Raw genomic sequence first — 138387 nt, 5'->3', positions numbered from 1 at the left:
ATATGCGTACATACAGCTGGAAGTGAATATGTGTATAAATATATGTTTATGCATACATGTTTGTGAGTGCGTATACGTTGCTATAGGTCAGCCCTCCCCATACCACATTCCTGTTCTCCCCAAGGCCACCGCCATGCTGCAGCCTGGCTTTAACCTCCCCCAGCTCAACTCTCTGGGTCTCTTTCCCTGCAGCTTGCAGCAGTAGATCATCCAAACACCATCTCAGGGGTGAGATGCTTTCAACCCTGCATTAACCACAACACAATTCTTTTTCCAGTTAGTCTTGAAATGTGTTTTCCCCTGGCGCTGCCCAGTTGGTGTTGGCAGTACCGATAGGGGTGGCACCAACCCTACAGCCGTGATGGCCCGATGCGATGTCTGACGGACGCGTGTGGAGTTTCAGCTCATGCCACAAGAGGTCTCACGGATTTCATTGGGACCATCAGAGGAATAAAATCCCGCTTAATGCGAGCAGGGGTAACGCTCACGGGACCTCTCCGAGGCAGGTGGAGAGCAGTTGTGCCTGGGCTCTTACTTTCCTTGGGAACAGCCCTAAATCTTCAGCCTGACAGCCCCTGAGCCGCTCTCCAAAGCTACTTTATGCCTGGTGAGACAGCTGTACGTGAAGAGCAAATGGCCCCCATCGTTCCCAGCAAATCACTCAGAAGACATTTTTATGGGATGCTTTGGGAGCCGGTGGGTGCAGAAAGCCCACAGCCACGGGGCGCAACCCTACTTGGGGCTGAGCTGCTTCTTTTATGGGGTTGTGCCCACCCCAGTGCAAGGCAACCTGCTTTGATCCTTGCCTACAACCTGCAGGAGACTTTGTGGGAGCCACAGCTCCGTGTGGGCAAACCGTGGCCCCAGCACCGCATCCTGCCCACGTCCCCCCGCCGGGGCTGCCCCCACCCTCCCAGCACCCACGCAGAGACTGTGGCTGCATAGATCTCAGCTCGGCGCTTTGAAGTCACCAAGGGAGAGAGTTGTTGTTTTTGTTTGCGGCGTGGCTTATCGCCACGATGCCTCCTGCCTGTCTCTCGCCGCACGGCTCCGGCCTGCCGTCCGTTCAGCCCCGCTGCCGAGGACCGCCGGGCTGCCAGCGCTGGCTGATAAGGATGATGGATGGGGAGGACGCTGGCTCCACCACGGCCCGGCTGCTTTCTGGGAGCCAGAGCCAGCCCAGCGCTCCCTGAGCCCGGAGGAATGCGTGTTTGAGAGATGGAGAGCCGGCACGGGATGCAAGCAGCTCCCTACCTGACTGAACCCTCCACCAGCCCCGACACTGGGTGTTGGTACCACACGTGGGTACCCCCACATCACCCAGGGTCCTTTCCGTATCTTCTTGCCCACAGAGCAGGGTAGGCAGTGCAGACCCAAATCCGCAGCCTGGCGGGGGGGGAGATGTCTCCCACCCTGCTGTATCACCTCCAGGGTGTCTCTGCAGCCCACTCTGGTCCCTTCCGTGGGATGAGGGCAGTGGGTGGCTTTGCCAGGTGATGGGGGGTGGCACCGCACCTACTAGCAGCAGCCCGATGGCATGGGAAGACCTGCAAGCGGATGGTCCTCGCTTGTCATGTCAGCGAGGTGGTTTCATTTAAATTCGGCTTTCTGGGGCTGGAGTGGGGCTGAGCAGGCTCTGCACACCTTGGTCCCTGAGGTAGGGTGTAGTGGCTCCAGCCTCAAGAGGTCCCTACCCTGGATTTAAGGCATCCCAGCTGGGAAATGGTGCTGTGTCACACCCCTTCATATCTGGGCCTCCCCAGCCTTCGGGGAAGCTCTTTGCAGTGATTTTCAGAGCTGAGCCACTGCTAATATACCTGGAACAAGTCCCTCCATGGGTCGGCTCTTGTTCCTGACTCAAAGCAAGCCACGGGAAACATTTGCATGCAGCTACTGCAAGGACCACGTTGTAGTTTCTTCGCAATGCCATTCTTGCTTCTCTCCCTTACTACGATTTTTCTTTGCCTCCACTTGACTCAAACCTCCCTCCCTTTTATATTTCTTTCCCATTGCCTTTCCCCCAACCTGCGCCATGGAGGACTAAATGCCTCTGCTCCCAGGTTTGAGCTGCAGAAAGCAGCCAGCCCAAATCCCCTTCTCCTGGCAGGAGTCTGGATTCAGTCCCCTCTAACGGGCAGGATAACGAAGAGCCCAGAGCACGGAGATTACCGCTAGCCCATTCCCCAAAGCATCGCTCACTGAGTCATGCCAAATGCAAACCTGGGATAAAACACACTAATTGCAGTGTCTCGGTCAGACAATGGAAAAATCGGATGCCTTTCCACGCCAGCCTCATTACGAGGGTTTCTTAAATGGAGGTTGTGCTTGTAATTAAATAGCCATATCTTGGCTCCCCAAGACAGGAGGAAAAGGCAATTTGAAAATGTATTAAAACAGGGAGTTTGGCAATTCTCCTGGATTTAGAACAATTCATGGATTTAAATCGTTCCATTTCAAGTATGTGTGCTTGCTTTCAATGGAATTAAATAAAGATGTGCAAGATGGAGGGAAGGCGGCGCTTTCCTGGATGCTTTTCCCTTGCCAGCTATCAAAGGAAGGGGTAATACTGGGCTCTGAGAGCTTATTTGGTAGCAGCGTGTTTTCTGGGCTGCTCTGTGTGGCTGACGCTGTGGCTGACTCAGCTGATGAGTATAGGAAAGCAAGAAGTCCTATTAAAGCCAAATTTTCCAAAGTTTTTCAGCCTAGCTGGTTTTATGCTTACCTCCTGCACTCCCTACCATGTTCTGCCATCAGTGGGACCGGCTCCCCGAGCACGAACCGTGACTGTCTGGGGATGAACAGGCTCCTCTTCTCCAGCTGCTTTTTCTGCAGGGATGCCACATTAAAAATAATAGTCTAAAGGCTGATAACAAAGGACTCCTCAGGCACGGTGCCTTTATACACACTCTTTGATTTGGCATGAAACATTGGTAATATCATCATTATACAAGTTTCCACATCCACAGGGAGAAACGCATCAGATATTTGAGAACCACATGAAAACCTAACACCTCTTTTACTCCAAGAAAAGGAAAAAAACCCACCCTTAATTTCTCTTTAGACAGCAGCTCTCATGCTGGGAAGGTTTATCTCAGCGATAGCAGTCAAAGCTCCTCACTTGGCTGTGGGTAGCTGCTGGGGAGGAAGGGTCCAGCAGCACCCCAAAAAGACGTCCTCTCTTTTAGGTAGCTCCCGGAGAGAGTAACCTCTTCGCAGAGAGCATTTGCACACCTTTGCCTGCTTGTGCATTTATTAGTCACTTTTTAAGGCCAAGTAACAGAAAAATCCTCTCCTGCTCCCTCTGGCCCCATGTGTGCGTGTGCGTGTCAGTGGGCAGCTGAGAGGTGAACGGGAGATGAACTATGAGATGACTTACTCGGGTAGCAGGGAGGATGGAGGAGTAGTTTGAATCCAGCCCAAATCCTGAGCTCTGTGGGCTTGACATAAGCATTTAAGCCTTTGGTTGGGATCTGGTGATAGAAGAGGGCTGGAAAGCACATTTCTTTTGTGGTTAAAGGTCCTTTTGTCGGTCCATAAATCCAGAGGGAGGTCTGTTTATTCTGTTTACTGCAGTTACCTAACCTGTGAGCCTCCGTGTAAATCATGGCAAGCCATGATTTAGAGGGGAGCCGGTCTCCCTGTGGCGTGTGCACCGTGTCCCTGCCCAGACCCCCACGCAGGCAGCGCGCTCCTCCAGAAGCCGGGAGATAAGAGCAATAAAAGCTGCAGCTCTCTCTCCAGCACCACTACCGCTTCATTTTTTTTGGCACGATCACGCATTGCTGCTAACTGATGGAAAGAGGAACCCGAGCCCAAATTTTTTTTTTTTTTCTTCTTTCCTTATTTTTAGGAAGCAGCAGGCATTTCCCAGGGCTCCCTGGCTGCAATGTCCCATTTCCACCCGCTATTCCCAGGGATGTCTGAGTGCCGCTATCTGATGGGGCTTGGCCAGACGAGGAGGTGACCAGGCTGATAACCCCCCCGTGGGTGCCCGGCGCGGGCAGCTGCTAACCCAGCCTTCCTCACCTGAGAGGTGCTGACTCCCTGGAGCCGAAATCGGCTGCCAGATAAGGGAGTGACTCCCAGATAATGGCGCCAGCTGCTCCATATGAGCTTCCCAGCCCCCCGGGGAAAATCGCCTGTGTTATCTGTCTGTACGGCATGGAGAGCAAGAGGAAGAGGATGGTTCGGGCAACTGAAGGGGAAGAAAAAAAATCACCTTTGAAACTCCGTCCCTGGCATGCCAGGCTTGGACATGCAGGTTTGGCGATGGAGTAGGGATGATGCAAAGCTGGAGGATGCAGCCAGGGAGCCAGCTCACCCTGTGGGGAGTGAGTCCCCAGCCTGGACGGGGGTCCTCGCTTGCCACAGCTCGGGGTCCATCCTCCAGTGTCCCTTTAGCCCTTTCTCCACCTCCTCCCGCCTGCCTCCATGAAGCAGCTGCAGGATTCCCTTGTCCTTCTTCATTAGGATGTTGCTGCCAGTTTTGATGCTAACCATTGCGCTCCCCCGAGCCCCCCTGTTTCCAGGCTGGAGCGGCATGGGGGTGGATCAGCCCAGGTCCTCGCTGTTTAGTCTACCGATCAGACTGGTGACAAGGAGTCTAGCAGCTGGCAGAAAGCACTTTTATAATTGCTCAGATGCTGGTTTCAAGCTGTTTGCCCTGTGGATCTTTAAATCCTAGAACGGGGAGAAAGGGAGGATGATGGGCAAGGGGATGGGTGAAAAATGTTTTATCCCTGGCATTGAAGTCTGGTTAGCTGGAGAGGGCTCTCTGCTGGCTTCAAATGTGGAAGGATATGGGATGTTGGTCACTGGGAAAGGTAAAGTGAAGGGGCGGCTGGGCAAAGCACAGCATCCTCCAGGCAGGCCAGGTTGGCTCACTCCAACTTGAGGTTGGAGCACCCTTGGCTGAAAAGCTGGACAGGCAGCGCGTGGCTGTGGGCATGAAGATGTGCATACAGATGTGTGTGTGCATTTGATGGCCCTTCACAGGGAGGGTGAGGGTCTGAGGACCCCCCCGGCCTGGAGCCCATGGGCAGCTTGGTCCCTCCAGTCCCAGCCACGATGCAGCGTGATGTCCTGCCTCAACTTCAGGGCTTGAAGGGTAGAGGACCCCGTGCCCCATGTCCAGCAACAGCTGAACCTCGTTTGCTGGAAACCAGAGCTACGTTTCTGATCAAAACAGATGGCAGAATTCTTTTCTGCATGCAGCATCGTTGAGAGGCACACCGGGGCTGGCATGTGCCAAAGGTGGAGCCCAGATGGCCAAACCTCACTCAAAGCCTGCGAGTTGAGTTGCGCAGGCAAAGCAAGCGACCTAGGGTGGTCTTCAGGGCATTGGGGCTCCTCCTTTGAACAACCATTAAAGTGCTCAGGGCGGGACGTAGACGCTCAGAAGAGTCAGCGCAGTGGCAGGGATGACGAAGTGGATGGTCCGACCTGGCCAAAGAGGTGGGGGTTGTTTTCTCTAGAAAGCCGGAGACGTAGGGGGACATGATAAGAGCCTTCCAAGACCTCCAAGACAACAGTGATCAATTGGTCTCAGGGTCTGCTGGAGCTGGGCCAAGATGTAATCAACTTAATTTGCAACGAGAAAGCTCAAAGGTTAGATATTAAGACAAACGATTCAGGCACCATAGAAGTCAAGCCTGGGCCAGGTTACATGAAAGGTATTTTAAAACCGAGCTGGATGAGGCTGTGTGGGGAGCAGTCAGGAACAGACGTAGGACTTGGAAGGACTTTAATCCCCTGAGCTCAGTGACCAGGCAGGGGACACACAGCGGTGCCATGCGCCAGGAACATCCCTGTCCCACATCCCTGGCTGTCCCCATTCCAGCAGCTCCATGTGACTCCAAATTGGCTGGACAGGCTTGACCCAAACCATCCATCCCTCTGTCACAGCTCAGCCTGGATCGTTCAATGTTCCTTCGGCAGCTCCTGCCCTGCGGTGGGACGGGGACCGGCAGGACCTCCCCAAGCTCTCCCACACCCCGCAGCACCCCTCCGGAGGTGGCATTTCTAAGCCCGAGAGAGGGAAGCTCGGAGGCTTTTAGACACTTACAAGCTATTTTACAGGAATTTTCTAAGCCTTGTTTTGGGCTGGTGCCTTTTGGCATTTTAAAGAGAAAAATTATGAGGGGGCTGAGGCTTATTAAAATCCAAAACTCGACCACTCCTGCAAAAACAACCCTGCTTGTTCCAGGCTGGCTTTTACGGCTGTTATATGTGTGTGATAAAAACTGGCTGGGGCTAGCGGCAGAGCGGTGTGGCTATTGCCATATCCCAAACCGCATGTTCACGGGTGTGTTAGTGATTTGCTGAAGCGCTCCGACTTTGGAATGATTTCATTCAAAGAGGGTGGGGAGCCATGCTCATTTGGGGTTTCAATGGCTCTTTTCACGTGAAGTTAGATCTCTGGTTAAATAAGCAGAATTAATCAAGATTAGTAAAAAGAAAAGCACTTTCCTCCCTTTTTGGAGGGTGGCTCTGAGGCTGCAAGGAGCATGCACGCTCCGTAACCACCAGCTCCTGCAAGAAAACTCCCAAATCCTGTATCTCCCCAAGCCCACACTCCTGCCTGCGTCCTTTTGGTCGGTGCCTGCTGTCTGCTGGTGACTAAGGAGGTTTATCTACAGGGCTTTGCAATCAAAGGGCTGTGATAGGCAGGGTAGGATTAACCCCAGAAGGAGAAGAAAATCCCTCGCCGGCCTCCTGCCCCATACATCAAACGCAGCGGTCCCACAGCTAATCTGCAGCGTAGCCCAGCAGTTAATCACAGAGGAGCCCGACTCTTTGAGATGGAGGAGACCTGAGATCTGGCTCCTCCAGTCCCCGGCCAGGCTGGCACGGGACCCTCCATGTACCCCCCCCGGCCTGTCCCGGCCTTGTAGCTCCCATTGATGCCCATCACCCTCCTCTGGGCTGCTCTCCAGAGCTCTCCCACGCCAGACCCCTTTGGGGCTGGATGTCCATTTGGCATCGCTGTTTATGCAAAAGGAGCCTGACGGGACGTTTCGTCCCATGGCCATGGGACAGGTCAGGGATGGGAGGTTGGGATGGGGGTGTCGGACGTGGCCACCCCGGCTGCAGATCCTCCCAACCTGCCCGGCCGTGGGCAGCTCCAGCCCCTCGGCTGCCCACCGAGCCCTCCTGCAGTCCTGGCGGGGCCTTGGCCCCACCAATTTGGGGATCAGGTGCAGGATGGCCAGGGGACCAGGCGGGTCGTTAGCTCCATCTGTTGACAGGCAAATAGAGCAGCCAGCATCAGCGATGGGCTGGGAGAGCTGCTCTCTGCACTGCTGCGGTGCTGCGCTGTGCTGTGCAACGCAGCACAAGACAGCGCGGTGCTGGGATGCGGTGCCGGGATGCAGCGCAGGGATGCAGCGCAGGGATGCAGCGCAGGGGTGCAGTGCAGGGGTGCAGTGCAATGCAGTGCAATGCAGGGCAGCACACTGCGGTGCAGGGCAGTGTAATGTAATGCAACGCAGGGCAGGGCACTGCAGGGGTGCAGTGCAAGGCAGCGCAGCGCTGTGCAGGGGTGCAGTCTTCCCTGGGACCAGAGTGCCTCCCTGGGGATGCAGCAGTCTTTAGGAGCAAAGTGAAGCAGAAGCCATGGTGGTGAAGCGCAAGGCAGGGAGACCCGGCTTCCCGCAGGAGGTGTCGGGGACGGTGGTGAGACCAGGGCCCTACGGAGCTCGGAGAGGATGGGCTTTGGGGACAGCCCTGTCACACACCCCTTTACTCCCCAGATGGAGGTGGGAGCTTGGAGGGGGTTTGGGAGGGAGATTGCTACATCCCCTTACTCTACAACCAAGGTGGCTTGTGAGGCTACCCTAGGACCCATCCTTCGGCCTCCTCTGCCTCACTTCATGGCCCTGTATGTGGCTTCCTCCCATGCGGCTTCCATCCCATGGGCTAATGCTTATTGCTGACCATCTTTTTGAAGCTTTTCCCAATTACCATAAGAGGCAGCAGCCTGCAGCGCAAACCCCACAATCCAGCGTGTTTATGAACTTGCTACCTGTACGGTTCCCCCCTTCTTTTTGGACCAACCTGCACATCCTGCACCCCAGCCCAGCCCTTTCCCTCCAGTGCTGAGTAGCGGATCACACCTGCTGCAGGCTGATGGCAAAGTGACGGGCTGGGGACAGCCCTTCCCTGGGCAACGCCACCATCCGCAGATGGCACCGTGCCACACAGATCCCCCAAGAAGATTTATCCCCACCAGAACTTCAGAGGAGAGTGATGGTGGCCCTGGGAGCTGGACGGATGCATCAAGGAGAGGGTGCACAGCTAACGCTTTAGTGCATTGCTGAACACAACAACCAAGAGCAGCTATAACATCTGTCTGGCAGGTGAGTGGTCCCTGACTAAGCAGAGTAGTTTGATATTTGGAGAAAAGCTCAAGGGAGTTTTTATGGGGAAAGGTCCTGGTTTTGCAGCTGTAAGGATTTCCTTAGGGGAGAAGATGGCCATCCCTGCCCTGTCCACAAGCCATCCCATGGCAGGCAGCCGGGCATGAATCCTCCAGGCTGAGCTCTTGTTATCCACGGCCACCTCCAGTTTAGAAGGAAACACCCCCGGGACCTGCATGGCAGCCAGGAGGGGAGTAACCAAACAAGCATCAGGATTAGTGCTGCCACTCTGCCAGCTGCCGGCTGGGCATGTTTTCAGCTGCTCCGTGACAGCCAAACCTCTGGAGAGCCGGCAAATCCCCCTGCCTCCCTTGGTCCATCATCCTGACAGCTCATCCTCGCTGGTCGTGGAAAGGACTAGTGCTGGAGCGAGAGCGCTGTGTCAGGTAGGATGCGACCGGCTCCCAGGGCGCAGGCAACGCTGGCAGGCTGGCAGCAAGCGGATCCTGCATGTATATCCCTGCTCAGCGCATGGTGGGAAGGCAGGACCCCCAGGGAGGGTTCTGCTTCGGTGTCAGTGGTGCCTGCCGAGTGGCACAGAGTAGTGCCAGACCCATAAGTGATGGGAATTGAAGGCCAAGCGGTTAAGCCCAGCCTGTCTGCAGCTCCGTCTTGTCTCCGTGCTCATCTGCAGTGGGAAAAACTCAGTGATGCGGGATGCACGTGTTGCCTGTGCTGCAGGGAATTCCCGTCCACGAGTGACCGTCAACTGCCCAGCAGCATCCCTGGGTGGGAGGTGACCCCGGACCCACCGCAGGGCCCAGCCAGGGGGGCTGGATTGGGCCAAGCCCCGAGTGGAGCCACTGGCCACAGTCCACATGTGCCACCCCCTGGACACTCGGCGTAAACGACTGGAAACCACCGGATCCCCCGGCAGAAACCTCCAGGTCTGGCTGCTGTTGGTGGGAAAGGCAGATGTTTGGCTCCTCTGGGACTCACCTCTCAGCACAGCGGGACCCAAAGGGGCACCGGGGCTCAGAGAGGGACCCCTGGACGAGGGGTGCCTTAACCACAGCTCTGCCAGCCCTTGGCACATCCTCCCAGCCAGGCTTTCACTGTTCTTGGGGGGGTTTAGTTCTCCCATCTCTGAGGAGCACAAGGCAATGCAGGGAGCAGTGGGGTTTAGGAACTGTGCCATTAAATTCTCTCCAAATTTGCAAAGAGCACAAAACCTCTGAGCTTTTTGACCATCGGGTTTCTGCCAGCTCACCCTTCTGGGGTTAGCTGGGGTTGGTGGCAGCTGCGGTGTCTGTGGAGCTGAGATTTGGGGAAACGGGGGGAAAGAATAGGCTCTCACTGGCCTCAAGAACAGAGGGGCCAGAAACAAAAAATTGCCTCTTTCGGGAACCCATGGAATATGGGATTTTATATACATTTCTTGCACATATAGATATTTGCATCTGTACATACACGAAGACTATTACTCTTGCAGAAGCGTCACTGTTTCACCTGGCACCGGTGGTGTAGGATGCCAGCTCCAGGAGCTGAGATGCTATCTCGGGGACTAGCTGGCATTCCCAGCCAGAGCCAGGGCGTACCAACCCGTACTGCGCTGAGGACACCTTGCAAATGTCCCGATGTGTTCCTGAGATTTATTTCTGGGCCGAAGCCAGGCAGGAGGAGGCTTTCTGCAGGCAGCTGCCTGCCAGCGGAGCTTTCCCCACCCCGGGCTACCTGCTTTTCAAGCAAACCCTTTGCAGATCAAACACCTCCCTTTTGAAAAGGGGAAAGGGCTGGTTTTAATGTTTGTTGGGTGAAAGGGACGTCCCCCAGCTGAGAAAACCAGTGGTCTGGGTTTCCCTCGGAGCTGGCCGGTGCTCGGTCCCACCGGCCCCGGGCTGGCCGGGCGGCAGATGGCAGCAAAGCCGGGCTCGCTCCCGGGCCTCGCCTGGAAGAAGCCAGCAGCAAGCATTTCCATCTAAACTGATGTTTCTTGCCAGGCGAGGGACTTTTTCCCCGGTTCTGCCATGCCCTGGTTGCTTTTCCGGCAGGAAAGGGGAAAAACGCTGGCAAATTCAAGCTGGGTCTGGGCTGCTCCTCGTCCCCAGCCGTCCCAAAGCAGCCACCGTGACCTCGCCAGGGCTCCGTAGGACATGGTGACAGTCCAAACTTCTCTCTCCCTGCCCCATCCTGGGGTCTCATCCTTCCCGGGAAGGATAAGCAATTCCCACTGCATTGAGTGGCGGTTTCTGATGCCTCTCAAGAGAGAGCCCTGGGGGCCAGGGAAAAGCAGAAAGGCCTCCCCCTGCAAACTCTCTAGGAAAAAAAAAAAAAAAAAAAGGCAAAGTGCAAGCTTGTGAGAGCTGTAAACAGGTTTTCAGTGGGTTTTCCATGGCACCTGCCCGATGGCTGGGAGCACAGCCAGAGCCCACGGGGTTGCACCGCTGCCCAAGGCAGCCGAAGCTCTCCCTTGGCAGCCAGTACCAGAGCAATGCCAGGAGGGGGCCGAGGACACCCCCCTTCTCAGGATGCTCTAGGGTGCCTGTTTACAGAGGTGGGTGATTTTTTTTGAGTCACAGGTTGGGGCTGGCAAGCACACAGCACTGCACCACCAGCCAGCCAGAGGCCTGGGGCCATGCCACCCTGAAAGAAACAGTGGGGGAAAAACCTGTAACCCCTGGCAGGGAGCTGGGAGCATCTTCTCCAGCCCGCTGGGCTCCTCTAACACCCCACTTGGTTAAAAACATTTAAAAAATAGGGAGAAAGCAACATCTGCTTTGAGAGTGCAGAGCCCTTGCTGGTGGAGCAGCTCCTGCTAGGAGGGTGGTTGTCCCCAGAGGCATGGTGGGGGCTGCAAAGCTGGGGCCAGGCCCTGCTTCGGTGCTGTATAATTTTAGGAAGCCCAAGCCTGGCCACAGGGGCACATGAAGGCTGCTGCAAGCAAGTAGCGAGTCCCCGACCCTGCAAGTGCCTCCGAGTGGGAGGGGAGGTGGTTGGGACCAGCTGGGGATGCTGGTGGTGGAAGATCTGCAGCCCCCCCGGTGCTGAGCCACCCCAAAATACCTCTCTTTTACTCCCTGGCTCTCCTTTCCCTGGAAGCAGGGATGGGGAGATTTCTTCTACAGGGGCTCAGGGGCAAGGGAGGGAGCACCAGCACTGGCATTGCCAGTTCCCCAAGGATGAACCGTATGGGGAAGCCCACCACAGCTGCACGACTTCTTGGGCTGCACCAGCACCTGCCACGGTGGGAAACTCTCCCCGTCAGAGGCAGCCCCCTCTCTCCCTTGCCAGCTCTGCCTCCTGGGGTGCCGAGTTATCTCCAGCGTTGGGATCCTGGGTGCCTGTGTCACCCCACCCAGCCTGGCTCGCCAGAGATGCAGTTAAGAGCTGGGGCTGCCCTCTCCTGATTACACACGTGGGCGCGGAAGCTTTTATCGTGGGCAAAGCCCTGCTGCCTCACTCAGGCCCTTTGGCCGCTCCCGAGAGCCTTGTACTCAGAGCCCGGCTGCGCTATCTCCTCTCTTCATGTGAACCGCACGACTTGCAACCTGCCTATCTGAAAAGCAATGCTGAGCTGGATGGGGTCCCTGGCCTCTGCCCAAGGGAAAGTGCCATTTGCCACTACCTGGGGAACTGGTTCTTCCAGGGAAGGATAGATCCTGATTGCTTTCGTGCTAGTTTTGCGGCCCCCTGAACACCAGCAGCTGCTCCGGGGACAGGTCCAGCCCCGGAGCCAGCTCCAAGCCCTGTCCCATCCCTGGGAGTGGGATGAAGGGGCAGGATTGCCCTCCAGCAGCAAGGAGACCTTTAAGATGGGATGAAAACGGTTATTCTGTGTCTTCGAAAATGTTTAAATGTGAGCATTCGACCTCACTGCAATTTCCACGGGGGTTTTCCTGGTGTTTGGGCTGTCACACAACCAAGTAGGTCACTAGAAGGGTTGCATGGAGAACAGCTTCACTAGGCAAAGCATCCAAAACAGCAGCACTTGGGGAAGCTCCGTGGGACCACCTTCCACTGCCCTGTGAAAGGATGGTGCCATCTCAAATAGCCCCCGAAGATCAGTTGGGGCCCCTTCATCAGTCACAGGTTCCCCTGCTTGGAAAGGGGACAACATGGAAGTGTTTGGTCCCCCAGGGAGCATGGGGAGGGGGAGACAGGCTGGAGGGCCCTGGGAGGAGGTATCTGTGTTGGAAGATCAAGCAGATGACATGCCCGGGTGCCCCACAGTTAGCGTGAGCACCAGCGGCTCGATGCTCCAGCCTCCGCCGGTATTACTGGCAATTGCAATGTGCTGTCAGCACGTGCAGAAAGGCAAGAAGTGTTCGCTAAAGTAAATTATTAAATTAACAGCTAGGGCAGTACAGCTGCAGCCATGACCAGAGCTGGCACAGGAATCCCAGCACTGCACGGAGCAGGATGGCTCGTGCCTGCCGAAGGGAGTCTGTCGGGCAAAACCACCTCTGGACCCACTGGGAAAAGGAACGGGGGGAGCTGGTGATCTGGTAGGTGCAGGAGGGGAGGGCTGTGCGCGCAGGGACTGACGCTGCCCCAGGGTTTCCCCTCTCTGGTGGCCCTGTCCCACCAGGGAGGAAAGTCAAAAGCAGCCTCTAATGTGGCTTTAGTCCTTCTCTCACGTTGTACTGCGGAGGTCTCGTGCCCCACCAGCGTTAACCGTCCCCGGCTGCTCTGCAGGCTCCAGCTGCCATCCTGCTCCAGGCTCCGGGCCACCATCACATGCTCCTCCCTGCTCAGATAAACTGTGGAGATGTTTTGGTTTGGCACGAGCCTTGGGTTTGCATCTTTAGGAGAGGAATTACAAAATAATAAGATAAGGCCGTAGACTGGAAACAAGCTCAAACAACACTGTTTCAAGTGTAAAGAGGTCTCTCCTGCCTGGCAGACTTGTGGAGTGATCTTGGTTTAGGACATAAATTCCTGCCAAGGATTTCTGGACAGCTGGAAAGCCCTCACTGCTGCCTTGGAGTGGTCCTGTGCTGACCTTGTGCTGGCTCTACTGAAACAGAAACAAGATTTTCCTGTGGAAGTGGGATCTTAGAAGCAACTTGCAGGGGTGGAGAGGGGCAATATGTACGGGTTTTTTCTGAGGATGGAGAGGACCTAAAAGGTGTCTCTCTCTGAAGAGGATGAGCTCCTGTCTGGCTCCTGTTGCTCCCACTCTGAGGTCCTGGCCCTGCTTGCTGTTGAATGAAAACATGTTTAGGAACAAACGAGGTTAGCTGAGAAGCATGAAAATCAGACAGACTGAAACACGGGTGAGAAATCCTGGCTACAACTGCATGCAGCTTCATGTTGCATTTATTTTGCTCATGATTTAACTTCAGAGTCTAACAACCAGCCTGGCAGGAGGTCAGACTCCCTTACAGGTCAGCACCATCCTTCTCGCCAGATGAGAGAAGTCTCTCCTATCACCGCAGAATCGGGCAGCCAAAATATAACAAAATCCACCTGCAAATTCTGTATTTCTGGCCTGAGATCCCCTTCAGCCAGCATGGCTGGAGCTGGTCAGTAGTTGCCACTACTGCAACAACCTTCATCAACTAACATCATCAGGACTCCTTCATTTGCTTGATAGAATTGATATTGCTTGATATAATTGTAAAAATGAATGCGTCAATGCAGAACATAGCCACTGCATCCCCAGCTTTGCAATTAAACTTCCCATCCCACATTAATTTCCACTGACAGCGCTGGAGGCAGAGGGTGTCTCAGGTCCCTGGACTGGGTCTCTTTTTCCCTCGTTGCTCACTTGGCTGTCAAGAACCTCAGGAGCTTGTTGGGAAGTACAGGGGCAGAAGAGGCAAGGCCAAGAATAAAGTCATAAAATACAGCCTCTTGCAGTCTGGACTCCTGGTCCACTGGCTCTCTGTGGGCAGTGGATTCAGGATCCTCTGGGATGCTTTATAGGAGCATGTCCGTGAGCATCCCGCAGTCTTCTTGCTTGCCCCCTGGAGCTGGGAAAGCAGACATGCTATATTCTGGGGTTAATTAGAGATACTCTGGCTGATGCCTTTGCAGCTGCTGATCTCGATGAGCCTTTCTGACAGCAACAGCTTCGGGCTGACTTTTTAAAACCACTGATAGAGCAATTCCTTTCCATTGCTCCCGTCTCCAGAACCAGGTGAGGCTCTCCGGCCCTCCCGAGGGCCGCTACAGAGCCAGGGATTATCTGACATCCCCTGTCCGGGTCTCTGCAGGGTGGGACGAGAGGGTTCCCCTTGCCCAGGCCAATGTCACTCTGCTGTCCCCAGCCCTGTCACCCCTCTGGCTGCTCGGCCGAAGGGATGGCTGACACGGATGCCGCACGTCCGCCCCTCCGCAACCCATTCCCATCCCCGATAACGTCCCTGGGGACAAAGCGTGAACATGAGCCCTTTTAGCTGCCGTGTTTGTATACACAGACCTGCTGCTGACACAGATCTCTTAATCCCCCCGCCTGTGTCCCAGGGACCGTGCTTGTACAACGGTGGCCACGGCTGGGTGCTGGCACTGCAATTTACTGAAGCCCTTTTACCTCTGACTCGCTGATCAGCTGCTGACAGGGTGTTATCGGGAGGCTGCGGTGGGCTCAGCGGCGGTGCCAGCACCCTGGCTAAAAGGACTGTCCCCAGCTTGACTTGGCGGCACCGGGACAGGCTGGCGGGTGGTGGGGAGGACCAGCGTGTGCTGCTCTGTGCTTTGGCATTGCTTTGCTTCCCGTTTATCATCTCTCCCACTCTGTGGGTTTTCAGCTTGGAGGTGGAGGTGGCTCAGCTCACGATTCAGCAGGCTGATGTTTCCTTTGCACCAGCAAAATATTTGGGAAAGCAAACACAAAGCTGGCGAGGCTGCGTGGGAGTTACAGCCAGAGATCCCAGCTCGCTGCAGGGCACAAGTGGAGAGGAGGGGATGCTCAGAGCAGGCTGGAGCCGTGGCCTTCCCTGCACTCTGGGTGCTGGGTGCACGGGAGAGCGGTGCTGGTTGGTGAGGGGCTGTCGGTACAGGACAGAGCTCTCCCCAAAAGACAGCATGGGGAGGAAAGCCAGGAAAACCAGCTCAGGGTTTGCAACGGGAGCAGGGACGGGAACAGAATTGCTTGCAGCGAGGGAAGATCCTTGTGACACCGGGAGCATGACAGCCCCGCGCAGCACATCTCCGCAGTTAAAGGGAGATCATTTAGTCACACCTGGGGGTCAGGGAGAGCCAGACATGGAGCTGCCCCCACTTCAGCCCCTTTGTTTATGTGCACGATGCAGGTCTTGGTCACAGAGAGACTCGGCGTCCCCTCCCGGGGCCCTTTGCCACCCGCGGTGCGATGGCTGGTGCTCGGGGCTCATCCCTCTGCTGCGGGTGATGAGAGGAGACCTGAACTCCGTGCGGGAGAGCCGGCCAGGCAGCTCGGCCCCATCATTTGGGACTGGCTCTTGGTGGGGTTCCTGCCTGGTTCCTCCTCCTCTGGTACCCCCGTGATGCCCATCAGAGCCCCGGCTGCTGGCTGCTTGTGCCTGGCGCTGGGGTCGATGTGGCTGCCAAAGTGGAAGGAAAGCATCGAAGTAGGATGCCCGGCACCCTCAAAAGTTGGCGACAGAATTCAGAACTCTTGCACACAAAATAAAAAGAAGCTTTTAACTTTTCCTCTCGCTGTTTCTCAGTTTCCTAGCTATCTGAGGAGGAGAAGAGCACCTGTCGCATCCGTGCGTATCGGTGCAGCGCATAGATCCTAGTGTGCTGCCTGCCAGAGAAACACCTGGCAGCGATGTAATTGTGCTGTGGGTCAGGCTAGGATTTGAATGGCAAAGCCCAGGGCTTTGCTTTGACTGCAGAGGGGTAAAACAATATTTAATTAACTGCCAGCCACTGAAAGGAACAGGAGTCCCATGGGAAAAGAGTGAATTTGCGGCTGTGCACGGCGGATGGTTTTATCGTGAACGTACAACCTGCAAAGGGAGCGAACGAAGCTGCTGGGAGCTGCCTCTGATTTAGTATTTCATAACTTTGGTGGTTGACTCCAAGCCTTTTGGCTGTTAATTATCCTCAGGTGCATAGAGGAAAATATCACAGCAATTCCACCCATAAATCTTACTGATTCTCACCTTGAGTCTTTGGGCACCTGCACAAGCTGCCACCGCTTGAATTAATTGAGCTCTGTAGAGCAGCTGCTGGCTGGTGCCTCCTTGCACACCAGGCACGAGGCAGAAAGAGGTATGTCCCCGGCCAGCTCTGGTGCAAGGTGGTGATGGCAGAGAAACACGGGCTCCCGGGACTTGCAGCACTTTGCCAGCACGCTTCGTTTCTCCGTGGGAATGGCACATCCCCGGCTGGGCTGAGCCAGGGGTCTCTGGGACTGCTATGGGCAGTCGGGACCTGGGAGGGACGCATCTGAGGCACGTCTCGTCTGAAGCATGGAGAGCTTAAGGCATTTTGAAGAAGGATGCTAGAGCGTTTATACCTCATTTGTCCTTGTAGAAGCGTCTGAAATAATTTTGCTGAAATTTCTGATGGCAGAGCGGTGGCACAGAGGGTAAATATCCATTGAAGAAAATATCAGCCTTGGTGGTCAACTTATGCCATGTTTTCACGAGCACCTGGAAATTGAAATGACTTAGGGGACATGTTAAGCAACCTCGGGCTAATATATCTACAGCAAAATACACACGGTGGAAATTCTGGTCTAGAGAAGGTATTGCTCTCTACAGCCAGTGTCATCAATAACCAGGAAATGGGGGTGTTTTCAGATTTTTTCTTGAGCAGACAGGGTTATTTACTGGCTTCAGGAGAGTCCTACAAGAACTGTGGCTTTTGGATGAAAAGCTTATGATGATAAAAGCAGTTACGTATCATTAGATATTCCCCTCCTCTAATCCACGTATTAAAACCATGCAAAAACTGCATAGCAGGCTTCAGATTTTTAATTACAGGATATTTACTCTCATTTAAATCTAACTTCTTAATACCAGGCAAATCCATGCGGCGCGCTCTCGACACAAACATGTTTGCAGCACCGCTTCCCAGTGGGCAGAGGATGGGTGGAAGCAGCGAGGGGCCAGCGGGAGCTGGTTTCTGGGAGCTGATTTCTACCCCACGCATGGCATGAGTGCCCTGAGCAGCACGGTGCCTTCGGCTGGGCTGCAACATCAAACCGCCGAGCCCGAGCCCTTGGGCCATGGAGTCCTGCTAAGCGAAAGCACTTTTTAATGGAGATGTAATGGAACTCGTTAGTGTCTGCTGTTTTATTACGTAGGTTGAAAATTACTTATTAGTGTGAATGCATTCACTCTTCACGCTGATCGTTCATATGCTTTGCTAGAAGGGTTCAAACGCATTTATCTCAGAGCCAGGGGAGCATCTTCCATCTCTCCGGATGACACGGCCGCAGATGATAGAAAAAGCCTATGGGACTGTCCGTGAGCACTCGGTGTGTTCTCATCCCCTTGCCCTGGCAGGAGAAGTGGAGAGTCTGCTGCGCCGGCTGCGTGTCGTGCTTTCGTGCATGGCCCCTTTCCCCAGAGCAGGGGCATGAGCTCTGGGGTTAAAAATCCGGAGCAAGGAGAGGTTAAGACCTGGGTTAAAGAAGGAGATGTTGGAGGAGGTCTCTCCAGGAGAAACCTGCAGGAATGGGCGCTTTCTTCTGGTTCTGAGCTAAAGTGAGTTGAAATGCCAGTATGTGGGGGAGTAGAATAAAAGGGTTGGGTGTTTAGTTTTAAAAGTACTCGAGTCCTTTGTGATGGCCACAATGTGCTACTAATAAGTGTCTGCTGGGGTTGGGAGGCACGTGCCATGGCAGGGTGACGGGGACTTGCTGGCAGCCTACCCTCAGCCCCACTCACCGCTGGGGCTGCAAACTGGGACTGGCATTGGGGCATCCCTGTCTTTGTGGGAGAATACCTGATCCAAACAGAAGTGGTTGGGTTAGAGTTTCCTGATGAGGATCCTTAGGGCAAGCTGGGTATTTTTCAGTGGGAAGCTATCAGGTTTTCTGAAATTGCAAACTCCCAGTTCAATCTTGGGATAGTAACTGGTGGGCCAGAGACCTAGGAATGGTTCTGCGCCAGCATGCCACCCTCTTCTCAAAGAGATGTTTCTTTCCTAGGAAAGCTCTGGGTGCCCTTTGAAAAGCTCTTTCCCCGTGGATGCCAGAGGTAGTCCTGCAGTTTGGTCGGTAACGCTGCATTTGCAAGTCCCTCGGGAGCAGGACTACGACACCCCTCTGGGGCGGCTGGGTTCGCTGGAGGGCGGCACTGCAGGGCCGCTGCAGGAAAATTTGTCCAACCTTGAGTGCGTCGTCCCTGACAACGTTCCTGCCTGGCAGGATTCACAAAGCAGGAACAACTACATAAATAAGTCAAAGCATATGACTCGGGCTAGGAAGTTTGGGCTTTTCTTGGCAAAATCCCCTTTCTCTTTGGCAAAGCATTAAAGGTGCCTGAGCCTTAATATTCTGCCATCCGTGTGTAGAGCTTGGGCTTTACTCACCTCACCAGGGAACAGCGTGACCAGCACTGGTCGGCCGTGAGCAAGCTGGTCTGGATGTGCTGGGGAGAGGAGAAGATTCCCTTTGGAAGCACGCTCCTGCTCCGAGCTGACTACAAGGTCGGCACAGCCCCTGGATGCAGAGAAAAGAGATGTGATCAGGAGCGTGCTGCAGCCGCTGATGGGTGTTCAGTCCTCAGGACGAGACTAGAGCAAAACTGTAGGGAACATGTACAACGGTCACCTCCTGTCCCCAGCACCAGACAAAATTAGGCCAGTGGCACCTGAGAGAGGGGCTGAGCTACCATGCGAACAGGACGGTGGAGCTAAGGGGTGTATCAGTCACATCGGCTGCTTTGTGCTCCCCCCCACGCACACCCCTCGCTCCAGGCCACTGAATTAAAGCTGTTCCCAAAGTGAAGGTCAGGACACCGGGTGAGGTTGCCAGACCGGCAGAAGTGAAAGTGGGGATATTCAGGGCCAAGCAAGACCCAGAGATGCTCAAAGAGATTACCGACCACCACTGAAGCATCTTTAAACCTCCAGGCCAGCATCAAAGCAGCCAGGCATCTGTGATAAATACGCAAGCCACGATTCAGTCAGGGAGAAATAAGTAAGCTGTTGTACACGGGGCAGGGGAGCTCCTGCCCAAATCACTGCTCGGCAGAGGAGTTTCCCAGGAGACTGCTTCCTCGGAGCCTCCACGGGGCCAGCACAGGGTTGGGAGGCAGCACCCGGAGCCGCTTGGCATGGCCCGGGGACACATCTGGGGTGAAGGATGAGGCAGAGAAGCAGGCTTGGGGATGGCGGTTAGGTGCTATCGTTGAATTTGGGGAAAGCAAAGCTGGGTTACTTCCCGGTGAATTGCGCTGCAGAAACACAGCGACTTCTTGGCTGCTTCTCAGCGAGTCCCTGGAGCTGAGGAGCAGGATATCCCAGTGCCGTAGACGCTCGGCAGAGCAGGGGAAGATGGGTCTGGCAGAGGAGTGGGGCGCGCGGAGCTCGTTAGACACGGCTGGTCTGTTTATATCAGCTGGAGCTGGCGCACACTCAGCTTCCCTTCACGTGAAGGATGGGTGTGTGAGAGCTGACCAGCCAAGGCGATTTGTCCCTACGGCTGATGCAGAAAGGCTGCACGGACACTTCCCTCTCTCCCCCTTCACCCACACATTTATTTTCTAGCATTTAAAACCCTGCCGAGGTTTGGCCTGGCTGGCCACCGAGTGAGCGTGGAGGGTGAGACTCGTCCCGCTCCCTCCTGCCCGGCAGCTCTGGAGCCAGTTTGGCTCTCAGCCACCACAGGCTCCTTCCCACTCACGTGGCAAGCGGAGCAGCGTCCCGAAGGGACCGCGCGGCAGGAACGCTGCGCTCCGGCTGGGGGACAGGATGGGGACCCCGCTGGGCTGCAGCCGCCTTCCTCAACCCGCAACGGGCTGCGCTCCCCACCCGAGGACCCGCTCCCAGCGAGGGTAAAGGGGCGAGCCTGGCTGGCAGGGAAGGCAACCCGAACCCACGGGAGCCGTGCGGCCCCCGAGCCGTGCTTGCGACCCCCCAAATAGGGGACTGGGCTATACGGAGTAGAGGACGCAGCTTGTGTTATTGCAACTCGGGTATCGGCGCATCCCTGCCGCGTATTCGGCCAGGCCAGCGGCCAGCTGTTCTGGAGTTATATATAAACTTCCTTTTGGAATTTTACCGGCCAAATTCTTCAATGTAGTTGGGATGCGGCACACGCCAGCGATCCCCGAGGCAGCGGCACACGGGGGTGCTGAGCCAAGAGGTTGGATACTGAGGGATGCGGAGAGCCGAGGTGGTCTCGGTGGAGCATCCCTGGCAGCCTGAGGCTCCCTCTGCGGATCCACCAGACCCTCGACGTCGTTCCCCTTCCAAATGGAGCGCTGAGCTCCTGTTTGCCTGGCGGCCTCTTCTTTCCTTCTTACAGCTCCGCTGTGAAATCAGTTTTTCATCCTTCTCCACGCACCGTCAGCTGGGAGCTACATCTTCAGTGCCCGGCCACGCTGCCGGCTCTCCTGCGGGGTTTGCACCAATGTCTCCGAGGGGCTACGGGACACGCCGGGGCTTCCAGAGGAACCTTTCTGGGGAGAAGCGGAGCGGCGTGCTCGCTGTCCGGGAGAAAAGGCCGGGAGAGGCTTGTTAGGAATAAAAAAAGGCAGCGTGTGAATTGGACGGGTCATAGGCAGCGCAAGCTGCCTTTGAAATGCGTGTACCTCGTGTGCGTTCACACCCGGGGGTCGGACCCTCGTGTCTGGCCGGCCCTGGGAATTAGGGGACAAACACGGAGGACGTCGGTGAGCGACATCCCAGCAGCCGGAGATCAGTCAAACCCCCTCGGGCCGGGGGTCCCGCCGGGCTCAGGACACGGGAGGGGGTTTCCCCAGGACGGGTTTATTTCCCCGTGGACACGCACCGAGTCCCTTCCCGCTCCTTCCACTGCGGACCAAACCACCCGCCGCCGCCCGCTCCGTTATCCCGGGATCCCCGAGATCCCTCGGCTCCGGCTTGCAGCGTGCAGCAACACCCCCGCGGCACCCGCTGCCCCCCCCCCCCCCCCCCCGGTTCACACGACCGACACCCGTCCCGTCCCCGTCCCACGCCGTGTTTCTGCAGCAGCGGAACCCCGACCCGGAGCAGGCCCTCTCCCAGCCGGCGGTCAAAGACCACGGCGGCGGAACCCGCCCCCCAGCGCGGAGGGACGGCACCGGCACCGGGACCGGCACCGGGTGCGGACCCTTTAAGCACACACACACACACACACACACCCCCCCCCCCAACTCCTCCGCCGCCACCCGCGCAGCCGGGCGTTGCATCAGGCACGTGCGCGCCGCCGGCCGGCCGACCGTCCCGCGGGGGCGCGCCCCGCCCTTCCCCGCCCTTCCCCTTTCCCTCCCCTTCCTCGGCCGGTAGCGTGCGCGCGCGCCGGGGGCCGGGGCCGGGGCGCGGGCGCGGCGCGCGCCCCCGCCGGCCAAGTCGCGTGGTTCCCCGCGCGCGTCTCCATATTGCGGCGGCAACGCTGTGTGGGGGGGGGAGGGAGGGGGGGGGCGGGGCGGGTAGAAGCGGCACGGCGGGCGGCGGCAGCGGCGGGGCTCGGGGGCGCCGCGTGCTGAGGGGAGTTCCCCGGCGGGAGGCGGGGGCGCGCAGATGGCGACGCAGGTGGAGGCGCTGCTGCCCGGCGCCCCGCTGCTGCCCGCCGAGGAGCGCGCCCTGGTGCTGAAGCCGCCGCAGGACGGCGGCCGGGAGAAGGGCGAGCCGCCCATGGGCCCCGACGGCGGCCCCGCGGCGCCGAGGCCGCCCAGCGCCAAGCAACAGAAGGAGGAGAGCAACAACCAGGAGAAGGAGAGCCTGCTGAGGGCCGGCGGCGAGGCGGAGGACGGCGGCGAGGCGGGAGGAGCGGGGCGCCGGGAGTTCATCGAGGCCCCGCCGCCCAAGGTGAACCCCTGGACGAAGAACGCCCCCGCCGCCGCGCCGGCGGTGAACGGGCAGTCGCCTCCAGGTGGGTGCCGGCGGCTGGGGGGGGCTGAGGTGGTGGTGGTGAAGGGAAAGGGGGGGGGGGGGGGTCGGTTGCGCCGCCGACCGCGCCCCGGCCGGCCGCGCCATGCGGCACGGCGTGGGGACGGCGCCGCGCCTGCGGCCTGCCGGGGAGCGGGGCCGCGGCCGGCGTGAGGGGAGCGCGGCGGCGGGAGGAGGAGGAGGAGGAGATGGAGGACGGCGGGTGGCGTGGTGGGGGGGCGAGGCGGGGAGGAGGGGGGGGGGGGGGGAATCGTTAGAAGTAGGAAGCGGCGACGCCGTCCGTGGCCATGAGGCGGGGAGCGCGTGTGCGGGGGAGGGGAGCGCGGCCCGGCCCGGCCCGGGCAGCGGCCATGAGGCGGCGGCGGGGAACGGACGGACACGCTGAGGGCCCGGCGGCGGTCGCGGGCCCAAGGCCCTGAGGCCCTGGCGGCGGGCACGCGGCGGCCGCCCCGCTGCGAGCTTCCCCCCCCCCCTCCTCTTTCTCCCCCCCCCCCCCCCCCCCGCTCCCAGCATTCCGCCGCAGCGCAGCGCAGGCAACGTGGTCGCTTCTCCGGGCGCCGCCAGCGTGCGGTTTCCCCCGGGACCGCGGCCCGGCCCCCGCCGCTCCCCGCCACCGCATCCCCCCTTTTCTCCTCCCCGGGGTGGGGTGGGGAGGCCCTTTCCCGGCCGGCGGCCTGGCGTTGCCCACGTGTGCGGTGGCGGCGGCGGCTCCCCCCCCCCCCCCCCCGGTGCGCAGGCCGCGCCGCCTTTCTCTGCCGACTCATGGCGGCGGGGCCGGGGGGCTGCGGCGGACGAAGGCGGCTCTGCCCCTGCAGGCTTGCGGCCGTGGGGAGAGGTTGTCAGTAGCGAAGAGTGCTCGGCTTGAAGGGGGGGGGGGGGTGTAGAGTCGGGGGGGGTCCCCAAAAGGGAGTCGCGTGGGGAAGCGGAGGGGCGACGCTGTCCAAAATCGCGTTTGTAACCCGCTGCTGTCGTCAGCAAAGGCTGAAATTGCAGAACACCCGTTTTCCTCGGAAGTTGGGATAGGTGCTGCTTTTTACCAGGAGGACATCGCTTATACCTGCTTCAGGTGAATCAGTAGTAAGAGGAAAACACGGAAGTTTGCACTAAGCGTCTTGTTTGGGAAAGACTCTTTTAATTTTTCCGGCCTGTCTCTCTTAGCTCTAAAATTGCACCGCCAGATATGACATCAGATTCCCAGTTACTGTATGTGCTAGTGTTTTGCAAGATCTGTTACTGCCTAGCATGATGATTCATCAGAGGGATTGATCTTTGGAAGATGGACAGCTCTGCAATTTCCACCTGGAAAGCTGTCATCTTAATGGGGAGTATAGAGGAGAAGTTAACTGTGGCAGGTAAAAGTCCACGTTCAGATTGTTTGGTGGTTTGTAGTTGTACACACCAACATAAGCAAAGCATAACGAAATCCAGGGCAGCGTTGCCATCTGCATTTGCCTCTTGCCATATGACGTAAAACTGGTCACATCGCTCCTTCGTGCAAAAGCTGCACTCCGTTGTGCTGCCTTCTCAGGTAACAGTCCCTAGAAATGAACCAGAAGATGCAAAAATGCAAGATTGAACATTCCGGTTTGAGGCTCGTGTCGATAAGGCCCATCCAGGTTCATTACCGGGCCCATCGCAAAGGTGGGTGACTCGTCAAAGTGAGCAGACACAAGGCAGTCTGGCCAACACACGGAGGGGGCCCTCGTGACTCCTGAGATGACTTTTTGAGGGAGAGAGTGTGTCAGTAGTGTGTCCACCCTATGGTAGGGTAAGGGATTAGTGCTGCAACACTCAGAATTTTCTTGGGCCCAGCACAGTTGTCCCAGTGTTCCCAGAGGTGTTTAAATAATGGAATTGGTTAGTGGTGCATTTTGGGATGCTTGGCAGCAGTGACTGGTTCCTGCAGTGCCCCAGACACTGCTGTTTGGCTCTCCTCTCTTGGGGCATTGTTTCTTTTGCTGCCTGTTTGTTAGCAGAAGAGAAAACGTGTAAAATAAACGTGGCTGGTGAACTCCCACAAGAGGCAGGCTGTCAGCTGACATTGCCTGGTGGCCCTTCACCCAAGCGCCTTCTTGTAGAGTTTGCAGGCTCCTGTTGTGTCTTTGCTGCTTTGGGTGGAGGATTTCTTTCGGCAGATGCTTACAAAAAAAAGATGGGAGCACGAGTTTGTGTGAGAGATGGTGCAGGTGAGGGGAGTTGTCATGTTGCAGTGACCTCCAGGAGGGTCGCCTAAGGAAGGTGACTCCTCTGTGCATGTGAAGCGGATTGAGAGCTTTTAAACTGTGGCAAGTCACTGCTAGATGTTTTTAGTTTTTCAGCAGAGCTTAGAAAAAAATGGCTCACGATCCAGCGGTGTTGCCAGAGCAGTGCTTGTGTGCTGGAGATACTAAATGTTTCCAGCCCTGATCCTGCCAGAGGTAGTGAGGAGACCAAGGAGCCTAGTAAGGACAGCTCTGTAAAGATAAAGGGAACCCTCTATGACTTGTTTTACAGGCTTTGAAAGCCCTAATTTTTTATAATGATTATATTAATTATAGACCCATAGAGCAGATTTAATGGACAAGACCTACTCCTTAGGTGTTCACCTATTCTGAAATGCTCTGTGTTGGGATTGGTGCTTATAAAAGTAAAGGCATTGAGCTCTGGCTTAGGGAAACAGCCACCTTCAAGATCTTTGTGAGTTTCTGCTGTCTGTGTCGGAATATGGATAGGGAAGAGCTTGACAAATCCGCCTCTGGTTGTTTTGATCTGTTTGACTCGCTGCAGCTGGGAAAGTTGAATGCGTTGGGGGGCTGATGTAGGGACTGAAGGACAGCGTCCTTTCTTGATGGATTAGGATTTATCTTCAGAAGTTGGTGTCTTGCCTACCTGCTGCGGCATTTTGACACTCAGGGGTGGCGGTGAGATTTGTAATAGGGTGTTTGAGTAAATGTTTCTGCTTTTTCAGGAAGGAGGACTATCGAAGCAAAGCCTCTCCTTGCTTCTTAACCCCTCCTCCCAAAAGCACAACGGCGTGGCAGTAAGTGGAGCAACCATTAGATCGAGTTAGACAACAGCGATACTGCTGATGCTGTAAGCCAAGGCTGAGGCTCAGCTGGAGTGGCACACCAGAAGATTTTCCTGGTGTCTTGACAAGATGCGTGTTACATTTCTATTGGTGTGCATTCCAAAGTCAGGATACAAGAGAGCAGGGAGGATCCTTTGAGTCCTGAGATAACACGTGGTCCTGTCCTATGTGGCGAGGCTTGTACTTGACACGGCTTACTGCTTGTGAGGGACGCTGGCAGAACTGGTAATGATGCCTCATTTTTACTCTCTAATGATCTAGTAACAACGTCCGTGTGACTGTCCCCTCGTTATTATGCGTTCTCTTCTTATCATGTAAATAAATGCAGCCAGCAGCCTGACTGGTGAAGGCATGATGGTAGTGTGTGTGTCTGCTGTAGTGAAGGAAACGTTTTCTGGCAAAAACAGCTTTGCACTGTTGGCCATAAACCAAATTCAAAGTATTTTCTCAAATTCTTCTATAGAGAAGCAGTGTGGCTTGCAGTTGAGACAGCTCGACCTTCTGGAACATGTTGTACTCCGCTGTGCCCTGCACCAGGGTTGGTGCTGATGCAAGCATTGGTGCAGACAGGTGTTAACAGCACCCCATTTTGAAAACCTGCTGGATTTATTTCAAGAAATGTTGCATCAAGGCACTTGGCGCTTCTTAATTTTTAAAGCCATTTGCATCTTGGAAGTAAGAATGCGCAGGATTTAATGCCTGGCACTGCAATTGCCAAGCTTTGCCTGCGCTAACTTTTATGCGGGTTTTCATTCTCGTTGCAAACACTTAGCCAGGAGAAAGCGGCGTATTTCCTAGTGGAGATGCAGGTGGTGTTTCTTGAATAGAGTTTCTTGCTTGCTCTTTGGCAGATGCACTGGGCAAATAAGCAGTACTTTCCAGAAGGCACACCTTAGTTGCTAGCAGCAAGCACCAGAGGTTAGCTGACTATTGTTCGGAGAGAGCACGTGTTGCTTTATGCCAGAGCAGAGCCTGGGTTGGCAACGGGTACTGAGGAGAAGGCAGGGGAAGATTCATTAGCTTCTCACCCCTCGCTGACTAACTCCCCATAGGGCTTTCCTTGAAACCAGCCTCCAGTGCAGGAGATAAAATGTATGGGAAGCTTATTTTACCTTTGGCATTTTTTCCGTTCCGAGTAGATGCACGCATCTGCCTGCTTGGGTATCCAGCTCAGTAGTGCTGCACACACCTATTTCCAAAGTATTGGGCAATTCTCGTTCTGTCGCGGCACGTAATTGTGGAGCTCTCCTGGCTGTTGTTGCAACAGAGCTGCTATCGCAGCAGGAGTCCTCCCCCCTCGCCCCGCCCCAAGTTTCCTCTCTGAACTACTGTTTTGTTCTGATCCCACAACTTCACGTTTGAGTAACTCTTCCCGTCTTGTTGGGGAGAATGAGGGTAACTGGAACTCACTGCTCCAAAAAAACGTGAAGCTTAGCGTTTTCCCTCCCCCACGTACCTTTGCCCTTCAGCTTTGTGCTGGACCTTTGCCCTGTTCTGCACTGTTTGTTTCGGGAAGGCTGGGGAATGCGGTGCAGCTCCTGAGAGCTGACTCACTGGCCCTGGTTGTCGGGCTTCAGCGCTTGCTTCTGCTGCGACCTCCAGTTCCAGACTGCCAGGTCCGAGGTGTCACTGGAGGGTTCTCACCAACCACCTCCTTACCCTCACAACTCTTCTTTTAAGCTGTTTATTGCCTGTGGTGCCATGGGGTTTCCACTGGGATTGCATCTGGGATCACTGGATTGGGTAGCAGAAGGACTCAGGTCAGATGTGAAGACAAAGCAAGTGCAAAAAGCAGGGCTGAGAATGGGGGCACTGGGGCTGCAATGCTCTGCTCTCCCTTCCAAATTATGACACCTGATCCTTTCGCTGTGCTCAAATAGTGTGAAATTATGCTCAGGGGAACGCCAAATGCCGGCTTGGATAGAGTTAGGCTGCTGTTTGCATACTTGAAACTACTTTGTAATGAATCTCCCAACACCACCTCAGTGGTAGTGCTTGTTTGGCTAAATAAGGAATGGGCATTTTAGTAGAAAGCTGTGCTATCTAGACCAGGTTGAATATTTTAATCCTTGCAGTTACTATGGCTGCAAACAGCAAGGGTTTAAAAAAAAATATTCATCTTAATGAAAACTTAAATACGCCTGAATACTGCCAGAGGATTGTGGTGTTCTTTATGGTGTTGCGCCTCTCGGAGGAGCTCTGCTCCCATCTCAGTAACCAGGTAAACAGAGGTATGGTCGCCTTGCTGTAGATCTGGCAGATAACCGATAGGAGAGCTGGGAGGGCTTTTTCCTCTGCTCTTACCGTAAGTCCAGTTGGGAGTGGTGAGCTTTTTTCATTCCCAGCCACGATACACGTTTACGTTATGGTCTTTAAAATATTATTTATCCTCTGGTTGTTTTGGCATTGGAACCTTTGCTGAATTCCTACCAAGGGCTTAAGTCTCCACGCTGCTGGCTTTGTCAAATCCCTGGCTCGCTGTGCACAGAGGGAGCTGAAGGACAGAGGTGGTGCAACTTTGGTGATCCCTGCTGGGCTCTCTCATGGTGGTAATGCCGTCTAGGTGGAGCTTTGCATGGGCAAGGAGTTGTCTCCTGGGGTTGGGTAAAGCTCTGGGTGCCCTGTGTGGATGTGTGGTCTCTGGCATGGCCAGCTCTGCATTTGTCCCTTCCTTCGCTTGAGACAGGACTTCAGTTCCAAACTCACTCTTCAGGTCCTGGTGCTTGTTAGTGATCTCTGAGTGGAGTTGGGAGACTTTTCTCCTTGCATTGAAATAACTGGCTAATCTGAACATCTAGTAGGAAATGATACAGCTGTATGACTTGAGCTGGTCAAAGGAGAGGTAAAAGAAAGGCTTTGAAAAAGTTAGTGTAGTGCTGCAAGAACTTAAATCAGATACTGGTGTATTTAGGCAACAATAATTGGCAACCAGAACAAATGGGAACTGAATGTGGCCTTGAATAAATCAATTACCAGACTTCTTTGTGGGGAGAGTCCTGAGTCAGGGTCGGTCTGGATTGCTTGGCTGAGAGGAGAAGCGGGTGCGCACGTGAAGGTCCCGCAGCCATGGAGTAAAAACTGGCACAAGGCATTTGGTGAAAATAGGTTTGCTGGTGGCAATCTTCATACTGTGCAAGATACGCATTTTCGGGGGGAAGGGTTGTGGAAACCGTGGTCAAGTCAAGTGTCAACATGTTTCTAAACAGAGGCTCATCCTGTAATTGCAGGTTCCCAGAAGGTCCTCTTAACTGAACTTTCCTCTATCAGAGCATGCATTTGTGCTACAGTCTGGGGGGGGGGCTTCTGTGGACAGGCCTGGGTGGATTGCCTTTTCTGAGCAAATTGGCCCATGATGTGTTGTAGCCCTGCTGGTTTCGGTATTGCACTGGGCTGCCAGAGCCAACCTTAGCAAGTCATCCAGCCCAGCTTCAGTGTGACACTCGCTATGGATTTTGCCAGGGTCAAGAGCATTTCCTGCAGCATTAAAGCTATGTGTGCTGGGGGATATTCCGCTGTGACGTGCAAGGAGAGGGAGGAAGGGCTGTGAACTGGCTGATTTAATACCTGCATTATCAGTGGTTTACCTTCAGTGTCCTTCTGGAGCAAAGCTGACTTAGGAGCAGCAGCTTGCCTTGACACTTCCATGGGTTATAGCACTGTACAGGAACGCGCAGCAGGCTTCAGTGCTCTGCTGTTGTTGTGATTTTATTTTTCTTTTTTTGGTTTTGAGTCACCCTGTTCCTTTACATGGTCACAAGTCGGAAGGATGGGTAGAGATCTCTGCTGCGGATAGCTTGGGGCTGATTGTGTGTGGGAGGTGACCGTGGTGGCCCTGGCTGGGTTGGATGCTCTAGCATGACGGGTGAGGTGGAAGCCTCCATTTGCTATAGAAATAGGCAATGGAGGTGGCTGTTGGTGTGATTTGAGGTCTCTCGGTGCTGCTCAGTCACCAGGGGTGACACAGGCACCCTTTCTTCGCTTGGTCTGGAATATGGCACTCCAGTTCCCTCCGGAGTGTGCGTGGCATGCACAATGTGCTGGCAGGCACAGCTTGCTGGCAGGCACAGCTTGCCCCCACCTGTGCTCCTGGGGGCCAGGCACCCCTTGAAGTGGCTAGAAGCAGGTCTGCAACCTGCTGCATTAGCAGGCAGAGCTGACCCCTGAGCTGACCGCATGCCCGCAGGTGCTTCTCTCCGCTCGCGACTTGCTCCCCAAGGTAGTCCTGGCCTCCAGAGGGGCTCAGAGAGGCATCCCTGCCCCATGAGGAAGGTGGTGAAGGAGAAGCATCTCTGGTGCTCCACAGCATTACGTGTTTGGTCTCTGGCAGGCTCTGCAGAGATCCCTTGGTGATGGTGAGAGCGGCAGCTGGGAGGGGGCAATGGGGAGAAACAGGGGCTCTGATGGGGCTTGTGAACCTCACGTGTCCTTGACACACGAGCCAGAGTTAAATGGTGATTGGAAAGCTGGGCGGAGGAGGGGGCGCGGAAATGTGCTGCATGTCCTTCCCGCTGGGCAGCAGTGCAGCCGGAGGGGCTGTGTAAGCCTGGGAGGGCAACACGAATGTGGGAGCCTGGTGCTGCTCTGCTCTTCCCTACCCAGGTATGGGGGTGCAGCCCCGGAGGCCGGGGGGGTGGTGGGAGGAAGCAGAGTCCATCCCGAGAACACTGCTGAGCACGTTTTTCCAGCTGAGCGGCAGCGTGTGCCGCGCTCCTGCAGAGTGACTCTGCAGTCTGCAGGGCATGGCTGCGCGCTGGAAGGGATCTGCCGGCGAGAGGGAGGGCGCGGGGGGGGCTGCTTACCTCTTCTCCTTTCCTGGTAGTCATTCGACTTCTTTGATTCAGCTGCTGGATGCATGCGTGGAGAGGACAGAGGGTTTTCAGGGCTAGATAAGTTAGGTTTTAAGAAGTCTGAAACACAGAAGAGAGGTGAGTTTTTCCTGACTAAATATGTGGGGAAACAAGTATGAAATGGGAAAAGCCACAAAAATGAGGAAAGGGTAGAGTTTTGTTGGTGGGAAAGTAAGAGAAAAGGTGTGTGGGGAGATTGGTGTCTTACCTGCCCGGTAACTCGGAGGTGCTGCCAGAAGGTGGGTACGTTGCTAAATACTTAGCGCTGTCTCTAAGCGGATTATTTGTAATATATATTCAGCCTTCACACTAAATCACTCTGCTTTTCTTTTTCTTCATAACTGCTTTTGAAAGCTTCTGGTCAGTGGTGCAAATTATTAATTTACCAAATGTTAGTTACCAAACTATCTGGCTTGCGCACTTACAGATGATGAAGCTAGTGATGGAATGAAATAGTGAGAACTTGTGGCTAATAAGAAATACTTAAATGTTTGATAAGCCAACATTCACTTCACTTCAGACTACAGGAAATAAATTTCTTCAGATTCTCCAAGGTCAGATCTTCCATTTTTTTCTGTTAAATGTTGCAAAAGAAGCACTGAGTTTATTCCTGCAAGACACTTAGGATTCTCACTACAATAATATTATACTTTTACTGTAGCCCTTCCAAATAGTCACAAAGTCCGCATAGCTCAAGAGCAATGTCTGTTTATGTCAGCTCTCCCAGCCTCACAGAACAAGCCTACTGAAAATAAAGGCTTGACCATAATAACAAGTAGCAATGCTCTTGGCCTCATCTAGCACAAAAAGAGATATTTAAAGGAGTGACTGAAGAACTTCACCCTACCCGTGTCCTTCCAGACAGGCTCACGTTGGCAAGTCAGCTACAAGGCTGTGCAAGGCAACAAGTAAAGGCAAAAAGAGAGCAAAGAATTAGGTGTAAAGAATGACACCAGTATGCATGATGCTGAGAAATTATGTGACAGTAGCTGCAGATACTGAAATGTAGAGAAGTGCATCCCAAAAATGTTGTTGGGAGGTTTTACTCTGAAACAGAAGTGATAGGATATTTGTGCACAAGATCCCACCCAACAAGACAGAAGAGCAAATCACGGAGGTGTCTCCACCATGTGCTCAGATGACAAAGCATGAGACTTTGCTGGCTGTAATCATATCAAATTTCACTTCCCCAACTCCCAGCTAAACCTTGAGAGCTTGGGAGAATACCTAGTATGATCTAATGCATTTTCTGAGTGCTCAGAAATCCTCTGCCACTGTAGAGGGTCTGGCACTGAGCTGAACAGAAGGGGGACTGATTTGTTTTGGCTTCCCAGTCTCAGGTGGAAACTCTTCTAACTCCCCTTTTTTTAATTGGAGAATGACAGGTGTGACATTTGCACACTGTGCAGGGAGGAATTTGCTGTAAGTGACCCATGTTTTTCAAATGTAAAATTAAACCTCTAAGTAAAAATGTGAAGATGATTTGGAAGAGACCTGGCAGATTACAGGCAGACAACCCTCTTAACTTCAGTTGGAGCTGAAATCTGAGTTGATCTAATTAACAGCAGAGATGTGGAACCAAGCAAGGATGGAGTTTGGAGGGTGATTGGAAAAGCTGTGTGTTTGATTAGAACCAACCAGATAGCCTGGACTGGAGGAGGGGAACATCTCAGACCGTGAGTCTGATGATTGCTAATTCAGTTAAGAGATTTAATTATGTTGTCTTCACTGTGCTGCCTTGTGTATCCTACAGACCCCCTCCTTGGCCCTCTGCCTGCAGTCCTAAGGTGGAGAGCACCTTGAATTTTCAGTTCCTGGCATTTTCACAGGGATTGGTGGCATCCCTACCTGATGTTATGCGACATACCCGTGATACTGGGGCGTTTGAGGAGGTGGCGGGGGGATCCTCTTTCATGGAGAGGCTGGATTTCTGGCTACAGTAAGGGATTCTCTGTAGGGAGAAGGATCTGTCCTGCTCACTGCTTATTAAGCTGTCCTTACGTGAAGCTTCACTGTGGTGTGTGAGACTGCCTGCCCTTGATGTGCACGCAGAAAAGCGTGTTGCAGAGCAGCGTGTGATAACCCTGTTGGAGGGAAACGCTATCCTGTATTGGTTTTCACAACGTGGGACCCAGTTGGTTTCTGGGCCACACCAAAATGGTTCCTGTATTTCAACAAGAGTCTGACATGTTAATTTTGCTTGATCATGCCTGAAATTTTACTGCCTGTTCAATACCCAGTAGCTTAAAGAACAATTTGGGGAGGGTGACTGTGATCATTGGGCCCAGACTCAGGTAGGGTAGATCTCCTGGAAGGCTGGAGACTTCCTGTGGTGTCACTTCAGGCTTACTGGTGATTAAAGGATGTGAGGCAGAGAGCTGGGTCACCAGCTGCTTCACGGGAACAGTAATCAGGCACCTTTAAGGTGCCTTGGACTTCCTCTGCAGCTTTTCGTCTGGTGCATGAATAGGATTGTTAGGGCTTGCAGTTGGAGCAGCAGCGCTTTGTTCCTTGTCCATTTTGGAGATGGGAGGAGAAGGGGTTAATGGAAGTGAACACCCAGTGTTTGTTCTCTCCCAGCGCAAGCACTGATAAGTGGATGGGAGAAAAAACAGCCGTGACCTTACAGTTATTCCTTGTGTGCCTGTGCATATGCGAGTGTTGGATTTGCAAGACTGTCTGTTTGGAGAGCTCTCATTTTTTTCTGGTCAGGCTGACCAGATGCATTCCACAGAACCCTGTTGGCATCTCTGGTGCTCGGAGAAGAGACCTGGGACCCTCTTCCAAGCAGATCTCTGAAAGGTGCTTTTGCCTGGCACAGTGCCGCTCCCACTGGTGACTGTGTCTTCAGCCAGAGTCACAGCCCTTCTTGGTCGGCTCTGCTCCCCTTCTTTCTGGAAGAGACTGAATGTCAGCATTAAGGTACTAATTTTGTGTGTGGTGTGAAGTAAAGCTAGGGAGCTATCTCGGACAGATAATGCTCTGATTTTGGAGGAGGTGATTTTTTTTCCAGGGGTGTTCCTCTCGCAGCTCAGTGATGCTGGAAGTCTTCACTGCTTTTCAACTACATGAAGTTGGCAGCGGCAACCCAGCTGAGCTTCACCAAAACCATGGTCATTTATACACTGAAAACCTATTTCAAGCCTTTGTTTCCATGTGGTCCGTGGGAAATCAATGTCACAGCTCACACTGCCTGTAGCTCTTCAGCCTCTTAGTGTAGGTGGTGGGGGTGTCTGAGAAGGAACCAAGCCTCTCCTCTGGATGGAGAGCAGAAAACCACTTACTGGGGGTCTGGGGATCTGGATACCCTTGCAGAGAAACTGATTGTGGAGCTGGTAAATGCTTCTGTAGCTTTTTATCTTTTTTTTCTTGCACAGACCTTATGGATGTGTTGGGACCTAACCAACATCAGGTTAGGGTTGATCCATCTGGCTTGGATCTTTCACCCGTCTCAAGATTCAGCTTCTCTTTGAGGGGGTAAAGATACTTCTTGTTACAGTAGTTACAGAGCATTGTTAAGAGGCATGGGAGGTGTTTGCCCAGACCTAGCGGCTGGGGAGGGTTGGGAAGAGCTGGGTGGCTGAGAGCCGGACCCTCCCTGAGCCTGCTCGGCAGGTAATGAAGGAGGGGAGCAGGAAGCAAGCAAGATCTCAGGAGGGATGTAATTGGCCATGCTAATCTTTGGGTTTGGGGTTTCTTGCTTTGCTACTTTTTCCTAGCAGACCTCACCCCCTTCTCTACTGAGCGTTGCTTTGAAGAGGCCTGTAGCTATCTCGGGAAGCTGTGCAGGCGCTACCTTGGCCTCTGAGGGGGAGACAGCTGATACACATTTGAGCTGAAAAGTTGTCTGGGGATGCGGAAGAGATTCAAGTGGCACTGGTCTCTTTGCAGCAGACACTGGACTCTGTAATTTGGACCTTTTCCCTGCCTGTGCTGTTTGCACTGTGAGGATTGCAGTCATAGCCAGAGGAGCAGAACTGAGTTGTCCCTGCCGGGTGGCAGGTCAGGTTAGGAGGAGAGATCCCTGGAGATCCTGCTGTCTGCCAGCATTTCCCTTCCCCTTCCCTCTCCTGGGCAGCCAGCGCAGCCCTGCAACTTTCGAGCCGTTGCGACCGAGTTCTGGTCACGTCTCTGCTGCCGAGTCCCCATGTGACCTTGGAGAGGTCATTTTTTTGCTGACATCCCAGTCTTTTGTCTGCAAAACGTGGAGGATGATTTAGTTACAACTTCATGGGTCGAAAGCCAGAACAAATCAGCTGGTGCTTTCCCATAGCAGTGGCAGTGTGGATGAGCACTGTGTCCCGCTGGGAGTGGCTGAGGAGCATGGTACCTTGTATGCTCGTACCTGTGCTTGCGGAGGAGCAGCCCTTGCTCAGCACACTGGTGCAGTGGTACCAGTCAGTGTGCTTTCGTGACCGGCAGGTGACATAAAGCACACTGAGGTCCTTTTCTCCCCAGTTTGGAGAGCAGAGTGGTAATTGTGGGGTCGGGTGGTAGGGTGCAAAGAGCTGGTTCTCGTTGGCACTCTGCCTGCAGCTGTGCTGCCCCTCTCGGCAGTTACAGCTGCGGGTTGCTGTAATAACGAGTCAGCGTTTCTCTTGCGTCAGGGCTAATGAGCTGCTCTTCAGCTGCTGCCTCTTGGGCCCTGCTGGGAAGAAGCAGCGTCCCTGCCTGAAGAGGGGTGCTGGTGGCAGAGGGGCAGGGGACAGGCGGTGGGGTGGTGGAGGTCCCTTCTCAGCTGTAGCTCCCGAGCAGGGAGAAGGCAGGCTTCCTGTGAGGAGTTTTAGATTCGACACTGAAGTGTGGCTGGTGGAGGAGCCCAGTTAGCAGCGTGCTTCCGCAGTGAGCGGGGGGAGCAGTGGAGGGGATATGTGGGCTTGTAAATGGGGTAGCCTTTCTGGATCTGTCCCAGATACCTGAATAGCAGTGGTGGCCAGATAGCCCCAGGGGAGGGGGTATGTGTGTGGATGTATCGGCTTTTCTCTTTAAATGCCCCATTTTAGCATATGGTCTCCTCCTGTGTTTAAAAATACCATCAGGCAAAAATTGGGATTCTGTATCCACCCCCCAGCACCACCGCAAATAGGGAGGACTGCCCTCAATTTGGTTACATCTCCTGGGCTTTTTGTGCAGCAGCTCTGGGTATTGGTGTTCAGAGCAAGCACCTCTGTACCGGCTCTGCACCCTTATGTGACGGTCCTGAAAGGGATGCTTCACGCCCATCCCGACATCCTGCCGGCTGTGACACGCATCCTTGACCTCCTCCTCCTCGCTCCTTCCTCCACCCCCCTTTGCTGATAACAGGGAGATTCGTGAAATGTGGTTTCCGCTGAGATACTGTAGGCTGTATGGCTCATGTACAGAGCTGAGGAGGATGGTAAAGGGCTTGGGAAATACCTGGCTTGGCAGAGACTGGTGGAGCGATGAAGCGATCATTGGTTCCCGTGGTGATTATAAACCCTCTGTTTAGACACCAAGTCTTTCTGGTTTTTGGCCCATGCTGAGAAGCAAAGTGTCTGCATGCTAGAAGGGGAAGGAAATGTGAGACCACAGGGCCCAAATTTCTTGGGTCTTCCTTGCTTGCATCGTGATACTGTTACTTCTTGCTCCTTGCCATTTGGCTGCCTGGGGGTTATTGCATATAGGCCCAGCATGGCAGGCTGGATTTGGCTGGGAGGTGCAGTGGAGGCAGGGGCAGAGCTGCCTAGCTGCGACGTAGGGAGTGCCTGCTGCTGGGCAGGTAGTCAGTCGGGTGGTGGAGAGCTGCTGCGGGGCATCCCCTGCAGCATCTGGCCTGTGTCAGGATACCTGGCATTGGGGTGCCTTGGGGGAAAAGCAGTGTGTGTGGTGGGAGGAATTGGTGGGGCTGATTCGCTGGCTTCGGCTTTCTATGTTGGGACTTTGCTTGAGCAAAATACCAGCCTGGTCTCTGTGCTTGGGTCCCTCATGTTTGATTTTTAATCTTGGGAGCGCTGGGAAGGGAGCTGACCTGGACAGGCAGCCTCAGTCCTGCAGTGTGCTAGACGGGCTCCTTGGAGAGCAGCCCTTATCTTTGCCCTGCCAGCCATGTGTGTTTCTGCCTCCTTCCCTGCGATGGCTTTCTTGGGAAGAGAAAGTGCTGCCTGCTTCTGTTGGGCACCTCAGGTGCTGCCCTTAATTGGCAGGCTAATTTCTAATCTAGTCACTTGTGCTTGCAAGGGGAGAAGGTGTCCCAAAGGGTTGTTGTGCCTGGGAGTCCCTGACAAGCCCTGCCTCATACATGTCTTCCCAGCTCATATGTGTCGTCCCAGCCACCCTATTTTTCAGAAGAGCAACTCCTGCAGACTGATTGCTCTGTGCTTGTTTTTTGTAGTGGGGAAAGCTGCCTGCAAGCCCAGCACTCTGGCCCTCTGCCCTGGAGAGCTTGGAGTCAAATCTGTGTCAGTTGTAGGTGTCATGAGTTGGACAAGCTCAGCCTCTCCCAGACAAGAGGGCTGAGGAGTGGAGGCAAGTGTCCTTCCTCAACAGGAGTTGCACTGGCAAACCTCTCAAGGTGAATGTGAGCAATATCTGCCCCAGTCATCATGCGTGGTCCTTGCTTTCTACTGACCTAAGCAACTGAGGTGCTTCCACTGCGTTTTTAGGAAATGTGGTGGCAAATCTGCTATTGAATTGTTGTGGTTTCAGTGGCTGGTTGTGCAGATGGCTGGCCAGGCTGCAGCATGCATTTGATGAAGAGTTGGTTGGACAGCATAGCAGGAATGCAAACTGGAGAACTGCACCTGGCAGGGGTATAGCAAGGGGAGTGTTTGCCAAGGCCTGTAGTTCTTGGCTGGCACAAAGGAATTCCTTTTCTCAGCCATTGTAGTATTATTATTATTGTTATTTAATTTTGTTTTTTGGTAATAGCTGGTACAGCTAGCTCATCCAAGCAGGTGGGATATGCATTAACCAGTACTTCTACCTTGTTACTCTGCGGAGAAGCTGCCTTCGAGTTGCTGAAGTAGGAAAATGCAGAAATTGCCTCTTGTTTGGGACCTGTTAGATCAAGTACTGGCTGTTTCTACTCACTGTTGTAGGAGCCCGACCTTGTCAGCAACCATTGCAGAAATGCAAGATGTTCAGATGTGCCTGGGTGATGCACTGCTGGAGGGTTGTGGTAGAACATGCAGTCTACAAAGGATACAGATCGCTGCTTGGAGGCTTTTCTGGATGTGTTGGCTTTTCCCTGAGATCATGCCTTGAACATGGCCACAGGCCATAACCCTGTGTAACAGCGGAGGGAGTTTTGGTATTTATTTTTTTTCCTCCCACTTGCTTCTGCTGCTCATACATGGGATGAAAGCATCCCTGCCTGATCGCAGGGTCCACTGTTAAAGGTAGATAAATAGGAGCTCTTTGGTAGAGGTGTGTTTTTGCTGTTTCTGCATTGGTTGAGCCCAGGCTAGAGAGCATTGCCCTGTCCAAGGGGTAGTCCTTGCAGCAACTCTTGTGACTTTACGGCTGAATGTGTGTTTTGGACAGCTGATAAGCAGGAGCCAGGGCCCTGCCCCTGTCCTAGCAGGACCTTGGCTTGCTGGCAGCTTCCCTTCCCCCTCTTCCAAGTTCCTTGAAGAAAAAAATAGTGTCTTGCTCTTTCAAAAGTGAGGTTTTCGTAGTTTCTTGGGGAACCTTTATCAGCAGGCTTTCTCCACATGTGCTGTCCTCCATGCTCCTCAAAAGAATGAATCTTTCATCTGATCCTTCCCAGCTACTTCAGTGAATATCCTCCTCCCAGCAATAAATAGGATGCATCAGAAGGACCTGTACCTCTAACTGGAAAGAGCTTATGGGGTGGGAAGGTTGAGTAATCTGTTTCAGCATCTGAAGCCCTCCAGACTCCAGCAGCTTTGTGCAATGGGCTGTGCTTGCTGGCAGAGCCACCTGAGATGGGAAGGGGAAGGCAAAGGCATTCCCCTGGGGTGGTGTGTGATGTGCCAAGGCACTGGGTGTCCGCTCAGGTGATGGGTGCGTACTTCTGGCTGCCTGTTCTCTGCTAAGAGGTGCTGTATTGGGGCCAGACACAGCTGTTGATGTCCCTTGTGGCTGTGAAAGCCAAGAGCCGTCAGCAAAATGCTCATTTTGCTTTTGCTTTGCCACCTGCGCTCCCTGGCAGGTTACAAAGTTAGGTGTTCTCTGTGCAGGTTTCCATTTGATAATGCTGGCCAGCAGGAGCATGGGGGTGACAGCAGCTAGCTCATTGTGTGGAACTTTGTACATCTCGTGAGCTCTTTATTCCTCACCGCTGTCTCTTAGAAGCCAATATAGAAGGTTATTTATGAGAGCAATACCTTCAGGTAAACACTGTCTCCTTCAAAATGTTTCTCACAACAAGTGGTTGAATTGAGGTAGGTTGCAAGCTGGATTGATGTTTAACTTGGGATACTAAGAAAATACTTCCTCTGTTTAGTTAAAGCAAACAAATCAAGAGGGGAGGGACCTTTTAAATATGATTCACACTGCAGCTGCAACCCATACTGACTTTTTTCTTTTTTTTTTTTTTTTTCTTTTACAGATATATTTCCAACTGATGGCCAGTCTGGTATGTATTCATTAAAAATGGAGTTCTTCAAACCTTCCTCTCCCATGCCTTCCCTGCACTTCTCTTTCTGCAGAGACAGCACTAACCAGATTTAGAAGACTGGTACAGGAATATGCAACAGACATTAATTTAAAAAAAAACAAAACAAAAGAACAAACAAAAAGAAGACACAATCCCCAAAACCAAAACAAACAAAAACTTGTCAAAAAACAAACCCCACACAAAAAGCCTGTCTAATATTTGGCCATTCCTACATGGCAGCGATATGTTTTATGCTTTCATGTAGTGATGACTACAACTGCTGGAAGGTTACTTTTCTCCTATACATTGTAGCATTGCAAATTTGGGTGTCCAGGGTGAAAGATTTTTGGAAACTCCTAGGTCTTGATCATCACACATAACTGAAAACATTAATGTGTCAAGATGCAACTGTAACTCAGAGTCACTGCTGTTAGTCTGTATGTTAGTTGTATACAGCTTGATGTGTCCATGAACCTAAAGATGTATATTTTAATTTGCAATACTTTGAAAAGATGCAGACGTCCCCCTTGGCTTTTTTTAGTCTGTGTGTTGCTGCTGAGTATCGCTATTAATGACAACCGAGATACACACTGTATGGCCATCAGTGCAAGACTGATGAAAACTTCCTGGCCTCAGTAGTGCATGCAGCCTTGCTAGGAGAGACCCTGCAGAAATGGATTGGGGCCCTAGGGAGGTGGGGGGAGGCTGCTCTGGGTGGAGGTCCCAAATTAGGAAGGGGATGTAGTTTTTAAAAGCAGCTATCGATGATCTCAATTCTTGCTTTTCCCAAACTGCTGGGAGCTCTTCATCCAGGTTGATGTTGTTGAAGTGCCAAGGCTGAAAGAAAGGTTTATGTTTTACCCAGTGATACAAAGACCAGTCAGTAAAATCCTGTTGTCTCAGAGCTGTAGTGTCTTGTGGAGATGTCCTGTAGCAAAGGCACTGGGAATGGGGGTCAATGGCTGGCTTGTCCTTGTGTGGCCTCAGACATATCACTATGTCCACCTCCTACCTGCATCTTTGGCTTTGCATGGGATTATATTTCCCTAGTTCACACAATAGTCTGAGGATAGATCTGCTGATTGGAGGCTTTGTGTGATTGGGATTTAGAAGTATGGAAATCAGCTCTGTTGTCTTAAAGCTGATTTCAGCAAGAGTAACTGGTTTTAAGTGGTCTGGTGTAACATTAGAGACAGTGTAATTTGACTTCATGAACTGAACAGAGGGCAGGAAGTCGCGTGTGTGTATGTGTTCCAGAGCTCTAGCCAGCTAAGAAGCCGTGGTATATAACTAGATCCACTGGAGCATTGCAGAAGATGTTGAAGTAACCCAAGTAGTAATCCAACCCATTTGTAAGTATTTTATGACTTTCTCGTTTTCAGAACATGTGTGAGTGTGAAATACTAAGACTGATTTTGAAGGAGCAAAGGTATATTCCCATGTGTTGAGTTCATAAGAGGCTTTTCTCCACCCTGCTGAAGATCTGCCTTCATCGGCTATTGGGTTTTGTTTGCCTGTGCTGCAGGCTTGGAGATGTCCTTTGGTTGGCACAACTCCATCCTCTGCCCTCCAGCTGGTTGGGGACCTCCGCAGCTGCCCCAGGGTGGGGCATGAGTGTGTGTCTGCAGCAGATAATAGCGTTTCAGTACGTGCGTGTTAGATGTCAATAGTGTTGCAGAAAACATTACCTACAGAGCTTGGGGTTTTTATACAATTCTATATTTTTAACGAGATAAGTGAAAGCTTAAACAGGATTCCTCTTAATGATAGTGGCACAGGATGTTGTGCAGTCCTTCCTCATGCCTTCTCCAGAAAAGCCTTAAAGCTGGTGCTATGCTTTTTCTTCCCATGCACTAAGCTTATCTGGGAGCCCTGCTATCTCAAAACACAGGGAAGTGTGAAGGCAGGGTAGCACCGCTGGTGGGGGGCAGCAGGCTTGCCTGGAGCATACCTGCTGCTAGCACCAGAGTTGTGCACTCCTGAGGCTCTTGGGTTTGACTCCCTCACCTCCGTTTCATCGCTGAGGTGGTTTAACAAGTTAATTTGCTAAAGTCTGTTACTGCAAATCACCAGAACTCCCATATCTATGTCAGTGCCTATTTTCTAAGGTTAATCTTGTAAGGCCAGGTGGGTCTGTAGGGCTGGTTTCCCCTCTTGGTGAGAAGTCCGCTGTTCTTCCACCCAAGGAAGTGGTTAGCATAGTGATGGAGGATGCTGAGTTGGAGTAACAGAGTTGGGACTTGCATAGGTGGGGAGCCTGAGCCAAAAATCAGCCATTTTGTAGGCACAGTAGCTATAGCGTGCCCCAAAGCATGTTCCTGCTTGTTAGCGTATGGATGCTGGAGGCGTTCTGCCCTCAGCCTGGTGTCACATGCAAGCACTATGGAGGTGGAAGGGCAGCAGTGTTTGTGTCCCGGTTACCTAACAGCATTTGGAAATAAAGCTGTTCTCAGAGAGAGGCAACTGACTTTCTTTTCTGTCTAGCACAGCGGTTCCTCAGTCCTCTCCTCTCCCACATCCAGTGACTAGGATTTGGCAGCTGCAGGGTGCTTTTCAGAAGAAGCCATTTCAAACCTTGTGATCCAGAGCTCAGGTGGAAAGCTGAGAGACTTCAACACCCTTGAGAGATGCGGGGCTGGGCTTGGCAGAGCAAAAGGATGGACTCATATTCCCCGCTTTTGCTGTTATACGAGGCCTGTGAGGGCACATCTCCACCCAGACTTCTGTGGACATGTTGGCTGTGAACACCTAACTCCTCTGCGAAGCTGCCAATGCCATCCACCTCCCAGGATTTGCTGCTGCATGGGGTGGTGAAGTTTGCTGCCTGCTATTTAAGGAAATACTTAGCTTGTTTTAAACCGATCTCCTGCTAGCTTTGTGTGCTGTTCCTGTGCCCTCCTGGCATCGTACACTGCAGCCAGCCCTCATTCTCTCAGTGGTGGAGGATCCCAGCCTTTTTAGTCTCACCTCTTAAGGGGCTGCCCCGGGCGATCTGTTTAATTGCTTTTCTCTCTGCATCTGTAACACTACTGTGCCTTTGTTGAAATGCAGAGACCAGAGCTGTCTGCAGGGTGCAGTTGTGGATGCACTGGTGTTCAACAGAGCAGTGAGTGATGCTCTGTCTTGGTCTCACTGCTCCTGATTTTTATTTTTTTTATCTGCTGCTGTACCCTGAGCTGATCATTTTGGAGAATTGTCAGCAGTGGCTGAGGTATCTTTCTTGAGTTGTAAATGCCACTTTGAATTAAACACTATGAAGTTTTCCATAAAGAGATGTAGAGATGTGGGTGATGCTCCCACTGCAAGGAAGCAGTTTTTAATCCTTTATAAAGGATCTATAAATTAGGAGAGAAAGTGCTGTGTTGCAGTCTTTTGTAGCTGAGTATACCTGCCTGCTTTGGGAAGGCTCACTCTGATTAGGGTGGTTTTTACTCTTTTACATTGTGTATTGAGACAGGGGAGGCAGCTACCTGTAGCACTGGAATTACCTGGATTGGAGAGAGTGGTTTATGCAGCAGGATCGACATGATTGTGCACCCAGGAAGGAAGTTGACAGCATTTGTTGCATCAGAGTTACTTCGAAAAATCTTGACTTTCACTGCATCTGGCTTAAGGTGGGGGGCATAAGTGAGGATATTGTGTCTTGTGCTTGGAGAGCATGCCCTGAAATCAGCTTGGCTGAGGTACAGTAATCCTTAAGTAGCAAAAAAGGAGCCTTTCTGCCTGCTCTCAAAAATTGCAAGAATGTTTGGCTGCCTTATTGTTTTCAAGGTTTTAATGCTCTCGATTCACCAACAGGAGGAAGCCCCCATACCTGTGCTTGGTTTAATCCAGGTGATTACGGGATTGTAGGATTTCTTCAGCTCATTTCTGGAGACACTGCTTAGTGGGTGACCTAGGTCTGGCCTCCCTGAATTCCTGGGAATGTTTGCTGCACTTGGTCCTAACACCAAATCACTATTGCTTTCCTCCCACCCCAAGAGATGCAGCTGGATTTCTGCCTGGTGGTGGCTTTGTCTTCCTTGGCCTTGCAAGCTGAGCCACTGCTTAGTCTCCTTTCATTATATGTGGTTGGGGAGGCAGGTTTGCAGCTGACCTGGTGCATACTTCAAGAGTGAGGTCTAGTGGTTGCTTTGCAAGTGGCCACTGTACAGGGGACATGCTGGTCCTGCAGAGATCCCTTTGCAGAAGTAGCCAAAGTCGGGTACAGGAATCATAGTGGGGAGGAACTAAGAATGATGTTATTTAAGTTGCATCAAGGTCTACTTTCTGGAAACCCAGTCTCTGGCTCTCTTCTTTGAGATGATAAGTTTTCCAGAGGCATGTTTTGTGCAGAATTTGCACCTTTGCCTTGTATGACTCCTCACCCTCCTCCGCTGGCACGGGCAATGGGAGCTGCACAGACCCCTGCTAGACAGTGCGAATGCTCAGAGCTGGAGGGTCTTGCGGCAGACACTTGGCTGTCAATTACTGTCTCTTCGTTGTTAAATATTTACGGTGAGATGTACCAGATGCTTCCCAGGAAGGGTTTTGTCAGCTTCCAAGTCCCCAGATGCAGCTGCAGAAGAGGCTGACGGCCATTAAAGGGATCATGTCAGCGCGACGCCCTGGGTTCGGCAGCGATGCAGTGACCTCTCCTCACTCATGCTATGGGCACTGCCGGTTGTGCTGTCTCATCGGCCGCAGTGGGATGTGCGCAGAGAGCACCCCTCTGCTGATGACAAGAGATTAATGATGTCTGGTCCTCAGGCTTTTTTTCTTTTTTTTTTTTTTTTTTTATTCTCCTTTGAAGCTCTTCCACTGCAGTGGGAGGGGGAGTGGGTGATGCTCTTGGCTTTTGTTGCTGCACATGTTTTTTCTGGGACCTTCTCTCCTCAGCAGTGGCACGTGTGTGTGATGGCTGCACGCTGCCTTTGCTCCCTCTCCGTTCTCCGTGTGGCCGTGTCTGTCCTGTTGGCCCAGCTGCCCTGTGGAGAGGGGTGGGCTGATCCAGGTGAGGCAACCTCCTGTTGCCAGCTCTGAGCATCACCAGCCCTGGGCGTGCAGAGGCTGGCAGCCAGAGCATCGCTGCTGAATGCCACCTCTGCACTGGTCACGCTGGTCAGGTTCCCAGTGTGCCTCCAGCTTTCAAGATAAGGTCCAGGACCTTGGGCTGGGCCCTGTTTGTTGCTCTTGGTGCTTATCAGCTTTTGTGGCTGACAAGGTGACCTGCTGTGCAGCACTGAGGGTGGGATGGGAAGGTCCCCCCCAGCCCGGGCTGCATGCTGGTCTGCCCACCCCCTCCCCAGGACAGCCCATGCATGTGCATGCACCCCAGGCTCGCTCCCATGCCAGGCATCCCTGTCTTGGTGTTACAACTCCTGGCTGGATGAGGGACTTCCCAGGTGCCATGGAGGTAGGATCTCTGGAGGTGGCAGGTCGGTTCCTCCAAGGGAGGGGCGGGCTTGCTAGGTCATCGTTTTTCTAACTAAATATAGTTGCCCGTGCTTTCATAAGGCTGGGATTTTTGCATCACGTGACTGTCTTATCCCTCCTGGCCAGCAGTCGGTCAGTGTAGGGGATCGTGTGTCTGAATGGGTAATAATTAACTGTTAACTAGCTTTTCATTATAGCCTGGCAGAACAGGCAGAGTGGTGCAGCGGGGGTAAGCAGGAGCAGAGGAAACTGCTCCTGGTCCCTCCCGGAGGGTGGACAGCCCCCTTTAATTTGCAAATCAGTTGCCCCCAAAGGTGAGTGGGTTGGGTTTCTTTTTTTGCTGTGTTTTGTAAGGAGTTGCAAGTCCTGCCATGCCTTGTGTGTCTGTCCTTGCTGTCCTGTAGTTCCTGCTCATTTCACCCCTCCCTCTCCCCTCACCACTGTTGTTTTTTGGGGTTTTTTTGTAGGTCCCAAACTATTAGCTGGTCTCCAAGCCGGCTTGGAGGAGAGCCTGACCCTCTGGCTCCTCCATGATTTGGCCTGCCTGCATGCCCTTGGGCCCCTGCAGCCTTGCCTCAGGCACCGAGGTGTCCTTGCTGGGCGGCAGCTGGATCAGCTCATGCCTTTTCTCAGGGGCCCCAGCCCGCTTGTGACGGACTGACGCGGCGTTACGCGGCGTTTGACCGGGAGCGCCTGCTGGCTTTTCCGGCCCTTCTCCCTGAACCATTTAACCCGACAGAGTGTTTGCAAGTGTCCTCAGAGGCTTTTCTCTTTTCCACTGGCTAAATGTTCTGCTGTCTGGAGACTTGTCTGCACCAGACAAGCTGGGTCAGGCACTGGCGCTGGAGTAGCCTGTCCTGCAGGGGTGGTGGGGTGATGGGTGCCTTTCTCCCTGCTCAGGGAGAGCAGGGTGGCTCAGCAACTGGGGGGGCCTGAACCAGCCCAGCTCCCTCGTTTTGACAGTTTATGGAGTCCGGTCAGCTGGGTGACCTTGGCTGCGTCCCCACTGCAATGCCTCCTGGGGTCTGGGAACCACTGGCTTTCCCAGCAGACACCCCTTCATTTAAGGCTCAGGTTTCCTTAGAAAACTGGGGGGCTTCCTGTGCTGTCTCATTCTGCATGAACCTGGTGTCCCAGGGATCGGTGCAGTGGTGTGAGTGTGGATTGTGTGTCAAAAGTTTCCTAGAAATCCTCTTCAGGGAAGAGCGTTGCTTGAAAAGGTGGTGGAAAGATGTCACTTGGCCTTGAGAGAGATCATTTGCTACCTTTAATAGTAGCCGTCTGTGCCAGGAAGTATCCATGGTGCCCTCGCTGACGCTGTTAGTGTTAGAAATGCCTGTTGGCGTTTCTTAACTTGGTCCTTCTGGAGTGTAGCTTTGCCACAAGTTGAAGGTTTCTGTCTTGGACTGGGAGGCTGTAGGGAGGATGGTTATGCATCTTTGGTAAGTCCAGACCCTTCCTGCCCCTCACTGCCCTGGAAATAAAAGTCAGACCCTGCAGATAACTTGTGTGTGCAGAGCTTGTAATGGTTACGTGCATTTAAAAAGGAATACTGTTTGTCAGCTCCCTGTGACCAGGGCTGTGTCACATCTGGTGCCCCTGCTTGCTCTGGACGTCTCTGTGCAGGTCTGTGCTGCCTGTAGGGTGCTGTCAGCAGGGACAGGCTCCGCACTTGGCAGTCTTGAGCTGCTTTAGCTCCCCTTGCTCAGGAGCTGTCTTGGGAGTATCAGCTGAGGGATGTGAGGGCTTGAAAAGCTGAGAGTATAACTCCGATGCCCACACTCTGAGCCCGTGACAGTGCTGTCCCAGCACAATGTATTGAACCTGCCTGTCCCCCTGGCATCCTTCCCTGCACTTTTCCAGGGTGAACTCCTGAGCTCTCAGAGCCTGCCTAGGACACCCAGGTGGGAGTGTTCTCATGCTCTCTGCAGAGCTGTCAGATGCCCTTTTTGAAGTTATTTTTAGTGAGTGATCTTTGCAGCAGTTGCAGAGCTTACATTGCAGAGAAGTGTAGGCAGCTCCCTGCTTCCTTTGCTGTTACACTAGGGCTTGTAAGGTGGAGCTGTCTGCTGAGGAGCTGCAGAAAATTGCTTGGAAGGCTTTGAGCCATGGTGCCAGCAGGTTGTCTCTTGCTCCTGCTGAACAGGCTTCCCACATGCTTTACAAGCCTGAATCCTGCTCAGCCATGCAGCTTAAGGATCCAGTCTTCTGCTTGGTCCTGACCTTGCCCATTCTACTGCAGTTTTTTCTTGCACGTGCGGCACACTTCAGATATTGCAAAGGTGTTGCAAATATCCCTCTTACCTTTGTAAACAAGGCTAGATGCTGTGCTGCCAGCTGGGAGCTGTGGGACCATGTGCTGCAGGCGGTGGGGCCAGCTGTGATTCTCTGCTGTCCCCAGGAGCAGGTGGGAGCCCTTGTTGTGGAGACATCGACTCCCTTATTCTGGAAGATATCCTTGTGATAATATCTCATTTAAAGCTGTTGAGAACTCCATCCAGAGCTCCCTTGATTTCCCCTTCCATGCATGCACTTCTGGCTACAACTGTGATTTGGAAGGAGGTAGAGCCATAAAATGTTGCAAACCGAGAGGAGGTGCAGTCTGCATGCCCAGTTTGCCCTGAACCTTGCTGTTTTTGTGTCCCTTGTGATATGTTCAGAATGTGAGCATGCCATGCAGTCAGTGCTATAAATCCCAGGCTCTTCCACTTACGTGTGGAGCTGCAGAGACAAGTGTTTCCCATCTCAGTCTGGCATTAGCTCTGACACATGGCTGATGCTGGTCCTGGGAGCAGCTCCTTGGGAGGCAGGCAGAGGTAGAAGCTGCTACTTGGTCTCTGGAGGTATCTGCACCTCTTTCTGCACACAGGGGTGCTACTAAATTGCTCCCTGGGAAGGCTGAGGTCCCCTCCTGTCTGCCCATGCTTCCCAGCCCCTTTACAATAAGGGTGTGTTGCCCACTGCTGCTGTCTTGCTGATGAAGAAAGAGGTACAGCAGCCACAAGAGGTGGACAGAAAGTGTGTGCCTGTCCCTCAAGGCTTCTTTGTCTGTAACTTCGGGGGGGCCTCCATGGGACGGACTCTCAACAAGAAAAACCTTCAGCGTGGGCTGCTGGTGGGAGGGGGAAGGCTGCTGTCTGCTTGCAGGTCACATCTGGCCTGCAGGACTGATCCTGCAAATGTCTCTGGAGAAGGTGTGGTGTTGGTGGGCACAAAGCTCACCAGCTTTGTCCTCTGATGGCTCGGTCAGGCTCAAACCCCAAGTCATGGAGTTCGAGTGCATGGGCAGTGGTGAGTGCTACAGGAGAGCATCTGAATCAGTATCGTGCCCCTGCTACTGTGTGGATCAGGCTGCCCTGGCAGAGAGCTTGCTGGAGGCCTGGAGGAAGGACAGGGATGGCGTTGGTGCCCTGAGTTGCCCATGTAGGCAAGATGGGGATACACCTTTGTGCAGCTATTCTCTGTTGGCTTCCTAGGTCTCCAGCGAGGGGATTCTTGCAGCCACAGTGGTGTCCTGGCAGGCTTGGCTGTGGCTGGCCGCCCGCTGGGTCCCTCTTTCTTAGGGGGATTGCTTTGCAGGTTGGTGCTGTCCCACTATGTCTGTCATGTGTGTTGTACTCCAGGAGGGACTCTCCTGCCCTCCTGGAAAGACTCTGAAGGAGCTAGCTATCTCCAGGGGAAACAGCTAATCCTCAGGCTAATTTTCTCTGCCTGGACAATGAGCATGTATATACAAATAGTGTGAGTGAGTAGTAGTCTTCTTCAGTGTAAGCTGTCTAATGATTTCTGTCTTTACTCTCCTCAGAAGTTGTCATACCTGCGTGTCCATTGGTTTCTCAGGAGGTTAATGGAATACCTTTTCCATGCTGTGTCATTTTGAGAAGGGCATTATTCCCCCCCCCCGTCACTTGCAGCCTGCTCAGACCACCCAGGCCGCTCAGGGCTCAGCTCGCCCTTGCCCAAGCTGCACTTGCTCTTTCTCACCTAGAGATCTTGAAGAAGCATTGCCAGAGCAGGTGTCCGGTCGTGTTGGTTATGAGCTGTGGTCCTTGCATGTGCCAAGACTGTCCCATGGAGCACTGGAAGGAGGGAGGATTGTTGGGAGGCTGTTGAGCAGTGAAGTGGATCCCAGTGGACTGCTGGGCACGTGGCAGGCTGTCCAGTGTGGCCCTCCTGACAGGGCTCTGGGCTAACTGGGGATACCAGTTTGGCTCTTCCAGCCCCAGCAGGACTTGCAGTATGGAGCATGCGCTCCTGCTTCAGCCTCTCCAGCGCAAAGTCCGGGCTCTTGGCTTCAAAACCACCTTCATCAGCAGTTTCTCCTAGGTGCCAGGCTGTGGGCTGGAGGAGCTTGGGGGCAGGCCGGCTCCTTTATGTTGACTTGGCTGCTGGGGAAGGAGGGTTGTGCTGTGTCAGGGACAGAGCGTGTGCTGGAGCTGAGGACTCTGCATTCTTGCTGGGAGCCCAGGCTGCCCTCTGAGGCTGTCCCAGCTGGTGCTGGGGTGCTCTGAGCCTTGTCTGTGGTGCATGTGAGTGGTAGATATGCCAGGAGCAGGCACTACAGCTTTCTTGCCAGAGGATGCAAGTGTTTCTGCAGTATAATGCCAGGTCTCTGCCCAGCCCTGCAGATTTATTCCGCCTTCTCTAAAAGTCCATTATAAAGCTGCATTGGATGTAAGAAAAGGTAGGGAACCAGGCCAGCGGGCATTGGGTTTGATTTTCCCAGGTAAGGTAGTAAATACATCTCCTAGGCCAAGCTCAGTGGTCCTACGGCACGTGTCCCTCTTGGTGGGCCATGGTCGTTGGGGTCACACACGTTTAGCTGTGGACTAGCTGTCACCCTGGCTGACTGGTCCTTGTGCAGTGGCTCTTCTCCTTCCAGGTATGAGGCATTTGCTGACCTGGACACCCCCGTGAGCTTCTGCCTCGAGGTCTGCTGTGCCACAGCCAGCCGCGGGCTGCAAGGAAAGCACAAGGTGCCTGCGCAGCCTTGGTGCTTACTGGGTGCATTAGGGAGTGAGCAGCAAAAAACAGTGAATGCTTTGGCTGTGCCTTGGCTGTGGGAGGTGTTTGGCTGCAATACTGGCATTGAGGCTGCCATGCTCCCACCTATGCCTTGTCCCCTTGGTTGTTAAGAAATAACCTCCTCTTGGCTGGGCAACCCCATGGGCAAATGATCTGGTTCTGGCTGCAGGCAGCAGATCAAAACTTGAGACATACTTTTCTGTTCCTGGCTGGGCCAGCATCTGCTCTGTGGCCGCAGGCAAAGCCACTCCTTCCTTCCCTGCCGGTTGTCCCCTTGCCAGTCTCACACCACTAAAGCCCCAGCTCCTGCTGGAGCTGTTTAGTCTGTCCCCTCGCACGGAGGGGCCCAGTTTTTTGACTGGGGCAGTCAGCTGGTGCTGGCGGAACTGAAAATTCCTTATTGCCACCAAATAAATGCAAAAGGAGGTTTGTGAAATGCTGGCAGGTCTGAGACATCTGTCAGGAGCTTTTAAGGGTTCAGCTATCAACCAGGGCAGTATCTAGTATCCCTCACTAGCACTGCTTTTCCTGAGCTGTGTGGGGGTGAGCAACACCTGCTTGCTCCCTATTTCCCAGGTTGATGCAGTTATGAAGGGCAGCAGGGTTTTCCTCCAGCAGGGTTTGGGCAAAGGGGTCTTATCAGCTGTGCACCACAAGATGTGCTGCTGTCCTGGTAGGAAGGTTTTCTTCTGAAGCCTGAGCACCTGGATTAGCCTAAATGTGGTTTGGGTGGGTTAGGTTTGGGTTTTTTAAAGTAGAGTTTGCTAGTGTCTGCAAGGGAACATGAGTAGTTTTGGGTTTGATGTCCAGGAGCTTGACTACAGAATGGCTGATGGGCTGGAGCTGGGGCCCTCAGTTAGGCTGACATGCCCTGGAGGGTGCCAGGCATGCACAGCTTCTGCTCGCCATGGCCCTTGGCCCTGCAGATGGTGTGTTTGTCTGTCCACTAGCATAGTCACACTGTCTTCAGTCTCCTGCCTTGGTCTGAGCATCTCCACCATGACTTGCAGATCTCGACTCCATCCAGGCTGGCGAGAGCTGCCTGCAGCCCCCGCCGCGGTGCTGGTGCTGGCCTGGCTGGGCTCCCTGCAGCAGCCTCCCTGCCAGGCTGCAGCACTTTGCTTTGTGTTTTGTCTTCCGCAGTGCTCTGCAAATGCTAATTAGTCTTCTCAGCACCTCAGATAAGGGATGCTTGTTCCTATCTTGAAGATAAGGAAACTAGCAGAACTTGTTTCAAACAACCTCCTCCCTCGCAAAGATGATGGGAGTCTGTGGCACCCGCTGCTGCAGCCTGTGCCCCTGCATCCTCTTTCAGGAGAGGTTGTGAGAGGGCCTCTCTTTGACTGGTCCCCAAAAAAGCATGAGCACATCTGTGGCCATGAGGCTCCTGAGCTGAAGCAGCTGGAGAAAAGGGCTGGATGCCATTGCTGCGAACCCCGGGGCTGCCATGTGGCAGGAGTTGGTGCCCGGGTGGGATGCTTGCAGTGAGAGGGAGCCCTGTTTTCCCCTAGCCAGAGAGATCGGTGCCTAATCAGGCTGCAGAGCAAGTTCACTTATTTTTTTTCTGCATTGCCAGGCATGTCAGTGCTGTTGGAGCAGGCAGAGGTGCTCCATACCTGTGGAAAACTGGGCTGGCTGCGGGTTTGTGCTGTAGCACTTGGTGGCTTTTGAAGCTATATTTAGTTGGTGACATCTGTGGGTGTTGAGTGGAGGATTTTAGGGGCTGTTTTGAAAGCGCTTGCTCTTCCTACACTAGCAGGAAAGTTTAAAAGCCTTGTGGCAAGCTTTGTGCCATGGAACAGGGATTCTCAATGAGGTGCACGTGGAATAAATGAGGGACACGTGGGACTGCTGCTGCACTTGGGGGGGAAGCAGTGCAGGTGGTCTGGGGAGGATTTGGGGACCTAGCTGAGAGCTTGGGCTCTCCTGGGTGTAAAATCTCCACGCAGGAGCCTTGGGGAAGGGAACTGGCAAAGGGGAGCGCACGTGGCTCTGTCATGCCATGTCTGACTGCCTTATTGACACTTCAAAGCCTCCAGCTCTGAGCAAGGCTGGGCTGGCAGGATGAATCACAGGTTTCAAGGCTAGGAAGGGGACTGGTTTTGATCATCTAGGTAAAGTTGTCCTGCTTTATGCAGGAGATCAAAGCCAGCTTTGAGTACAGCTGGGTAGGTAGGCTATTCAGGGTGTTTCCCAGGGCATCCCCATATAGCCTGTGTCGTGCCTCTGGGCTCTTCTCTGCATGTCCCTCCCGCCCTTGCCCCCCACCCTAGTCGGGGGTGCTTTTCTTGGAAACAAAGCCATCAGAGTCAGCAGAAATGCTCGCTCCTGCTGGGTCCGTAGCACCGGGCATGGGCTGCTCCTCAAGGGAGGGGCTGATGGGCTCTCCTCTCCCAGTGGAACGCTGCTGTTGGGGAGGAGACCCTCCTATGTGGTCCTCGCAGGGCTGGTGTGTGTTAGGCAGTGGCGTGCTGCTCTCTTGGACTCTGTGTGTGCCCTGTGTGAGCCTGCTCTGGGTCCAGAGACCTTGCAGCCAAACCTGGGAGGGAGAAAAGAAGTCAAAATTTCTTCTGTTGCTTGTATGGAGGTGGTGTGTGAACAGGAGCCAAGACAGGTCATGGTGAGGCTGAGGTCTTGACTTGCTGCAGGTCTTGTGTGAGGTCCATGGTGGTGTGAACCCCAACAGTTGCATTCTGATACCTTAAAACACCCCAGAGGCACACAGGTGCCTAAAAACTTTTGGCTGTAGCAGGATTAGGCACTTCCCAGATCTGGCTCCTTCTCTTTGTACGTTCCCCCATGTGAACTTGCTGTCCTGTGCTGCAGTGCACTGGAGATCAAAGCACGAGTTGAGTAGCACCCGTGTGCTGCAGGTTTGCACGTCCCTCCATCAGAGCCCTCCTTTGCTCCCTGGGGAAGGCTGGCCACATTGGCGTCGTGATGGGCCTTACCTGTTCAAGGGCATGTTTGTTTTGCTGTGCAAAACAGCTGATCTTGTTCTGTGTGGTGCTTTACGGAGTGAGCTGAACTCCTTGCCACCCCTCCTCCCTGGCTGGCAGGGCCAAGTGGGGAGGTCTGAGCTAAGTCAGGGAGTGCCTTCCTGTGGCAGGATGGTGTTAAAGGTCCATTTCTTGGCCACCTGGATTGATCAGGAGTTGTCTGATCTTGATGGGGCCCTTCTGAGACACAGGTCAGGAGCTGGCTCTGTTTTCTGTTCACCTTTTCCTCTTGGCCTTCCTTTGCTGAAAGGGGATCTGGCTTGCTTCCCACCTGTTACCCTCTAGAGCTAACACTTCCACAACCCTCAGCTGTGTTTTAACAGTTTTATTCTTCTTTTGTAGAGCATACAACTCCTGCAAAAGTGGTGAGGGCTGCCAACCCGAGACAGCGGAAAGGAAGCAAGGTAAGGCCGTGCCTGCTGTCCCCCTCACTGGCTACCAGCTTCTGGTGCAGCTGTCAACACTGCATGAGCATCTTGAGGGTCTGGTGAGCAGACCGTTTCCTTCACCAGCCTGATTGTGGAGGGGTTGATGTGCTGGCTTGGATGCTTGCAAGAGTGTCGAGGAGAACATTCTGATTCTCCATGTTCTCTTCAGCATTTCAGTGGTCTTACCTGCTGCCTGGACTGGTTTTCTGCCCAGCTAGGCTAGGGGAGACCTTCTCACCTCCCCTCTCACAAAGGGGCTCTTGGAGCACAGCACTGGATGTGGAAAGCCTCTCCCCCCCATCACAAGGACACCCCAAGTCCATTGTTGGCTTAGCCAGTGCCCTGCTTTGCAGTGCAGACGGTGGCGGTGTGACAGAGCAGTGTGTCTGCAGGTCTTTTCTTCCCTGTGCAATCTGTTCTTTACTGGCACATGGAGAGCCAGCGTAATTGATTTCAAACAAAGGCAATTCCTTTGGAGGAACCAGGGCAATTTGTTCCAGGGGATCAACATGTGATGGAGGGACAGTTGCTTCTGAGGATGTTGCGTGCTGCTGGGGCACAGCTAGGGACGTGGGCTGTTGGTGTTGGTTCCCAGCAGCCAGTGAAGACGCATCTGAAACTTGATATGACTTTCCTTAACTGTTCCATCTCAGGGAGAGGAGGGCCCTGGGGATGGAAGGTGCTTCTGTCTGTGAAACAGTCCTGCACTGGAGGTAGTTTTCCCAGGAAAGCTGCCTTCTGGGGAGAGAAGCATGGCACTTGAATGTAGAGATGTGATCTCCTGAGGGACTCTGACTCCAAATTAATTTAGAAATAATAACCCCATAAGTGCAAGGAGGAGTTTCTGTGCCTGGATAATCTTAAACTCAATGCCCAGCCATGATTCATCGTGTACCTGGGCAGCTGTTTGGGTCCTTTCCTCTTTGTCCTGCAGGTCCTCTCTAAAACCTGGGGGAGGTAGAAGTGATGGTAGTGGCCAGCTCACCTATTCAGCAGAAAAGTGACTGGTGGTCCCCCATGTGGCCATGGGGCGTTTGGAGTGAGGGAGCTCCCATCACCATCACATACCTGCTTGAATTTTCCCATCAATTCTACTAAATGATCCCTTGCTTTGTTGTTGCCAGCACTTGGTTGCAGTTGAGCACTTAAGTGAAGCTATGCCTGGCTGTAACCTGCTACTAGGTGGGGGCAGCTTCTTTAATGGAGTGTTAGCTGCTTCAGGTGGGTTTAGGATGCTAAAGTTGTGTGCTTTCCCTGTCCAAGGGAGAGTGCCTATGATGAGTGAGTTACCCCAGGTGGCTTGGTGCCAAATGCTGCTGCTGGGGCAAAAATTTTGGTGGGAGCTGGGATGCTGGTAGCTTATGGGGCTGGTGGCAGTCTGATTACAATCCCTGATCAACATAAACTTGTCTGCAGTTACTTGTGATTAAACTGGGGGCCCTGCTTGGGTGGGGAGAGGGGCTGTATATATGCAGCCTGGGTGTCACCCCCAAACCTCCCAGGGACAGCCGTCTGCAGGACAGTGGTGGGTGGTGTCTGTGACAGTGTGGTTGGAAGGGCTTCTGGCTGCTGATGCAGGGAATGGCACCTGCAGCTTGTGTGCTAATGAGACCTTTCTCTTTGGATACAAGGTTGGTGATTTCGGTGATGCCACAAATTGGCCAACACCTGGAGAAATAGCCCACAAGAGCATCCAGGTGAGAACACAAAATCGCTCTGGTAAGCAGGATAAAGCCCTTGCAGAGCTCCCTGTCCCTCTGCGGTGCTGGGAGAGCTGGCTGAGCCGGGCCATTTGGGGTCCTGAGTGTCACCACGGAGGCAGCCAGGAATAGCGTGCAGGGGATTTCCTTTTAGGGCTGCCCTGTGTGTCGGGCTCCCTCCCTCAGTGCTATTCTGGGAGCCTGGAGCCCAGGCGAAACCCCTCGGCTGGGTGAAGCAGGTAGGGCAGCTCCCAGACCCATTCTCCTCAGGGCTGCTCAGTGCAAGAAGGGGCTTGGGCAACAGTCAAGACTTCCACAGGAGGAACTGAAAACGTGTGAGAAAGGGCTTGTGTGCCTGAGGGGCATGGCCTTCCTCTCCTGCTAGGGATGTGGGTGTCGTTGAAACCTTTCTATTTTTGGGTGCTGCTTTGCCAGCTCCTGGCTGTCTGTCAGGACATGAGGGTCACTCACCCTTTTGTCATTGGGGCAGTCTGGTCCCTTGTAGGACACCCCCATCCAGGAGCACCAGGCCTCCCTGGCAGTCCTTCTTGGTAACTTCTGTGCCTGGGGCTTGTGTCTCAGCTTGAGCACTTCCTGGCATCTGTAGAGGCCCTTGCCCTGCTCAGACATAAGCCCTTTCCCAGGAACAGGACAGATCTGGGAGGCAGGGAGCAGGGGTGCTTCTAGCCTAGGGCAAGGTCCTCCCGTTCCTGCTGGGACAGCTGGGGTCTGCCTCCAGGTCTTCATTTCTCCCACCTCTCACATCTTTCCTGCACTGCTGTGTCTCCAGCAGCCGCACAAAGCACCATCCCTCCGGAAACTGCCTGTCAAGAAAGACATGAAAGAGCAGGAGAAAGGGGATGGGAGTGACGGCAAAGAGAGCCTGAAAACCAAATCGGATGAGTCTGGGGAGGAGAAGAATGGAGACGACGACAACCAGAAGTCAGCCCAGAAGAAGAAAGGTAGGGCAGGACCTGGTGGGGACAGTCCCCTGGACTCAGCCTGTCACCACCTCTGTGACCCACAGCCAGGTGGAAGGGTCCACCACCTTCCCTGGGGGCCTTACTGCAGGACATGGTCCCAGCGCGGGGACAGCTGTGGTGAAAAGGTGTTTGCAGGCTTCAACGGGGCAAAGCGTCATTTTGGTGGGAGCAGGTGGAGCAGGGCCCAAGCAGGGGCATCTGTGTGTCGGGAGCGTGGCCGTAGTCTGCTCTCTGACGTGTGCTCCGTGGTGGCACAGAAGAGCCCCTGACTTGGTTGCATCAGCTATGGTTGACAGGCGGGCTCGGCCTGGCCTGGGGCTCGGCAGGCAGAAAGGGGCAGAGGAAGGATAAGTGCCTTGAAGCAACGAGGGAGTTTTGTGTCATGTCCCTCCATGCCTAAGAGTCCTGGTCGGAGCCTTTCTGCATCCAGTGAGGCCTGGAGGGATGTCTGAGGACAGGGTCAGTCCAAAAGGCCCTGCTGCTTTCTCTCCTCCATGTGTGGGGGCTGTGTGGCAAGAGGGGGCTGCGGGGGAGGAAGCAGACGCTCTCTGAACCTGTGTCACACCCAAACCCTGTCCTTTTGCAGGCAACAAACACAAGTGGGTCCCTTTGCAGATAGACATGAAGTCAGAGGTGCCTAGGGACAAAACGGCCTCTCGGAACAACCGGCAAAACGAGCAGCACAGGCACCCCTCCAACAACCGCAGTGAGCTGAAAGGTGGGGGCTCAGGCTGGGGATCCGCTCTCCCTGCCCTGGCTGCAGGGCAGAGCAAGCCCTGATGCCCAGGCATGGCATGGGGCGGTGGGCATGCTTCCTGTGTTCAAAGGGCTCCAGGTGTAGCGGGCTTGCTCCAGGCAGGTGCTTTCATCCCGTAACACTCCTCCTGCCTCTCTGTCCCCGTCTGCTGCAGGCTGGCACCCAGACAACAAGCACGAGCGCAGCTGGCAGGACCACGATGAAACCTCCAGCGTGAAGAGCGAGGGAGGAGCTGTGCGAGGGACCTTCCGGGGCCGAGGCCGTGGCCGCGGCAGGGGCCGTGGCCGTGGCAGAGGAGGTGATCGCTGTATGTGTGGTCTTGTGACGGTAGGAAGAGAACAGGGCATGTGCTGAAGTGTGTAGGGCTCTGGGGGTGTGTGTGTGAGACCTGGGGCTCCAAAGCAGGCTGGGGAGGGCAGAGCGCAATGGGGATTCAGGGAAATATTGTGGCAGGTCATCCCAGCTGGTAAGTTGAGGTGCTTTTAATAAAAGCAAATTATTCTCATTAGTATCTTAATAAAGGCAAATGTCTTTCTGCTACTCAGGCCAAGCTCTTCCACCTGTTTTCTGCCCCTTGTAGTACCCCTGCGTGCAGGAGTTGAAGCATGCTGATACTCTGTGTAGGCTTTGTCATGTTGAGAGCCAAGCAGGAGTCGTGGTTTGAATGGGAAGAGCATCCGCACTGGCATTTGACAGGGCGGTGTCTGTGCTAACCCTGACACAGCTTCAGTGTAGGGCCTTCGTGTGTCATCTGGGCTGCCTAGTTGCTCCTGGGTAAGAGGGCTCCTGACCTCTGTTTGGCTTGGTGTGTTGAAGCTTCACTGTGATCCCTTCTGCAGCAAAGGCTGAGTGCTTGAGGATGAGGGATGTGGGTGAGTGATGCCCCCATTCTGGGCTGCCATGGGGGCCCCTGGAACAGTGTAGAGGGAGCTATTTGTGCATGATTCCGGCCCCATCTGGCAGTGCAGCCTCTCTAGCAGATCCCAGGGGCTTTGTGCTTACCCTTACTGGTGTCCCACAGGGCACTTTGACTACCAGTATGGGTACCGGAAATTTGAGGGCTCGGATGGCTCCCGCACTCAGAAGTACGCTAGCAACATCACTTACTACTTTGACAACATCAGCAGTGCCGAGCTCTACAGCGTGGACCAGGAACTGCTCAAAGACTACATCAAGCGGCAGATGTAAGCACCACCTCTTCTTGTCTGAGCGTTGGTTGTTGGTGGGATGTTCACAGATGCCCTCACTGCATAGCTAATCCTGTGCATAGGCTTAGAGCCAAGGTGCATTGACTTTGTGCCACGCAGCTTACAGCACCAGCTTGCCCCAAGTCTGGGCTCCCCAGGCTGTCTTCAGCCTTGCAGTAGCAGAAGCATGTGTGTGGGATTATTTCCTTGGGGGTGCCCAGAGGAAGGTGGCTTGGAGCTGCCACTCAATGATATGTTGTCCATACAGAGAATATTACTTCAGCGTGGACAACCTGGAGCGAGACTTCTTCCTGCGTCGCAAGATGGACTCCGACGGCTTCCTTCCCATCACCCTGATTGCCAGCTTCCACCGGGTGCAGGCGCTGACCACAGACATCAGCCTCATCATCAAGGTGAGGGCAAGGAAAGATGAACTTCCCTTCTTGTTCTGCTTCTCGCCACCCCTGTCTGAGGCCTGTTTTCTAGATGGGCTATGGGTGAGATGCAAGTGGAGCCTTCCTTTGTCCTTGACCATCTCCCTCCTCCTCTTGGTCCCTTGGAAGGGTTGGGGCTGAGCCACTCAAGGTGCCAAGGCAGGGCCCTAAGTTAACCAGGTATCACTTGGTTCCAGGCTCTGAAGGACAGCAAGGTGGTGGAAATCGTGGATGAGAAGATCAGGAGAAAAGAGCAGCCAGAAAAATGGGCTCTGCCTGGCCCTCCTATGGCAGACTACACACAGACGGACTTCTCGCAGTTCATCAACTGCCCTGAGTTTGTGCCCCGGCAAAGCTTCCAGAAAGAGACAGGTGAGCACTGGGGGGGAATGTGGAGGGAGGTGTGGGATGCAGTGTTGGTACTGGAGCAGGACTGAGACCTGAGAGTCAGGAGTGTTCCCAGGGCAGGGCTCTGCTGTTTACTTTCTGCTTGGTGGTGGGAGCTGGTATGGGCTCTGTCCTCAGAGCCCCAGAGTGCTGCTGCCTCAGTACGTGGGGAAACGTGAAAGAGACTGAGTCTGTGGCTTTTGCTCTGCCGGGGACTGAATGGGGTCAGGGAGGGTCAGTTCTGCTGGAATTCTCTCAGCTGTGCCTGGAAATACTCTACTGCTTCTGGGCAGAGCAGAGGACAGTCATGAACCCAACTTTTCCTTAATGGGTGAGGAGATACTGGGCACAAATGGGGCAGCAGGTATGGAGCTGTCAACCACATGCTGGGGAAGGGTCTGCTGTCCTTCATGGGCTGACCCCTGCTCTTGTCACCCCATCCCATGGGGGCTGGCAGGAGCCCAGGGCTGGGCCCGAGAGGCCAAGTGGAGGATCTTCTTGGTGCTGTCATAAGAGTTAGTTTTGGCAGGAGAAGATCTGTTCCCAAGGGCTCCAGACTGTCTTGGGAAGGCTTCCCCAAGAACAACAGAGCATCTGCTTTTAGGGCTTTTTGTGTCTGGGGAACTGTCACGTGCAGAGCTCTCTGGCCACCACCAGCATCAGAGCCTTAATCAGAGACTTCCCCCCTCCCCGCCCCAGCACTTGCAGTGAGTGTGCTCATGAGCCTTGGCTGCTGGATACTAGCTAGTCCTGCAAGCTGTGTCATGCTGCCAAAAAACCTACCTCTTCAGTTGGGTGCTTGAAGTACACAAACCCCCAGGCTCCCTCCCTCCCTTTAAAGCACCCTGTGGCTCTTGTTGGCTCTAGAGTCTGCTCCTGGCTCCCCGCGTCCTGCCAGCCCGGTCCCCACCAAAACAGAGGAGGTCAGTAACCTGAAGACGATGCCCAAGGGCCTGTCTGCAAGTCTGCCGGACCTGGATTCAGAGACCTGGATTGAAGTTAAGAAGAGACCTCGGCCCTCCCCGGCCAGGCCCAAGGTAGGTGGTGATGTAGGAGCTGTCAGGGTGGGGGTCTCCCAGTTGTCTGGGTGACTCGAATCATAAGTAGGCAGGTTTCAGATCAAATAGGGTTTGATGGTCATGGGTGTGATGTCCTAGACTCTCCTGGCCCCATCTGATCCCCTCTGGAGCTGCTCCTCAGTGGTGTAAATAAGGCGTTCTCCCCAGGTGGACAGCTACTTGCTGCGGTGGGCAGACAAGGGGTAATAGTTGGGTCTCCAAGCAGTAGGGTTGTGTTGCTATGTGGTCTTCATGCTGTGTCACCCTTGCCCCCCTACCTGTAGAAACCAGAGGAGTCAAAGACACTGCAGCAGCAAAAGCAAAAGGACCAAGACGAACCTGAGGAGCTAGACTTCCTCTTCGATGAGGAGATGGAGCAGATGGATGGCCGCAAGAACACTTTCACTGACTGGTCAGACGAAGATTCGGATTACGAGATCGACGATCGGGATGTGAACAAGATCCTCATCGTGACGCAGACGCCTCCTTACCTGCGCCGGCATCCTGGTGGGGACCGGACTGGCAACCACACATCTAGGGCTAAAATGAGCTCAGAGCTGGCCAAGGTGATCAATGATGGGCTGTACTACTACGAGCAGGACCTGTGGACAGAGCAGTTTGAGCCGGAGTATTCACAGATCAAGGTGAGAGTGGTTGATCCAAAGAAGGGAGCAGGTGTGGAGCACAGAGCGCCTCATGTGCAGCAGGCTGGCTACCTTGTTGGTGTGAGGTAGAAAGGGCAGTACAGCAGGTTACAGCCCACTCATGGGTTAGAGCTAAACCAGGGTTAGTCCTTTTGCAGAGCCTGGGATTCCTGGCTCGCAGTGTCATGCTCTACTGTATCAGGGATAAACACAGCTCTGTAATGTAGTGCGAGACTGCAGCCAGGTAAACAAAGCGCCAATAATGAGGTGACCTGGAACGTGGGGCCCATTGCTCTGCTGTCTGCCATGGTCTTGGCAGGCAGTGCCAGATCTATGGGGTGAAACGGGTGTCTCTGCACTGTCCATAGTGCCCAGTGCTCCATGGCACGGTCCCTTGGAGACCGCGCTTATTGGGGACAAGTTCATAGATGACTGGGCTGCACTTGGCCTGTGCTCTTCTCCATTTTGGTGCCAGTTTGCATAGACTTGGGCTTTTTATAGAAAACCCATCTGCTGCTTTGAAACATTTGAGTCCCAACTTGGCGACTCTCACAGTCGGGGACTTGCGTAGACTCGTTCAGCAACGGAAATTATTTTGGCTGTGAGGTGGGATGGTCTGTTGGAGCTACCAGCTGGGCTCAGTGTTCCCATGTCTGGTACCTGGCACATTGCTGAGGTGGTCTGCTCTCTGGGGTGGCAGAATCTGAGGGTGCGGGCAGAGCAGGTGACAGAAGGACAGTGTGTACTGGCAGTACAGATCCTTCAAATACATGGGAGCATTGTGCCCCACTGCCGGTGTGGCTGTGAGAATCCAGGGAGGAGGCTCTAGGGATGCAAGAAGATGGTGGGAGCAATGGGGTCCTTGCAAGCATGAGTTACCGAGCTTGCCTTGAACCTTGTTGCACCGGCACTGGCCTGGGTGGGTAAAAGCCTGAAAGAAGCAAGGAATGATTAGCGGAGCTGTCTTGTAGTATCCCTGAAAGCTTGGGAGCACGAAGTGGCTCAGATCTGGCCTGTGCAATGCCCAGTTTTGTCGTCTGCATCTCCCCTTCCTACCTCTGCACAGGAGGTTGCCTTTCTGGGCACTCAGGCCCCATGGCTGCGCTTGGTGCCCAGTGTAGTGGCTGTTGCACGAGCAGAGCGGTGGTCATGGTGAGCTGATGGGATGAGGGGAGAAGAGGGCAATTGGTTGATTCATCATCTTCCTCTTCCAATGCAGCAAGAGGTGGAGAACTTCAAGAAGGTGAATATGATCAGCAGGGAGCAGTTTGACACCCTGACCCCAGAGCCCCCTGTGGATCCAAACCAGGAAGTCCCTCCTGGTCCCCCCAGGTTCCAGCAAGGTAAGAGACAAGGAGCATGAATGAGCAAGACTGAATTTGTCTCTATTCCCAGTTGAATGAGAAAACCTTGGCAGACTGATGTAGTCCCCTGGATGTGACTTTCCTCTTGGACCCTCCCTGAGTACCTGGAAGGCAGCTGCCTGCTGGGGTTTGTTTGCCTGTGCATGGCACCTGCTGCCCTGTCCTTCTCTTGGGAATGGGGGATTTGTCACTGCTGTTAGCCACTAGGAAGCAGATACCTTGTGGGATCCCTGGAAGCTCAGTCTTTGGATCTGGTGCTAGGCTTTGGGCTATCTGGCCAAGCTGGTGACATGCTGGATTTGATGTGTCCCTGCATTCCTGCCCCTGGTGCTTCCCATCTGCCAGATGGATGTCCCTTGGCTGTAGTGATGCTCTTGTGCTTAGAACTCAGCTTGACCCACGGTGGGGGGGGGTTCTCTTTGCAGTACCTACAGACGCTTTGGCTAACAAGTTGTTTGGAGTCCCCGAGCCTTCAACCATTGCCCGGTCTTTGCCTACGACTGTACCAGAATCGCCCAACTACCGCAACGCCAGGACCCCCCGGACCCCTCGCACGCCTCAGCTGAAGGACCCTACACAGACGCCCCGGTTTTACCCAGTGGTGAAAGAGGGCAGGACGATAGATGCCAAGGTGGGACTAGGGCTGGGGTGCACAATGGGAGCTGGGGTTTCCCGGCTGGGTCCTGGGGAGGAAGGGGACACATCCCTGATGCGCCATGTCTTGCAGACCCCGCGGAAGAGGAAGACGAGGCACAGTTCGAACCCCCCGATGGAGTGCCACGTGGGCTGGGTGATGGACTCTCGGGAACACAGGCCCCGAACTGCCTCCATCAGGTACCAGAGACAGGCACATGGGGTGACACAGGAGCCAGAAATGGGAAAGGGAACAAGTGTGGGAAGGAAGGGGAAAGGCAGCGTCTGGTCTTGCAGGGGAGGTCTCCTGTTAGGTGGCTGCAGAAAGGACTGGGACCAAACCTGTACCTCCTAGAAGGAGCTGAGGAAAGTCTGAAGCCTTGGAATAATGAGATGGAACTCGTTTGGAAACATTGGTTCCCTTCCTAGTAGGATACCCCATGGGTCAGGTCCTAAACCCAGAGTAGACAGTCACAGGGAGTTGGTGGGACCAACAGACAAGTGCTGTGGGGTGGAGCGTGACCCCACTCTTCTGTCAGCTGGGTGTTGCCGAGGAAGGGGTTTGACAGGAGTCTCTCATGCTCAGCTCCAGCCCCTCGGAGGGGACCCCGGCTGTTGGAAGCTATGGCTGCACCCCGCAGTCCCTGCCCAAGTTTCAGCATCCTTCGCACGAGCTGCTCAAGGAGAATGGCTTCACGCAACATGTCTACCACAAGTACCGTCGGCGCTGCCTTAACGGTAGGGATGCCTGCGCTGTGAGGTGTGGGGCAGGGTGTCTGTGCTGCGCTGCATCGGCGGGCAGGGTACGGCTGCAGAGCACGCACACGGAGATAAGCAGGGTACTACAGGACAACCTTGCTGGTAGCTGATGTTTCCCCACAGTTTGTGGCGAGCATGAGCTGTGGCTCAGGGTGTCCAACACTGCAGCTGGGTGTAGTCACAGTGCCATAGGGCCCTCCTGTACATGAGCCCCTGTGCAAGAGCTGGCTCCCTGGGCAAGGATCTGCCTTGTAAGCATCCCCTTTTCCCAAAACAGAGCGGAAACGACTGGGCATTGGTCAGTCCCAGGAGATGAACACGCTTTTCCGGTTCTGGTCCTTCTTCCTCCGAGATCACTTCAACAAGAAAATGTATGAAGAGTTCAAGCAACTGGCTGTGGAGGACGGGAAGGAGGGATACAGGTAGGTAGGAGAGGAGAGGTGGAGTGGCCTTTCCTGGGAGGGGAGTGCAGGAAGAAGAGTTCGGCCTTTTGCAGTGCTCACAGCAAAACAAAGGCAGCATCTTTGCCTTGCTTGAAGGTAGGACTGGGGTTGCCCTCAGTCACCTCCTGCTGCTGGTACACAGCAGGGCTCTTGCCTTGAGTCTCTCTGCCCGGGTGTTGTGTGCACCGGTGTCTGAGCACCACGTGCTGCTCTGTTCCCAGGTACGGTCTGGAGTGCCTTTTCAGATACTACAGTTACGGGCTGGAGAAGAAATTCCGGCCAGACATATTTAAGGACTTTCAAGAAGAGACCATCAAGGATTACGAAGCTGGTAGGTGCCTCCTTCGGCCTCACCTGGGATTGGCAGCAATGTTGCCCAGTTGCATGGCTGTTCCAGGCCTCTTCTCCTGACTTTGGGGAAGCCAGGTAATGCTGTACACTAATGTGTGCAGTGGGGACTGGCTGGACATCCTGTTGCTTGCTTCACGGGACAGGGTTGAGTGGATGCTTACTGTCCTGAAAACTGCTGGGGGGATGGAGGAGGGCAATGGGAGGCTGTAGCTCTCCCAAAACATTTCTCTAGAGGCACTGGTTCCTCTAGGATTTTTCAAGGGACTGTCACCACCAGGTCAGCCAAGCCTGAGGACTTCCCTGTCAAGAGGGCTGCCCATTACTGGTGCAGGGTGCTTCCCTGCAGGTTCTCCATCTTGCCTCGGTTGTGCCCATCAGTGGGACAGGAGGGTTTGTGGGGCAATCAGTGGGGAAGCCTGGAGGAAAGGGTTCTGACATCTGGTTTGATTTTTGTCCTGCTGACATCTGGTTTGGTTTTCCTCCTCTTCAGGACAGCTCTATGGGCTGGAAAAGTTCTGGGCCTTCCTAAAATATTCCAAAGCCAAAAATCTGGACATTAACAGCAAACTGCAAGAATACCTCAGCAAGTTCAAGCGCCTCGAGGACTTCCGAGTGGATGTGAGTAGACACAATGGCTGCACCACACTGATGGCCCCTGAAAACACCCCTCAGGCCCCTCCAAGGACTGAGGATTTTGGGGGGCTGGTCCCCAAGCAGTGCCAGGCAGGGGAAGTCAGTGACACCTAGTGTCATGCCCTATCATTGCAGCTGTGCCAGGAACAAGCTGCAGGGTTTGAATATTGCAAATCCACTTCAGAGCAGCTTTCTGGGGAATTGGATGAGCCCATCTTCCCTGATGAGCTGAGGAGGGAGGAGGAAAGCGAGCCTTGATGGCTTGAGCAGAGCCAGCATTGTGTGGAGCTTCAGCTCTCAGACTTCTGGACTGTGCCCCTGTGTGGGAAGGAGGTGCCTAAGAGCAAGCTGTCACCCTTGTGCTTGATTGGAAGTCGGTCCATCTTTCTGTCAGCAAATCTGGCAGCAGTAGATTGGCAGAGGAGGGCAGCTGTGTGCTTGGGGTGAGTATGTGTGTTCCTGGTGGGTTAGGGAGAGAAGTTGCAACTGGAGGTTTGCAGGAAGGGCTGATCTCTGATCCAGGGGGAGGGCATCTGCATTTGGAGGAGGCTGTGCTGATACTGGGGTGCTTCTCTTCCAGCCACCCATGGGGGAGGAAGGTGGACACAAGAGATACCCTACGACGTCAGGGGGAGATGGCAGGAAGCGCTACCCATCCCAGTCTTCCAGCAAAACAGTCAGCCAGTACCCATCCAGCCAAGCCCACGCCTCACCCAGCCAGCCTGCACAAGAGGATGCCAAAAACCTGAGCCAGCAATCCCCCGCCCCGTCAGCTGCAGAATCGCAGACAGTGGGGAAGTAGAGAGGCTGCAGCCGGGGGATGGGGTGGGTTGGTGGGGGACTGGCTTGGAGAAGGGGAGACGTGAGGGGGTGGGACAGGAAGGGAGCTGGAAGGTGGGTGCCCAGGAATAGGCTGCTTGGGAGAAACTTCAACGCACACGATTTTTTCTCTTGTGGCTGGAAAGCAAAGACGATCTGCATCTAAAACACCATTTTGCTATTACAACCCTGACCAGAGCCAGACCCACTCCCAGCAGACCCACCCTTTGCTTTCCCTTCCCTCCCCTCTTGTGCACACACTCATGTCTTAGTGTCTCTTCAAAAAAAAAATAATGTTCTGGCTGGGTTGGAAACGGGAGATTTTTTTATTATTATATATATATATCAAGTTTTAAATTATTGCTAGAAGTTCGTCTGGATTTACCAAAACAAGTCTGCTCTGTGCGGCCCCAATGACTCCCCTCTGTGTCCCCCCTTCGGATCACAGGGCAGCCTGCTCAGGAAGCTCGGAGGAGCGAGGTTCCCCGACGGGGACTGAAGCCGCAGCGTGTCGTGATGCTGCGGAGCCTCTGATCTCTATGACCTGGCTGACGTCTCCCATTCCATGTGTGGCGGTGCCTCTCTGACACCAACTGCTGCGACAGGAGCATCGCCCTGTTCGTCCTTCTGGTCCCTCCTCCCCAGAGTCTTTCACCTCCAACCTTACCGAGGGTCTGGCTCTCCCTCCGCCCGCCTCTCCCTTCCATCACGGACAATTTGGAAGTCAACCAAAGGACCTTTGCCAAGGATAGGCTTGTTCTGACTCCTTCTTGCGAGGATGGCTGGTGGGAGGCCAGCAGGCACTTGGACTCAAGCCTGCGTGGACGCTGCACCCCCTGCCCCAGGAATGCCCGTCGCATGCAAAGACAGGACTTTGCTGAAGGAGGTTTTCTCTTCCTTTTCCCTTGGAAAAATGAAACAACAACAACAAAAAAACCCACAAACCCCTCTAAAACAACAACAACAATGAAAAAAACTCTTTAAAAAGACACATGTCCCTTTGCTTTCTTCCTTGGAAATATTATTGAAGAAAACAAACAAACAAACAAAAAAAAAAAACAAAAAACAAAAAAAACACAAAAAAAAAAAGTTGCCTTATGGTGGAGCTGGACCGGGGAGGCTCGCTGGCTTCCTGCACCCTGGGGCACGCTAGGCTCTCGGCTCCTGCGGCCCAGAGACTCCTCACGGCATTGCTGCCGAGCTGATCTTTCCTGCGGCCTTTCCTCTGACCCCGCAGCTCGCTCGGATGCCTCCCCCCACATCGTGGAGACCCCCTGCCAGCCCTGATTCTCATGGGGGAAGGTGCCGAGGGCAGTCAAATCCAAGGACTTGTGCTCATGACGTAGTTGAAGCCGCTATGTTGTGTATATACCATTGTAGCATCCTTGCCGCAACAGCAACTGTACATGCTTATGGCCTCGCTCAGAACCCCCATGCCCTCTCCGGGCACGCTGGGGCCGGAGGTCTGTCTGCTCCAGTCTGTGCCTCCAGCGTGGTCGGGAGGTGAGCGGGGAGATCCGTCACAGCAGCTGGAGGGACTGGTCCTTGCTGCAAGCGAGTGGGAGGGCTGGCGTGTCCCTGGTGTCACTTAATGCTGTAGCCTGACGAGGGAGCGATGCAGCCCCGGGGAACTCCGTCTCCCGCAGCCGTCACTGGCCTGGGGCCGCTGGCGGGACTTGTGTTGGGTGCGAGTGGGAGACCTGCCCAGCAAAGGAGGGCTCTCCCCTGGGTTTCCTTGTGCTTCACGTCTTGGCAGGCAGCTGTGTGGAGTCTTGTGCTCAGGGTAGCATCCCTGTGCATCTCCGAGGGCTGAGATAACACCACGCTGCTCCTTGCCTAAGTGAGGCAAGGGGATGGCTACAGAGCTGCTGCGGCATTTTCTCTGCTCCTCTGCCCAGCACCGGGTGGGCTTCGGCAGGCAAACCCTCCCAGGGCTCGTGAGCTGTGTTCCCTTTCCCTTGTAAGCGTGTGGCCACGTGTGGGCATGTGTCGGAGGGCTGAGATCTGCTCCTGGGGCCCAGACGTAGCGCTGGAAAGTTGTGCTCCTGCCGTTAAGGGTAGCAGCTCCTTTTTCAGCTAGAGCCACTTGCCTTGCTGCTGCTGTGCTCGGTCTCCTGGGTCGGGATACCTGCTTTGAAACTGGCTTGGTTGTGGCTCCGGCACCTCGTCCTCGTGAGCTGCAAAGTGTGCTCCTGTGCATGGTGCGGAGCAGGCACTGCAGTGGGCTTCTCACAGATGCAGCTAAGCGCGTTACCCTCTCTGCAAAATCAAAAGCTGGTAACAAATAGTGTTTTCCTAAAGTATCCAGTTGATCCAGAGCTGCATCTCATAGCTGGGAGGAGGAGTCATCTCTTCAGGGCTGTCCCTGTATGGCTGCAGGGCTGGTAGATGAGAGCAGCCAGGCGCTGAGAGTGGAGATCAAGAGGGCAAGTTCGGGCAAGTTGTCGATCAGCAGTGGCTGTGGATGCTCATGAGGCCCTGGCTGAAGTTACCACCTTCCCTAACTGACACTGCGTTGAAGATGCTGCTTTAGTAGGTGGGGTTGGGGGGAGGTGGGCTGGTCCGTGTGGAGCAGCTTCGTGAACTGCTGCTAGAATTGAAAGCACAGCTGGGTTTGAGTGAGGCTGGGTAGCTGCTACTTTGCTGTTTCCTGGTGGTGTGATCCTGCCCTGGTCTGTCCGCCCTGCCACATCACCCTGCAGCTTGGTACTGCTCGCTCGCAGGTCCAAATTCAGCATGCCAACATGTCTGAGACCGTGGCTTGCTCCATGACAGCAGCAGTGCTCTGGGGCTGCAGGGTAGTAACTGGGCCAGGTGGGCAAGTAATGCTTGTACAGTGCTGCGGCCGTGACTGTTACCTCTGGATTTCCCCTCTCTCGTGAGCTGGAGTCAGATCTCTGAGGTTACGGATGCAGCTGGGTTTGCCTCTGATTTGTGAAGGAGGAGCCTTGGAGGCTGGAGATGAGGGTTGGACAAGGACATTGGAGATGCACTGCTGGTTGTTTGCAAGTGGAAGCGGGTCTGGATGTGCCACGGGTGGTCCTTGCTGCTGTGTCCCTGTGCTCCTCTCGTCGGTGCGTGTTCTCTTTTGAAGCTAATTGTCTGCGTTTTAGGAACAAATGAAATAGGAAATGAGGAGGAATGAGCTGCTGTGGAGTTGTTGCTTGTGGATCAGACTGTGGAATTGCTTGGGTGGTGGTAGAGGTAAGAAATTTCCTAGAGAATTTCCCAAAACCTGAATTGAATTTAAATTATTTTTTTTATTATTATTTTTAAGGCTGAGACTCTAGTCTTGGCGCGGAAGAGGTGTGTCGTCCCCCCCTCTCCTCTGCTGAGTCAGTGGTTTGTCACATCAGTGTGGCTGATGGCCCCGTGTGAAACGACCCCCACCCCCCCGCCCCCATTTCCCAGGGGAAGGTGGGTCAGAAAAGCAACCCCAGCGGTCCAGCCACCCTCCGGATTTGCAGCCTGCCTGCCTTGTTTTACTGTCTGTCGGGCAGCAGCGTAGCCCGGGAGCGAAGAAGAGACAGACATGGCACAGCCTGAGGCGGCTGTTGCTTGCTCCTGCCTATCTTCCTCCGGACTGAGGGAACGCGGGGCCCGTTGCTGCTGCTCTCGGCCGGGGCACGATGCTCTGGTTACGGGGCAGCATCCCGCATCCCTGCACTGCACGGATGCAGAGGCTGCCGAGTTACATGGTCCATGCCAGGCTGAGGAGGGGCTGGCCGTGGCAAGGCTTTCCCCTGTCCTGTGGCTCGCACAGGGGACAGGTCTGCAGAGGCGCTTGGCCTCTTGCTGTGTACAGAAGGCATCGCACGCAGGCTCGCTCCGCTGCTGGACCAAGGGATGGTTGTCCAGAGAGGGGTTTTGCTTTTGAGGAAGCTCTTGCCTTCCTGCTGAGGAGGGAGTTCGGCCTTGCTTTTAGCTTGGATGCTTCACCACGATCATGTTTTGTGCTTTTTTTTTATTTTAGTGGTTGGGCGTGCGTACTCCTGTGAACGCTGATCTGTCCTGCAGCTCGCGAGGTCTGTGCAGTGCTGGTGCCCAGCCACCGGCACAGCCGGAGGGAGCCCCAGCTGCTTTTGGAAAGGCTGGGTGCAGCTGTTGGGTCTCTGCAGGCAGAGTGGGGGGAGTGCTCCCCATCTCGCCCCTCTTACCAGGAGGTCCCAGGCTGCTACATCTCCTTGCCAAGGTCCCACGTGTCAGCCTGTCTTTGGGATGCAGGTGGTTACAACGGGTACAGAGCTCTGGCATGGGGTCAGGAGTGGAGGTGGAAGGTGTGTTTCAGAGGAGGCTTTGTTGCTTTGCCATGCTGATTTTGGGGGGAGGGGGGGAATTTAAAAAAAGTAATAATCCTGCTGCTCCATTTGCCTGTCTGTCCCTCTTCCTGCTGCCCCCCTCGCACCCCTGATGGCGGCTTGTCACTGTAGCCCTTGGGGTCCCTCGAGTTTCCACAACTGCTCATCTTGCTTGGGACTGGTCGACTGTACTGTAACAAAATGATGCGTTAACCTCAGTATCCTGCCACGTGTCTCTACACGTTCCACATGGCAGTGCAGAGGGGGCCTTCTAGCTGTTAATGCCTTTCCAGTTATTTTATCAAAAGAAAAAAAAAAAAAAAAGGAAAACTGTAAATGTAGCAAGCTGTGTTTGCAATGCTTATTTTCTGTCTCCTCTGAGACTGGTTATGTCACTTTGTCACTGTTTTGAAATGGATGCTAGGCTCTTTTTAAGAGAGGGTTGCTACACTTGATGTTAAATGCCTCACTGACTCGGTTTTTTTTGTTGTTTTTTTTTTTTAAGTTTCCAATACAGGTAATAGATGAATGACTTTTTTTTTTTTTTTTTTTTTTTTTTTTTCCTAAAGAAAACGTTCATCTCGGTGGTGTGGAGCGGGTGGCTGGAGGGCAGCATTTCAATGAGTAGTTTACAGTTTCACTTTCTGCAGACACTTGAACATAGGACCGATGTATCTGTGACAAGCACATCCCTTGGTGGGAAGCTCCAGAGGAGCGGGGAGCGCCCTGGGTGCCTTCCAGCCCCCTGCAGCGTGCGGAACCTGCTGGGATCAACCCCAGGGTCCCCGCGCTGTCCCCCTGCGGCTCGCTCTCCAGGTCTCAGCCCCGCACAGGGGCTGGCTCATGCCGGTGGTGCCCCTCACAGGAGGGGATGCTTGGCACCACTTGGTTCCTCGAGCCTCCCCGGTGCATCCCCGCTCCCCCTCCTCCTCTCCTAGCCTGTCCCGGTCCCGTTGGGGTTGGAAACCTTCGGATCTGTGGCTCAAACCCCTGCTGAGCTGCACCCTGGCGAGGGTGGCCCTCGGCTCGCTCGCCTGGAGCAAAAGGGGTGATGGTTCGATGTGCTGGCCCTTCTCAAACCCTGTGTGTCCCAACCTCAGCCTTCTGTTTCCCAAAACTAGAAAGTGTGTGCAACCTTCTTCAGCTGCATTTATCGTAGAGACAAACTTAAAATGACTCATCACAGACCATGTATCACTTGGGAGGAAAATCTTGTTAATATGGCCCGCTGTACATGATCCATCTTCTGTCGATAGTACATAATCTTTGACCCATGTGCTAGGATCATCATCACATATAAAAGGAAAAGAAAAATGTAAAATACTTGAATGAGAGCTTGTATTATAACATTAATATTATTCAGAGTATCTGCTTTCTAGGCTGATGTGATTCATTATTCTAGTAATGCTTTAGTCCTTTGTAATTTGTGGTAATTATGCTTTTTCCTTTTTAATACAAAAAAAATGTATAAAAATAAAAACTTCAAAAGACAATGTGGCCTGGGTTTTCTGTCCTGCTGACTTGCCCTCCCCAGGGGGCTGCGGGTGGATGAACAGGCTGGGTTCATCCCCGTGTGGTTGTAGGGACTGGAGGAGGCTGGGCAAAGAGAGTTGCCTTCCACAGGCAGAGGTGGGCTGACAGCAGGTAAGTGCAGCGCAGGTCAGCCCTGCGTGTCCTTTCCTTGGTGGGCTTGCTTAGGATGTGGGTCTAGCAGTGGTGTGAGGTAGGTGTCATTTTTGTTCCAGGCCCCCAGACAGGATGGAGACTTAGAAAGATCCTGGAGAAAAGTTGCAGAATGTCTTGAGCTCGGTTGTGTAGGTACTTATGGATGTGCATAAAGGTATGAGTGCTTTTTGTTGGGCCCTTTCTTACAGGGTTTCACTGATCTCCACACAGCTCAGGACAGCAGCGAGTCTTCCTTGGAATGTCTCTTTCTGCAGTTGATAGTTGCACAGAGCTTGTTTTGATTTGTGTCTCCTTTTGGCGTGTGGGGAGTGAAATGAGTCACAGCAGGAGGAGGTGATACACCAGGGCTTCTGCCATGTAGCACATCAGCTCCCAGCTCTCCATTCCTGTCCTATGTGGGGGAAACTTGCTTTATGTTTGCAGACATTAGTTTGTGGAGCAGAGATGAGAATGCGGCAGCCCTTAATTCAGACCTGTACTGACCTCTGGCATGAAGGAAAACCGCTTGGGGCAAGTCAGGCCTCTGTTGCCTGTGCAGGGGAGAGCGTTTCTAAAGCTGTGGCCCCACTGACTTTCCATGGGGTTGCATCCCATATCGCAGGTGTTCTGAGTCTCAGAAAAATAGTGGGTTTAATCCTATTAACATGTAGTTAGAGTGATCTTGCTGGTATTTCTATAGAATGCTGCTGCAGAGGCCAAAGCGTGGCCTGTGAAAACTGAAGTGTTAAAACCTTTAATAATGAGAACTCCCCAAAGCCATGTGGCCCAAAACACATCTGGCTTATGTGCAGGTAGCTAAAACCAAGGAACAGTGCAAGTAATTAAGAAAAGAACTGCTCTAAACTTTGTTTAAAAATAGGTTTCTAGAGCAGGTTTTTTTGTGCCTTAGGTAGAAAATAATGGCAGCAAAAGAGCAGTCATCTCAAGTAGCATGTTTTAAGTTCAGCTTTGGGTTTTGTTATGTGTGAACAGTAACATGTTTCCCAATTAAAATACTATTTGGGATAAATCATTGTCTCTCACTCTGCTAGTCACGGGGCTCTGCAAGAACTGCGGGCTGCTGCTGGGTTCACTCTGCCCTCTTGGGTGCCTCAGGGATGCTTTCTGAGAGTGGTGTGAAGCTGAGGAGGACCCTGTGTCTCTCATAGGCTTTGGTTTGTCTGAACACTGTATCTGTTCCATGCAGATAATCCAGCACTCCCAGGACTCCGTAGCACTGGTTGAACCTGGAAACCAAACAGAATAAACATCACTGGAAGTTACCGAGGTTATCTTGCCCTTCCTATTGCATCTCCTTTCAGAGCCCTGAGAAACCGTCCATGCGATTTCTGCCACGGCACCAGTCTCCCTCGCAGCTCTGTCGAAGCCTGGGTGAAACTTCTGCAACTTCCCTCTCTGGTGCCTTCGTGACCCAGAAATGGTGGCACCGAACAGCAGCCATCTCTCTCCCGGACCGCTCAGAGCTGCGGGAGCAGCTGGACAGCCACGCTGCCGTGTCCATGTGCTCCCGAGATCCGACTGCCCCGGGATGCAGATCTGCTGTGCTTCCAGCACTGGTGTGCTGGCACAGCCATCCTGCCCAGAGAGCATCTCGGCTCTGCGGTGATCAGTGTCCTGGCTTGAGCAGAGCTTCGGAGGAAATGACTGATAAGAACTGACACTGTTTTGGGTGTTGCCCAGCATTTGGGTGGTGATAGAACAGCCACATTGGCTGTTTCTGCAGGAGGGTTAATTGTTCGAGGGTGTATGTCTATGAATTTAGTGCACATCTGTGAGATGGGACTGCTTCTTCCACTAACTGTGGTATGTATACCTGAACAACCAGCTGAAACTGCTCTCTCCAGTGGAGGAGGAGGCTGGGAGTCTGCCAGGAAGGGTTAATTGCAATTGTTTGGGCAAGGTGTTAACTAGGTCGGTGTTACTAATCCCAGCGTATGGGAGAGGGGCAGACAGGGAGGCTCCCTGCAAATTTATTTCAGCTGTGGGACTTGCCCTTGCTCTGTCTTTATTCTAGATCACATGCAGTGTCTTTAAACTTCTAGGAAGAGCCTTGCAGAGAACTGTCTCTGACCTTCTGCTGCGGAAAGTCTGGGTGATACCTGCTGCTTCAGACACCATGTGCTTTTTCCTCGCGTGTAATCTTAGGAAACTTGAAATGCCCAGCCTCAGCTGCAGCATTTGTGCTTTGGAGAAAGTTTCCAAGTCAGCTGATGGTGGATGTCAGTGAGGTGTCTGGCAGCTGTGTGGGCAGGGGCGTTGGAGTGCTCTGAAATCCCCATCTCTAACTGCTTTAAAAACTGACAGCGTTCAGCCTGCTATCGGCTGAACTGGATAGGCTTCTCTGCTTGTACATGAGTTACGCAAACCCACTTGACCCTCGGAAAGGAGCTTTGCCCGTCAGCCATGCCAGGGCACAGGCAGGAGGGGAAGGGGAAGCTGACCAGTGCCCAGACGTACTTGAGGTGGTGGAAGTCGTGGAACTCCGGCGACGGTAGGAAGGGCAGGTGGTAGCCGCAGTGCGAAATGCTTGTTGTTATGAGAGCAAGGGAGAACCACGCTCCGATTGAAACAATATGGGACCCCATGATCATCGGTCCAGTCATGACAGGCAGTGTGTTGGAGAGCTAGAAATGAGACGCAAACTACCTCATTAACGAGTCCACAACAAGCAGACTCTCCTCTAAGGAGCTGAATTGTTTCACATAGGTGATACACCACATTAGTTTTGTGCAAAGAGCATAAAGGGAAGATCCCTCTGCAACCACCATACTAAAATTACATAATGATCAAAGAAATAACTTAGTCTGAGCTCAGTTTCACTCACTGCAAAACACAGTCACAGCCCAAGCTCCCTCAGCTTGTAGTCAAAATTAAGACATGAGCTCAACCCGGGGTGTAAGGGCAGTGTGATTCCAGTAAATCACCCTAGAGTCAGAGGTCTGAATTTCAGCTTCACCTTGGAATAATGCTGAAGCTGCTCTTGGGAAACCTAGCTGTAAAAGGGCATGGCCTGGGCACATGGGCAGTCCAGGCAGCAATGGGATGATCCCGGCTGCATCACTGCATTGGGCTGTCGCTGCCCAGACCAAGCTTATTGCTCCAGCTAGGCTTAGCTGGACTCTTGAAAAAAGAAGTCAGTCTGCTGCCCAAAGACTGTCAGTTAGGGAGACTCACAGAGCTGGTGCTGCAGCCCAGGACTGTTGTTAACAGGAGATAGTACTTATAAGTGGAATCTTCTGAAGGTGGGATGTGTTTTCATGAGAAGTTTCCACTGGAGCAGCGCTGGGAGACACTCCTACAAACAGTGATCCCAGCCACCAGCATGAAAATCATGACAGAATTCCAAATCCATGCAGTAACCCAGATTGTGTGTCACATCTTGTGCCGAAGGCACCGTATGTACTCCCAGCCCTCTCTGTGCTCAAGGAAGCACCATTCAGTTGGTTCCTCATCTGTTGGAGGCCCCTGGATCTGTGCTCTTAAAGCTAGTGGAGTCTGGCATAAACAGATACTGCAACCCTTCTACAGCCAAGCTTCTTGGCAATGCAGCTTAGCTTCCTCTTTGTAAGAAAAAAGAGTCTAAGGGTGCGTTTGCTTTTCTTCTCTTACCACTCCTCCTCATCTCATGGAAATCGCGCTCCATGCAGAAACTGGAGGGTGACCACGGGAGAAACCACTTACTATGTGTTCCACTGGGTGAGCATAAATGGAGACCACGCCAATGGGGGCTGTCCACTCGTGGTGCTTCTTGTGAATGTGCTTATACAGGAGCGGGAGGTGAGCAAGCCTAAGTAGAGAAAACAGAAAGGCAGGTCTTGAGCTCTGCAAGAAAGGAACATAGAGTAACATAACACAGAATTTCTGCTGGGGACTTGCTCATGTCTCCTCTTTAACATAAAGATTTCAGAGCAGCTGGGATAAGACTCCCGGCTTGCTTCCCTGTCTCTCTCTTTCTTTAGTATTGAGCCCTTGCTCAATTGATATGTCCACCAGCTAATGTTAAAGTTAAATCCAGATAAATCCCATAAATCAAAGTCCCTGAATGAGTCATTTGCTCAAACTTGGGAGTACTACTTAGGGGAAGACTCACTTTTTATTTTCACTGTTTTGACTTTTCCTGCTGGCAACTATTAGAGTCAGAATTTTAGGTTCTGTGGGTCCTTCATAAGAAATGGCTTTTTACGGTTTTTATGTGCATTTGTCCAAAGGGAAACCTACATATTTCTGAGAATGCTGTGCTTGCTTCTGCATGGTCTTTTGCAGGCTTTTTTCTTCCTTGTTTTAATTTTTCCCTCTAATGTTGGTGTTGGTAGGAAGCCTGCCGTGTCAGGAGCCAGGCCCTGTTTCGTAGGTGCTGTGCAAGTGAACAGGAGATCAGTCACTGACCTCTTGAGCTTTTTTTGTTCAGGATAATCAGTCTCGTTCTTCTCTTTTCAAAGAATGCTGGGTCACAGCTTTTGTGTAAAGCTACCTGGTTTTTTTTTCTTCCTTATCCTCTAAACTGCTCCACCTCTGTAATTTTACCCATTTTTGCTTACTGTAGTTACTGGCAACACCAAAGCCTCATGTTGTAAAGGTAGATTTCAGGACCTGTAAGTCTTTCCATATACATACAAGATGGGTGGAAGAGGGGGGACTAGGATTATTGCTGTTGCAAGAGATGGGTATAAGCTTAAAGGCATGGAGAAAAAACATAGAGTTCTGTTCCAGTGCTCAGTTCACCTGTGTGTATAATAGAAGAGAATTTCCTCTATTAAGGTAAAGATGCTTAGCTCCACAAGAAACCAGCGGAAGGTGGGTAATTCCTTGCTGAAGGTGTTGCCCCACCATTTCATGACATAGAACATAAGCACGAGCATGGGAAAGGAGATAAAGAACTGATTACACAGCACTGTGTAGATGGCTTGGCGCAATTTTTTTGTGTCCACCTGCAAAAGAGAAGTCAGGACTTGAGGCTAAGTCAGAAACAATACAGCTTTGAGTCAGAATGATAAAGAGCTTTAAGACTTGTAGGCAGTTTCCATATTAGTTTTGGGATCAACTTTGTAAAAGCAGTCAATCCAGATCTGATCAGTAGGCTAATTACAAGAACTGCCTTCCTCTCTGCAGTGGATATACAAGACTCAGCTTGATTGTCCTTGAATCCTATCTGGTTGCAAGAGAAAAGCATAACAGGTTCTTCTCCCCTGCTCCTAGCCTAAGAGACTGCTGGAAGTGTTTAGCCAGCAGAAGAAGCAGAGCGAGAAATACTTACAGGATCGTTCTTGCCCAGCTGAATGCGATAGCGAGTAATGAAAGTTGGCTTTCCTGTTACATCAGCCACCATGAGGATTCCATTGAAGCACCAGAAAGCAAGGCTAGGCACCAATGCAGCCCCTGTGGCGTGAGGAAAGGGCAGAGACGGGTGAATAAATTGAGAGCCCTGGCTAAATCGGAAACAAAATACAGTGGCATAGTGCCCAGAGGACCTTTCTGGGACCCAGATGTACCAGGTGCGTATCCCCTGCCCTGAGATCCTTTAAAATGGAATATGGGTAAGTTCTGATATGCGGGCAAAACCTAGGGAATGGGGAGGAGTAGACAAATGTCGCATAGGTTGAAACTTGCCACAAGTGAGGTTAAGAAAGGGCTCTTCTGGGAGGCTGGGGGATCTCTGTCATGGGTGGGTTTTAAATGCAAGTAGGAAAAGGTTGAGTTGATCCCTGGGACCTTGCAAGGTCCCTACCAGGCCTGTTCATCAGCTGTTAATCACAGACAGAGAGGAGTTTTATAGGTGCTGCAGCAAGAGTAAAATTCACTAATTTTACTTTAATTTTTAGTAATTAGCTCTACTCAGTCACTCGGCTCTCACAGGAGCAAAGTGTCTTCGCAGGGAAGCCATTTCAGCAGCAGCAAAAAATCAAATTTTTAACCTGTATAGGGGGCCTAATGGCGAACCAGTCCAAAGGCAGCACAGTTGCACTACGTCAGCTGTGGCTGGCTTTGAAGCCTACATGTGCTTTTTCAGTGGGAGGATTAGTGAGTTGGGGAAGGTATGTCCACGTCCCCCTTTTAGATGGAATACATGGACGGTTGCTCCTACAGCAGGGAGTTGTTAAAACTCACCAAGGAAGAAGATTGTCCACTCCTTTCCCTCGAACAGGTAGTAGAGCTTTAGCCATGTTGTTTGCCAGAAATGGCCTAAAGCGTCCCAGAGATTCTGCACGTTCCTGTGGGAATAAGTGTTCTCGGTTGTCCATCTTTTCATCATCCACTTTTTCCCCTCTCCACAGAAAAGTTTCTCCTCAAGCCCCTTTGTTCAAACAATCTTACCAAGAAACAGTGTTCACTAAGGCGGTGAATGTGAGCAGGCCAGTACCAAGGATGCAGGCAGTGACCTTCAGGGCATCCCAGAGCTTCTCTGCCTGTGAGCAAGCAACAAGAACGAGCACATGCCGCTGTGTCCTACATTAGCATTGTTTGTATTTGAAAGGCAGGAGGTAAAGGCAGGCCTATGATGGCCCACTTTGTTTCACAAACTCTCTAAAGAACACAATAACAAAGCTGTAATGGGATATTGTGTGTAAGTGAGGGGGGGAGCATACACACATCCATCTGCCATGCTTACAGAGACCTGAAGTGTCACTGACATGTAATTTCTCTGGAATAACCACAGGGAGAGAAAGGACCACTGATTTTTCCCTCTTTGTTTTTATTTGGCATGCTTCTCAGTACCTGGAGGACTATAATATAAGGGGCTTCTGGATAAGTCAGAGCAGTAGGAAAGGAAGACCTGGGGGTAAGGAATGGAGCTCCATCTCAACACCTCCCTCCCTCCCTATTTTCTCCCTCCCAGTATGCAATATGTTTTCTCCCTGTGGCAGTCAAGAACTGTTGCACTCAGATAATCTGATTAACAGCTCCAGTTAATCCAGAACCATTCCTCTCAACTTTCCTCTTTGCTTTGAAGACTGATTCTGAAGTCAGGCTCACGTGCCCAGAGGCTTGCCTTTTTTTTCCCCCAAGTATAACAGAGGTTTAATACAGGATATTACCTTTCCTTGCATAAGTCACTTTGCTGTGCCTTCACAGGTACCACTCAGCTCTAGTACTGAAGAGTACAGCTTGGCTAGTAGGTACCATGTGCCTTCTGTATAGAACAACTGCACATTAACAATGAGCCAAAATACTCAACTTCTCCAAAGTATAAAGTTCTCTAAATCCCTGCTCTCAGTCACAGCAATGTTATCTACTGAAAAAATATTCCTGTGTACAGCATAAGGGCATGACTCTTATCACAGTAAGGATTTTAACTGTACAAAGCAACAGCAAGAGAGTCAGAAAATTACCAGTGAGACCTTTTGATTCCAGGAATAAGTATATTCAAAAAGCAGTATTCAATATATTTGAGCATTTAAATATTTGAAACCAAGTTGTTTAGCAAATATGTTACAAATATATAATTAACTATCTGTCTTTTAGAGTAGCCCAAGTGGGAATTGGTTCTGGAGTTCAGCCATCTTAGTTTGGGTTTTCTTGGGTAAATATGCATTACGTTTATCTGCAGGATAAACATTTAAAATAAAAAATCAGTGCAGTTCTAAAATAATATAGTGTAATAACCAGCTAGGGTCTTATTCATTACTCTGTCCTTCCTGTTTAACTGTGGTGTTGTGCTGCACAAACAGGCTGGAGTAATAAAAATAGCATGCCTCACAGTTGCTGTCCTGATTGTCTCCTGTCAGAGAGGACAAACAAGAGAGCTCACTAATGCTGAATGCAGGTGTCTTTAGGGTAATGCAATACAGAGGAATCCTCTCTAGATGGCTTTCAGTGCTAAGAGCTTCTTTAAGATTCTGTAACAGCTACAGAACATTAAACATCGCCCAAGACTTGTCAGCAATATTTATCTGTCCCAGGACAGAACTTTGCTCATTAGCACTGAAACTTCCTCATTAAAACAAACAACCATTTCCTCCTATCATCATTCTTTTCTTTTTTTTTTTTCTTAAATCAAGTTAGCAACTGGGGAGGAAGTCATTTAAAGGACTCTTGCCCTACAGCTTGATGTTTGTGAACCCTATAGGTTTATATTAGAAGCAATGCAATCTGTTGCCAGCACTGTCACTGGGCGTACTGAACTACAAAGGCATGCCTGGTGAAAGCAATCTATTCCAGCTTCAGATAGTGCATGCTGGATTCTGGGCTGGAGATTTGCTCTCTTAGCAGTTTCATACTCCCAATTGCATCCATGTTATGCCTCATGTATGCTGACATGAGAAAAGACTTTCTTAATCTTTAGACCCCGGAACACCATCTACCTATTCTTCAGAAAAAAAGTTACAAAAGCTATAAAAAGCTTACAGCTTTTTAACAGAATTGTATCCTATAAATCCTTGTTTCTCCTGAGATGAAGAAAGGACATACCAAAGAAAAACTCTGCTATCTTACCAGTGTGAGAATTTTTAGTTAGACCAAATAGTATTTCAGACTGTTCAGCATTTTTCCAGCTGAACAACTCAGAGTTTCAAAAACGAATAACTCCTAATACTCATCAGACACTGTGTATGTCCTGCTTTGAGATAGGACAAAGAGTAGTTAAAGCTCAACACTTAAGCTATTATAAAACCTCTTTGCCTAGAAACTGTCTTGTTTTGAGCCTGTGTTTTTATTGCGTGTGATGAAGTGATTACATGAATGAATCCCACACAGTATAATTACATGAGCTGTAGAACCAGAGACGTTTACATAGAAAAAAAAATATATATCTCGTTCATCAAGTCCAAGTGCTAACACCCTGTTTCTCTTCCTGCCAACAGCTCCAGCACAGTAGTTCCCAATCCATGGATCGCTTCAGATCTTGCCCTTAAAGGACTTGTATAACTTGGCAAATTCCTTAAGTGCAGAACAGGGTTGCTGCCTGCAAGGTAAAGAGACTGGGGCACATCAGCTGGGAAACTTAATTGTTTAGCAGGACCACTTTGAGGACTGGGCCCAGTCAGGTGGCATGGCTTCTGGTTACAGGGGAGCGTTGTGGTCTCTTACCACGCAAGCAAAGATAACAGGCCCTTCATCACTTGGTGCTGTAGCTGCAGTCCGCTAGAAGGGAAAAAAGCTGGGAAAATGTTGCTGTAGTGGTAAGAGATGAGCTCCTGGTTCTGCTAAAGTGATCGAAGTGTGGATGTGTCTGTCACTTCCCTTAGAAGATGATTGAACACATCCAGCCTTCCAAAGCACCTGCATAACGCTTCCTTCGAAAGATGACCTCGAGCCTTTACCTGCTTCTGCTGCTCAGCCATGGTGGAATATCCAGAGTCTCTTTTCATCTGAAATAAAAGGTGATCTAAGTAAAGTGAACCTTGTACAGCTGGAGAGTAGAAGAATATGCTGCTGACAACAGCAAATCCCCTCAACTTCAAGCTCAGTTTGCAAAACTGTAAAGTATTTACTCCCTCTGCTCTGTCCTCCTCCCTCCTTCATGTTGGCCATCAAGCAAAGCTGAGGTCTTGAGAAGAAAAATCCCCTTATTTCCTGATGAGTTAGTATTGTCCCAGAAAACGAACAGGGATGCAAGGGTAACGAGGAAAATGGGAGAACAGCCAAAACCAAAGCTTTAGATCATGGTACTGTTGTGTTGTGGCACAGCTGCCTCCTTCCATCTGGCCCAGGAATACATTGCACTCGGTAGGAACTCCAGCGCTTCACAGACTGCAAGCAAATGATGATAATGGGACATGCGTTCTTCCATAACGACGACATGCCGTTAAACTAATAAGGATGAAACCAAAAATCCAGCTACAACAAAGTGAGTTTGTGCCACAAAGAATTAACACAGTAGAGCCCCACGCAGACTTCACTCACGTGGCAGAGGAACTCTAAGTTACAGCTTAAGAACACAGTAAGTGAGAAAATAATCTTTGCTTCAAGTCCCGCTATGGTCAATTAGAGGGTTTAAAGTCCTAAATGGACAGGTGGTCACCTCGTAATAAATATCCCTGCATTTGGCTCTGGCTTGACTGTGTGTTGCTGGTTTTGACTGAAAAAAAAAAAAACAACCCACAAAAAAAAAATCAAACCCAGGGTTTAAGTAGCTGCTGTGGCTTTGCTGCTGCCCACGGCCATGGAAAGATCTCTGTATTTCAGGACATGCTGTGGCTGTCCTAGGGATTGTTGTGCAGCTGTTTTTATATTGCTGCACTCTTACCATAAATTATAATTAGCAAAAGCTAACAGGTTTTCTTGGTTTCACGTGGTCTTTAAGAACAAATACCTGAATTCTAATAATATGAAGGCCATGTTACTGAGGAATGCAGAATTTAATCTGTTTTGCTTTTCATACTCAGAAGAATATTCAAGCACAGGAAAACTGTGTTACCTAAGGTAACAAAGGAAACCACAAAGAAGGTAGAAAGGCACCTGTCTAAGGTACAAAGAAAAACAGTTGGAAAATTATTCATTAGAAGATGATATTCTATTACCTTTATGATGGTAGCAAGCCTCTTGGGAGTACTCCTCTTGCAGCCTTTCAGAAGGGAAGAATACACTGCCAAAAAAAGTCCTCGTATTAGCCAGGAGGTTATACTTTAGTTTTGAAATGATAGCTTTCTGGGCACGTTCTTACACGTGCAACTCTGTTTATTTACAGGTGTTTCCAGCTCTGTTTCCCTACATTACATTAGTATGCAGGTCAAGGGGCATAAGAGAGAAAAATTGGACACCACCTTCATGCTTCAGTTCCTGCTTACTCATGGACAAAAAAGGACAAGGCCAGTCCACCAAACCACATACTTTAGTGGAAGAAACTGATGTTAAACAGTTCTGAGAAGAAAAAAAAAAAAAAAATCAGGCAAAAAGTCATTTGAAACTTGAAACCATGAGCCTGAACTCCCAACCCCCTATTTCGACACTAGGGTTGTATGTACTCCTGTGGGAAATGCTAACTTTTGGTAGCAGCCTTAAAATACATAAACAAATTAACTTTGTCTTCCTTGGCCAAAAAATAGTGTCAGAGGTGCCCTAAGGTGCTATTGCTTAAAATGAGAATGTGTTAAGGAAGTCACAGTGTCCTAGGACTTCTTGACTTGCCACAGATCTGGAGCTCCTCGCTATTAGACTGTGAGTTACTAGAGCCAGTCTATGAGATCTTCTGTATGTTTTTTTTTCTTGGATATATCAAGTTGGCCAACCACAACCTTACTGAAAAAATATGGTTGGACTCTAACATATCTGATGAATACTTATAAGTAGCAATTGCAAATAACCTGCTAGCCTGAATAGAACAGCGTAAATAACTTGCCACAGGACAAATTGATCTTCTCTTCATTTCCGAAAGACCTTCTGATCGTAGTGATGCATTTTATGTTATGTAATGTGCACTACATGCCCATCTTGTCACACAGGTCCTCTCAGTGCAGGTGTGCCCGCTGCCTCCAAGAAAACACTACTAATGCTTGAAATATGTCAAGTTTGAATAATCCATTCCTTTTTGAGGCTTTGCTCCAGTCCAGCTTTCTTAACAGGTTGTTCAGAGCCTTGAACAGTTGAGTTTTGAGTATCTGCACGGAAGGAGATTCCACAGCTGCTTTGGGAAATCTGTTCCAGTATTTGATCACCTTCACTGTAAATTCTTCCTCCGCCCCCCCAATCTAATCAGAATTTCCCTTGTTATAACTTGTATCCCTTGCCCTTTTGCTGTGTGCCTCCCTGTCTTCTCTACAACCACCCAATAGGGAGCTGAAAACAGCAATATGAAATTATTCTACTGAGGTAATGCAGTAAACTGTGTTGGCCATAGTTTTCTGTGGTTAAAGAGATTATTCTACTCCGATGACCTTGTAGTAGACAACATTAGATCTTAGAGAAGCAGACATAAAAGAGGTATCTCAGCTGTTTGCTGGAAAGCTGATGCTCCAGAATGGTTCCTCCATGCAGCAGTGCCGAGTCAAACTGCTGAATCTTTGCAGGCGAAGAGCTAGAGAGCAGAGCACAGCAGAAAATGTGACTCTGCTTTGAATTTTTAGGAAGCGAAAGAGCCATTGCTTGATGGAGTCCCATATTCTGTGACTTTAGGAAAGAGTTAAAATTATAATCAAATTTCTAGTAGTACTCCTTTTAAAAAAATCAGATTATGACAGAAGTCTTGCTTGGGCAAAGGCTTCCAGTTCAAAACACTACTGCCATGTCTGCTTACTCTCCCTCACCCCAAAATCTCAGTACACTACCTTTATTAAGTCACATTTACGGGATAACATGTTACATTATTTACATTAAAACAAGATAAATTTTGACGGATTAGGTTTTTCCCAACATCTCATTACCTACTCTCTTTTTTTTGGATAATGTCTCTTCTGATTAAGAATTCACCAAATATATTAAAAAAGCATTCGTGTAACCATGGCTGTTTCGGCAAACAAAACAGCCCTTCAACTGCTTGGCACTGATCTCATGTTGGCAAGTTACACAGCCCCGAATCAACCAGTGAAGTTCTCAGTTGCCTGCAGCTTTTTCTGAATATTAGGCTAGAACTGGTGCCGTTAAAAAAAAAAAAGTTCCTTTTTGGTTATTTCAAATTAGTTAACACAAAATTTGATCCAAACCAAATTCTCAGCCATGAAGTAATTGTTTTTCCAATCAGTCTCTTGATGTTAAAGAGGAAACATACACTAGTCAATAAATAATTCTAATACATTTTTTTAATTGTTATTTCCATGTACTTCATTATTTGTCCAACAACTGTTCATTAAGTCACAGATCTGTTTTCACTGAATTTTCCACTTCAGGTATCAGAAAAAGCTAGTTTTTCTAGCTAGTTTATCATGTTTTAAAATGCTCAACATAATCTGAAAAGGAAAGAACTGGCATATTTTTTACATTTGTTTTAACATTTAGATTATTATTTATGTCCCATCTCTGCTGCCCCCTTACACTTCTGTTGCTTAGACAGTCCCAAGCTGAGGCTGCACAAGTGCTCACTCTTCCTTTTGTACCCTGTATTGTATTGCCTTGTATCCTGCTCCTGACACCAGCCAAATAGTCCTGCTGCTGGCCAGTGCAGCTGAGTAACATGGTACGTCTGCTGTGATGGACTGCTGCCTACCAGTTTCTTTGTATTCCTTTTTCCCTCCTGCCTGAATCGTCTGTTGTAGAGCTTACTTCACTGGAATCAACCTTTATAATGCATAGACAGTGGAAAACAACCGTGCCTGAGAGAAAAAAGGCTATGACTATCCATGAAAGTATAGAACGGAAAATATAAGGACAACTTACATGCTCACTGGAAAAGTTGCACATCAGCCACGCTGTGCCGACAGACACAGGACTAGACATCGTGTTTGGTGGATGTCCTACTGTGCCAAGCACCGCACAGATCTGAAGGCAACCACAGTTCCTAGAAAAGCTTACAATCCTTCTTCACACAGACATGTGACATTGCCTTTTAATGACTTCCTCAAAGTTTCTATCATATCTTTTCAAGCTGCTACGCTCCTCAACTCTGGCTGCCCGTTCTTCACTCACCTCCTGCTGATGGTAGCCTAGGAGAGGTCCTTTGTGTCTATTCAGAGCCCAGAGTTCAACTCCTCACCTTTCACTACTGCTGTGGAAACTTTATGAGGGCTTAGGCAAAGGCGACGGGGGGGTGTGTGTTTCCAAGCAGGAGCTGGCTGTCCCCTCCCAGACAAGTCATGTGAAGCCAGTGCCATGTCACTGTTAGTACTGGCAGTGTTCCCTGTGCATATGTGCATGCTGTCACTCAGTTAAGCATTTGGAATACATCTCTGCAGGTAAGAGTTTTTCATCAAGAGTTAACGGCTGTATCTGAGAATAAAAAATCCACTGACACCTTAAAGATAAGTAGTTTTTATAACACACTAACTCATGTTTCGAGCACAAAATAGCTACTGCCAGGGCAAGTGAATGGGTCAAAGGTGTATTTGTTAAAAGCAATAAGGGTTACTGTGAAATTTGGCAAAAAAAACAGCAGTCTGGTTTTCCTTATATTGTACTAGGTCTACAAATTAAACCAACGCTGTTGCTACATACTGTCCTCAACCCGTTGCAGGTATTGGTTCCAGCTACGGACAAGATGCAAATAGGTTAGCATGTGCTTGGGCTCAGTTGTCTTTAAATATAATGTTTACAGACCATAAAGTCTCTAATTATGGTACTGCAGAGAGCAAGATGTAATTTGCAGTAGCATTGCTCTTTATTATGCAAATGTGGCCCAAATCTGTGTTACTTACCTAATATGCAGTGCCCTATTATGAACTCAGTTCTGAGAATTGAGGGCGTTACTCACCATTAACTTTCGAGATTTATTTTTTCCACACAAGAAAAACAAGGAATATCACCGTGTCTGCCTCACAGTTAGCCTTGTATGGCCACTCACAGGTGAAGCAACACGTGCTCATGTTTGGTAAGCAACATCTTCAAGGAGCAGCAGCTACGGCTGCAGAGAGATCTGCAAACATGAATAGTGATGGTGCCTTGCTGTCTGCACCTGGTTTCTTGTACCTACCACTACATCTGTATTTTTATCAATTAACTTTTTTTCTGGAAGGAGAGTATTCCCAGAACTCCCCTCCTGACCTCACGCTGTTTGTCCTCTTAGTGCAGTAAACATTCGCTGTTGTTTTATTTCAGATTTAAGACATTGACACTTTCTCTTGACTAATCCTAACTATTCCCTAGCAGGGAAAGAGTTTCTAATTCTTAGCTGTGCTACTAATTGTTATTTATCATAGACAGCAGACTCAACAGGGAGAAATGCGATTCCTTCGAACTATTTACACACATGCAGAGGAGGAAGTGGTAATTCCCATTTCAAGAGAGGAGTACCACATGAATATCGTCCTGAGCTGATCTTTATTTGGACTTGAGCTTGCACTAGGTGGACTGTTCATCCAATAGCCAAAAGTAGGTGATAAGCCAGTGAATTTCAGAGTTCAGTGTTTCTTTTTAACTGCTGTTCAATTCTGACATGGGTTATCTCTGAAATATTTATACCTACTAGGAACAAACAGCTCAGCATATTAGTCATAAGGATGTAATTTACCTTCTGCTGCAAGTCTGTACCTAGCGCAGGTTGGCAGTAATCTAAAAGCTGCTTCTATCTGTTGGCTAGCCTGTGCCCTGCACTGGCGTCTTCACTAGAAACCCTCCAACGTTAGTGCAATCTTTGCTGAGGCATCCAAGAAGTCCAATTTCTTCTCAGCAGAAGGAGTTTTTGATCAGACAATTCATAAAATAGCCTCTCTTTGTTCATCCTCCACAGTTTTTGTAATAGTCGCTGTTTGTTTGTTTCGCTATTTGAAAACAACATTAGAAGGAGAAAAACTGAGTTATCTTTCAGGATTGTTCAAACCCACACTGATAGTTCCTCTAACGTCAAACAGAAATTAGCGCACCTCACCTAATCATTAATTCCCTGCACTCTGAACTATATTTCTAACCACCTGCCAGGGCACATGTGTGCCACCACCTAGTATGGCAGCGGTACACTTTAGAAGCATCTGTGGAGCAGTGGAAGGGTTAGGAAAGTGGAAATGATGGCCTTGTTGTTACGGTTCAAACATGTTCAGCAATAGTTGCATCTTTTAACTCTCAGTTCATGTTTTAAGATTTCCATAAGCAGGTTTTCTACTATTTGTCGTGCTGTTACTAAGCTCTAAAGAAAGCGCACAACGGTTTCAACAGGGCACAATCCAGGACATGCAGCTCAATCTGACTAATGTGAAAATGTTGAACTGAAGCCCTTTATTCCACCTTATGATGTAGACGGTCTGCACACACAGACTGTTTTTTTACTCTGGTCTTAATGGAAGCATACAGAGGGTGTGAGGAGTCTTCAAGAATCTGCTTTGGAGTGCTGGACATGGAAGAAAGCTTGGTAACTTCCAAATAGAAGAACTATGGGACTTCTAAAAAGAGCAGGGTGCCTTTTCCAGCTGTTCTTCATCTTTATTAGCCATGATCAAAATTAGCCATGATTGAAAAAACAAATTCTGATCTCCTTAAGCAAAGTATGTTTCCAGCTCTTACCACCAGTGCTTGTAAACATTCTTGAATAGCTTTTTTTTAAAAAAACCTACATGCAAACTTTTAAACTTTACAAGCATAATTTATCACAAGTTATTATTTCCTGCAATATATTTTTTGAGTAGGAAGGCATACATATTTTTGGTGTCCTGAGAATATTCATCCTCCCTTTTTCCCTGCCTTCAACATACCTTCAAGCACTGGGTTTCTGAACAAGAAAAATGATATATTTATTTTACTCTGAACTCTTCAGGAAAAAAAAATCTAACCTTTTATTTACAGAGTGCTGTAATCTAACCTGCTATATTTACCTGCTAACAACGTATGTTTTCTTGCATGAAATCCCAAATGCAGGTGAACATGGGAAAAAAGGTGGTTACTTTCTGCCAATCTAGCATATTGCATAATATACAAATTACGCAATGCAAGAGACTGCAGAGCTGAGGAGGCAAAATGGTATCTATCTATCATCTATGAAGATAAACTTTGAATCAAAGTGACATTCAATAATGGGATGTCATAAGGCGTTGACAGCACCAAGGTCACTTGATAGAGAGCAGTACTTGGAAAACCCTCTTCTTTTCTAAAAGTTACATTTCTGCTGAGGTATGAACATTAAATCTGAGACGCTGAACTGTGTCTGAAGTGCACAAGATACCAAGATTTGTTTTTCCAGACACTTGTATCAAAATGATAGGCAAGTGGCTGAGATTCAGCGAGAGGAAAGACTCCCAAATGGTGGGCAGGTAACAATTCTGCAACGGTACCAGAACTGCAGTATAACAGATGCAACCCTGTCCAGCAGGCTGGCAGTCTAAAAGAAAGGAAATACCATCTAAGCTTAATTATTAGTAGACGAGCTCCCAAATAAATTCAGAGTCTGCCGCCAGCACCTGCCAGCAAAGCAAGTGTTGGCAGCTAAGCTACACAAGCAGTTACATTATGCTGCTTTACTGGATACAAGCTTCTGTTGCTAATGTAATTTAAATAGCCTTTCTGGAACAGGAGGAGTCAGCCTAAAAGTTTGCAGGCGTAGTAGGTACTTGAACAATGACTTCTGAGCTTCTGCAGGAAGAGGCAGAACTTCCCCAAGTAATGAGCTTGCTATGCACTACAACATACGAGCAACATGTGCCAGGACAGCAGCAGTTTGCCGTCGCGGCCTGGAAAAACACACCCTCGTCCCGCTCTGCAACCCTGCGCGCCCACGGCTGGGCCGCGCAGCAAAGGCCCGTGGGTCCGCGGGGAGACTCCCGCCTCGCAGCAGCCCAGGCCCGACCGAGGCCGCGGCCTAAGGGTCTCTGCCGTGACCCACTCCTCTCCCTTTGGTGAGCCGAGGGCGGCCACTAATTCCTTTGGGGACGTTCAGGCAGGGCCTGGTGCTGTCCCTGTCCCTGTCCCTGTCCCAGGGGACGTGGCCACGCCGGCATGCTGCCAGTCCACCGAGGCTATGGCCGCCCGGCCTCGAATCCCCCCTTCCCTCAGGGAGAGGAGGACACCTAACTGCCTTAAGCCTCCCCCCCCCGCCGGTACGGCTAATGGACTCGCCCGCGCTCCGTGCTCTGGGAGACGCGGGCGAGTCCAAAGCCCGCGGACGGGGGGGGAAACGGGGAGGAGAAAGGCGACCCATCACAAGGCCAACGGCTCTGCGCAGGCGCACTCCGGGCAGAACCCCGCGTGGCGTTCCCCCCGCCCCCTCTCTTTCCCCTCCCCTCCGCGGGAGCGAGCGCGCGGCCGCGGCACAGGCGCGCGCAGCAACCTACCTCCCCCCCCCCCCCCCCCCCGCGCGCCCTTGCGGCTTTGCCATATCTCTCGCGAGAGCATAAGCTCCAACCCGGAAGTCCCGCCCCTCCCGGAGGCCGTATCGCGCTTGCGCGGTAGGCGAACGGCCCGGCCCCGGCTTCCGGGCAGGTAGCGTGGGGGGGGGGGAGGGGGAGGGGGAGCAGGGAAGGCGATGGGGAGCGCCGGAGCAGACGAGTCGCGGGGGGGACTGAGGGCTAGAGCGGCCGGGCGGTCCGGCTCCCGGAGCGCGAGCGGCGGAGCCCGGCCTGGCGGCGCGCGAGCAGGTGCGGGCGGGGCGGCCCCGGGCGCTCTGCGGGATCCCCCGGCTGAGGGGAAGGGGAAGGGGGGGGCACTCCCGCTCCACCGACAGGGATGAGCCGCCTCTGGGCGGCGGGGCCTTTTGTCGGCGGGCGGAGGGAGGGGGACGCCCCCCTTGGCGGGCCGGGCCGTGGCGGGTTGGGGTAAGTCCCGTCGGCGGCGGCGGGCAGGCCCAGGAAACGGCTGGAGCCCCGGCTGCCGAGACGGGGGGTCGTTTTGCCCGTGTTCTGTCAGGAAACGGTAAACGAGCGGCGGTTTATCCCGGGGGTAGCAGCGCTGGGACTGCCGTTAGCACAGGCTGAAATACCTCGCTTCGGTGTTTACCGAATTACGTCAGAGGAGCTCATCCCTATAAATGCAGTCTGTAAAGCGTGCCGTTGCTGTTCCTGGAAGCTGTCGCAATAGCTGAACATTAAACGTGGGGGTTCCCTGCCTGTGTGTCTGATCCCTAAAGTTCCAGAGCTTATGCCAGAAGGAGAGAGTGACTTTTTTCATAGGTAACGGGCTGCTAATTGTGCTCATCACCTGAATGGATGCTCTACGTTTTTTTGTCTTGTTCAGTGTGTTTACAGGAAGTGATAAAAGCAAGAAAAACTTGGTGTAAACTTTAAATGGGCTATTTGAATCCGCAAATGGAAGCATGACTGACACCAACAGAGCATTCATTCCTACATGTAGATCTTTCTTCGCATAAAGCATTATTTATTTATCTGTTTAATGCAGTGCACTGATAAGATCACACAGCTTGCAATTCTACACCATCATCTGAATTCAACATCAGCTGTCTTCGCACTGGTCCCTGCAAGATGCCAGCAGCCCTTGCAGAGAACAGCCAGGTTATCTGTGAAGTATGGGCCAACAATCTGGAAGAAGAGATGAGGAAGATTCGAGAGATTGTTCTAAGTTACAGCTACATAGCAATGGTAAATATTTCATACTTGACCGAATTGCCTCAGTCAAGGGATTGTTTTGGGTAGGGGAATACGTTGATTCTTGAGTGAGAAAGTATTTCCCCCTGTCCCTAGTCAAACTGAGCTAGAAGTTAAGTGGCGAAAAATCAGAAAGCAGTTCAGGAGAAGCCTTCCAGAACTTAATACAAGTAGTGTTGAGTATGGAATGAATGAATGAAAGCGGGGGAAGAGAGAGAGACTGCCTTAAAAACCTGAATTAATTTAATATTTAGCTATTTGTAATGTATTTGTTTGTGCAACAGAAAAATGAAACAGGTCAGATGTACAACGGGGTTTAAATCTTTAGTTTTCCGCCAGTGTATTTGTCCTTTGAATGTCTTTCTCCATTTGGTTATGGAAGATGCTATGGTCCTGCAGGACAAAAGACCTGCAAGTGACAACTAGTCAGCTGGGCTGCCTTCTGTTTAATGAGGTCAGATGTTGATTCTTAGGGAAGAAAAATATTCTGGCTGTAGGTGTAGGTATGACAATGTGTTCAGAAAGCTTTGTTTAAGATGACCAGAATCTCCCCCAGGTGGGAGGAATCTCTTCCTGCTCTTAAAAGTCTCTATCTGTTTGGCAGGAGGCAGTTAGTTACATAAATAACTGGTTTTGGTTATGATACTGTAAGTTATGCCAACTTTGCTTAGGAATGGTAAACTTCAAGATATGAAAGGTCCTTAATAAAAGCGTGGCATAAAAACACATGCCCCTGCAGAATGTGTAGTATTTCAGTGTAGAGCGCAGCTGTGCAAGTGAATGTGATTTTTTTTTTTTTTTTTTTTTTTTACGTCAATGGGAAATGAGCTTTCTTGCTTCTGTTTGATCTCATTGGAAGTGTGCTTATGACCTGTTTTAGTGGCTATGCTGCAAGAGTGGACACACAAAGATCCTGGGCAAGGGAGAAATTTTGTCAGATACACAGCACTGGATTCTTCATGAAAGTTTTTGCATATGCCATAGGAGAAGTTACGTAACCTGATGGGAGAATAAAAATAGTATGGAAGTTTGGGTTTCAGCAAAGATAGCACACAATCACTGGTCAAGTAAAATGTTCTTCACCTAATAGACAGTTGCTCTGTTGTTAAGGTCTGTTTTGATTGGCAGTAGTTTTCGTTAATGTAGGCATTGGCTGTTCCTGAAAAACAGTGAAGGTTATCACTAGCTGGACTGTTGAATGAAGATGGTCAGAGTGCTGAATATAACTTGTATTTAGAAGATGAAAGAACCCTGAATAAATTAAAAAGTCTATTCTAATATATTTATGGAAAATGAGAGAGTCCTTTACAAGAAGGAGATGTTTAGATTATACAGTAGTGCATATTGGATGACTTTATAACATTTTTGGTTTGGAATAAAAAATTGCAAGAAGAGATACCTGTAATAAATGAACGAATCCAATAGTTAACAAATTGTGTAGTGTTTTTTAGTGTCTGACTTGTAGCAGTTTAAAAGCTGTATGAATATGGAAAAGGAGTTAAAAAAAAAAGTGAATTTACAGAAGAATTCATAGAATGCAGTGGTGACACCTGCAAGTGTGGAACTGAATAGACTCCTGATAGAGTAATAATAACGACTTCTAATAGAGTAAGTGGTGAAGTAAGATTTTCCCTTCTCTCCTAGGACACAGAGTTTCCTGGAGTTGTTGTAAGGCCAATTGGTGAATTCCGCAGTTCCATAGACTATCAGTATCAGCTCCTTCGGTGTAATGTTGACCTTCTGAAAATTATCCAGCTGGGCCTGACTTTCACAAATGAGAAAGGAGAATATCCTTCCGGCATCAACACCTGGCAGTTTAACTTTAAATTCAACCTTACGTGAGTCTCGACCTAGGGAATAATGCCTATTCTCTTCTGCTGAAGCGATGCTTTCCTTTGGCAAATGCAGGTGTCCATATGTTCATCATCTGAGCAATAAAAATTCAGATTTCTAACATAGATTATGTGGGAACCTATTTTGGTGTGACAGGAGTTTGCAATATTTCTGGAAGTCAAAGCCATGCTAAAATCGTATCCTTAATACCCTTGATAAATAGCCTATGCCAAATAATTTTGTGCCTTAAACTTTTTTCCAGAACAATGCTATAGTCTGAGACTTTATACAGTTTATGTATATAAATATACATATATAAAAATCCATCTGTTTCTGGTAAAAATAAATGGATGTGCTGTTTTTAGCAAAAAGGAAAATACCTCTTTACAGATCCATGCTAAAATATAAACTGGGATCTAAAAAAAAATTGATGTAATCATCAGACCTGTTCAGGAGAATGAAACTTGTTAAATGGAGTGTGGCAGTTGTTCTTGTCTCCTCTATGCTGCAATATCCTGGGCTACAATTGAAACAAGTTTCATTATCCCTTCCCCTGTTATTGTAAAGACAAACTCAGCATAATTACCACTAGAGCTGCCTGGAAATAAAGAGAGGGTTTATCTGGCAAAAACCACATTTATAGGAAATGAATCAGTATTTTTATGGAACTGTCATGGGAAAACATTAAAAAAATTCATAGCTAGTATGTGCAGATCATATAGTTCTTGAACCCAAAAGTTGCAATATTTACTTCCATAAATTTGTGAGCCTCTTAGAAGTACTGAAATTAGAGTGAAGTGGTTTTCACAGTGTGATCACTTAATTTGACTCAATTTTCGAATTTGGCATGAATTTTGCTCCATGTGTTGTGACGTCCTTCCCTCCTCCCCACCCTCAAATGAAGCAAACTAGAAGTCAGGTTCCTGCTCAGCTCTCCACCAAACATATTGCTCATTGCTGTCTGCCTTCCTTAGCCAGGTATTATGCAATTTTGTTTACTCCCAGAGATGGAGCAGGAGATGATGATAAGGTGGTATATGCTGTGAAGTGACAAAGAAAAATGTAGACAGGAATGATGCTCTGGGCTTTAGAGTTGCACGTCTTCCTGTTTGGGAGAACTCTTTTCTCTGTGCTGTCTTCTGTGGTGCTTCTGTTCTCCTAGCAGAAGTGGCATTTTTCAAAACATCATTCAGTTCTATGGAGGTGGAGTCTTTGGCATTTGCACTAGCAACAGAATTATTAACTAGTTACAACCGCAGAATAGCTTATTATGGCTGTAGGAGGCTGCAGTAGTGGTATTAAAACTAATGCAATTTGAATTTTTAGAGACACAAATGTGGAACCCAGAGATAGCCTACTGGTCACTCCAATTTTTTAAATACAGTGTGGGGAGAATTTTTCTAAAATGAGTCTTGACTTGGTAGCACCTTGAACACAAAGCTGCTTTTCTCCTTCAGGGAGGACATGTACTCTCAGGATTCCATAGACCTCCTTGCCAGCTCTGGGCTGCAGTTCCAGAAGCACGAAGAAGAGGGGATCGATACCCTGCATTTTGCCGAGTTGCTTATGACATCTGGGGTTGTCCTTAGTGACAGTGTGAAATGGCTGTCCTTCCACAGGTAGGTCTGAGACGGTCACTGATGTGAAGTGAGAAAACTCTTTTTGACTGAAATACTGCTGCTTTTGTCCGTGGAGATTGACACAGATTTTAAGGAGAAGAATTGGCAGCTCTGCAGTTCTTAAAATAAGCTTCAAGATAGGAAGGCCAAGTTTAACAAGTAAGGACGCTTGGCACTTCATTTTGTTCTAGTCTGAATTTTGTGTACGCGTTGCTTGCAAATCCTTTTGCTGTTACAGTCTTCCTCTATGGAAGAAGTTATTACCAAGTTGGAATGTGACTTCTACACTTAGTAACTTGTGTGCATTATAAAGTAAGGTTTTTGTTTCTTCTTCCTTACAAAGTTGGTGGTGTTCTCAACTTCCACCTTGAGTTTACGCAGAGGGAGAAATCTGTGTACTTAAGATGTCTTGTGGCATTTCAAGCAACTTTATTACAAAGGCTCTGGTCCTTGATACCTATCGTAGCAAGTGAAAGGACTTCAGGGAGGAGGTGGTGGCAATAGATACTTACAGGGTTTCCTGCTTTTCTGTATTGCCCATAGCTACAGAAACTTGCAGCGTTGGGGAGGAGAGTATGTTCTTCCCAGTGGCTTAGCTGTTCCGCAAGAGGTTAGCGGAAGCATCAAGGGAGCATTCAGAAATCCTACACTGACACAGATAATCAGGATGAATTCTGGCTCTGATCCAGAGGAATTTTGTGAATGTCAGGAAATGTTAAGGTTTGAAAGCTACAGCACGTAAAACTCTTGTGAAAAATGAGGTATCGGTACTGACCGAGTATAGATGTTGTCTGCTTATCTGGCTTCTGTATGTTTTTGTTTTCAGTGGTTATGACTTTGGTTACATGGTGAAGCTGTTGACAGATTCCAGGTTACCAGAAGAGGAACATGAATTTTTCCATATCTTGAACCTTTTCTTCCCATCTATCTATGATGTAAAGTACTTAATGAAGAGTTGCAAAAACCTCAAGGTACTTGTATATGCCCAGCAAGCAAGTCGTGGATGGGTATCAATACTGTATGTGTACAGTAAGCCAATTGACAGAACTGCTGCATATATGAAGTCTTAAAATTGGAATGTGTATAAAAGCTAGTAGTCACACATAAGCACCTATGACTTAGTTTGTATCTAATAGATTCTGTCTGCCCAGTTTTAGATTTATGAATATGTAAATTATATAGGGGACATTCCCGTAGCCTTCCTGTTTGTGTGTCCGTGATTTCAGAGGCTAATTATAATGCAGCATGCCTATCCTCCCTATGCAAGGTGGAGTATTTCTTCCTACATGAACTACTACATGACTCGATTAACTGGTAGACACTCAGTGTTGAAAGTAATTTATCTACTGAATTACAGCCTTGTTTGAGGAAAGGGAGGGAAAGGTCCAGCATTTGTAACCTATGAATATACCCACAGTCATCTCAAGTATCTGCAGCAGGAAGCAAGTTACCTAAATTTGAGAAGAGCATGCATTCCTGAACAGTGTTTACCACTGTGTTCACTCCCAGCTGGTGTGTGTGTACTGATGGAATCTGCATCAGCCAGTGTTTGCCCTCATGTTTTGGAAAAGTGTGGCAATTTTGGTAAGAGATGGATCTTCCAAAATAAAATCTCCTGTGTTCTCATTGCAGGGTGGCCTTCAAGAAGTGGCAGATCAGCTGGATTTGCAGCGAATTGGACGACAACACCAGGCAGGATCGGACTCTCTTCTCACGGGAATGGCATTCTTCAGAATGAAAGAGGTACTGCAGTATTCTTTGTGGTTCTTCTTTCTCCAGTTCCTATCCATAAATGTGAACACACACAATGCGTTTTTTGTTTTGTTTTGAGTTTTTTTTGAGCCTTGTGGCCATCACACTTCAAACTGTCAATAATAGAAGTTGTTGATACTGGCACAGGTTTCTGTTTACTCCTCTTTCATGTGTTTATTTCAATTCGCACGCTGCATCTTGGAGGTGGCTGACTTCAAATGAGCTGTTTAATTAGCATTGGGTGCTTTCTGATGTAGAGGCACAATTAAACAATACCTGTTTCTCCCTCCCCCCCCTTTTTTTCTAATCTGCAGTTGTTTTTTGAGGATACAATTGATGATGCAAAGTATTGTGGGCGGCTGTATGGCCTTGGCACAGGAGTGGCTCAGAAACAAAATGAAGATGTGGACTCGGCCCAAGAGAAAATGAGCATTTTGGCTATTATCAACAACATGCAGCCCTGATAAGCGGTACCCCTCAGCAGAACATGGTTACCATATTGGCAGCTGCTGTCCTCAACCATTTTCCCCAATAGTGTTTCAAACAAAAGGCATCTACAGTATACAGCCTGCAGAAGGCCTGCAGTTTTGCTGAAGAGCTGCATCTTCATCTGAAACCCTAAAGAAGAGAGTTGACTGAATTCCTAATGCCAGCATTTGTGGTTTGCTATCTTTTTAATACCAAGGGCAAAAGACAGAACCTACTGTGTATACCTCTGGTTTTTCCTCTTTATACTGTACAGAATCTGCAAGGAAGACTTAATGGTAGAATATTCAGTAGAGCTAAGGGTCTGGAAATCCAGTAAAAATGGACACAGACATGCACACAAATTTGCAAATTGTGCTTTATAAAGCTTTTAAAACTTCTGCATGTTGTGAGGGTGACTGCTTCACCTCATGTTTTGCTTATTTTATCTCTGTGTAGTCTGTGGAAATTGCTCCCTTTGATCACTGCAGAGGTTTGGGAATGGATGACATTAAAAATGATCCTTGCAGCTAAAAATATTCAGAGATTTGCTTTAACAACAGGGGGAATGGATATTACTGGAGCTGATTTGATCAGCTCTCCAGAGTTTCTAAATCTGTATGGTACAGGTTTGACCTATACTGAGCCTCAGCTTAGTTCTTATGGGTATTAATAAACTGTTCTGGAAATACGTTAAGAGGCGTAAAAGTTCACCTTTGACAGGGGATTGGACCAATACTCTGACTTCAGTTTTCTTCAACTTAACCTACAGATTTTATTCTTCTCCTTGCAACACAAATAGTTCAGCAGATGGATAAGTATTTGTTCTTTTTCTCCCCCGTGCTTCTTCAGCCCCTGATTTTACTACATGCTTAACAACAGACAAAACAGCTCCATTTCTCTTCATTATAAACATCTGAAAAGTAGTTAGAGGATGGAAGAACAACTTGGGATTCTGACTTTTTAAAAAATGAGCTATTCTATAGTATCTTTTTTTTTTTTCCCCAACAGCTCTGTAATGACATTTCTTCAAAAAAAGAAAAAAGAAAAAAAAAACCTTTTGGACATGGCAAACTTACTGAAAATTTTAAGACTTCTTTGTCTTTCATTTTAAACAAGCTTAAACAATCCATCATTAGGAGTTAAGGTTTAGAGCTGGTATTTAAAATGCTTGTAAATACTACTTGTTTTTAATTTTTGTAAAATAAATTTTTTTAAACCAGGTCTTGTTTTGGATTTTCCATCAAGCACTAAAATTCCCAGAGTCCAGGTTTTGCAGTCTGAATTTGAGTGATACATGTTCAAAGATGCTCAAGTTTCTTTCTTCTTTTACTATTTATGATGTGCTACTGCGGTAGTTCTTAGTAAAATCTGCTTTTAGGCTTATTGTACAGGAGCTGATGAATGTTGAGCTTAAGATCCCTTTGGGGGGACTTGCATTCTCTTTCTGCTTGTCTCTCAGCACAGCTAGCAGTATTGTGGAGTATTTTTTCAGTGCAGCACAGCTGCTGAAAGTGACAAATTTGTTTTGCTTATCTGTCCTGTTACGAAGTTTTCCTGCTCCATCTAAACTCTAGTGGTTCTTGCCTAAAGTGGAGGGCTGTTTGGTTAAGCACTAGCTCCCCCTCCTGGTTTTCAATTACTTTGTACAGAATTTAGCAAGTTCAAGTTAGTGGCAACAGTTTAACAGATTAACACATCTACAGAAGGATCTTTTAGTATAACCCCAGGCTTTCACCTACTGCTCTTCAAGTTGTTCTGAGGCTTTACGCAGCTTGGAGCAGGAAACCCATCAGTATCAAGTCTGCATTTTGGCTGGAAGAATCTTGATGTAAGAAACCCATCCCTCCTACTTTTTTTCTTAAACAATAATCTTCATTGTACTTACCAAACTTTCCCCCCATCAACTTTTCTGCTGCATTTAAAAACTTGCTTCTACAAATTACCAAGATAAATGCTGTGTCCGCTGAGGCTTGTAGAACCTTGTTCTTCTGTTAGGAAGAATTAGTTTTTCTAACAAGACAGGCAAAGCCTTTAGGTAAGCTGTATGACTGGTCCAAAATGTTGCATGTTCAAAACTACACAATCTATGATTGGTTTTGGCACTTGTAGAATAGCAGCTTTTCTAGATAACATGATAGTACCTCAAATTTACCATCAGTGTAGCAAAAAGCAGTTTATTCAGCCATGGATGTTGCCAAAAGCAGAGACTTTTCTTGACCTGGAGAAATCCCTTATCTCTTGCTAGTCATGCTGGAAACAAATATAAAGGGGAGGGTGAAATCTTTTACATTGTACAGGTGGCTTCATTGCACAAAGACAGACTTGTTTCATCTACTGAGTTGATTTATGTACATTTAACACCCCACGCCCCCCAAAGACAGGCTTCTTATTAATACATTTGCTCTTGATTGATACCGATTTCTATCCATCAAATTAAATGCCAGTTCATGGTGGTAGAAGACTTTATTTAGAGGGAAAATAAACTCACAATGCTTTTAAGAACAGTTCTGGCTTAAGGGTCAGTTTGCTTATAGAAACCATTGTTTTTCCTGAGGGCAGCTACTATTCCTCTGCTGAAAGACTGATACAGCTGCTCAAAACTGTTTCTCTTACATGTAAATAGCAAGAGCTTTCATTAGCATAACTTCCAACAAATGAAAAAAAAAAGACTATACAAAAATCCTGTATACAGTTCAAGGCCACAACCTACTGCTTTTCAATTTTCTAACACAGTCTCCTTAAGTAGTAGTAGTTGATGACCACAACTGAGTCTGTATGTAGACCTGATTATTTTTTTAGTTTTATCAAAAATAAACACAGCCATCAAAACAAGCCTTCACTTGAAGAAAGAACAGCCTTGGTGTTAAGTAGCTGTAGACAGCTCAAAGGAGACAGTTTGGTCTCAAAGTGTCATGTCAAGAACCTCCTGCCAGCCTTTTTATAAATATTAGCACTACTATCTTTCCTAAGGAGATCCAATGCCTCTTCACGTAGTTCAGGAGGGCACTGGGATCCAATGTGAAGGAGTACAAGGCAGCACTCCAGCACGTCGGGGAACGGGAAGACCTGCAAAAAAAGGAACATGAGGTGATGTCTACTCTTTCAATTATAATTGTTCAACATATTCAGGCAGCCAGCTCTGTAAAGCCACTGCTTTGTAGTATTTTTGGAACAGATAGTCATGAGTCAGGTATATTTCTTTCTCTTCTTCCAGTGCATTAGCTCACTTTTAACCAGGTTTGCCCCATCTTGCACAATAACCATGATTAACTTTAGTTACATTATCAACTTGAGAACAGAGATGATGAGACAGCCTAAGAAACATTGTTTTCAAACATGTGATAGGTAGTTTCTACAGTTCCTAATGTATAAATGCCATTCTATACCTTACACTTCTGATTTCACTGTTTATCAAAACTGTTTTTGCATACATAATTCTAAGTAGCAAGGGATTACTTTTAAAATGCATGGGAGAGATTCATACAGAATATCTCATTGAGTTCTCCCATGCATGAGCTTTACCTACGCTTTCCAACTGCATGGAGAAAGTTATGCTGGGGGGGGGGGGGGGGGGGGGGCGGAAATCACTCTGGTGCCATGTGTCAATTCTCTCTCAAAATTGCCATAGGATCACAAAGAAAATTACTGTTCCTTACTTTCTGTATGAAAGGGATTCTGTGATGAGGCTGCCCTTACAAAAAGACTTGTCTTTTTCAGAACCACAATGCCTCTTCTGAAAACTTACCTTTAAATTGTCTGGAAATTCTGCTAGTTTCTGCTTTGCTTTTAGAAGCTGCTTTGTTAGCTCAGGGAGTGTAATTGGTTCCTTTACTTCATCTTTACTGTCAAGGAAAGAGCAGGTGACATGAGTAACTGTTTTGCTTAAATGACTACCTAGCCTCCCTCCTGTACAGGATACACAGGAGAGAGTTGGACAAGCGTCATACGCTCCAGCTCATTCTTGCCAAAGTCCCAAATAATTGTTCAACAAAGAGACAGACCTCTTAGATCATGCTTGTCCTTTTCATTATCCTCCCATTTTCAAGCTGCCCTGTTTATTCACTGTATCAACACACCCTGTGTTATCAGGAAGTTATTCAGATTTAGTAAGTTTATGCACATGGTAGTTCAGCCCCAGGGAAATGCAAGACTTTCGAGCTGTATGTTGAAGTGTCCCTGGGTGACAAGCTTGAGATTAGAGGCAAAATAAGCTAAACGGGAAATTTGCTGCAGAAACACACACAAAAAACCAGTATTGCTTAATCCATTCATTCATTCATGTTCTGAAGCTTACCCATTCATCTGGTTGCTGTCAGAGCATGGTTTGTCCGATTCTGTCTCTGAACTCTGCTGCAGGTTGCTTTCCTGGGTGCTTCCATTTGTGTTTTCCTGGAGGTTGTTCCTCTGCTGCTGATGCTGGCGGATCATATCTGCTAAAATCTGCTGGACCTCAGCTATATCTCTCTGGGTGTTCTGTAAAGCAGCAATCTCTTCTGAAAGAAGCACTTTGCAGCCTCTCAGCTTTGACTGTCTGTCTACCAAATCGACTGAGCTAGTTCTTGAGTCATTTTCTGTCTCACACCTATGAGCTTCAGTTGTATTGCTGAGGTTTTCATCCATCTGAACTGCAGTTTGATCACGAGTTTCTTCAGAGGAGGATTGACCTGAAACATAACTCTTCTCAAGAGCTGTCTGCTCACTGGGACAGAGTACAGGATCCAAACCAGCCTTTTGCAAGACAAGGGAGTCTTTGGGTGGATTCCACCACAGGTCATACAGCAGTCCATAAGCCACAAAGCCCTCTAAACTTCTGCAAGCATCCATGCTCTGAGAATTTGTACTGTCCAGTTTGTGTCTCAGGTTATCACAGCCTAATAATGAAAAAAGGATTACAAATTGACTACAGATATTTTCAAAGAAAAGACCAGATGTGGTAAATGAATGGCTATCCTAGAGACCCAAACCATAGATTTACTCAGATGCTGGCAGAGAGGTGCAGGAAGCAGAAAAGCAAAGGCAGACATCTTTGGCATCTTTTTAAACACAATACTCTGTTCTAGCTAGCATGAGACTGCATGTTCTCATCATCTACAGCAAACTTCCTTGGTCCCAAGCTGCACATCAAGTCACACGATCAAGATCTGCAAAATAAATACACTGCATACTCTGCAAGAATGAAGGGAAGGGCCACTTGGAGTGATATGCGACTATGAGATGAATACAGCTTTCCAATGTCCCCATCTGCCTTACAGAACAGAATTTGCTCAGTTTCTTACATCACCCATACCAGGTGACACTGCTGAGCTTGCTTCCACAGTCAGGAATTTTGATCGCCCAACAGCCCTTGCACTAGCCAAATGCCACTGGTTTCCATATATATATGGGTATGTCTGGCTCCTTCCAAACATCATTATGTCTAGTAATATTAATGGACACACAGCTATGCTTACAAGGAAGATTACCCATATCTGTGTCAGTGCCAGGACTAAGAGACTTACCTTCAGGAAGGATGATACTGCAAATCTCTTGCATCAGAGTGAAATTACCAGCATCATAACTGCGGCTCACAGCTCCAAGAATACTTTTCACTGCCTCATCCCAGGTAGCAGTGTGATAGCCCAGGGCTGCAAGGGTCAGGTCATGGGAGATATGGAAAAGCACCTACAGGAAGCACCAGAGAGCATGATTAATAGTTTTACTGCAACGTATGAATTACTCACAGCTTATGACCCTTGTGGAAGAGCACAGAAGCACATGACTTAACCAAAAGCAATTTTAACAACAATGCAATTTACATAGTCTCCTTCATGCAGGAGGTAGAGCACTTTTACATTACTTGTAACTGTAAAATCAGCAGCTGTGCTTGCACGTGTCCTACTAAACAGATGAGAAGTGGGAGCACACCAAAGGCTCATCACTGACACCGTACATCAGTTCTTACCCTGCACAGAAACAAACGCAGAAACAGACTAGTGGCTATGCAAGCCATCCCAGCTGCCTATCGTCTACTTCTCCCAGATTATAACTTCATCCTGCAGCAGGGTGCAGACATCAGTCCGCTGGGAATGGCTGGCACAACACCATGAACTGGCTGTGTTTTACTGTGTATGCCATAGTGAGGCTTAATGTGTATACAGATCTAAAGCCATTTACCTGCTTTGGGTGTGTGTTGCTGGTAGAAGGAGGATGCTCAATACTGCACAGCTGCTCCCATGCACATGTGGCTTGTTCAGTGCTGTCCATGCCCAATACATTCTGCCACACTTCTATCACCATGTCAAAAAATGAGGTGTCTCTGTTCAGCTCCCAGTTGTGATAACAGGGAGGTACGGGGCTCTTTCGATCAGAGGGATTTCTTTCACTAAGGCACTTGCAAAGCAGTTCATTAAGGCAGAAAACAAGTCTTTGTCCCTTTAACAAGGAAAAAAAAAAAGAAAAAAAAAGAGCACTGAACTGCTGCTAAAAAAACCCACCAATCCCTTACTAACCACAGCAGGTAGACAAATTTAAGAACATCATGGCTAGCAGTAGCTTGTTGATGATCGACTGTTTCACAATTGCACCTACCAAAGAACAATACTGATAGGCTCAGAGACTGTAAGGTCAGAAGGCAACGTCAGAACAAGCTAAGCTAGCCTTCTGCTTCTCAGTCCGCATGAAAACGGACTTTTGGATTAAGCCTCCAGCAGGTGGATTTACAGTTAGCTCACTTGTTCCCTTCATGTAAACGGTGATACTTTCCTTCACTTTTTTCTTCTTATGATCAGTATTACATACCTAAAATAAAATCCCACTTTTCTCAACTACCTCTCATGTAACTAACAAGCATAGAGCCTATGTGCCTCCCCACCATGGGCCCTTTGCCTCTGCAGAGGCTCATGCTTTTTCATATGGTCATTGCAATAGACTAGAAAAGTATTTTGAGGCTAAACCAGCTCAAAGGACTACCTTGGACTATTAACATATGGGAAGTGGTGCCAAGTTCATCTGGAGAGAGACAATGCTAAAGAAAGCAGAAAGGAAACGACCAGACTCACAAATAAAGTTTTATGTTGCTGAAGGACTGCCTGAGTTCCCACCCAGTTCCTGGATAACAGCAAGTCTTGGGCACATCTGAAAGACAAAGTTGCTGACAACTCCTCCTCTCCAGATATCAATGCAAGCTCAGCAGCAGTTTTAAGGGATGTCACATCGCCCTTTTTTGCTAACACCTTAACCGCATCATAGGGTGAGGAAGCCCCCAAGTAACTGAAAAGAGATAAAAGCAAATTGACTTGATTAGTACTAAAATACCATTTAAAAATTGTATTGCAACACAATAGCACAAACATACAAGTGAAGATAAACCTCTATTTTCCACAGGTTCTCAGAGCTCTCATCACTTTGTCTTACCAAAGTTTACTACAGACATATGGTGCTTGATCTGATGCAAAGCTACAAAGGGAAAGTCACACAGCCTAAAAACCTGGACTGAAACCTCTGGTGGTGTGCATACCACGTACGGCTTGGATGAGAAATAGAAATAAATAGATTCAAGAGACAAAAGTTATATGCAGTAGTTTATCCATACTGCATTTCTCTGGATTTCATCCGAATCCTTTCCCAAGTGTGAACACCCTCAAAAATGCCAGAACTCAAGCATCATCAAGCTGGCACTCAATGCCAGCATCAAGCAAAGGACACTATTCCAGCAAAATACTTCAAGTGTTATTATTAATTTTGGTAGTCACAAATTTGAAGCACTCTAGCTGGAGGAGGAGAACCCAGCGATTAGGATATTAGTGAAGGCCTAAAGAAACTCAAGATGAACTCTTGCACTGCACATTTCCAGTGGAAAGGTTGGAAACATCACAGTCTTTTTGTATACATCCTAATCTTAGTCTCGCTAGACTAGATGGCTCTACTGTAGTATGGCATTTGGACCTTCTGCTCTGAACTGCCCTCTGGGGCTCCTAGAAGTCTAGTGAGATCAGGCTGAGAAAGCACCTCAGACAAATAATGACCAGACCAGTTAACAGATTTCAGCTGCTACAAAACCAAGAACCTTCTTTTTTTCAGGCATGGAACCAGGTCTGTCTTCTTCCCAGTAACACTCACCATTTGGCAGCCATGGAATAATGACCGTCTTTTTCTAACAGAGCTGCCCAACTGGTGTACAGATCCCTCAGAACTGGGTCTTCTGGACGCAACCTGGCCTTAGCAATTACAATTGCCTCCCTAATGCACATAAGGGAAACCAAATACAAAAGTTAATTGGCTGTGCACAAAAAGTGAACCAAAATGTCAAATCTACCCCAACAGAAAACAAGAGCAAATCCTAAACATAAATATACAGCAACCTGTAAAAATGGTTCACTTTCAGGAGCTCCACAGCTTCATACACTTTATGTATGGACAGAAGATGGGAGGCAGCCTTCACATACTGCTCCTGAAAACACAGCTGTTTCACAAAGGCTTCTACTGTCCAAACCCAGGCCTGATATCCAACTGCAAAAGAGAAGGCAGTACAATTGGAGGCAGAGTTTTAAAAGTGGAAGAATTCCTGTGGGATGACATCATCACCAGTTTCTTCAACATGTACCCCTCCTCTGCCCCAGATTAGTTTCTTGTTTCTTAACCATCCCAATACAAGTCACTGAGTCAATGAAACAGCTAGGGCTTGAACATGACCGTAGGACTTCACTACCAGTAAAATACCTTAAAAGCACATTTAAACCAACAGCAAGCTGGAAGGACTGCTACATATTACAAAGAACCAACTTTGTACTTGGAAGGATGGGCCTGCTCCTTCAAGAAGTCCCAAAGGAAACCTCTCCATTTCCTGCTATCCCAACGTAAGGGTGCTTGTGGAAATGTCCAGGTTCTTTGTCATAAATAGGATATGTTTTGTGTTTGATTTTTGTTATCAGGCAGTTAAAGAAGCAACCTCCTTCCAGTCTGGAACAATCATGAGTTTCAAACTCAGAACAATCACAATGAGGCTACGCTTGGCAGCTAATTCCATCTGCTTATGTGTTACAAGAACAAACATACCCATGGGCGAGATTGCTACTAGCTGGTCTGTTAGCTCTCCCCTCTCAGCAGCTGCCTGGAGGACACCCTTCATATCTCCTTTCCACAACATGAGCTGCTGAAAGAGCTCTGGATGCCCGTTCTCCAAGTGTTGTTTTCCTGTTGGAAGCAAACACACTTCTATCAGCATGAGTGCAATAGCATTTTTTGCCATAGAAAAATAACTTGGCAAAAATGAGATTATTCAAGCTCAGGGTATTGCAGGTTTGCATCTGGAAGACGTAAAAACTATTTGGGAAAAATACATCTTTTCTTCTTTTCACACAGAACTGCATTCTTAATCCTACATTTTAATCCACAGTAAAGAAAGTTGAAGTATTTTTCCCAATTTGTTTACTCCTTGAATGTTACCAGTTATGATGGACATACTGTCAAAGTGGATTCATTGTTCCACTTACCTTCCACATCAATCATCTTGTGCAGAGAAGCCCTGTCTGCGAACAGCCCCAAGTGGATGCGATCCTTGAGGTCAGGGGACACATCTTCATTATTATCTGAACCAGATAAAAAGAATGAATGTTTAAGATTTGGTACAACACTGGGAACTGGGACCTGCCAAGTCACTCACTAGCAATGGTTATGTCTTCTACTTTCTTTCCTGTATAGCAGATTTAACAATTTGCAGATCTACACTTAGAACTTACTAAATTTGGTTAGAAGGACCATGTTTGTGCAGAACATTTACTCTAAATCAAACGTAACACATTCCTTTGCATGCTCTGGGGAACAATACTGTGAGAATACAAACATCTCCCTCATGGCTTATTTTCTCCTGCCCATATTGTACTTTCAAAGGTGAAAAACACTTTGCATGTATGCAGACAATTCTACCCTATCTCCACAACATAGGATCCTACTCAAAACCTGTCTGGAGTAGCTACAGAGTGCTGAAACACTACAAGAGAAGTTAGGTAAGAGATCACAGCTAGTCACACATTTTGATAAAGGTAAGGATTTTAAAAAAATAATGCCTAGTGGTCAAAGTCAAGTCCTTGGACACATGCTTCTGAATACTTTAGAGCACCTACCCTTTAAGTATTTTAGTTTTAGACTGATACCTTTGGTTTTCAGACATGTAGCCAGCCTCAAGCAGTCCTGATGCAATTCATCTTTTGATCTGTGATCCATGAATGTGCTGAAGGGTAGAATAGAACGAGGCTTCCTCTTCTTCAGAGAAGCATCAGAAGCTGCAAAATCAGACACATTTTAGTCACTGCTGCATGGTTACAAGTCTCCTACAGCAGAACTCCCCAACGTATTCCAAAACCCCCTCTTCCTCACACAGGAAAACAAAAACCAGATGCTCAAGTGCCAGATGCATCTCCATTATGACAACTCTGACTTCTGAATACTGATCGCTTTGCATATTTTTCTGCCCATCTTGCCTGGAATGAAACTAGCAACTAAAAGGCAATATCAAAGCCCACATTAAACTACTACTCAATTGACCTGACAAGCAGGGCAAATAAAAGAAGCAGCAATTTAAAGCGTTTAAGAGATGTTAAAAGCACACTCTTCTTTCTCTGGCACTTATTTGGTGTCACATTAGGAAGGGAAGCTGCAGCCAAACAGAAGCCTAGAATGAGGAACTCTGCCTTGATGCAGGACTGTTAAAAAGTCCCTGAAACATACTAACTTGGTTTCTCTTTCGGCAGATCCTTTTTCACAGGAGTAGCTTTCTGGGTCACAAAAGGCTTTGGCAAGCTGAATGAAGAATAATCATATGTAGATGAAAATGTATCCTTGGACACTGTGGAGTTAAGTGATAAAACAAGTGATAAAAAAAGGAAAAAACAATACATGAAAAAGCCCATAGCAGAATACTTGACATATTCACATTCTATTACATTAATTTTGAAATATACAGAAACTAAGCTTTGCTTTGCCATAGAACTTAATAGCTTTTTAGGGAAAGGAAATACTAAGAAAACGTTACAGAACTGTCACAAAGCTAAATAAGATGTCAACAGACACTAACAAACATCCACCAGTATTGTAAAATTTATCACCAGAAGGCAACACTGATCAAAAATGACATTGTTTCAATTCAAACACAGTAACTTTGTTCATTAGGCCAGAATGTTCTTATTTAAAGACAATTAGTCCCAAACTAGTTTAGAAAATTATGAAAGGCATTCCAAAACTGTATTTCCTTCAAGTGGACTATTTCAATAAAACCATATTATGACAAAATCTGCATGAAAACATTAAATTTGGTGATGATCCGAGGTCTAAACAATCTGGGAACCATTGAACTAAGATGATTTGTTTATTACCAGTTGTGGAGACTTTATCAGGCAACTCTGCCTCCTGAGCCGCTTTTTCTCCTTCATGGTCCGACACTCCATTTTCCTCTAGCAACATTTCCTTCCCGCTCTCATCTCCATTCATGGTATCACTTAGATCCTGCTTGGCTGGACTCTTTTCTGTAGGCTTTTTCTTCTTTTTGGTTTTGACTTTTGGTTGCATACTTCTTTTTTTCTCTAATTCTATGCTCTTTTTGCCTGTAAAAGTTTGCAAAAGTTACCCTGATAATATCTGTAGAGATTTTTAGTGTATTAGCTGTCTGTCTCTGAAGTTCAACATTTAGTTTCCAAATAAGGATACAACTCAATTTACACCTAGACAGTTTATTCCTGAAGAGGTAGCAGACAGATTTGGAATTCAGCATAAAAACTTACCATACCATTTCAATGTGGTAACCCTCTATTTACCAGCTCCAACATTATCTTCAGGAAAGGATCTTCTGTTTCAATATACTTACCCTGAGGAGGCCGTGTATGCTCCTGCTTTGAGATATGCCATTTGTGAACAGAAAAATCATCTGCTCCTGTATAAACAGAATCTGAATCCACTGGTGACCACTGGACACTCAGTAGCCTGCCCTGGTGCCCTCGGTAGTTGCAGAGTGGCTCTTCCTTCATAACATCCCATACCTTATAAACAAGAAAGAAATCCAATTACTCAGAAAGCCTCATCTTCCCCTAATACTCTGCATTTTCTCTTCAGTGATTTGTACTTGTAGGTATTTCAAATACCAACATGCAAATGGAGAAAATTCAGGTCTTCCTTTGTTTTCATCAATACATTTGCATAACATCCTTCTTTTTTAAGGATCCAAAAGTGCTAATATGAAAACAATAGTCACTGGACTTACAAATCAATTTGCAAGTCGCAAAAACATACGGATACCTGCATATCAGGTATTCAGAACCAGGAGATGGTTACCAAGGGTAAATTTGCAGTACTTCAGTAGTTTATCTCACAAGAGAAGCTTTGCTGTTTAGTCATCTTGGTTCTAAAACACCGTAGAATGGATGATTTGAAACTAAAAGAAATATATTTCTGAGTGTCTGTGGAACAATACCTGTGCTGTGCCATCATAGCAAGCAGATACCAATCTTCCCTCATGGTGGGGGCTCCAAGACAGACTTGTGATTTTAGCTGTGTGCCCAGCCAGAGTTCGAAAAGGCTCTGTTATTGTCAAAGGACTTTCTGAAGAGCTCTCTGAAAGAAAAACAAAAGGATCAAGTATGGCCAGCAAGACAAACTGGCAGTAAACCAAAACAAGATGCCAAGACTTGGAATATAATCTGCAAATGGTTACCTACGATGCTCTTCAGATTATGCACATAAATAGTGGCATTGATTGACCCTGAAGCTATCAAGTAACTCAGCTCTGGCTGGCTCCCATGCTCATGATGCCAACGAATAGCATTAATCAGTTTATGATGCTGCTGGATAGTGCAGAGCAACTTCAAGGTTGGTGCCTGAAATATTTCAATTGATCTGAAATGCAAGAACAACAGTGTAAGAATTCCAGTAGTCAGTGAAAATGGTAATTTTTTTTGTTACATTGCATGAGGAAAATTACAGGACATGAAATAGAGTAACTAAATGAGGTTTTCTTTTTTGGATTCAACTCAAACCTTCGTTTAGTACATCAGCAAAAGCTCGTTTCAACCATGAGTTGAAAAATAATTTAACATGATGATATGGATCCTCCATGCCAAGAGCAGCTAAACCAAATAACAGCAAGCAGTGCTGTATTATCACAATTCAAATACATTGGCAGTGAAAGAACAGAGGCAAACCAGGGCAACAAAAAGTACTTTTGCTTCACTACAGTGATTCTAGTCAAGATCAGCACATACACCACCTTGACCTAGAAGTGAAACATACCCATCTTCATTGCCAAGAGCTAAGAGTTTGCCATCTGGTTTCCAGCTGATCTCTGTACGCGCAGGCAGTTTGTGCTGTAGAAAGAAGACACAACTATTGCCAAAACCTCTTAAATCTCTCTCACATACAGTCAACAGAGCAAGACTGGCAACTGGACAGAGTTGCAATTAGTCTACAAAATAAAAGTCACAAATGGGTCCATTGCTTTTGTAGCAGTGACATAAGCTTGAGCAATTAAGAAAGACTGAATGAACTGATAAAAGAACCAGTGATTATTTTTATTAGTTCAGTGGCATGTCTCAAAGGAAGTTTGTCTGGATTCCCGTAGGACCTTTATGCTTGATCTCCTTATGCTCCTTGGAAAGCCCCAGATGCAAGCAAATTCTATCATATTTCAAAAGAAATCAAAGCTTACTTGTAATTATTTCTGTTCTTTCTAATTCAGATGAAAGTTACTCACAGTTTACAATTTAGATGCCTAAAAATGATCATTTCATTGCCTGTGACATTAGTCTCTCAATCCCCAGTGAGTCTTCTATTCAAGTAAGAAGCTAAAACCCAGCTAATACAAATCAATATAGTTTGATTGACTTCAGCTGACTTATGCTGACTTAAAGCAACTGAAGATCTAACCCACTTCACTTATTTTGTACTTTCAACTAAGAAATGACTGATCACACTTGCAAAGATGTTATGGTCAGTTATCACCAAACACTCTGCACTAGCTGCAGCATAAATGGAAACAGACTCCTGCAAAATCATGACTGCCTTTACTGCAAAATTTATTTAAAAAAGAAAAAGTTAACATTTGAAATGAGAACTAGAGAAGTTGAGGTAGTTAATTCATGCAAGCCCACTATGGGATCTAAGCTATGACATTATTCAGGATATTACTTTAAGTGCATTGAAAATGGAAAGCTCTGTATGAACTAATTATTTTAAACAGCCACACACAGCCTTAAAACCAGACCCTATACTTCAATTTAACTTTTCTGGTTAAGTAAATTACACAGTAGAAACCTAAGTAACTGATGCCAGGAGCCAATGTGCCATGTTGACATTGGGGGGAAAAAAAAGACCCTTTTTCAGGGACAAACACATAAACAGCTTAAGTAGTTTGAGTCAATAAGTGTCACTGAAGTTCATCTGTGGAGACTGCAGGTTTCAAATTTTCTATTTATTACAGATTCATCATTGAGGCAAAATCAAAAACCTACAACTACAAGGCCACAGAAACTATGACATGGTTATCATGAATCCATAACCTCCCCCTCCCCCTTCCCCCCCCCCCCCAAATCATACTCACTTTGATTGAATTAGTGTCTCGGATGACTTTGTTGATGTCATTTGCCTCTCCATTAAGCTTCCAGGGGTTGTGTTGAAAAACAATACCTTCTCCAGCACAGCTATACAAAGTTACAGAGGGCTGTTCACCTTCTCCTATCCAACAGAGTAAAAAAGCTAAATATACTATGTTCTTCATCAGTCCTCCCAGAAGTAATCACTCCCACTATACATCAAAACATTATTTTAAAAGGCTATACATGCTTCAATTGCCTGTGATCCAGCAGCAAGAAATTCTAACAATACAGTCCTCTGAAAGGACCTCTCATTTCTACCAACAGATCTCTGCATAGCACAATCACTTCAAGCCTTAAAATTCCCTTTAAAGTTTGGTCCTCAAAAAAATTCAAGTTGTGCAAGAAGAGCTAATGGAGCTGTTCTGGTTAGTTCAAATGGTAGAAACATAATTCTGGAGCTAAGGAACCCATACTTGATCCGATGCAGTTACTACAGGAAGCCCGTGCAGACACTTATTGTTCTGTAATACCTTGAAGTAAGTGCAGAGGTGTGGTACACCACTGCCACCTATTTCCTGAGGCTACCAGAATTCAAAAACTAGAAGAGATTGTTTTGCCCCCTTGCAAAACTATTAACAATTCCTCAAGCAGAATGCATTATTAGGTGCTAGAGAGGATTGCTACCAAGCAAACAGGGTTCCTTTTCCTAAGAAGGGAGGGCATACTAACTTCATGGCATCTGTGTGCTCTGCATGGATGTTCTGCTTTGTGACAAGGCACTGGAAGACTCACCAGAAGACAGAGGAGGAGTTGGAGGCCCCCAGGCTAATGTGTATACAGTCTTCTTGTGGTAAGTACTGGAGATCTGAGGTGGCTTATTCTTAGCACTGGGCAGGAAGATAAGGAAGCAGGGTCAGCCAGATTTCAGCAAAGGGAAATTAAAAAAAAAAGAAAGAAATCAAAGCGATGTATTTCCAGTGGTGAAAATGGACACCAGGTACTTTAACATACTAAAGCGACGGCTCAACCAAGCCTTCTTTAACATCTCCTGTAGTACACTACTAAAATCATAACAAAACTGTCCTGATGACCTTCACCTACATGTTGCTTTTCATTCTCTGAAAACGTCTTTCTAGCTAAAATCTTCCTTGACTGATGTCCTCCCACACGGTGATCTCTGGTCATGCAATTATAAGTTTACCTTATGCAATGATTACCTTAGAAGCTACCAGACATAATGGAGAGATTAAAAGACGCACTGAAACCCCAACCGTTTGACTAGTTTTAATTTAATCCTACTCTTGTCTAACAGTAAAGATATATCTTGGGAAAGACCACACCACGTATGAATGGTAACATAAGAGCAGGACCTGACACTAATGAATTTGAAAGCCTCTTTCTTACCTGCTGGAGAAGGTGTCAAATATGCCAACTTTTCCATCATCTGTTCCGAAAGCCAGGCAGCCTTCCTTAGTTGGATGCCAGGATAACTACAAGCAAAATAGAGAGAGACCAGTAAGGACACAAGCTACAGACACTTGATTTCTAAATAATAAACAAAAGGAAAACATTGAAACTGATGAGCAAGCACCACCCCTTATACCCACCCTTCCAACTACAGCCACTTGATCACTCAGCTATGAGTATCAAAGGCTCTCCCCCCCGACCAGCTATAGTGGGATGAAAGAGACGAATACCATTAAAATGCTGTTTGACATCTGCATTACAAAACAGAAATGGAGAATATTGTAGGATGGTGGGAAAACTTTTGCTGCAAACAAGAGTAACTACTGTGTTTTACTGCTGCCAGCAATTTTACCAGGCAGTAGGCCCTGGCCAACCACTGGTTAAACCCAAACTGAAGACATCCATATTGGTTTTTGTGAGTGTCAAAATTCCTAGCAGAGCAAGGGCAACCATGGATTAAGCAAAGAAGGAGGATAAAAGTGAAAAAGTAATGTAACAGCCAGCTGGACTCCAGCTGATTTTCACTAGATCTAATGCAAGCATCCAGGGTTGTAAAAAGGTCTAAAAATTTGTTGCCAGATTCTAAAATGTATACCGAAGGAATCAAGTACAAAAGGAACAACTTGGCTTTATATATTTTTAGTTGGGAAAAAACTTTTTCAGAGTGAAAGAAAAATATTCTTGAAAGAAAAAAATGGAGCAAAAAGAGACAAGGAAAAAAAAGGGGGAATCAAAAGCGCACTTACTGCTGTAACCTTGGACTTTATGCTTTGCCAGAAGGTTTTAACATCATAAATATTGTTCATGGACAAAGTATTCCACACTCGGATCATGCTGTCTCCAACACCGATGGCAAGGCAGCCTGTGTCCACAGGGGAGAAGGCAAGACTATAGACAAATCCCCCAAGCGAGGGCATGGTCCAGCTACAATCGAGAGTTGACAGGTCCCAGCACTTCACCTGAAGAATATTAAAGGAACAAGGAATGGTTAAATGTAGAGTGACTGGCATGACAAGTTAAAAAAAGCTTGAATGGATGAAGAATCAAAGGGTCAAATTTAAGGCTTGAGATAGTATGTAATCTGCACCCAGAGGATTACATGTCACAGACAGGGCTGCAATAGTTGGAAGACTGTAATGGAGTGGACAAAATGATTATACTTTAATACTATGGTCCTCTTCTGACTTGAAAATAGGATGCGCTCTGCTGCCTGTAAAAGGCAAAAACTTAAAAAAAAATAGATGCTTTAGTTTGTACAAGGAAATGATTTTAAGAAGGAAAAATAGGCCTTTTTAAAATGAAACATCCAGGAAAAAGAGATGGTAAGCTCCCTGTATTAAATGCTTACCATTCAAGTCCAGAATGTCATAACCATTCACTCCACCATGGTAAAAGCTTGAGCTTATAAACTAACAAAAATATATACAACCTGTGCTCAGAACACATTTTAAGCAATGATGTTATAAAATGCTGCAATAAACCCACTTTAGGAGAAAACTTGTGGCCCTAAAAGGGGTAGGGTCAGTCAAACTGTATATGTACAGCTGTTTTTATGTTAATTTCATAAATGGTTCTTACATCTCTGTCCATTGAAATGGAAAAAAGGAGCTCTTTGTCTTGAAGCTTCACAGAACTCAGATTGAACACAATACGGGAGTGATTTTGTCCTTCTGAAGATCCTAAAAGAGTCCACTTGCGTTTTCCAGATTGGCTCAAATCCCAGAGTAGCAGTTCTCCTCTGTGAAATTTAAAGCGTGTACTTCATTGTTCACTTCAAAAGAATAATATAGGCTATATATAGACTATATTACATCTATATATACTGCAAGTACAAGAGTAATACAGCTAGACACACATCCACTACATGTGCCTATACACAGATAAACACACGCAAATGCCACCCTACAAATGATATCCATAGTTAACCACACTGAAAACTGACATGTCATTTTGTCCCAGTAGATGGGCAAAACCACAATTAATACCGTTAGCAGTCAATATTCAGTTAGATTATCAGACAAACTGTGGGACAAATAGTAGTTTTCTAGAAGTCTGAACTCCCACTTTAGCCCTTGGCCTGTCTTCTCTCCAGTTATACTGGGAAGGAAGTAGCAAGGGGGTGTCAATGTCTCCTACCCAGTTCTTCCTTAAGTATCAAATGAATCTGCAGTTACTGATGGTACCCAGGCTGCTGTGTGCCCCTGCTTACCCAAAACAGCTGGATACAATTTCTGTGGAACGACCAGAAGGCCAGTGAACAGTCAGCCAAATGCGCTCTTTAACAGTGGGATCAACAGCTCCACCTCTTCTCTTCGTGGGTGGCAACTTCAAAGTCATTACACCTATGGAATGAAGACGGATCATCTAGACCTAGTACATCAAAATCCTCTGAGAGAAAAAGAAGTCCTGTGAATCTGAAGCTTTAAGTATACTCCTCATGCTTTAAACTATCAGGGTAGCAAATGAAGGCTGCAGTTAGAGAAGAATTCTTCCACCACATTGTTATTGTTTATCTCACATTATTAATTTTACTTACTTCTGCCTCTAGTACAGCTCCATATTCGTATGGTCTGATCTTTGCTTCCCGAAGCCAGGTAACAACCTTTCTTTGTGGCTGTGCTCTGTGTCAGCTCCCCATTTGGAACTTCGCCTTCCTCTGAAGGAACTACTGAATACCATTGAAGTCATGTTACTACACTTTAAAATTCAAAGCTTTCTAAAAATTTAACTGAAAATACATTGCTCTGTATCAGAATGGACTTTAATTGAACTTACTGGTTACCTTTGATTAGCTACTTAATGACTTTCTATGAATAAGGAATTCAGTTCTCTAGAAAGACATTTACATGAACTAAAAATCACTTCATAAACTATTAATCAGTTCTACATACCTTGGAGCTCATCTTGCCAAGCAGGTAACCTTTCTTCACCAGGCACAGGGCACCAGGCCAGACAATGTATTTCATCATCATGGCCTCTTAGCCGATGAAGAACTTCTCTTTTCCTGCTGATATCAATTATAACCACCATGCCATCCTTGTAGCTAAAAATGGAGACTTAAATTAATGAAGAGATTCTTGGATCCTTGTGGAATAATACCTGACTCGATTTCCAAGCTCTTTACCAGGATGACTATCTCTGTATTGCAGACAGAGAAGCCAAATCACAAGCAGCACTGGGACTAGCAGACTAATGGTCAATGGGAGCTGCAGTATAGCACTGGTGTACCTGCAGCTGCCTTTTCAAGAAATGCAACCAGTAGTACATTTGGCTTCAAGAATGACAGTCATTCATTAGTAATACAGCTTTCAGAGACTTTAAAAACTACAGTGGCTTTTCTACAAGGAAAACTTTTCCCTTCATCACAAATCACTTTCATTCCTTCCCTCTTGTGTTCTCCCTTCAAGAGAACTGTATCGTTAAGTCTAAGGGGCTTTCATGTTCCTTCTCTGTTCAGTACAGCCTTGGGTATCTAAAGGACTGGAATTGCAGTGGTTGACAAAGGCCTAGTCAAATTAAGAAATTCTTTTCAGATGAAGTAACCTATAACGTGGCAAACACCAGTCAAGTCTAATTAAAAAATAACAGTTTTAAGAAATTTCAAAGATTCAAACCAAATCTGGACACTTACATTGTTATGGATTCCTATGTTTTGCAGGTCTATCAAATCTAAATGTTATTTCTGAATGAAAAAAAATCCAGAAGAAAATAACCTTGCAATTGTGTAGCAAAAATTCACAGTAAGGTTCTCTCAACAGAAGAAGGGAAAACAAAACGTAATGAATATTTACCCAACTGCTACCAGGTTTTCATGGTGAGGAGAACAAGTGAGACAAAAAATTGTCCGAGGCTCTGGGAAGAACTGTTGGCTGTCACTTCTGTTATGCCAGTAACAAACAATTATACCTTTTTCATCACCGGATACAATCAAATCTTTCACAAGGGGTGACCAGTGCAATGCTGAGATGGTGTTCTGAGGAAAGAGAATTGAATACATTTAAGGCTGTCTTACCACCACCTAACACAGGATAACGAGCAGAAAATAATCTGTGAGTACTCCCCAGCATCAGCTGAATCAGTTCTAAAGCGTTTCAGTTATTTTGGGCTTTGGCACGATTGACGTATTTGCCAATATGCTGCCCTGAGAGACAGTAACTGTTCAAACGTACGCTCTTAGTCTGTCCTGTGTGGAACAATAACTTGACGAAAAGACGAAAGCAAGCTGGGTTAAGCGGCAACGAGTTCACACCGCGAGCGCACTCCCTTATTGAGGCTTTGATAGTAACCAACAGCTTATTAAGGTGATGTAACAACGCTGCAGACCTCAGGCTAGAACAAGGAGCTGGCCAGAAGCGTTCAACGGTTTTCATTTCACTGGGTTTGAACGTCGCCTTTGGTGAAAGTAACGTCACCCTGCTTTCTGTGCCAGACCTGAAAAAACCCACCTGGTGCAGGCTGTACCCCGCCACCGGAGCCAGGGCCTCGGCGTCCCAGATTTTGACGCTCCCGTCGTCGGAGCTGCTGGCGCAGAGGCTGCTCTGCCCGGGACAGCGGCAAAACGCGAACCCGGAGATCCTGTCCGTGTGCCCGATGAGCTCTCCTGCACCGACAGCAAGAAAACGCCATGGGAACCCCCTCCACCCCGCCGGGACCGCAACGGCGCCTTCCTCACCCCCCAATCCCCATCCCAATCCCCATCCCCATCCTCCTCCTCCTCCTCCCCGGGGTTCCCGCCGCCCCACACGTGCCCGAGCGGCTCCCGGCGGCCCCGCGGCGCTCGTATAAAACGTGCGTGTGTGTGTGGAAGGGGGGGAGGTTAGTGAGGGTCGCCCACGGGCCCGGTGTTCCCGCCGGCGTGGGTTGTAGCGGTACCGTAAAACGCGGGTGCGGCGCCGCCGCCGACATCCAGCAGGCAGACGCGGTGCCTCGCCGCGAAGCCGAAGAGGCGGCCATCGCTGCTGGCGTCGCTGCAGCGGCTGCTGTACCAGTTGGGCGAGGCGGGCAACACCCGCACCCCCGCCGCCGCCATCGCTCCCGGGCCGCCCCGCTCCGCCTCGCCTCGCCTCAGGCGCCGCCGCCAAGCGCCGCGCCACGCCGTCGCAAAACGTCGCAAACCACGCGCCTGGCCGCGCGCGTGCGGGGAGCCTCTGCCGTGAAGCGAGGCGGGGAAGATGGCGGCGCGGTGGGCGCTGGGCGCGGGTGAGTCTGAGGGGACGGAGCGGAGCGCTGGTTTCGGAGCGTCTCGGCTGCTTATCCCTTGTTCACTGTGCCGCTTCCTTTCAGGTAGCGCTTGGGTGCGCGGTCTCCTCGGCTGGGCGCGGCCGGAGAGGTGAGTCTGGCTCTGCCGGGATCCTGGAGCAGGCCCGTTCCTCCGGCGCCCCGGGCAGCGGGGCACCGGCCGCCTCGCTCAGGGGGTCCTGGGGGCTGGGGGGGCCGGGGTCGCCTGGCTCGGGCCTCTTGCTGACTTCTCACCCTGTCCCGGCGCTGTGGGGAACAGGTCGCTCCGTGCTTCTGTAAAATCTTTCTACGTACTTGGAGTTTGTGGCGTGGTGGAGGTGTTTCTCTCTTTCTCTTGACCCCTCTGTGTCGGGCATGCACATTTCCTCCCGTTTTATGGTGCCTGTCACAGTAACACGGTACCTGTTGCTCCCCTCTGCGCCCTCCCCGGCCATTGCTTTTCTGTAGTTGCTCGTCTTTCTCCTCCGTCTGGAGGAATGGCAGAGTTGTGCTGGGGGAGCATGGGTCACTGCTGACTCTGTCCCTGACTGTAGAAGAAAGGCTGCTGCGGATTCTCCAAGTGCAGAGCTTTGGTCTCTGCTAGAGCCTGCGGAGATAGATTGCGGAGACCTGTGTCACTGACGGAAGACAAAATAGGCTTATGTTGCCTGTGCTTTGCTCATTGCCTTGCAATTGAACAGACTTATGTGCTAATTGTTTTACTTAGTTTTTCTAGTCTGTGTGTCTCCCGTTTGCTGCTTATGCATGATTCTTTATGGAAAGGTGCTCAGCTTTTCTTTCCTTTTCCCCTTACCTACCCATACATAATGTACTTTTGCTTGTTGCTTGTCACTGTTTTCTTTTGCTTACAATGTGTTTGTGTTTTCTTTTTTTCTCCTAAAGTTATGATAAATAGAGTTGCTCTTCACATGAGGTTGGGTTACATTAAGATAGAGGGAATGTAAGTTGTCTTAGCTTGTTGAATGTGTTCATGTGTTTTGCTAATACCGGGAAGACAATACTTAGTTCATTACTATTTAAGTTGTTAAATTGCAAAGTGATATTCATATGCTCGTCAAATATTTTCCTGTATTAATCAATGATACTATGTCTGATCTTGATGAATGAAATTTTTAAGTATTAAGCAAATAAACCGTTTTTGGCAAATATTTGTAAAAAATACTCTGTAACATTTGAATTTGTATGTTTTGCTACCCCCTACTGATGTGATGTGAAAACTTCAAGGTGTTCAATGCCTTCTTGACACTAATCAACATGTTCTGTTTGCCAGTTGTTTTTAAAATGCTTTGCACAACTTGGCTACCTACACGAAGTCATTCAAGCCTTAGTTAAACTCACAATATCTGGTCTTGAACTCATCCGTTTCTTGTAGTTACGAGTGATTGTCCAGTACTGCTTTACCTAGTCAGCAGGGGGCAAAATGTAGCTTGGTTTTCCTGGATCTGAGGTGAGCAAACTGACTGAAAACTAGAGTGGTTTTGCTATCGGCTGTCTTATAGTGACATGATTGCCTTTTGAAAGTAGTTTGGAATATCGTTCAAATTTCAGAATGTTTATAAACTTATAATACTTTGTTGATACTCAGTCCCTTGAAAAAGTAGAAATTTTTTCTGGTAAAAACGTTGTTGGTAAAAGTTAAATAAGTATTGGCTAGTCTTGGAAGAGATGTAAATTGTTGTGTGAGTAACGAACCCTTTGTAAGAACAAAGATGTGACTGTGTCTTTCTGTGACGATCTGGGGACACTTAATGTGGAATCACGTGCCATACCAATGTCACTTACAGTTCATGGTTTGCTTTAGGAAGCCTGAGGCTTCTTATTAAATTAAAAGCCCTTTCAACGTAAACTAGAGGACTTGAACAGTTTTATTTTGTGAGCGGTCAAATGTATCAGTTCTCTTTATGAAGACAGGTAAGTTCACAATTTTCCAGGTAATCTGGGCAAGGACAAAGAACTCTTGTGTTCAGCAGCAAAGACTGTGGTCTTGTCTTGCAGGTGGCTAGCATCCAGTAGCCTTTTTCCTTTGTCGTGCATCCACACAAGCACATCTCTGCAGAAATTTGGGAAGTGGGAGAAAAAGAACAGGATTGTTTACCCTCCGCAGCTGCCTGGAGAACCTCGCAGACCAGCTGTAAGGATACACCTGTGAATTTCCTTACCTGTTTATGTTTAGCAACTTCTGAACAGGTGGTCACTGTCTCTGGGTGACTCCACAAGGTGTTAGTTTGATAGATTATTTATTTGTTATTTAAGATTTCAGTCAGTTTAGCATATTTATGTTGTAAAAGTTAACATCATTTTGAATGTTTTCCATTTCTAAATTATATTGGACCTTCAAGTTGCTTGCAGCTAATCACTTACCTGATATGTGATGCAAGCTGCAAAGGTACTGTCCTCTGTTTGTAGAAGTCTCTGAACTACAAGGAGGTAGAAATTACCAAGGATGTAGCGTTATACACTTATTTCCTGTCAGTACAAACAGAACAATTAGAGAGGAACGCGATTGTATCGTTGCTTCTGTGCACAAAGATATAAAGGTACCTTTCCTTGAGTAGTGGAACTAGTGGTGCCTGTTTGATGTAGGTACAATAGAGTGCACACTCTTTTCATTTCTTAATTTCTCTGTGTTATAGATTCTCTGAGGTCTGATAATGTGTTGCCTCTTGCTGTGGCCTCCCTGTAATGAAGCTGTTCAGAGGTTGTTTCCTGTCATAGCGGTTGCTTGAAATGTTTAATGTGGACTGAGAGGTTCTAAAGTTACATGGGGAGGGACATGCAAGTCAGATGTGGCACATGACTGCAGGAGGTTTTTTGGTTAGGAAACTATTTTATATATACTGTACAGTGGAGTTGTTTCTTCAGTCTGTTGCACAATAACTTGTGTTTTACTAAGCCATAAACTGACGCAAAGAATCTAAAACCCTTTTGTTACCTCTTTGCCCACTGTAGGGCCTTCTGCTAGCTGTTTAAGACAACTTTTGAAAAAGTCAGCAGAAGTAACATGATCAATTTTTTAAATGCAGTAATAACAGATTATTTTTTGATAACAGCAGGTTTATGCCTGTTTCTCCCTGTCCCCTCTTATTGATCGTTTTGTAACTGGGAAGTACAGTTAAATGTGAACAGAAGCAAGCCTCTTAATTTAAGTTGCACATAGAAAACTAAGTGTTGTGTATTTGATCACTGAAGGGACTAATTGGTGCTGCTTTCCCTACAGCACAACATGGGAGAGTTTGAGGTTAATTCTTCAGTATTTCCTCACTCTTGAACTGATATTTTGGAATTCCATTTTTACAATTGTTCTTCATTGGAAATTAATGTGTTGTGGCCTCTGTTAGGTATACTGCCCAGCAAAGCAAAACATTTGCAGTTCAAAAGAATAGGGGTTTTTTTGGACATGTGCTTTTGTGGGCCATGAGCATTTATTGCTTCTGTGAACATTATGGCTTATGATGTAGAAACACATGCTATGTGCTGTGCTGACTTAATACAATGTATGGGAAAGTGCTGTTATTGACCAATTTGCTTATTAAATCAGTTTTTTACCTGTTCAGAAAGAATGTTACCTCTTTCAAATTTGTACTGACGTTAAATTTTACTAGCTAGTTTTGGTCCCCATTGGTACAATAATAATGTTAAATGGGTCTTTGGAGACAGCTCTTCATGCCAATCAAACTTGAATCCCTCTTCACTTATGAAGAGCTAATTAAGTTCATTCTAGTAATATTGTTTAGTTGCTATCCCAGTAAGTTGACTTTGACAGCAGAGTAATATTAGAACTGAAGGGGTGTTTCAGGCTGCTTCAAAAGGTGGGGAGGAGGAAAGGAAAAGATATTGAAAAATCTTCTCATTATCCTTTTCAGGAACTTGTGTTTATAAACTAATTTTCATAAGATTGTATTAAAATTTTCTGTATGCTAGCTACTTTTTTTTAATGTATTCAGTTTCAAATGTCGAAGGTATGCCTGATTTGGTATGTTCATGGTATAGTAGGGGGAGTCATTTTATTCCTAGTAAGAAAACAGATTGTGGAGCAGTCATGTATGCTCCATTCTTGTTTTCACAACAAAATTACTGATCCTCTAACTTTTTTTTTTGCACCTAGGAAATATATCACTGTCGGAGGGAAATAAAATATAGCAAAGATAAGATGTGGTATCTGGCAAAACTGGTAAGCGAAAAGTACTTTGTAGCGTGTTTGTTAGAATGCAACATTTAATTGCTGTATTTGCCTTAACAGCTTAGTTCAATCATGGTCTAATCAGCATCTTCATAATAGAGTCCTGAGGAAGAGCGTGCATCTGTGCAGGCGAACAGTTGTTTGTAGTTTTGTTTAGCTGCTTTATCCTAGTATGCTCTCAAATGTGTACCCAGGATCATATGCAGATTATGCACTGTGGAAGAATTTTTGTGCTGGTTTCTGCCTAGTAGTAGATGGCAAGGGTAGCTTTGAACAAGAGTAATGGGCTGTTTTGCTCTTTATGAAAAAAACCTAATTGAATGTTTTATCAAGATTTATTCACTATTTAACTCAGAACTTCTGTATGTAAGATATTACATTGAAGAATTAGTAATTAAGGAAACCAAAGTCTTTTGATTTGCTCTTTATAATGGCAAAATACTTTAATTACTGTCTTCTGAATAAGAGAAGGGAAATATTTGTAATTGCAGAAGTTAACTTTAACACTTTGGTTGCAGATAAAAGGAATGTCCATTGATCAGGCTCTTGCTCAGTTGGAGTTTAGTGATAAAAAGGGAGCAAAGGTGATCAAAGAGGTATGTAGTAGTATTCTTTAATACTCCTAGTTTCAAGAAAACTTTAAAATCAAATACCTATCACCAGAAGTTTGGAGATGTTTCTATTTCTGTGTTTTTCCATGTTTCTATTAAGCCCGTTGGGAGCATATTCAAGCAACATTTTTGTAGCAGTCATGTAATGTTGTGACTTACGAATATGCAGAGGTCGCTTGTACTGGCTGTTTTAACTTGTAATTGATAATAAATTACATGTGGGTACCCTCTCTAACAATGCCTGGTGTTAAGTTCATGGTAAATAATGCAGGATTCTTGTCACTAAAGGCTGCTACATCTATGTGCTTTGATTCTTAAAATTGTAAGAGATGAAGATATCGTCAGGGAAAGGACTGAGTTCTGTAAAGGCGTGAAAGCTTTTCATACACTGTAGTAGTTGTTAGGAGCCTCAAATTACTCATTTTCTTGGCCGAAGCATTGATTTCTGGCATAATAATGACAAAGAAGTATCCTGTATTAGCTGAAAATATTGAATGGCCCAAGTTCATTTTGTCCACCTTGGAATTGTTTCTAGTCTGATGTCTAATTAGACAAAGGTCCATGGATGGAAGGCTGTTAAATGCTCATGGGAACCGTCTTTTCCACTCCCTTTCTTGCCTGCCAAAATGTAGTAGAGTTGTACTGAAGCTTTTTCAGTCTGTATGCAAAGAACATACTTAAGTAGAAGATGTTTGTCTTTTAACAATTTTGATTTCTATAGAACGCTTTTCTGTAGCTGACTTAACATGGAAGAAATTGCAAGTTTATCTAGAGATAAGAAGTAGCATTGCTTAAATTCCTGCTCAGTATTTCCATTTCTTTTCCTTTTGTTACAGGTTCTGTTAGAAGCACAGGAAATGGCAGTGAGAAATCACAACGTGGAATTCAAATCAAATTTACATATAGGTACATTTTTTTCTTATTTTAGTGCAGAAAAATGTCATTCTACCCTATGAAAAAGTTTTATCCTTAATAAGGTTTTGTTGCTTCAAATTAGCAGAAATGAATACAGGATAGTTTCTAGTAAACTTAGCATTACCAAAACATGAAAGGCGTGTGCAGCACAACTGAAGTTAGTGTGGCTGTTGAGCCTTCAACCATCACTTTGTTATAGTTAGTGTCTGATTGGTATTCTGGCATCTGCCACATGCATTGTTTTTAAGATGCGTTCATCTGAGATTGGGATTTCTGCTCCCTACCTATGTGAACAGAAAGTCCTGAAGAGGAAGATGCTTGACATGATTATGAAAAACTAGACAATAAGAAGCAAACTGTTCCTACTTTTTAATGTTGCCAGTTAACATAGATGCTGGAAGCTTTGTCCGTGGCTAGTACTATGGATTTGCAGTATCAGAATGTAAACTTCTGTAAGAAACAGTATAAAAGTAAATGAATAATGACAGTAGACTTTTTAATAAAAAGGCTGTGTTATAGATAATTACAGGATAGTCCTGTAATAACTACAGCACTTTCTTGCCTAGAAAACTGTTAGAGAAATGTTTACTTGTAAGTGTTTTTAGGCCCAAAGAAAAAAATTCCCATTTTGCGAAATGTGGTATAAATGTTATTAAGCTGACCTCATAAACTTAAAGTAACCTGGATTGTAGAGCAGATTTGATTAGAATTCTTTGGAGCCTTCTAGGCCTCTGCCATAAGAAGGTTTATCTGCTAGTGCAGGACTGGATGTGTAGATAATGAAAATACCTATGATGAGTACAATAAAGGGAGAAAGAAAGGAAAATGAAGTCTGTAAGGCTTCTACAGGAATTCATGAGACAAACTACTGAAAAGCAGTGGAATTATACCACCTTCAGAAGAGCTATATAATCTAGTAAGTGCTCAGTGTAGCTTCCTTTGGATTTATCCTTTACTACATATTTATCTTTGCATGCATGCTTTCTAAAGTCACCTTTTTGGTGCTCCTGAAGAGTGTTAATTCAGCTCATGGGTTTCTCTATAGCAGTAGTCTGCTAAATATAATAGAAGAAAGATGAAGGAGAGAATCCTGAGTAGAATTAACTTTTCATATGCAGTTGTGAAAAATATACTGGTAAGACAGTGTTTCAGTTGCAGATGTGTAGTAGTTTATTCTTGACTGAATAGTCTTCTCTCCCCCCTGCCTTTTTCCTTCAGCTGAGTCAATGACGGGCAGAGGCCGCTATGTGAAGCGGATTCGTTACCATGGCAAAGGCATGTTTGGCATCATGAAAATCGTCAGATGCCATTACTTTGTGAAGTTGGTGGAAGGTCCTCCTCCTCCTCCAGAGCCACCAAGGACTGGTTTTGACCAAGCAAAAGAATACGTGCAGCAGCTGCGAAGTAGAACCCTTGTTAATACACTGTGACAAACTTTTGTGACTATTTAAGTATTTCTTGTTCGACAATGTAATTATATAAAAGAATAATTAACATAATGTTTTAGTTACATCTTTGGTGCTGCTGGAGCTGGATGATGCAAGAATTATCGTAGGCTTTTTTCTTACTTCTCAAGCCATAGGAATGGAAAAATCTTGGAAAAGCAACAGATGTTACTTTTTCTGAGTTACTTGGACCACAGCATTCAAGCTCTACCCTGGACTATCAAATCTAGAACATGCAGTGCCGTTATAAAGCTTGTGAGGAACTGTGGTTGTCCTCAAATTCATGTAGCTGTCTGTTAATGTGTGGTTGGGTCTTTTATTGTAAAAAATATGTGCTTGACAGTCACGTTGCAAGATCAAGACTTGGACTAAAATTACTGAAATTTAACACCTTAAAGTATCTACAACAGTGGAACAAAACAAGTAACAAAAATAGTTGAGATTATCAGGCATTAATTTATGGTTTCTTTATCTAGGCTGTAATGCTCTTTCCTTACAGCCTCTGTTGTGCATCTTCGGCATTGTGTCTGGGAGTGGGGAATAAAAAAATAATGTAAAGTTCAGGTTTTGACAGAGTCAGTAGGTGGCAATGTTTAGTTTGTCAGAGGGAAGAGGCAGTGAAAACTTACAGCATGTTGAAACTGTGTTCTTGATTCTGACCATGGCATTAATAGTCTGATATGTGCGTGGAGTTCAGGCTGTTCTCTGTGGAAACTCAGTATGGGTAACAGGCACAACATGGAGAAAAGCTTGTCTTGGTGAAGAGTGAACAAATCATTCTGCACTGTCTGGAAACAAACTGCTTTTGTAATGTTGAGGTGAGTAAAATGCTCTGTGGATTTAATATAGAATGGCTTGTTGCATATACAAATTAGGCTTTCAGTTCTCTGAAAACAATCCTATTTTTATCATTACTTCTTTGAAGAGAAAAAGACAGATCGATAGGGGGAATCTCATTTCACCCAGTCAAATTTTCAACTCGGGTGGTCAGAGATCATGAACATCAGCACAAAAAGAATGAGTAGTTGCTTGTTTATGCAAATGTCTGCTATTTAGGCCTTTCTTTTCCATTCTGGGAACATTAGAATGGGAGATAGATTGCTTACCTCATTTAGGTCTTTTTACCACACCAACTAGTGGTAGCCTTTCTTATGCGTGTTTACTTTTCTATGTTCCTGAATGATGGCAAAGGAACAGTTCCTATAAGGAAACAAATTATTTTTGTTGTCTTAATGAAGGTGTCATACAGTTGTTTCTTTTGGCTACCAAAGAAAGGGTTTTATGATGTTAAGAGTATCAGGGGATTGTGAAGTTACACAAGAAGTACATGCATAGCTCAATGCCATTAATGGGTGTTTATTTGCCGTCTCTTTCTCTGCAGTGCACTTACAGACGCATTACTTGCTTTAAAGCCACGATTTAGTAACTTTTATCTGAAAGGTATGTTCCTGATAAAACTCTCTATCTCTGTAGTCCCTGATGTATGTTTGAAGAACTGTTTCTGGTGTGCTATGATAAACAGCTGGGCTTTGCTCTGCCAGCTGCTGTTAAACTCTTTTGTCATACTGAGTCTCTTACAAGTTGTAGCAAACTTGAATGACTTAATCTTTTTGGGGGTCAGTGATCTGGGAGAAGGGGAGAAGCTAAGGAATTGCAAAATAAGCCAAGCTTAATAAATGCTTGTCATCTAAGCATGTGAAACCTGGCTTTTAGGTGTTTTGTTCCAGTACCTGTTTCTCCTGCGTGCTGTAGATGTTTGGTTTGGATCCCTTCTGGACCCCCAGACAAGGTTGTATCCTTCTAGATATCATTGCTCTAGTTATGAATCTGCAGACGGGGAGAGAAAGTGAGAATGTGACTGATGTCTCTTCCAGCTTCTTTATGATGCAGCAGGTGGCCCTGACAGTCTATACAAACAGACCTGGGTTTTTAAAATTTTTCAGTCAAAAAGCAAGGTTGTTGCTTGTCATTCTTGTTTTCTTTCTCAAAACAGTAAGTGGGAAGACACTTTTTTGACCTGCTTTTCAGCATTCTGCTTATTCCTTAGTACCCTTTTCCACCTTCTTAGAGGCGTAACCCCTAGTGGATCCTTATGGTGTTGGCTAAGGAATCTCCACAGCTGTGTCTGTAACAGTACAATGATGGGAGATTGGTGAGATGATGGGCTTGAAGTGGCTTGATCCCTGCCTTTCACTGGTAGGATGGTAAGAGTGTCTGAAGTGGTTTCTGTGATAGGTGCATCAGAACATTGGTATGGGAACCTGCCTGAACTTCTTTAAAATTCAGTAAGACCTAGTGATAAAGCTTTATACTGTCAAGTTCTATATATAAATAAAATCTGGCGTTTTTGATTTGACTGTGCTTTCTTGGTAATTAGTACATCCACACATCAGTCAGATAGTTGATATGGATTCAGACAGAAAATTCCATGCTAACTGCAACAAGTCTTTAGCAGAAGATCATAATTTATTACTGTGACCTCCAATAAAAGAACATGCTTAAATAAGCTGTCATCAGAAGGGAGGGAGAGAGGCACCTAGGCCTCTACTTGATGCTGATTTTATTGGTAACGTCTGGGGGCACTGTAAACTCACCACTTGTGTATATATGTGCTGATGTTCCAGAAACTGGAGAAGGAACAGGTATGTGTGAAGGTATAGTAAGGCTTTAGGGAAATCTGAAGAGAGTAGAACTGTGAGCTGTTCTCAGCAATGTGAGATTTAATTGAGGAAAACTTAAAAACCTGCTGTTGGGCATGTTCATAAACATTTTAAAGTAGCCAGTGAGAAAGTTGAAGGACTTTTGTCAGACAGCCCCATGTCTTTTTGGATGTGGGTTTTTTTTTTCCGTTCCTGGGCAGTTACTGAGGAAGTAGTTCATCAAAGGTAGAGCAAGGAAACACTCATGAATATAGTTATAAAGTGACCATCAGCCTCTTTAAAAACTTGGAAGATAAATGTGAGTGTGATATACAATGACTGGACAGTTAGGGACCTCTGATTCTGGTCAGGTCTGTACTGGAAATTGTTGCTGTGAGGTGGACTGCGTTAGGGCTCGGTGGTACCTGGGCACAGACAGGCACGTTCTGCCTGGTGCTTCAGCTGCGTTGCTGTACCTGGCATGAACTTGACTAGGCCAAGGTCACACAGTGCAAATCTTCTGATTACCCCTGTTTGCACAGGTGGGAGGTGTACAACTACTGCCATCTCCGCATTGCAGAGTTGCTTGGGAAATCCTGTCACTGGAGTGAAGGAACAATAGGAATCAGTGTTTGCGTTCTGCCAGTCCCTATGAAAATCCACTCCTGGGATGCTGGAAAGTCATTTGCAAACAGAATTCTCCTTTAAATAGAAATAAGGTTACTCCTAATATCCTCAATGAACCATAGAAACAAAGTGACATTCTTCACTGTATGAGCTATGGTGCTGCTTGAAAATGCCACTATTTCTAGCTTTTCAAAGAGCAAGCCTTTATTGCTGAATGACATCTATCCAGCTGCACTTCAGCCATGTAATTTAAAATAATTACTAATTAAACAAAATAAGAGACTGTAATAGCAATAATAATCACACAAGTTGCTGTTTGCTGGAGCCTTACCTAGGGAAAATAACTTGAAAGAAGAAGAAAGTTTCAGGAACTGGCTTTTGAGTACTTAGACTGAAGTAAGGAACAAGGTGTCTCTTGGGAGTAGTCAGCAAACGCAGAGCTAATTTTGTATTTGCTCTATAATATCAACACTCTCTTCTTGTTTCAGGGAAGTTGTACGCTAATACAGAGGGCAGGCTGCCATTGAAGAGAACGAGCCAAGGAGAACCTTTACATTGGGCATATTAGGCATCCACCTGTGATGGGTTGACCCTGGCTCAACACCAGGTGCCCACCAAAGCCGTTCTATCACTCCCCCATCCTCAGCTGGATAGGGGAGAGAAAATATAACAAAAGGCTCGCGGGTCGAGATAAGGACAGGAGAGATCATTCACTATTACCGTCACGGGCAAAACAGACTCAATTTGCAAAATTAACTCAATTTATTACAAATCAACCAGAGCAAGGTAATGAGAAGTAAAATGAAATCTCAGAACACCTTCCCACCACCCCTCCGTTCTTCCCGGGCACAACTACCCTCCCGGATTTCACCACCAAGCCCCCCCAGCAGCACAGGGGGACAGGGATGGGGTTTATGGTCATCACACGTTATTTTCTGCCGCTTCACCTCCTCAGGACGAGGGCTGATCACACTCTTCCCCTGCTCCAGCGTGGGGTCCCACCCATGGGAGACAGTCCTCCACGAACTCCTCCAACGTGGGCCATTCCCACGGGCTGCAGTTCTTCACGAACTGCTCCAGCATGGGTCCATTCCACGGTGTGCAGTCCTTCAGGAGCACACTGCTCCAGCGCGGGTCCCCCACGGGGTCACAAGTCCTGCCAGAAAACCTGCTCCGTGGGCTCCTCTCTCCACAGATCTGCAGGTCCTGCCAGGAGCCTGCTCCAGCACGGGGTTCCCACGGGGTCACAGCCTCCTTCGGGGAACCCACCTGCTCCGGCGTGGGGTCCTCCACGGGCTACAGGTGGAGATCTGCTCCACCGTGGACCTCCCTGGACTGCAGGGGGACAGCCTGCCTCACCAGGGTCTTCACCACGGGCTGCAGGGGAATCTTCGCTCCGGCGCCTGGAGCATCTCCTCCCCCTCCTTCTTCACTGACCTTGGTGTCCGCAGGCTTGTTTCTCTTACATGTTCTCACTCCTCACTCCGGCGGCAGTTTCTCTCTGTCCCCACTTTTTCTCCTTCTTAAAAATGTTATCACAGAGGCATTACCACTATCACTGATTGGCTCGGCCTTGGCCGGCGGCGGGTCCGTCTCAGAGCCGGCTAATATGGGCTCGCTCTCTCTCTCGAACACAGGGGAAGCTTCCAGCAGTTTCTTACAGAAGCCACCCCTGTAACCCCCCCCGCCCCCCCGCTACCAAAACCTTGCCAAACAAAACCAATACACCACCTCAGAGTATTAGCTGAGGAAATTAATCTGAAAGTCTATAATACACTTGAACAGAGCATTCTTGAAACTAAAGACAAAACGTGGGGCAGAGCATCTGAATAACTTCTGCATCTGTGGATGCCACTTCTGTGTGTTGCATGGTAGTACAGCTGTCAAGATCTGTGTGGTAAAATGAATTTGTCATATATGAACCTAGATTCCACTCCCTTTTTCTTTCCTCCAAAAATAATGAAATGGAGGCTTAGAACATATTCATATGATATCTTTATTTTAAATTAGCTTGGAGTTGGGACCATTGTCAACACTGCACCCAGTCAACTGTGTCTCTGTCTAATGCTATTGGAAATCCAGCCACCTCTCTGTTAGCCTGTACTATTGCTACGCTACTGTCCCTGGGAAAACTCCCTGCACAGTCCAGCCTGAGTCTCCCAAGCTGTGCTCTGTTCTCCTTTGTTCCATTGCCTGGTGCTGCTGAGAAGTGGTTGACTCCGTCACATTGTAATTCTCCTGTTGCTATCAGATCACCCTGCTAACCACCTTTTTGGCAGGATGGACAAGTCCACCTTCAACTTCTCCTCATCGGTCTACTTCTCTAGCCCTTGTGCTATACCCTCTCCAGTTTCCCTGTCTGTTGCAGTGGGGGACCTAAAACAAGACTCAATGTTCCAGGTACAGCTTCACCAGCACTGGTGAGAGGGAGATAACTTCCCGTGGTCATCTGGCCGTGCTTTTAATGGAGCCAAGTATGCAGTTTGCTGTATCTGTGATGAGAGCATGTTGTTGGCTCACATTCAGCCTGATGTTCATGCAAGTCCCAGGTCCTTTTTAGGTCACTCGTCAGAATTGCAGTAAGTACCTGTGTTCCAGCTCTCATTGCTTTTCTGTGTGCACTAATGAGGACTCCTTTACCACCAGAAAACTCTTCTGTTATGTGGATGATAATTTTCCAATAGAAAAGCTGCAAAACAGTTTTCTGGCTTCTGTTATTAATCAAACTCTTAAGTGCTATCTAAGAGTGGAGTAAAGGCATCTGTACATGCTATTGTGGTAAACTGTCAATGTATGCAGCTAATAAGTGGTGAAATGCGTCTACATCTCTCCTATTGATTATCTCCTTCAGAGCAAGACAAACATAGGTCCTTACTGTATGCTGGCCATGTAAACTAAAACTTTAATTAAATGAAAACAGAGTGGACTGTGAGGTGCGCTGCACTGGGCCATTAAAGGATTGCTGTTCAAAACCAGCTCTTCTAGAGGCCCCTGATTCCTTGCCTTCTTTTTCCCCACTTAAAATTCCCAATAGTGCATTAAGATGAACTCAGTAGTTAGTAAATTTTCCCCTGTGTAGTTTACAAGCTCAAGGTTATGGGCTAGAACAAGTAGTGTCATGCTATAAATCAGGTGTAATGGAACAGCTTGAAAGAGCGCACAGAAGTCCTACTTGCCCTCACACAGTGTGTGTCCTAAAACTGAAGGTAGAGTTGGCACCAACCCAGAAACCCCCACAAACAGCTGATTAAATCATTAATAATAAGCCCCATCCTGCTCTCTTCTGGACTTTGAATTCCTTGAATCATTCCAGTACAGCAAGGTGTACTGGACAATTCTTAAAAGGGCTGCAAGTCAGAAAAGACAGAACTTTTCACCAGAAAGGGGATGTTGCTGAACCCAAATGTGGTGCAGAATGGAAGTGGGACCTCTGCCTTGTGGTAGTTCTTCCAGCAACTGATGCCTTTTGTCAGTGTGCTGTAGCATAACTTACATAGCTTTAGCTTTCAGCTATTCCTTATGGTTCTGGTTCTCTCCACTGGCTCAGAAAGTCCTTTTCTGTTTCTTTTGGGCCTGAAATGTGTCACTAGTTTGGTGAGTCTGAACATTGGACCATCTAAAGAAGAACCTGCCTGCACAGGCAGGGGAAGGCAGTCCTGAGTCAGCAGCCAGGGTTCTCCCAGCAGGAGTGGGCGCAGGGTTTTACTCGGGTTAGTGTTGTGACTGAAGGCTGCCTGCACGGGTTCATGTTCTGTCAGCTCGGAGCACGGGCTGAAGCAATGGTCTGTGCTGCGACAGAGGTGCCCTGAGTTGGAGCCTGTAACATGGTTCTTGTGAGAAAAAGACAAGCTGGAGATACCGAACCTTGAGCTGGAAGGGTTCAATTGCTAGTGATGACTTCTACATAGAGCTTCTATTATAGCAGTGGGAGAACTATGTTATAATAGCATATCCATGCACGTGCTTTAGCTATGTTTTGTCTGCCCTGTCCATGTGAATTGGGGAAGCCACGCAAGATCCCTGTTAGTGGCAACCTCTTAAATGACACTGTTCCTAGGTTTCATCCTGAGTGTGCCCAGGGCCTTTGGTAAGTGTAGAAATGTGGTTGCAGACAGTTGAATGAGGAAAGACAAATGGCACCTTCTTGACTGAGACATATCTGGGAAAATCTGAGCATGGAACAACTGGAACTGTGGTGCCCTTAGAAGGGGAAGGTGATTTCCAAAGTCAGCAAAGGGAAGGGACAAAACAGTGTAGAACTTGGATTTACCTTGGGCTGACGGGAGTCAAGAGTAAGGGTCAGAAGTCTGGTGCAGTTACACCTCTCTTACCTAAAAAAGTCAGTGGAAATTTCTGTCTGAGATCAAGGCAATGCCAAGTAAACTGTTGACTAAGTAGCTAGTATGTCACATGTCAAAGCAGAGATTCCCACCTGTTCTTATCAAGTCCTAGGTGTTTCAAAGATACTCTTCATTTTTCTTTTGCTCTTATTATCTGTCTCTTTGAGGGGCCTGTGCTCACTACTTTTGTGGGGCTGGATGCTTGGAAAGCAATTATTGTTCATCTTCTCCATCTGTTCTGATGCTGGATATGCCTGTCCTTCTGAAGGCTTTCAGAGTCTGTGCTAGGAATGCATTTCTCCTGCTAGTGTTGAGAGATTTATATTTTTTAATAGGTATTTGTTTTAGCTATCACATGCTAGATTTATTCACTCGATAGTCTTAATCTCTCAGCAACTCAGGCAATCTTCTCATGCCCAGATCTAGCATGCAGGGGTTTTATTCATTTAACAGTTTGGCTTTTGGATCAGATAGCTGTTAGAGGTAAATCCTGCAGTGTGCTGAGTATGCTCAACACCACTGGAACTGAGAGCAGCAGTAACTTGCAGGGAGCGTATTTCAGGATTGTGCTCTTAGAAGCTTTCTTTACACATGAAGTTTATGAATAAGTTATTGTGTGGTGCATGTCTTTCCTTCCTAGACCATACCCTTCTTTAATATGATTTCTCACTGATAAGTGAGACTTATTGATGAATTTTTTTGCAATGACTGCCTGTGCTCAGCTAACCACTTTTGGGTCTCTTAGGAGTTCTTTTCTATGTCCATCTTCTTTGATACAAAACAAAGGCATCCTTCCTTCTTCAAGGTGTGCTTTGTTAAAGTTATTTGGAAAATGAGAGGGAAAAGCAAACAAAACTACTTTCATGAAGTGACACTTCTACCCCACTCCAGCACAGTACAATAAATTCAGTATCATTGTCCCTGAAAGACATTAACATTTCTTTCTATCTACAGCAGGAAAAACCAGCTCTTTTTCTTGATCTCTGACACAGAAGCCTCCAACTTATTACTAGTTTTTAAAAAAATACTTAATTCAGATCCTTTATCAGACAGCATAGTATCCTCATTTCTCAAAGTACGTTGTAGATCATATTTGTTCCTGATAGTAATCATGGGGGCCAAAATTCTAGGTTTCAGAAGGAGGCTAATAATAAATTTTCCCGATACGGTACCTGGGGTAGCAGGGGAATAGGGGTGATGACCCAGGGGTGCATCATATACCTGCAGGGTGAAATGCGACAGCAGCCCCAGTGGTAGTCAGTTCCTTGGCACAGCTGTGACTTTAGCAAGCCAACACATTCATGGCACTGACAGCGTAAACACTTTGTGGCAACTGTGCAAAGCAGGCAGCCAATTATTTTACTAATGATTGCTTCTCAGTGGTCTCCTCCTCCTTCATCTGCCCTAGAGAGGAAAACTTTCTCTGCTGTACTCTGTCCTCTTGGATAATGGCATAAATGGTTTCTTTCTGTAAAAATGTGGTGCTAACACTGCAGTAGCCTGTGCTGTGTGGGACTTGGCTATGTAATTACGTTCCTCAACTAAGTTCCCTCCTTTTCCAGACTTTATTTGTAGATCCTGTCTGTGACTGTGATAGCTGTAGCAGGGATAGTCTGAGAGCTTGCATCTCCGCTGACTCCTCCCTGAGCTGTTCAACTGTTTCCTGTTAACCAAAGTGATAGAAGAGTTAATGCTTCCAGAGTGTTTCTAAAATTCTCCTCCTGAGATGCTCAGCGAGGGCTTTGCATAAATGGGTGGTGACCTTATGCTGACTTGTTTGCACAGCTGGTCCAGGTTGACTCCAGCAGTTTCAGCTGAGGAACATAAAAAACCCAGTTTGTGTTCCCATTAATTTCTCAGAGTAGTCAGGCCCATGGGGAAGTTCAGGGCTGTAACAGTGTATATACGCAAACACAAAGAAAATGTTTGGTACAGTATGTGGGTATGTCAGGGAACAGAGTGGTAATTCTTCCAGCTTGAAGGTATGTTCATGATTCAGTGAGTTGAAGGTTAGTTGTTGTGCTCTCAACAGGAGTAGCATGGCAGGAATCCCAACTTAAAAAGCTATTTTTGGTTTTGGAAGCCTGGGGTTCATCTCTATGTTTAGCGAATCCTATAGGTTAAATCTTGAGTGTTTAAGTTCTACTAAGTTAACTCAGTTTCTGGATAGCAGATGCCTGCTGGAAATGATTCACACCTTCCTTAGCAGTCATCTAAGTACTGTCATCTTAACAGAATCCTGGAAGATTTCTAGGCAATATGACCATGGCATCACTCTGACCTTAATTCTGATAAATACAACCTGAGCTCCATACTGCTGGTACTAGATTGCTAACAGCCTCTGAGCTACCTAGATTAAAGCTAGCTGCAGCGTTCAGCAGTGAAAAGGTAACTTCAGATACTGTCCTCTTCCATTGATTTTAAAAGGAGAGGGGTATAGCTTCCTAACTGAAGACTATCCTCTACCTCACCACCGTTGTCAGCTATGGAATCCAATACAGCACTTTCATCAAGTGACAGTGATGAAGTGGTTATTAAATGCAACAGAAATCATTCAGGCCCCTTTTGATTAAAAGCTTCACTCTTATCTCTGGCTTTCTATGTTCTTGGAAAAGAGTGCAGCAGAAAAACAAAACTATGGAGAGAAATGCTCCCCTACTTTGTTGTTTTGGGGGGACGGGGCTTTCAGGTGTACAAAGGTAGGTATTTGCATCTGAAGCAAAGGGTTGATATATTATCATCTAAAACTTAATCTTGAGAGGCTGGGGTACCTCTCCTCCCCAGCTTGGGCACAGGGCTTTTGAGCAGTGATCCAAGTGGATTAAACTGTGTGGAAATGTCATCTTTTGGGTACTCATCATGGAATAAAGCACCAAACATTTGAGAAATAACCATTACTTTGCATATAACACATGCCAGAGAAAGAGTGTGAAAAAATGTCAGTGCCCTTCTATTAGCCAGCTCTTTTGAATACAAACATAAAATATTAATTTAAATCAACTGAAAGGCATTAAAAACTTGATGTTCTCTTTGCCCCAGAAGTACTCTGCTGATAAGAAACAAATTAAAAATGCAGAGTTTTCAAATAGCAAAAATGCTGCATATTTCAAATGAAGTTGGTCTTTTTATGTGTAGCATTTTGGACTAAAAAAAATATATTAAATGTACTTAATGATTACTGTAAATGGTGAAGACATCAAAGTTTGGCATCAAAGTTAAATGAAAGCACTTGGAAGTCTGTTTGTTTGATCTGTACATAAATAAGCTTAAAAAGAAGCCAGGGGTTTTTTTACACAGCCGGAACTGGGTAGCCAGTTCAAATTCCCCTGCATCCCAGGGATTCCCAAACTAGGTTAGATCCAAACATGGTCATTATTTTTTGTTGGTTTTTTTTTTTTTGTTTGGGTTTCTTTTTTTTTTTTATTTTATTTGCATTTGCCCGGCATGCTTCTATGCCAAAGCACCAGGGAAAATGAGTTGGAAGAAGACACATGTCACAGGCTCTTATAAAATGCTTCTGAGTTCATATGGAGAGCAGACAAAAACTAGGATACTGAAATGAAAGCATCTCTCCTCTTGTAGTTTTGGAATGAGGACTATCAAAATGAAGGTAAATTTATGAGTCCTTAACCTTCTTGGAGCCAAGTCTTGTATAGTTAACTATAGTAATCTTGGTTGTGTTTCACCACCAAACATCCATTCCTGGGTTGACAAGAAGGTGTGAAGTAGGAATATGGGTCAGAGCTCTGTTAATTTATATCAGCTAAGGATCTACTACAGAACTGAGCCACGCTAATGTTCAATTCATTTCAGTTCACTCTTATAAAAAGAAACAAACAAACTTGATGTGGAATCTGTAAGAAAAAATAGGACTTGACTTCTTTAGTGCCTCTCGCCAAAAGACCCCACTGTGCTTTACAGTGATTAACTCTTCCAGGAATCTGCATGGTGCAGAGGAATTACTCTGCGCTCTGGGAGCTCTTTTGGTATAGTGCAAACATAAGACCTTTATCTACAGAGAGCCAAGCTTCAGCTCATTTAGTTTGAGAGCTGAAAGTTGTAAGCAACTAGAAGCAAGACTTCAAAGAAAACCACCTTGGTTCCTGTGACTTCTGTTTAGTGGTCTGAACCTTTTGGGATCAGCGGACTTTCAACACTTAAGGGTGCGTGATAGTAACACAGTGCTCTCAAAACCGCTACAAATTTACCCTGTTTCATTTGGCCTCTAATCACAGGCTCTCTGAGCACAGACCTTTCACCAGTAACCTAAGCTGGAGCTGCGTATGCCTTTGTGGCCCAAAGGAAGATGTTCTCTTTTGAAGAGCAACTTGAAAGGCCATGCTTTACCTGACACAGGAGAACATGCTGCTGCTTCATCCTGGCCTCTGTTTGTAGCCCTGGAGTTAAATGTTATCCTCCCTGGGAAGGCATCTCAGAGGAGGCATATCAGAACCTGTGCCTTTGGACACGATGACTTCACGGCCTCTTCTGGGACTGCTGTATGAGGTCACTGCAGGGCAAGCAGCAAGGCAAGTCTTAGTGGCGGACTTGCCCTTCAAAAATTCAGCCACAGCCTCAGGGCACGTGCCTCTGACTTATAAAGGTGTTACTTTTCCCTGTTGAGAAAGTCAAAATTGTCCTCCCGCCATGTTCTCTTCTGTTAAACAGTTCCACAACACGTATGCCACAAAACAATTCATTATCTTGTTAAGGTGGGGTTTCTTTTTCTTCCTGAGAAACTTTTGCTGGCAAGTGCTAGAAGGAGAAACCTAAAGTCTCTGGATCACTTTTCCATTTTCTTGCTGTGAGTGGGAGCGCAGGAAAGATGCTCTTCATGAAAACAGCTATTTTCTAAGTGAGAGAAATAATAAAAAAACTCCCCTGGAATGAAAACACAGCCTGCTTGCTCCTGGAGGGGTGGCAGCTGAGGTGGAAGGCTACAATTTGGCACTGTGGTCTGCCCGTTGGGCAACATGCTGCTTTTTATGTGGTGAGCCCAAATTTTATTGGAGCCTCCTGAGAGGATGGCTGTGCTTGCTAGGGTGGGTGTTAGGGATGTGGTCAGCTCCCCTGTCGCAACATGATGCTGAGGCTCCTGGGCTTACCTTCTCTGGAGATTTAAGTCAGCTTTTCAACCGGCTCTCCTTGCTCTTGCAGGTGTGTTTATTGTTGTTGCCACTTAACAACGTCTGGTTTATTTTAGTGTTGTACAGGCTACTGTATTCTCCGTTGCTTCCGTTTAGCGCTAAGTTGAACTTCATGGGGACCTGCAAAGCTTCCCGGGGGAGGGCTGAAGGAAAGAGGCTGCAGAAACGGACAGTGTTCGTATGTCGCTGCGGTTAAAGTAAAATCGGTCTTGGCGTAGAACCGGATAGCAGGCTATCAGTGCACGGCAAGCTGTTTTTCAGGTATGAAATTAGCTTGGAAATTCACATGGTTCCGCTTCATGGAAAGGAAGAAAAACCAGGAGGACTCAATGTTATCACCTGCATCTCCCTTACTTGGGAGAGCTTCTCTGCAAGTGCAATAAATCTGTTTTCCTATGAATGCGAGCGAGCTCTTGAAATAATCTCATTTCAATCCCTCTTGTTACTTCTAATGGATTCCAGGATGAGCTGGTTGCTATGTATAGCTTTTTTACATACAAATGTGGGTTTGAACCCAGCTGAATATTCAGTCCAATTAAAAGCAAAGTCTCTGCTGAAACAAAGGCAAGGGGAACAGTGGGGAAGGCTTTTATGGAAATGAACAAAACAACAAAAACAGGAGGACTGAATGTTTGTTATTCATACATATTCTTAGAGGTAATTATTGTGATTTCATTCCTAAAAACTGCCTGCTTTAAGAAGAAATGATTGTATTCTAATAAGTACTTGTTTATTAAACTTGCAATAACTGAAGTTGAATATGAATTATTAAAATGTCTGTGAGGTGCAGGTTTGTTTTTCTTTTGCCAGGTGTCTGTGAAAAATAAAAACAGGAGAAGATGCAGCAAAGCAGGAGGGCCAAAATGTAAGGCAAGAACTGGCCCTGGGTCAGTGGTCCCAGTCCTGCTGGCCACGAGGCAGGATTCCCAAAGTCTGCCAGCAAAGGCAGAGCTCAGAACCCCCGTCACCTGCAAGGGCAGCCCCTGTCCTGGGGTGTGGGGAAGGGTCTGCACTGCCCGAGGAAGCAAGCTGACAGTTTACTGTTCTCATCAACTTCTGTAAGGCTGAGGCGTATTTTTCTTTTGAGAAATAAGGGGAAATTTTGGGGACAATGAGAATGCCAGGTGGGCAAAAGTAACAGCAGGTGGGTTGCAGCACATGACAAAGAGAAAAGAGGACGGTCTGTGAGGACAGGTAGCGTCTGTCTTACTTATAAAGGACATGGTCTGCTCCGCAATTTCCAAGCACTGAAAGGGTCTTGGCAGGGAAGTAAGAACAGAGCAAGGGAAGCCTGGAGAACTCGATAGATTTAGCCTTGCAAGAGGTTAATGGCTTAGCCCTTAAAATGTACCAGAAAACACAAGGAGGTTTATGTGATGGCTTTGACAGATTCTGGCAATAAATGCAATGTGAAGGTGTTTCCTGCGTTTGCTCTAAGCCTTTGACTTTACTCTGTCACTATGGGGAACTCACTGTATCTAAGAGAAAAGAAAGAATGTGAATTTCTCCTGCAAAATATTTGTGTTTTAGTTTAGCATAGTTTACTACAGAAAGGAAGCTTATGCCTTTGCACTCTATCTCTCAGACTTCCCAGCAGTGTCAGGGCCTGTTGACCAAGTTTGGCAGATGAGGACAAGTGTCGAAGAGAATGAAGT

At 48.3% G+C, this 138387-nt stretch overlaps 5 protein-coding genes across 15 annotated transcripts; 3 read left to right on the top strand and 2 right to left on the bottom strand.

The window, feature by feature from the left end:
• Positions 1–21969: 21969 nt before the first annotated feature.
• On the top strand, positions 21970–70660 carry LARP1 (La ribonucleoprotein 1, translational regulator). Of its 5 annotated transcripts, none has more exons than XR_007509701.1 (21): positions 21970–22338; positions 38803–38829; positions 52632–52693; positions 54349–54414; positions 55208–55379; positions 55987–56118; positions 56312–56464; positions 57179–57341; positions 57613–57757; positions 57976–58150; positions 59033–59202; positions 59508–59867; positions 61087–61210; positions 61657–61862; positions 61959–62065; positions 62451–62602; positions 62901–63045; positions 63288–63397; positions 63908–64035; positions 64631–68073; positions 68843–70660. XR_007509701.1 is itself a non-coding variant. In XM_049829651.1 (20 exons), exons 1-20 carry the CDS (start codon positions 21987–21989, stop codon positions 64850–64852), a joined length of 3162 nt encoding a protein of 1053 aa, XP_049685608.1. In that variant the 5' UTR covers positions 21970–21986; the 3' UTR covers positions 64853–70660. The 5 variants fall into 5 exon arrangements, 3 of the variants coding, with proteins under 3 accessions (XP_049685608.1, XP_049685607.1, XP_049685609.1); XR_007509702.1 differs by lacking the exon at positions 68843–70660 and adding an exon at positions 64186–64493 and having other exon boundaries at positions 64631–64716; XM_049829651.1 differs by having other exon boundaries at positions 56312–56455; positions 64631–70660.
• A 313-nt stretch (positions 70661–70973) lies between these two features.
• On the bottom strand, positions 70974–84633 carry FAXDC2 (fatty acid hydroxylase domain containing 2). Its single transcript, XM_049829653.1, has 10 exons — positions 84348–84633; positions 81311–81375; positions 80111–80158; positions 77166–77257; positions 76959–77062; positions 76108–76229; positions 75576–75781; positions 74535–74640; positions 73311–73477; positions 70974–72079 (listed from the first exon to the last, which is right to left on the bottom strand). The coding sequence occupies exons 3-10, from the start codon at positions 80156–80158 to the stop codon at positions 71923–71925; spliced, it is 1002 nt and encodes a 333-aa protein (XP_049685610.1). The 5' UTR covers positions 81311–81375; positions 84348–84633; the 3' UTR covers positions 70974–71922.
• Positions 84634–88711: 4078 nt separating this feature from the next.
• Positions 88712–96789, top strand: CNOT8 (CCR4-NOT transcription complex subunit 8). 3 transcript variants are annotated; one of them, XM_049829661.1, is made up of 7 exons: positions 88712–88778; positions 89691–89890; positions 91541–91734; positions 93187–93348; positions 94175–94319; positions 94981–95091; positions 95415–96789. In XM_049829661.1, the coding sequence occupies exons 2-7, from the start codon at positions 89774–89776 to the stop codon at positions 95562–95564; spliced, it is 879 nt and encodes a 292-aa protein (XP_049685618.1). In that variant the 5' UTR covers positions 88712–88778; positions 89691–89773; the 3' UTR covers positions 95565–96789. The 3 variants fall into 3 exon arrangements, with proteins under 3 accessions (XP_049685618.1, XP_049685617.1, XP_049685619.1); XM_049829660.1 differs by lacking the exon at positions 88712–88778 and adding an exon at positions 88811–88933; XM_049829662.1 differs by lacking the exon at positions 88712–88778 and adding an exon at positions 89092–89464.
• Positions 96790–97722: 933 nt separating this feature from the next.
• On the bottom strand, positions 97723–116650 carry GEMIN5 (gem nuclear organelle associated protein 5). Of its 4 annotated transcripts, none has more exons than XM_049829645.1 (28): positions 116463–116650; positions 116036–116190; positions 115382–115563; positions 114482–114633; positions 114127–114258; positions 113800–113932; positions 113169–113328; positions 112337–112549; positions 111528–111613; positions 110916–111010; positions 110129–110262; positions 108823–108896; positions 108248–108429; positions 108008–108147; positions 107405–107576; positions 106917–107144; positions 106277–106390; positions 105699–105827; positions 105039–105134; positions 104602–104739; positions 103908–104055; positions 103666–103785; positions 102606–102816; positions 101722–101979; positions 101067–101229; positions 99863–100439; positions 99314–99410; positions 97723–98634 (listed from the first exon to the last, which is right to left on the bottom strand). In XM_049829645.1, exons 1-28 carry the CDS (start codon positions 116617–116619, stop codon positions 98479–98481), a joined length of 4602 nt encoding a protein of 1533 aa, XP_049685602.1. In that variant the 5' UTR covers positions 116620–116650; the 3' UTR covers positions 97723–98478. The 4 variants fall into 4 exon arrangements, with proteins under 4 accessions (XP_049685602.1, XP_049685604.1, XP_049685606.1 ...); XM_049829647.1 differs by having other exon boundaries at positions 110129–110264; positions 110915–111010; positions 114127–114255; XM_049829649.1 differs by lacking the exons at positions 116036–116190; positions 116463–116650 and having other exon boundaries at positions 110129–110264; positions 110915–111010; positions 115497–115566.
• A 57-nt stretch (positions 116651–116707) lies between these two features.
• MRPL22 (mitochondrial ribosomal protein L22) lies at positions 116708–126330 on the top strand. Of its 2 annotated transcripts, XR_007509703.1 has the most exons (8): positions 116708–116789; positions 116874–116919; positions 118824–118959; positions 120934–120999; positions 121527–121604; positions 122456–122525; positions 123753–124797; positions 125361–126330. XR_007509703.1 is itself a non-coding variant. In XM_049829671.1 (7 exons), the coding sequence occupies exons 1-7, from the start codon at positions 116762–116764 to the stop codon at positions 123962–123964; spliced, it is 636 nt and encodes a 211-aa protein (XP_049685628.1). In that variant the 5' UTR covers positions 116708–116761; the 3' UTR covers positions 123965–126330. The 2 variants fall into 2 exon arrangements, 1 of the variants encoding a protein (XP_049685628.1); XM_049829671.1 differs by having other exon boundaries at positions 123753–126330.
• The last annotated feature ends 12057 nt before the right edge of the window (positions 126331–138387 follow it).

The sequence above is a fragment of the Accipiter gentilis genome, chromosome 26 (genome assembly GCF_929443795.1).
Source record: "Accipiter gentilis chromosome 26, bAccGen1.1, whole genome shotgun sequence".
NCBI classification, from domain to species: Eukaryota; Metazoa; Chordata; class Aves; order Accipitriformes; family Accipitridae; genus Astur; species Astur gentilis.
Note: the sequence above shows the minus strand (reverse complement) of the source record. Positions and strands in the feature narration are given on the sequence as shown.

What these genes read in the sequence shown, in the direction of transcription:
- LARP1 (XM_049829650.1), top strand. Translation starts at nt 21,987, where the DNA reads ATGGCGACGCAGGTGGAGGCGCTGCTGCCCGGCGCCCCGCTGCTGCCC. An exon ending in TCCCCCCAGGTTCCAGCAAG is followed by an intron (nt 61,211 to 61,656) that starts GTAAGAGACAAG and finishes TTCTCTTTGCAG; the next exon opens with TACCTACAGACGCTTTGGCT. An exon ending in CATCAAGGATTACGAAGCTG is followed by an intron (nt 63,398 to 63,907) that starts GTAGGTGCCTCC and finishes CCTCCTCTTCAG; the next exon opens with GACAGCTCTATGGGCTGGAA.
- GEMIN5 (XM_049829645.1), bottom strand. Translation starts at nt 116,619, where the DNA reads ATGGCGGCGGCGGGGGTGCGGGTGTTGCCCGCCTCGCCCAACTGGTAC. An exon ending in TAATCTGAAGAGCATCGTAG is followed by an intron (nt 108,148 to 108,247) that starts GTAACCATTTGC and finishes TTTTTCTTTCAG; the next exon opens with AGAGCTCTTCAGAAAGTCCT. An exon ending in CAAGATGATTGATGTGGAAG is followed by an intron (nt 104,740 to 105,038) that starts GTAAGTGGAACA and finishes TGCTTCCAACAG; the next exon opens with GAAAACAACACTTGGAGAAC.
- MRPL22 (XM_049829671.1), top strand. Translation starts at nt 116,762, where the DNA reads ATGGCGGCGCGGTGGGCGCTGGGCGCGG. An exon ending in GAGCAAAGGTGATCAAAGAG is followed by an intron (nt 121,605 to 122,455) that starts GTATGTAGTAGT and finishes CTTTTGTTACAG; the next exon opens with GTTCTGTTAGAAGCACAGGA. An exon ending in CAAATCAAATTTACATATAG is followed by an intron (nt 122,526 to 123,752) that starts GTACATTTTTTT and finishes TTTTTCCTTCAG; the next exon opens with CTGAGTCAATGACGGGCAGA.
- CNOT8 (XM_049829661.1), top strand. Translation starts at nt 89,774, where the DNA reads ATGCCAGCAGCCCTTGCAGAGAACAGCCAGGTTATCTGTGAAGTATGG. An exon ending in GTTACAGCTACATAGCAATG is followed by an intron (nt 89,891 to 91,540) that starts GTAAATATTTCA and finishes CTTCTCTCCTAG; the next exon opens with GACACAGAGTTTCCTGGAGT. An exon ending in CATTCTTCAGAATGAAAGAG is followed by an intron (nt 95,092 to 95,414) that starts GTACTGCAGTAT and finishes TCTAATCTGCAG; the next exon opens with TTGTTTTTTGAGGATACAAT.
- FAXDC2 (XM_049829653.1), bottom strand. Translation starts at nt 80,158, where the DNA reads ATGAAAAGAGACTCTGGATATTCCACCATGGCTGAGCAGCAGAAGCAG. An exon ending in CTCTTCTATTATACACACAG is followed by an intron (nt 74,641 to 75,575) that starts GTGAACTGAGCA and finishes TTCTCTACTTAG; the next exon opens with GCTTGCTCACCTCCCGCTCC. An exon ending in CACGACTTCCACCACCTCAA is followed by an intron (nt 72,080 to 73,310) that starts GTACGTCTGGGC and finishes TTTGGTTTCCAG; the next exon opens with GTTCAACCAGTGCTACGGAG.